Genomic DNA, 132539 nt, shown 5'->3' on the forward strand with positions numbered 1-132539 from the left:
ATAAAAAACTAAAAGTAGGTGAAGTAGCAGGTATGGAAAATAGCGGAGGGAGAACTTTTCTAAATTGGAGGGATAAACGTAATGTGTTGATGCTGTCTACTTGCCATTCGATTGAAACTGAAAATGTACAAAGAAAACAAGGAACTTCTGTAGTAAAACCAAAAATGGTTTTAGCTTACAATACAGGCAAAGCTGGAGGATGGTATGACAGGATATTCCAGTCCACTACGTAAAACTGTTAAGTGGTACAGAAAACTAGCAATAGAGCTATTACTAAATACTTCAGTAGTGAATGCATACATTTTGTTTGCATACAAGTTTCTCTGTTATAGCAGTTTAACAAATCCCATCACTATGGTCACTCCGAAAAGAAAATGAAACGAGTTAAGTGAGGTCCAGGGACATAAGCATAAAATAGGAAGATACTGCAAATCATGTTACGAAGAATCATGTTAAAGAGTTTGAAGGAACACCATTCTTGTGTTTACAATGTTTTAATAACTTACATACTGTTACACAGGTACATAACATATAAAATGTAATGTTTTTGTAAACATATTTCAAAATAAAAATAACTTTTAGGCTTCATTTTTATATCATTTTTATTTAAAAAAAATGTTGACCACTAAAAATATCCCGTGCAGAATGTTTGCACAGGCTGTGCTAGGCCATTACATTCGTTTTGTACACAGTTAGTTATGCCGGCAACCTAATAAGCTGCATTAAAAATAGGATTGTAGTGCCGGTCCTATCGGACCGACGTGGCGTGACGAAACATTGTGGTGACAGTCCCACGGGCCCTGTGCACGGCAGTTAACTTGTTAATAACCTTCTTTTGCGGCTTAATATGGCAACATCATCAGCATACGCACATGCACACGACTAAAGACAAAACTAATAAGAAAAAAATACCTAAGGAACAACATCACATAAAAATGTTTTGGTAGTCGTATTCAATATCCATATATCCCGGAGAATAAACTTTATTCTGATCCGTCTATAAAGGGCATAGCCGGATAAAAATGTCAAAATTGTTCCAGGGAAACTTGACTTCAAATTCTGAAGTATTTTTCGGCATCAAAAAAAAATGAAGATTGGCCAAATTTTAGCACAAAATATTTAATCATAAACTCAAAATTCTATTAAACTTTAAAAATAGTTTTTTTGGCAATAACTGGCAAATTAAAGGTTTTTTTGTGCTCTGCTATAAAAATATTTAAAATAAAAATGAGAGTTGGCAGTATATTCGAATTGATTAGAGCGTTTAAAATTTTAAACGCCTATAAAAAAAATAAATGATATGGATAGTTCAAAAAATATATACGATGTATAATCACCAAAACTATGTTCCTGAATTTTTTTTTGAATGTTTAAATTGATACAAAGCAGTTAAAAATTTAAAAAAAAAATGGTCTTTGCCGTTTTTTCGCTGTTTATTAAGTTACATTTTTAATTAATGATGTGCTACTCTATTTAAAGTTATTTCAGTAAATAGTTAACATCAATACCTTTACTTTAGACCCTTAATGAACCACTTTAAACTCTTAGGACCAGAGTTATGATGATTATTTAAAAGACAAAAATCTGATTAGAACCGTCGCTCGCGTTAATTTTCCGGCGTTTTCACCGTTTTTTCGCCGTTTTTGAGTTATACCTTGAGTTAGAGAGACGCTACTCGTTTAAAAATTATTTGAGCCGTCAGTTGATATCAATACATTTAATTTTGACCCAGTAAATGAACCCGAGTAAACCATTTTGGACTCTTATAACAGGAGTTATGATGTGTTTCTTGTGGCATTTTAAAGTAATTACTATTTAAATGGGAATAAGCCACAATTAAAGGTTAAAGTACGTTTATTGACGTTTCAATTTCCACTTCCGAAATCGTTCTCAAAATACAAACCAATAATTTAAATTTTTAGAGATTAATAACTTAGTAAATTTGAAATAATTTAATCTATAAATAAATTTGAAATAATAGTAATGAAATTAATATAGAAGCAATAAAACTAGTAGACGAGGAGAATATCGAAATCTTGGTAAAGCTGTTCAATAGAATTTATGATACTGGTTACATTCCGCGAGAATGGCTTCAGTCATCCTTTGTGATGATCCCAAAAACAGCTAATGCCACAAAATGCAATGAACACCGCTTAATCAGTTTAATGTGTCACTTGCTGAAACTCTTCCTTAGGATATTACACTCAAGAATGTACAAGATACTAGAAGAACTTAGCGGGTCAACACAATTCGGTTTTAAGGGAGGACTAGGAACAAGAGAGGCAATTTTATATTTGAACACCTTAATACAAAACTGTTTAGATCAACGAAAAGACGTCTACCTCACCTTTATCGACTACGAGAAGGCATTTGACAATGTTAAACATGATATCATGATGAAACTACTACATAGGGCCAACATTGACCAGAAGGAGATCAGAATTATTCAGAATCTATACTGGAACCAAATGGCAAAGGTGAGGATTGATCAAGACCAATATACGGATGAATTTGAAATCCGAAAAGGTGTCCGCCAAGGCTGCATACTCTCTCCGATGCTTTTTAATTTATATGTTGAAAATATATTTGCGGAAGCATTAGAAGACACGGAATTAGGCATTAAGGTAAACGGCATACCAATTAGCAACCTACGCTATGCGGACGACACAGTGATTGTAATTGATAATTTGGAAGATCAGCAGTTAGGGTGAATAGCATAGGTAAAAAATATGGCCTCAAAATCAACATTTTGAAAACGAAATATATGGTCATTAGCAGAAACCCTCCAGAAAACCCGATAATATGCATAGATGACGATCGCATAAAACGCGTGAAAACTTTTAAATACCTTGGCACCACAATCAATGACCAATCGGATCCACAACAAGAAATAAAAACCCGAATACAAATGGCAAGACAAGCTTTTGTGAAATTCACACCGCTCCTATGTAATCAAAACCTAAATTTCGAAATACGCTACAGAATGGTCAAGTGCTACATATGGTCATCTTGCTTTATGGCATGGAAACGTAGACTTTGAAAAAAACATCTATCAATAAACTTGAAGCATTTGAAATGTGGTCATTGAGAAGAATGATGCGCATACCTTGGGTGGATAGAGTTCGAAACGATGACGTCCTTAAGAGAGCCGGCGTGGAAAGAGAACTCTTTGAATTAATTAGAAACCGCAAGATTGGTTACCTTGGGAACGTATTGAGAATAGCAAAATATGAAATACCACAGTTAATCCTACAAGGGAAGATCGAAGGTAGGAGAGGAGCCGGCCGCAAACAATTATCCTGGTTAAGGAATATTAAAGAATGGACAGGAATACACAATACAGGCGAGCTGTGTCACGCCGCCAAGAACAGAATTCTAGTAATGAGATAGTCACCTACGCACTTTGGTGTATGGCATGTTAAGAAGAAAGAAGTAATTTGCCCAGATATTTAAATCTAGTGAATCAATAGAATGAACTTACGAAATGCTTCTTTTTATTATTTTTTTTCATTTTTTTTATTAAAACTGTTTATTATATTTTTAAAAGGTTTATTTTATTTTTTTAATGCTAATTTTAGATCTCCGGTGCATTTGATATGCAAACACGTTTCATTGCAGACTCAGAATGTCTTCTGGTAGTGCTGCTAAAAGTGTGAAAGTTGCGGGATTTTTTCCAATAAAGTGGAATTCGAAGCTAAAAAATTATCTGATTTTTTTATGTCGCGTGTACTTTAGGCAGCTATTTATACAGAAAATGCTAGACGAGGTATTCATTTGATTCAAAGTAGACTTCAGAGGTGAAATGTAAAAGTTAAGAGGTAAAAAGTAGCAGTTTTAATATAGAGTATTTTTCATATAAAAATACGTGCACGTCATTCAAAATTTACGACATCAGAACCGGCAACAAAGCTGATGTCGTAACTGAAAAGCGGCAACACTTTAAACAATTTTGTCACCCGCTGAACTGTCAAAAAATTTGAAGTATTCCCGTATTAGTTGCGTACAATTGTCTAATATAATTAATTAAAATTATTATTTTGTGGAATATTAGACTTAAAAAGTTATTTCATAAAATTTATATTATTAATAATAACAAATGTTTTAAGATATTTAATCAATATAATTCTAAAATTTCCAATATAATGATGGTTACATTTTTCTGATTATTATACCATGTTGACGCCTATGGAAGATCGAGCAGTTCCGTATGGATTTCGTATTATTCCCTGTGTTAGGAAAATTTGAACTCTAAGGTTGACGTTCTGGAAATTTTAAATATAAGTGACGTCACTTTATATAATTTGTGACGTGCACGCATTTTTATATGAAAAATACTATATGTAAAAATATGTAACAATATTTAAATTGTCGTCTTTAAATGAAATTCAAAAAGCAGCTTGTAATGATTAAATGAGTATGAAAAAAGAAACGGCAGTGCCAGTATAGAATGGTTTAAAATTTTGGTTAGAAACTATTCTGTTTTAACGCAAAAGTATGAAAGTATTAAAACACCGAATACTGCGATACAAACATGACTGCCTTATTCACCATGAGGTGCAATACGAAAAAAACGAAGTAAAAAGGGGATTAAGAACTACTTTCAAACAAGCAGCTAATTCTAGAGATTCGAATCATTAAAAGAAACGACTTAATCCATATCTAGTTGAGAATGTATGAGCAACGCCTAAATTAGCACTAAATTAGAACTACTTATGTAAATGTTGCGACGATGCGAGACGCAACATGTTTATGTCGAGTTGCCAGCAACTTGCGAACAGATTTCTTTGTGTAACAGAATAAAGGGGACTGGTGTTAACTACTAAAACGGTTTTACGATTACAATGGAGTGGATGCCATGTAATAAAATATCAAGACAGGAAACCTTCTCGTTGTATTAGTGAGAACTTATTTTCTGTCATACAAAAATGATCTTTTTATTCTTCTTCATTCCATGAGTTAGGCGTTTGTTTGTTTTATTTTTACACGGGGAATCAGACTCTTATTTTCCCTTTCAGTTTATAATTTAGTATTTATATATTTTAGAGTTACCCGTTAAGAGTTTAAAGTTATCTCTTTGTATTATCACCAAGCTTTAACAATGACATCAAAAGAAAATGTAAAGTACAGGATATAAACGAACATTTTTTGTGCAGAGTGGGCAAAATAGCAAGAGATAAATCAAAATTCTGTTATTTTCTAATATTTTATCTTCTAGTTTTTTTATGAATAAACCTATTAGTTCGATATTTTTTAAAAAAGTGCAACAACCTATCTGCCTTTTTGTCTCCCTATAAAAATAAAACGCTTCGGCACATTCTATCGGGTGTACTGATGAAAAGCGGAGCCATACTGCCCACATAATTCACCCTAATCAGACTACAAAAGAAACATGTTCGAGAATACAAAGTCGAGTATTAGCAATGAGGCGGAGAGGCAGCCAACGCAACGGAGGAAAAATAGCGATGTAAATGAAGTAAAAACAAGACCATAACTAGTTTCCAGTTTTTCACTTAAGAATGCCTCTCGCGTATACTGTTAAGACTTTTCTCCAATCTAAGGAGAATATATACATGCATTTCAGTGGCGGCCTGCTATTAAAATAAATGAATGGGAAATGACAGGATTAATATGGTAATTGAGTAATTAGAAATACGATGTACAATAAAAAGCATTTAGAAAAAAAAAACTAGGAAAAATTTTAAATAGAAAGTTTTGCTGAAGCAATTACTGTTGGTCTAAATCCAAGCACATTTTTTTTTAATTTACAGGATTCTTCTTTAATTTCTCTACGATTTCTTATTATATGAATAGCGTTTTGGTGATCAAATTTGGCATGTTAAATAATAATAATACATTAGAATTTCGAGATAAGCAGGCTCATGGCTTGGTTTACAATCTTTCTCCGTTATTGTTTGTTCTTAGCTTTTTTTCCTTACATGGAGATACCTCAGTTCGTCATTAACCTTATGACCACTTATTGTAGCGCTTAACAATAATTTTGACATTCTAGCTTAGGTTATTCTTGGGACATGTCCTAACCATCTAAGTCTTTGTGCTCTTATTACAACAATTATATTTGGCTCTTTCCTTTACAGCTCCATTATATCCTTCGAAGTATTTTTCTTTCTCATACTTATAAGATTGGGGAAAATAATACAACAAGATGGCATCTGAAAAGGATGATCGCGACAGAGAGTGCCAAAAAACCAGGTTTACTTGTTGCAGAAATAATAAAATAAACACCGTAATATGTGTAAAGCGTGAAAAAACTTCAAATTTTAGATCAAACGCGTGATATTTGTTGTGATTCTAAGATAACCTTAAATAGTAAGAATGGCATGGGAAATACGATTCATCTGCTAAATAAACTAGTTTGTGAGTTGCGAAGCAAAAATCAAATCCTAAAGGAAAATAATAAACTGCTATGGGAAAAAATAGAAAGCATAGAGAAAAAGTTACCAGAAAATTCCATAGAAGTTCCAGAGAAAAAGTTACCAATATTTTGGAATATTGCCAAATGTATTTGGAATATTTTGTGTCATAGATATTATTGAAGATTTTGATACCAATTTGTAAAAACATTCATTTATTCCATATTGCTGTACGGAGTGGAAACAGTGACTCTCGGAATCGCAAGTATGAGACGTGTAATAGTCTTTTAGATGTGGGTTTTTCAAAGGATGCTGAAGATCTCTTGGACAGAGCACGTGACCAACAAGAAGGTGCTGAGAAAAATGGAGACTGAGAGAGAACTCCTAAATATTGTAAAAATCAGAAAGACGAGTTATCTAGGACATATTTACAGAGGAGAAAAATACAACTTCCTACGACTGATAATGGAAGGGAAAGTGGAAGGAAAAAGAGGTCCAGAAGAAGAAAATGCTCCTGGCTGAAAAATTTTAGAGACTGGACAGGCATGGACACACATTCAATCTAGATCAGCTCAAAATATAGAGCATTTTGCTGTAGTTATAGCCAATCTTCAGTAATGAAGAGGGCACCTTAAGAAGAAGATTCTTAAAGATTCATCATCAAGAAGTTTAAGAAAGACTGTACTTTGTCTGGTCTTGGAGCTCTCCCTTCTTCTAGTGATATTATGGCTGCTTTTATTTCTGCCGCTAGTATAGGCGGTCCTGTTTCCGTAGATATTGGGTACTGGTTTTCCCTCTTATCAAAAAATTAAATTCGTGTGTAATTTTTTCAGGTATTTTAATACTCTCTTTGTCCACGATTACCTCTTCGTTGTCATTAACAAGTTATATAAATATACATATTTCTTGATATTTTTTCTTCAGTTTTTTCTGTTTGGCTTCCCTGATCTTTCTCTGTATATCTCGTTGTAACGTTTTATACATAGAGTTATTGTTCTTTTTTTCCTTGTTTCTTTCATCAGAATCTGTGTCGACATTTATGTTTTATTCTTACCTTCTTCGTTCTTAATAAAATTGTCTTTAATGTCGTCCATCGTTTTATTAATATAAAATAAAAACGTTTATTGCCTTAAAAAAATATATTTACATGTCAAACTTAAAAAATTTCAGCCTTCTTTCTTCGGCGTACCGCTTTTGCACCGCCAGCGTTTGTTGTTTCTTCCTCTCGGCTCCTGAATTTTCCTTGGTGGTATCCTCGTCTGCTTCTGTAGGTACTTGTATCGGCAAACGTACCTACTTCCCTGCATGCCTGGTTTTCTAGACCCTGATCAGGTGGTCGATCAGTCTATGGGTGAATCTATATATCCTCTGGATCCTGTTCTTCTCGAGGATATCCCTGGTCTTACGAAGTCTTCGTGTGGCCTGGTTGAAGAACCACCTGGTTCTGTTCTCAGCCACTTCCCTTAGTGGCGTGTATCCTAATCTGTTCCTAATTGTCGCGTTGGTAGCTCTATCCTCCCATGATGCTCCGTCGATGATTCGGTAGCATGATGTTTCAGTTGCTTCTAACTTTTTCCAGTGTGATTCCGCAATGGAGCTCCACACTGGTACTGCATACAGAATCACCGACCTAACATATGCTTGGTAGAGCTGAATTTTCTTCGCCTTCGAAAGTGGACTGGACCTAAAAATGAAAAGAAGTATTAGTTTTTTAGCTGCATTAGCTTTTACCTTTGTTTTTTGTGTATGCACCCGGAAGTTGAGTCTTCTGTCTAGGTGGACTCCTAAGTATTTGACCGTCTCTGATTCCTGAATTCTGTTGCCTCCTACTGTGATCTCGTTCCGTGTTGGTTGTTTGGCCTGGGAGAATATGATGAACTGCGTCTTTTCTGCGTTGATTTTGATTTTCCATTTTCCCGTGTAGTCCATGATTTTTTCCAGGTGGTTCTCCATGTCATCTATGATTCTTCTTTCGTCTTTTCCGGATGCATACACTGCTGTGTCATCTGCATACAGGCCTGTAGAAGTCCTTAGATCTGTTGGAAGGTCTGAAACAAAAATGTTATATAATATAGGTGATAAAATGCTGCCCTGAGGCATTCCTTCCTGGATTTCTTGGATCGTCGACATCTTTTGGTCCGCTGAAACTTGGAATGTTCTATTGGATAGATACATGTCGCAGATGTTGATGAGGTAGTGTGGAAGTCTAGCCTTGTCCATCTTGAAGATTAGTGCCTTCTTCCAAACCGTGTCGTATGCTTTTTCTATGTCCAGTATGGCTAATCCTGTCTTCTGTTCCTGTTGAATTTTATCTTCGTGTCGCTGATAATCCTTGCTAGTTGAAGTTCGCAGTTTCTTCCTTTTCTGAATCCGAACTGGTCTTCTTGGATAATTCTTCTTCTTTCTGTGTGCTTCACCGTTTTATTAAGGGATTATATCTTCTCTTTTATGCTTTCTGTTGCATTATCGATTTCTTTGAATTTTCTATTTATTGTTTTGCTGACTATTTCTTTTTCTATCTACATTTCAGTTTTCTCATGTCATGTTTTTTATAGTTTTTCCGCGTGTTTTCTTTAACTTGGTACTATACACGCCCACTAAAGGATTGTGGTCAGATTGAATATCAGGGCCTGGATAGGTTTTAACACTGTTGAAACTATTTCGATATCTTTTGTTACCAAGTATATAGTCTATTTAGTTTCTTATAATAACGTCTTCTCCGTTTTCTCTAGGTGATTTCCACGTATTCGTCTAGATCTAGGTGGTAGTTTGTAAAATGTGTTTAGCACGATTAGATCATGATAAGCTGCAAAGATACTCATTGTGTCTCCTCGTTGATTTCTCTCTTCTAATCCATAAGTACCAATATGTTGCCGTTTATGATTTTAAGTAAAATTTGAGTAAGAGGCATATGATAATATTTTTTAGCATCGCACAATAACTACTTGTATTGATCCAATTAACACACAATCATGTAATACGAATTGATATTTTGATTGTGTAGAATATATTTATTATAGAAGTTTTAAAAACAATGTTTTCAGTGATTTATTCTTCTCGTAGCACTAGAACCCGGCGTGGGTTTTGACTGACTGCATAACTTGCTTCTGTCTTGAACGGTCGTCCATAATAGTTGGGTCAGTAGGTAGCCCCATTGTTCTTAGATCTGACCATAGATTGTCTCTCCATCGCATTCGTGGACGTCCTAAGGGCCTTCTTCCTGTGGGGGCTTCCTCCCATATTAACTTGAAAGGTTGTGATTTAATCTCTTGGACTATATCGCTCGCTCTATTAATCTGCTTGACCTCAGCATTTGTTTTCATTCGGTATTGGTTGTTATTAATGTCGTGACAAGGCCCGAAGATTCTTCTGAGGATTTTCCTTTCAAAACATCTAAGTTTTCTTTCAGTTTCTTTGGTGAGGGTCCACGTCTCACACCCTTACATGAGCACCGGTCTAATCACCGTTTTATATATTCTTTGATGTTCGTCTTAGGCTTTTAGATTTAATAGTGTTTTATTGTTATATAGAATATATTTATTAGATATTATACCAGTATCATTTTCCAATAGTTTATAAAGCATATCCTCAACAAAAAATTAAACGACCGACGCCGACGGTAGGAAATGACAAAACTACCCTTTTAAAGAAAATTAAGGTTCAAAGAAACACGATCTCCTTTTAAATTATATTTACAGCCATCTTCAAACTTATGAAATATCTCAAAAAGTTGACTTACCTATTAATAATTTTAAACATCTACGTATAAAACTTTTCAATCATTTGCAATTCGCTTTTCTATGTTTATTCTGAAGTTTCTAAAGATAAACTCAAAAGACAAATATTAAAAACTAACTTCGTCTTAAATTTAATTCTCGTTCTCATAAATGCATATCAGAAAATGATCTTACGGCTCTGAACGAGATTGAATTATATCTGTTTACTTTGATAATACTTGAGGTAAATGTCTGTTTGATTAATTATTATTGATTACAATGGGTTTTTAAAATATTTTGCAATTAGGGCTAGACAGACTAAATTAAGGTTGATATTTGATATTTACGAAGAGAAATCACATTATAAATGCCATACGTGAAAAATGTCCCTACTAATTATTAGGCAGGCGACAAAATAAAGAGTAATTATAGTATAATCCAGTGTAATAAGCTTTTATAACTTTTTCCCTTCTTTTTTTGGTTTTACTTAAGTATATTGCCTGTTTTGCTTCAAACAAGAGTCAATCCCTTATACTGTTGTAATATTATTATTTCATTTTTGTTGAAGTCCAGTTGTACTTCTTCTTTCGTTTGTGATTTCTCTAAGATTAATCTGCTTTTTGCCATTTTATTAATGTGTCTTTTCCATTCTTACTTTATTTTTTTAATAGTTATCCTCAAATTAGGAGGCAAACTACATAAACTCAATATTATCTAAGTTTACTCTCCAACAACAACTTCTCCAAACCACACGAAAATTGAAGAATTCTATGAAATATTACAGGTAATTATCAAGAACATCCCAAATCAAGAACTAACGTAAATATACGCCGAGTTGACCGCAAAATTCGGCAACAAAAAGATATCCTAAATACACATAAAATATACTTCAAAAATTCGGTGTAGGTAAAAGAAACCAGAGAAACAGCCAGATAATATCAGATATCCGATATTTATATGTGTTATTGATAATACAATGACCTTCAATAATGAAGTTGGATAGTTGGATGGGACAAACTATGGAACATTTTGACGACAATTATCGTCATCATCATCATCCAGTTTTCATTTATCACGTCCACTGCTGGACATAGGTCTCCCTTAAACTTCTCCATTCCTTGCGATTTTGTTCTCTTTGTTGCCAATTTTTGGTTATACGCCTAATTTCGTCAGCCCAACATGTAGGTGGTCTTTCTCTACTACGTTTGTCTGCTCTTATCCTCCAATTTGTAATTTTACTTGTCCCTCGTGAGTCGTGCATTCTCGCTACATGGCCTGCCCAGTTCCATTTCAGTTCCGCTATACGTTCCAACATAACATAGCAGTACTCGTGAATTAATGCATGACTCACTATCGACGAGCAAAATTACACATTGGAGGCCAAGAGCGGACAAACGTAGTAGAGAAAGGCCACCTACACGTTGGGTTGACGACATCAGGCGTATCACTAAAAATCGGCAACAAAGAGCACAAAATCGCAAAGAATGGAGGAGTTTAAGGGAGGCCTATGTCCAGAAGTGGATGTGATAAATAAAGGCTGGATGATGATGATGATGATAATTGTTGCATTCTTCTTCTTAAAGTGCCCTCTCCTCAATGGAGGTTGGCTGCTACAATTTTAAACTCTTCTCTATCTTCAGCTGTTCTTATTAGCTGTTCAAAATTTAGCCCTGTCCATTGTTGGATGTTTCTAAGCCACGATAGTCTTTTCCTTCCTAGGCCTCTCTTTCCCTCGATTTTTCCTTTCACTATAAGTTGGGCATATTGGTACTTATTATTTCTCAGTATGTGGCCTAGGTATGATGTTTTTCTAACTTTTACTGTGTTAAAAAGTTCTCTTTCCTTGCCTATTTTATGCAGCACTTCTTCGTTTGAGGTATGCGATGTCCATGAAATTTTGAGTATTCTCCGGTAGATCCACATCTCAAAGGCCTCCAATCTGTTTACGGTTGATGTTTTAAGGGTCCACCTTTCAACTGCATATAGAAGAGTCGACCAGACGTAGCATTTTGATAAACGTAGTCGAATTTCGAGTTTTATTCGAGAATCACAAAGCAGTTTTTTTATTTTTTCGAAAGATTTTCTGGCCTGTTCTATTTTCGATCTTATTTCTAGATCAGGATTTAGGCTGCTATCGATCCAGCATCCCAGGTACTTAAATCTATTGACCTGTTCTAAAATGTGCCCATTTATTGTGCAAGGTTGAGGTACGTTTTGGTTTTTTCGGATTGACATCACTTTGGTTTTTTTAATGTTTATTTTCATACCAAATTTATCACAGGTCGAGTTGGTCTTGTCGAAGAGTCGTTGTAGACCTAAGTCGGAATCCGCAATTAACACTGTATCATCGGCGTATCTGATACTGTTGATAATTACGCCATTCACATTGACTCCATCATTGGAATCCTTCAATGCTTCTTTAAATAGAAACTCGGAGTAAAGATTAAACAGCAGGGGCGACAGAACACATCCCTGTCTAACTCCCCTCCTAATTTCTACTTCTGCGGATGTGGAACCTTCGATCCTAACTCTGGCGTTTTGGTTCCAGTACAAGTTTTTTAAGAATTTGATGTCTTTTCCATCTAAACCGACTTCTTGCAAACGTTCTAATAGTAGGTCGTGTCTTACTCTATCAAATGCTTTTTCGAAGTCTATAAAGCATTTGATAGAGTAAGACACGACCAACTATTAGAACGTTTGCAAGAAGTCGGTTTAGATGCAAAAGACATCAAATTCTTAAAAAACTTGTACTTAAAAAAATTGTTGCATTATTGTTTATATAATAGTTAGTTATATCCATCCTAGTACACATTGAATAATGATGTCTCCATTAATAACAAATTTAGTCACATAAAATTGTAACCTATAAACAACAAATGCTTACCCGTTAACTCCACATATCCAACTTATTGATCTTTCATACAGGGTGTTATAAACTAAACTTATTTTTAAAAGCCAACATACATAATTAAAATCATCTATACTATGCTTACTTTAAATAGCACACTAGTGCTATTAGAAAAAGCTAGTTTAGGAGACCTCAACAAAGAAATAAAACGAAGAAGCAAGGCTGATAAACAAAATACAAATCAACAATACTATCACAAAATAGGCTAAGAAATTGAGAGCCTCGATCAAAACAATCAGCCAAGAGATCTATTTAGGAAAATACGCCACATAACAAGAGACTTTAAAGTCCCAGGCGGCAGGTTTAAAGCACCAGGTTCAGATATGATAACAGCAGAAATACTTTAAGCTACAGAATAAACCGGAATAAAATTGCTTCACTTGCTCTCTGTAACAAAATGTGGCATTCCAAGCAATGGTCTGATGACTGGACAAAATCTACAATAACGAAAATTCATAGAAAAAGGCAGATTCTATAAATACGACAACTATAGAACCACCATATACGAAACTGGAAGACTGCCACGAACATGGTTGGAGTCTACATTTATCCCACTTCCAAAAAAACCTAATACATCATCATGTAAAAACTTTAGACTAATTAGTCTCATGAGTCACTCTCTCAAGCTATTTCTTAGGATAATTCTTAATAGAATCAAGCAGAAATGTGAAGACATAATGGGAAATAAACAATTCGGTTTAATTCGGTTTCAGAGAAGGATTGGAAACAAGGGAAGCTTTGTTCTCAATGCTAACACTACTTCAACGATCATTGGAAGTAAAGAAACCAATTTACGTCTGTTTTATAGATTTTGAGAAGGCGTTTGATAGGGTTCAACATAGTAGGCTGTTCGAATATCTAGAAATGATTGGAATAGATGATAAAGATCTGAGACTTTTACAACATCTATATTGGAATCAAGAAGCTTCTATTCTGGTAGACGGCAAAGAAACAGACAAAATTTGTATTCAAAGAGGTGTTAGACAGGGTTGTGTGTTGTCCCCAACTTTGCTTAACGTTCACTCAGAAATAATTTTTAACGAAGCCCTGGAAGGGCAATGTGGAGTTCGAATCGGGGGAGAAACTATTAACAACATCAGATATGCAGATGACACCGCAATCATGGCTGAAAGTATCGAAGATCTTCAATCCCTTATAGATCGAGTCACTAGAGTCACTAATAACAGACTAAGCATAAATACAACAAAGATAAAGTTACTTGTGGTTAGTAAACAAGACCTAGGCGCTATACAACTAATTGTTAATAATGAACCGATAACAAAAGTTAACCATTTTAAATACCTAGGATGTTGGATAAACGAGACACTAAATCCGGATGAAGAAATTAGAATTCGTATAGAAATTGCAAGAGGAGCATTTATGAAACTTAGATCTATTCTGAGCAATTCTCAGCTGAACTTACAGCTGAGAATTTAGTTCCTAAAATGTTATGTGTATCCTGTATTACTGTATGGATGTGAAACCTGGATTATGAAGGGTTACATGATGAACAAATTAGAAGCCTTCGAGATGTGGTTATATCATAGAATGCTCAGAATATCATGGGTTCAACACATTTCAAATAGAGAAGTCTTGAACAGAGTAGGTCTAGGTGAAGGCGACTTAATAAAGATGATAAAAAAGAGAAAACTCGAATATCTGGGGCATATAATGAGAGGAAGCAGATACAGGATAATGCAGTTGTTACTCAACGGAAAGATCGACGGAAAAAGAGGAATTGGTAGGAAGAAATACTCATGGCTTCGAAACTTTTCAATGGACTGGCTTATCAGCAGATAAATTATTACATGTGGCGCAAGATCGAGAACGATATCGGCAAATCGTCATCAAAGCTACCCTCGCCTAAAATTTGGGCAAGGTACTCAAAGAAGAAGATAGAACCACCTCCCTTATGTCACATGCCAGCATATTAATGCTACAGATAATCAATAAGAGACTAAAAACTTTCCAACAAAGAGAAATACCCCAAGAGCAAACCGGATTTACCAAAGATAGAGGTATTTGAGAATACCTTCTAAACATAAGACAAATAATAGAAAAATCTAGGGAATTCAATTTACCGAATTTTTTTTGAAGTTATATATTACGACTATTTTGTTTTTATAGAAGTAGTCTTGACGCAGATATTTGGTCACCCAAAAATACAGAAATTTTGTAAATATTTCCGATATATTAAGTCGGACATATATATATAATTTAGCTCTCCAGGACTAGAAGGCCCATGGCTTGGGTTACTATTCTTTTCCATTCTTTTCTGTTTGTTGCTTTATTTTTCCAGTTTGGTATTTTAAGTTTTTCTATGTCTTTTTCAACATCCTTCTTCCACCTGGTTTTCGGTCTGCCTTTCTTCCTTTTCCCTCCTATTCCTCCCATTAGCATTCTTTTTGGCAGTCTCGTGTTTTCCATCCTTTGGATGTGTCCCAACCATCTCAGTCTTTGTGACTTTATGATCCCTACGATATTCGATTCTCCATACATCTCCTCTAATTCCATATTTGGTCTTTTTATCCATATACCATGCCATAATTTACCTCCAAATATTTTCCTGAGGACTTTTCTTTCCCAGACTTGCAGCAAGACTTGCTCGGATTTGTTCATTGTCCATGTTTCACTGGCATATAATACAATAGGTCTTATTACTGTCTTATATATTCTTATCTTAGCCCTTCTAGATATGTTTTTGCTTCTTAATAAATTGTTTAGTGCAAAAATACAACGGTTACCGGCCATAATTCTCGCTTGGATTTCTTCCTTCATATTTGGTCTTCTCGTGAATGTCGCTCCTAAATACTGGAATATTTCTATTTCTTCGAATTTATATGTTTTTTCATCTGTTATTACTGTCAGATATTGTTCTTGTAGGTAATCTCTTTCCGTCCATTCCATATATTTGGTCTTTTCTTCATTTATGTACATCCCTTTCTTTCTCGCTTTCATTTCTAATCTTTTTATTATTTCTTTTAATTCTTGCTTACTTCTGGCTATCAGTACAATATCGTCAGAGAATGCTAAGCATTGGTGCTTTCTTTGATATATAAGTCCTGACCTGTTGATTCCAGCTTCTCTGATGGTAACTTCGAGGACGATACTGAACAACAGCGATGACAGTGGGTCTCCTTGTCGCACCCCCTCACTGACCTCAAACTTATCTGTTTCTTCGCCATTTATTTTAACCCCATTCTCTGTTTTTCGGAGTGTCACTTTTACCATTCTTATCAGTTTTTCACTAATTCGCATTTTACGTAGTGCTTTGTATATTTCTTTGCGTTTTATCTTATCGAACGCTTGTTTAAAGTCGATGAATAGGGCCATTGTAGGTTTCCCATATTCGTACCTTTCTGCTTGTATTTCGCGCAGTAGGAAAATTTGATCCACTGTGCTGCGCCCTCTTCTGAATCCACATTGATATTCCCCTATGTCATTATCTATGTTTTGAGATAGCTTATCTTTTATATATACTGCAAGTATTTTATATGCAACATTTAGTAGGGCTATTCCCCTGTAATTGTGGCATAAACTTTTGTCGCCTTTTTTGTGAAAAGGGCACAGTGTCGCTTCGGTCCATTCCTTCGGTAATTTTTCTTGTTCCCATATGTCTTTTAGCAACTTTTCCAAATGCTTAATTAGTACTGGTCCTCCATATTTAAACATTTCAGCTGTTACTTCATCTCTTCCTGGGCTCTTATTATTCTTTAGTTTCTCTATTATTTCTTTTATTTCTTTTTCGTTAGGCGGTCTTTCCTCTATTCGTTCTTGATCAACATTTTCCTTCACTTCTTCTTCCTCTTCATATTCTGTTGTGGGAATTTCATTTAAAAATTCTTCAAAGTATTACTATATATTCTCGGACATATTATACTACATGGAATTTAAAAAGGCCGTAAATAATTTCAGAACTAATCTGAACAATTATACGTCTGGTAATTTTATTTATTTTGCTAAAGTTTTAATATTGAATTAACATGTGCAAATAATTAGTTAAATAATAATAACAAAGCATTAAAACCTCTGCACAAAACTCTATTGAATAAGCTAGGCTTAAATAACGGTTTTGTTGATATCAACGCCGGAGGAAAAAAAGTAATGACCAATCCCACTCCACTGGCTAACATCGCATCCAGTCGACATAAACATAATTAGTGTTTGTATTCAGCATTTCCATAAATCGGATCTGCAACTCCTATTTTGCAAATAAATAACATACTCCATTCCCCTTTTCTTTCGGCATTGTTTCAGCTTTACCATTAGACTGTACATCAAGAAGCTAAATCTAGAGCGGGGTTAAGGCATGAACGGCCTTGTGAAATATTAAATGTTTTTCTGAAACTCTCTACATGCGACATTTAAGTTTTCTTGAATATGTCGTCAAAAAGCCAAACGCTAATAGTTGCGAATAATTCCGACTGATCAGCTTATTGAGCCAGGTCCTAAAACTCTTCTTAAAGATAATTCACACAAGAATATACAACAGATGTGAAAGAGACATTAGCCCCACACAGTTCGATTTCAGACAAGGATTTGGCACAAAAGAAGCACTTTATAGCTTAACTGTCCTACTTCAGAAATGCAGAGATCAGCAAAAAGATGTCTTCCTATGCTTTATGGATTACCAGAAAGCGTTCGATTGTGTTATTCATTCAGAATTAGTAAGATTGCTCCAGGAACGTTCGATATATGAGAATGACCTTAAAATCATCATCATCATCAGTGGCGTTACAGCTCTTTATGAGCCAAAGCCTTCTTCAGAACAATCCAATCTCCATTCGCCCCTGTCTCTGGCAACTCTTCTCCATGCTCTAATTCCGATAGACTTCAAATCATTTTCTAGGTTGTCTTGGTACCTAAGTCTCGGTCTTCTTCTTCTTCGTTGTCCGATCGGCCCTCTTCGGTCAAAAACTTTTCTGACTATGGCATCTTCCTCTCGTCTGATTACATGACCTATCCATCTGAGGCGTGCTACCTTAATGAATTTTACAACGTCAGGTTCTCCAAATCTTCTATACAACTCCCTTAAAATCATAAAGAACCTTAATATGAATCAAGTGAAATCTATGAGAGTACGACTAGAATCTACATCATATTTCTCAATCGAAAACGGTGTACGACAGGGTTGTGTCCTGTCACCCCTCCTTTTTAATCTTTACTTTAAAAGGATTTTCGATAGAGCTTTAAGTGACACTGCAGATATAATCAAAATCAACGGACAGACTATTAGTAATCTTCACTATGCTGATGATACAGTCATAATAGCTGATAGCCAAGAAGCGCTACAACGACTAATAAATAGAATAAACACTGAAGGAGAAAGACTGGGCTTGAAGATTAATATAGACAAGACGAAGGTAATGATGGTTAACAGAACACGAAATATGCAATTAAATATAAGAGTAAACTCCATTTAAAAAGAAAAGCTTTTAACCAGTGCATTCTACCAGTCCTCACATATGGAGCAGAAACCTTAACTCTCACAAAAACATCAGCCGAAAAATTGAGAAGGACACAACGAAAGATGGAGAGATCAATGCTTGGAATAAGCTTAAGAAATAGAATAAGAAACGAGGAAGTTCGTAGACGAACCGGAGTGGAAGACATTATCGAACATATTACAAGGCAAAAATGGAGATGGGCAGGACATGTTGCAAGAATGAAGGACGACAGTTGGACAAAAAAATTGCTTGAGTGGAGACCACGGGCTGACAAGCGAAGCCGAGGAAGACCCCCAACTCGATGGACCGACGACCTCAAAAGAATCGTGACCAATTGGTTAGCAGAGGCGCAGAACAGAAGCAGATGGAAAAGTCTAGAGGAGGCCTATGTTCAACAATGGACAACTCAGGGCTGATTGATGATGATGATGACAAGAGTAAACACTTAGAACATCCGAAAGGTCCCCAAGTTCAGATATCTCGGCAGTTGGATAACTAAAGGTCTAGATCCAGACACAGAGATACGTAGCAGGATTGAGCAAGCCAGAACAGCATTTACTAATATGAGAACCTTGCTAACCAACAGCAGCCTTAACTTAACGCTTCGATATCGCTTTGTAAAATGTTACATTTACTCCATACTATGGATATCATGGATATCATGGACAGACAAGATAACCAACGAGACCGTATTACGAAGAGTGGGCAAAGAAAGAGAGATGATGTATACCATTAAAAGGAGAAAGTTGGAATATCTCTGGACATATAATGAGAAACAGCACTAAATACAGATTACTGAAGGTAATCCTACAGGGTAAAGTATTCGGAAAGCGAGGAATTGGGAGAAGGAGAATATCATGGTTGAAGAACCTGAGGAAATGGTTCTCCACAACAACAACGAATCTATTTAAAGCATCAGTCAATAAAATAATTATAGCCAGAATGATTGCCAATATTCGGAACGAATAGGCACTGAAAGAAGAAGACTCCATACTGCTGTATGGTGTAGAAACCTGGACTATAAAGACCAATGTGATGAACCGATTGGAGGCCTTTGAAATGTGGGTATTTAGAAAACTACTTAAAATTCTCTGGACAGATCACACAACAAATGTCGAAGTATTAAATCGAATGGACAGAGAACGAGAATTGCTGCCAATAATAAAAAGAATAAAAACTGCTTATCTGGGTCATATAAAGCTTATTATGAAAGGGAAGATAGAAGGAAAAAAACAGAAAGAAATACTCATGGCTTAAAAACATAGGGGATTGGACAAATCTCGATGCTCATGCACTCTTTAGAGCCACACAAGACCGAGTTGTCGCCATTCGTATGGTCGTATGTCGTATCGCGAACATCCATTAATTGAATAGGGCAGCATAAGAAAAAGAATATGTCGTTTTCAAAAATCCATAATCAATAATTTCAGTTGTCATTTCTTAGCAATTAAGTCATCATCAAGGTCTTTCATTTCTGATGGAATTTTTGCCGGTTTTACTTAGAGCTCTCTGATTCGCTTATTGCGGTGAATAACTGTACATTGTCAAAGTTTGTTGTATGACTTGGCTTTCGTTACAATTTTCTTTCACCCATTTTGATCTGTGCAATATTTTTTTTCTTCTTCTTTTTTATGTAGACAAGACTCTGTCTGTTTTTATGTTGTTGTTTTATCGTTTTCGTGGTCTTCCTACTGATCGTCTTCCTATTGGGGAACCGTCTCTTGCCTTCATTACTACTCTATTTGTTATCATTCGGCTTATATGATCGTTTCATTCTACTCTTCTATTTCTTACGCATTTCTTGATGTTCTCCACCTTGCACTACGTCGTATATCTGTACATATAGCTCTGTCCCATAGTGTCTTACCATCAATTATTCTGTTTTCATCTCTGCTGTTTCTAACATTATTTAGAACTCATCATTAGTTCATTTCGCAGTCTGCTCAATCACAACGGGTCCACATTTCGCACATGATGCCCTGCACTAATAGTTCACCTTTTGTATCCTCGAAAAATTTTCCTTTGCAGAAAATACAAATTGCATTATCTTTTAAATTGGGTACTCTCCCAAAACAATTATCTGGACCACTAAATGAGCTAGAAACAACGCTGTTATGCCCTTCTTCAGATGATTCTGATTTTTCTTTTGCTTTTGATCTTCTCTTTTTTGTCCGCTTTTCTCAGGAGATGTTTTCGCTAATCCAGCTTGCAAAATAGAAGTGCTAGATGTAGGAATCTGCTCTTGGTCAAGACGGTAATTTAATTGTGTATGTGTTCTTATTTCACTTCACTTTCACTTGTGTCACTTAAATAATTAATCTCACCTTTAATTAAAACCGTTCGTTTCTTTTTATAAAATGTAAATCGTTTCGCGTTGCTAAATTTGAAATGCCAGGCTCCAGGCAGTTTTACGAATTTGTTTGCTTCACTTTTCCAGTCTTGTATGGTCCAGCCAACACCTATCTTTCTAACTGTAGCATGTTTATTTATGATAGCATCCTAATGATTCGTTTTTACGATAACGGGTATTTTTTTTACTTTTTTGTTAATGTATAGCACGTGTAAAGTGCTTATTGTTTAACGGCAAACAAGCAGTTTTGCAAATAAACTGTACAAATAAAGAGTTATGCAAGTAACCAGTAATTGTGTACCTGCTTTTATATGGTAAAACGGCAGTTGTGAAAGATTTTAACGATAGTAATACGTTCTTTATTGAAAACTTGTTAACTTAGTAACTTAGTGAAAAAAGTGAATTTTAATTTTTTTGTCGATTATAGACTTTTGCAAATAACGGCCAAAAGATGTCTATGTAAAAATCCAGAAATATAATTGTATTAATATTTTAGTAGTGTTATTTATTAATATTATGAAGAACGTGTTGTATAACGTCATAAAGATCGTTTCAGTGCTGTAGTTTATTTTTTCGACACGACCATACTCATTAACAAGAGAGTATATTATATATAAAATTGATCTAACGCTTTAATTTAAACTGAGCTGCAGCAATAGCATTCTAATCATCATCAATTTTATATAGATTGGTGTCGTAACACCGCATAGTGGCGTTCACCCGGTGTGATAAACCTTGTTTCTAGATAGACTCATTATGGCCGCTGACAAAACCCCGCTCGAATTATTTATGATTTAGTGAAAGTGGAAGAATCAACAAAAGGGGTGATTTTGCTTGAAAAGTAATGATTCCTTTACTGCAATAGAACTTTGTTCGAGTATTTAATAACTCAAAGTCAATACGACGATGGAGAATAAGGAACCAACTTTTCAAAGAAGTTGTTTTGTATTCGGTGCAACTAATATTCGGAAAATATGGAGATTATCACAAAAACAACGATTTTATATATATATATATATATATATATATATATATATATATATATATATATATATATATATATATATATATATATATATATATATATACAGTGTACTTCCTTTATAACGAACACGGTTATTACGAGGTTTCGCTTATAACGAGGTACATTAGATGTCCCGTGAAATTTCTATTAAACTATAACCCTCTATAGCGAGGCAAATTTGGTTATAACGAAAGAAAATAAGATGATTGGAGAAGCCTGTTGAAGGAGGCCAAGGCCGATTTGGGCTGTAGCGCCATTGGATGGATGGAGAGAAAATAAGATCGAAAAACTTGTTTTTTACGTTTTGGGCCCGGCCGTGGCTATAAATAAATACCGTTTTTAAGTGCCCCGCAATAAACTTAACTGCCGTCCGCAATAAACTTCTTTACAATAAATACAACTGTTTTACATCTTTAGAAAATATGATAGATAGAATGATACTGGTCAATTTAAAGGAGTCAGAAATGATAGACTTCGTCTAATTGCAGAAGCAATAGTTTATGTTATCCTTGAAAATATGCTTTATACAATATGTAGTTGAAAAAAAATCGTACATCGTTGAAAGTACAGATCTTTTGTTTTAACGTATATCATTGACAATAAAAGTAAACAACTCTTTTTTATTTTAATGTATTTTATTGACAATAAAAGTAAACAACTTTTTTTTAAAACGCCATTCAAATATTTATTAGCATCTTATATTGTGAATGGCTTCAATATAGGAAGTTAATGTTTTAGAAAACTACATATTCATATGTACGCACAGTATTATTGTTGTCTGATATAACGAGATCGGCTTATAACGAAGTAATTAGTCTGCCATGTCAGTTCTAATTATATATATATATATATATATATATATATATATATATATATATATATGTTTTGGATGGGTTGGAGTCAATAAAAAGGGCTATTGGTTAACTATTTATTATCTCGAGCTTTCAATTGTGTTTACAATTATTATCAAGAGCTACTAAAAAAGAGAAAATATCTTACAAAGTTGAACTAGAAAGAAAAAAATTTTTTGTTAACTCACCAAATAAAATTAGTTTGGTTAATAAAAATGCTGCTAATACACTACGAATTAATACAAAAATGTCCTTAACTAATAAATGTTGCTCTGATATTTTAATATAATTTTGAAAACATTTTCTTAACACAAAAACAATTGAATTTATAAATAAGTTAAAATAGCGACCAATTACAAATAAGCCTCAATGTCATAAATGCCAACTTAAAATTTTTATTTTTGACAATTATATTGCCAAAAATAAAATTTTGTTTAAAAATTCTTTTTTGTTTAGTAACAAAAAAGAAGAAGATTTATTCACCATTGATAGATGTCTGAAAAAATGTAATAGATATATGGAAAATTAAATCAAAATGTGATATTTTACAAGTTTCATATATAAATTATAAAAAAATAATATAATTATAAATTTTGCTTAGATTTTGAATTTCTGATCTTTTGTTTAAATTATTATAACTTTTCCTAATATAAACCATTTCCAAAAAAGTCCTTTTGAATTTATTACTTTCACTACATAAAATTTTAATGTTATCAGAATCCATAATATGGTCTTTATCGATTACATGCTCTGCCAAAGCACAAGATGGTTTTTTTAATTCTGCAATCACTTTTATGAGAAATAATGCGATTTGAAAGATTTCTTCCGGTCTCACCAACATACTCAGCTTCACACTGAGTACAACTAATGCTGTATATTACATTTGTTTTTTCAAATTTGTCTATAACATATTTAGTTTTGGAATATAAAGATGAAATATAATAAAGATGGAATATAAATATAAAAATAAACTATTTCATCTACGTAATAAACTGCAGAAGTTATAGAGACGCAAACATGGACCCAGATCAATTCCTAGTGATCTCAACATTGAGGGCTATAATTTTAAACATCAGCGTAGAAAATTAAATCATATAATGATCATATAAGCCGAATGACAACAAATAGAGTAGTAAAGATGGCAAGAGACGGTTCCCCAATAGGAAGACGATCAGTAGGAAGACCACCAAAACGATGGAACGACAACTTACTAGAGGCGCATTGAAAAACAGAGTCATGTCTATATAAAAAGAAGAAGAAGAAGAAGAAGCAGTATTTTTGCTTTGTCTTGTTATTCCACCATTTATAAATGGTTTTTGTAATCCCCAAATATCTAATTATTTAAACTGTATTTATCATATATTTATATTTATCATTAAGTAATTTTAGTGAGAAACCGTTTCTATGCTTTCAAATGTAATTAAATTTTTTATTTTTAACCAGCATGTAGAAGCACTAATCAACTGCGTTCTAGGAAGTGTAAAATACAGTTAATATTAACGCTTTTTTACAGTGGCTTCTCTGTATAAAATTATATTTATACTGTTCATTAACTACTTTCTAAAAATTTAGCACCATTGGGCGAACTTACCTGTGATCTTCTTTCCCGGATATTAAAATTTGAATATGGAAGAGAACTATTAGATATGTACTATAATAATTTGTTATATTTTTGTAGTAATTTTTTACTTTTTCATATATATAATTATATAAATCAATTTTAAACCGATTATCACCTGCCTTCTTTGATATTTTTTATCGCCTTTCTAACGATCCGCTTCATTTCCTTTAAGAGATCTTATCGGAAAAATGCTATAAAGCTTGACTCGACCTTTTATGACTGATTCAAACTACTCCATTGTCTAATGACTATACATCCTTCCGACTAATTGGTCATAAAGACGGGCCTTTTCCCAAAAGAGGCATAAATACCACTTTATCATTCAATTAAAGGAAAATTTTAATCTCCTTTAGTGGTCTGGAAACACTTTTTAATTGCCAATAAGCAGGGGCGTATTGGGAAATTAATTTCGATCGATGCGGAGGATAAAAGGTAAGATGGTTAAAAAAAATCATAGCATATCCAGGTTATATACTTTTGTATATTGAATATTTCTGCTATCATGGTATAGTTGCGCAAACATACAATAAAAAGCTCAGATTTGTAGGTTTGATAGTTCTGCATCAAAATATAGTGCGAAATATTCTTCTTCTTCATCTTTATAATCAATTCTGCTTGTTCATTGGCGCATTAATACCTCTATGAACGGTTGTCGCTTATATGCTGTCATATGTATATTCTCCTTGTATTTGGAGCACCGCTGATTGATTCCAATACAGGTTAGATATTATTTTTAGGTATCTTTCGTCAATCCCTGCCTCTTCAGCACTTCCATCATTTGTTTATGCCTGACTCTATCGAAAGCCTTCTTGTAGTCAATCAGGCATGCAAAATCATCACAGCTGATATCTCTACATTTCTGAAACAATACGTGTACGCAAAATAAATCTTCTCTTGTACCAACGGCGTTCACAAATCCAAACTAATTGGGCGCAATTTGTTGCTTCAGCAGATGTCTAATTAGGGTTATGGTCCTATAGTCTTCACAAACTTTTGCTCCTGGTTTTTTTGGGCAATGGTACAAACTCGGATTTGAGCCACTCTACTGATATTTTTTCTGCCTTATATATTTGTTTAAATATTTCAGTTATTATTTTCATTTGTTCTGCGTCTAATTCCGTTCTGCAGGAATTTTATACGAAATAATTATGGGTACAGAAGACAAACTAGAGAGATGGAAAGAATACATACAAACTCTTTTTGACGACGATAGACCTTGTTCTCCACCATCCACAGATAATCGAATAAATGAAAAAGGCCCAGAAATAACCAAAGAAGAAGTGATTCATGCAGTAAAATCTCAGAAAGATGGAAAAGCCACCGGTCCAGACAATATCAATGTCGAAATGCTTAAACTAATTGCAGATAACGAAAGTAAAAGCCTAGATTTAACAACAGCACTATTCAATAAGATATATGACACAGGTAAAATACCAACAGACTGGCTAAAATCAACATTCGTAGCATTACCAAAAAAATCGAATTCCTCACAATGCGCTGATTATCGAATATTAAGCTTGATGTCTCATGTCCTTAAAACTTTTCTCAGAATTATCCATACACGAATTTACAAGAAGTGCGAGTTCCAGATGAGTGACACTCAATTCGGATTTCGAAACGGATTGGGAACACGAGAGGCTCTTTTTACTTTAAATCTGTTAACGCAACGATGCAGAGACATGAATGTAGATGTATATGCATGTTTTATTGACTATCGAAAAGCATTTGACTGCGTTAACCATCAAAAGATGATCGAAATTCTGAGAACAACTGGAGTTGACGAACAAGACTTCCGAATTATCTCAGAACTATACTGGCACTAAACGGCAACAATTGAAATAGAGCACACAACATCCGAAGACATACAAATCCGACGAGGAGTGAGACAGGGTTGCGTCTTATCACCGCTACTCTTTAATTTGTATTCGGAGTCTATATTCAGAGAAGCATTAGACGAGGTCCAAGGCGGAATTAAGATTAACGGAATCAGCATAGACAACATCAGATATGCTGATGATACCATGTTAATAGCAAGCAACGCACAAGAACTACAAAATATAATAAATGCGGTAGTTCACCACAGCGAAATGTTCGGTTTACATCTAAACGTTTCCAAAACTAAAACTTTAGTATTTTCAAAGACACCAATAAACGTACAGGTGTATACCAAGGGTCAAATAATAGAACAGGTAAATTCCATAAAATATTTGGGAACAAATATCAATAGTCAGTGTAATCCAAAAAAAGAAATCCTATCAAGAATCGAACAAGCAAGGAAAACATTCATGAGCATTAAAACATTTTTTACAAGATCAGACCTTACTCTACAGCTTAGAATCTGAATGATCAGATGTTACGTTTTTTCTGTCTTACTGTATGGCTGTGAAAGTTGGACAATGGACTCTGAAATAGAAAAAAGAATAGATGCCTTTGAGATGTATATATACAGACGAATGTTGAGGATTCCATGGGTACAAAGAGTTACTAATGTTGAGGTACTTCGTCGCATGTGTAAACAAAAAGAATTACTAAGAATAATCAACGAGAGGAAAATGCAATACTTGGGTCATGTGCTGAGAGGCGAAAGATATGAATTACTTCAAGTTATACTGGAAGGAAAAGTACAGGGCAAAAGATCAGTAGGAAGACGCCAGAACTCGTGGCTGAAAGACCTGAGGAGATGGTTCGACCGCTCATCCGCAGAGATCTTTCGCGCAGCAGTTTCCAAAACTACAATTGCCATTTGGATCGCCAACCTTCGAAAGGAGACGGCGCAATGAGAAGAAGGAATTTTATCGGTCAAGGCAAGTCCCGGTGCCTTGCCATCCTTTATCTGTCTGACAGCTGCCGTTATTTCTTCTGGTAAGATTTCGGGACCTGAAGTTTCTTCAATGGTGGGTTCTTGTATTGTTCTAAGGTCGGGGAAAAGTTTCTCCAAGCATTCTTTTTTCTTTACTTCTCCAAGTATTCTATAGTTTCTTTTTATCTTTTTTGGTTATGGCAAGATTGCCTTCATCATCTGTTATTTTTATCCTAACCTGAAATTATTGAAATAAAAATATAATGTAATGTGTGTGATTTCCCTCGAAGACAGCCCTGGATTCGAAATTAGAGATCGTTGATCGCTATCATTTTCTCGAGGGTTGGTATGCAAAGTCGTTTCAATTTGAACTTGGAATAAAAGACATATGGCGCTAAAGAAATTATTTCTACTAATATTTCCGCAGATAAATGATTACTATAACATTATATTTAAGGCGATTGTGCAATATGATATTATTTAAATAATAAAAAAAACAAAAAAACGGTCAATATCATACATGTAGGAAAAGATTATTAAAGAATTTACTTCCAAAATATGTTCGTATTCTAGAGGAAACAATTATTCGAGGAAGCACTTAGGACTTCATATAAAATAAAAACAATAACTCTGAATATTAGCTAAATTACAGACTAATAATCCGGCTGATTATTAGTGTGATTATAGTGATTATTGTGATGAACTCATTCTTCGGAAAGAAACGCCAACGTAAGTGGACATGGAAGAGTCCGAACCAAAGAACAAAAAATGAGATTGATTTCATAATATCAAATCGGAAAGATATTGTTTATGATATAACAGTATTGAATAAATTTTCAACAGGGAGCGACCATAGAGTAATTAAAGCAAAAACCACTTTTAACACTGAAGTTGAAAGAACCAAAATGATCCTCAAAAAGAAAAGTGGAAAGTGGCTCTTTCCAGAAGATTGGGGATATACAGTCAGCACTCACCCACCTTGCCCGCATAAGGGTTAAAGGACAGCAATAAATGACGCAAAACTGCGCATACGTATAACTATGTCAAAATAATGTTGCTTCTATTACATGACAACATAAAACCATAGACATGATAAGAATAGACTAGCCATCCTGAGCAAAATAGTGCAATAAGGAACATTGAATTGGTGGTCTATCTATCTCTCTTTAGTACCTAGCATAATACATACACCTCCCACCTTCAGCGGTTTGTTAAGGCCAGTTTTCACACTACGTCTTATTGTACGTTTTGTGGGTCACATAAAACGTACGACAAAATGTACGTTTTGTCCAGTGTATACACACTACGTTTTTCCTTCCGTTTTCTACCTCATTTTTAATTCAGAGTCTTAAGTTGTGTGAAGTTTGTTTAGTAATTTTTTTTATTATGGATAAAACACGGCTGCTTTCTTTTATTTTTTCAACCATAACGATATTATGACTGAGGAAAAATGGGATGAGGAGGGAAAAGACAAGATGGTCAGGAGAGTGTGCTTCTAAACAGAAGCCAGTATTCCCACGTCTCGTTACTAAAAGAACTGAGAGGCGAACCAGATGACTTGTGCAATTATTTGCGAATGGACACATCAGCCTATTGTCAATTGCTAGAGTTGGTAACACCATACATATTGAAATAAGACACCTTATGAGAAAAGCCATTACACCCCATGAAAGACTCACCGCAACTCTCAGATATCTTACAACAGGACGCAGCGTCAAGGACTTGGAGTTCACAATCATAATATCCAAACCAGCGTTAAGCCAAATAATTCCTGAAACCTGTAATGCAATCTACTTGGTTTTAAAACATAACTACTTAAAAACTTTTTCCGTCGACCGTCCATTTATGATTAATTTTAACACCCTCAAAATCATTGATTAATGACCCCTATTAATGAATGATTTTCTATTAATGAACGATTTCATTATAGGCAACACAACATACATTGCTTGTATAAATTAATTTAACCACATTTAACGCTCTGTGATTGGCAGTGACCTGTGGTGTAGGCAACCAAACATATACCTATTAAAATATAAGGTTGAATGCTCCGATAAATGAACTTTGATCAAATAAAAGGCATATATCGAGCACAGTTTAATTTAATCTTGCTTTTTGCGCAAGATTAAATTAAACTGTGCTCGATATATGCCTTTTATTTGATCAATATACCTATTTATATTCCCACTAAAAAATTATTTAAAATGAAGTAGCCGCTGTAAATACTCTCTGTCATTGTATGTCATTATTGATCGTTAAGTAAATAAAAATTTAAACTAAGATATTTTGTTTCTAAAAAGTACGGTCGACGGAAGATTTTTGTAACGAACTTGTGAATTAAAATGGCGATTAACAATCTCGAACATTAACGCGCTTGCTTCGCTCACGCGTTAATACATCTCAATTGTTAATCGCCCTTATTAATACACTTGTTGGTTAAATAACTATTATACAATTCAATAAATTCCCCGAGAAAATCGTGGGTGCATTGCCTCAAATCTGACATTATTAGGCTTTTTTTGGGAAAAATGAAACGAACTGCAGTGAAACTAGTCGTCAAATAAGTCAAAATCGGACGAGTTGTCTGATCATGTATGTTCACGTAAAGTTTTATCCTATCAGTACTCGCAAAACTATGCTTCTCCCATCATTTCTACGATCTGACCTTGGATTTCATTTCGATTCGACAAGACGTACGTTTTGCTGTTTACATGCCACGTTTTATTGTATAGGATTTGTCCTATCCAACAAAACGTATAATAAGACGTAGCGTGAAAACCAGCCTTTACACCTATATATGTATATATATATATATATATTATTAGATTGGTAAATTACGCAAATATGACATACAAAGATAGCTAGACCACTCAAAGTGAATATTGTGGTTTCAGCTCTATTCACAGAGCGGCCCATACTTTATTCAGTCTATTCTTAATATGTCTATCCATAAAACACCTCTTCAGTAACTCTCTATTGGTACGTTTTTTGTATTATATACTAACTAAATAATACAAAGGTTAATATTCTAAGCTGTAGGTTTAGACAAATGGCCACTTCTTGCTTTTTAACCAACGCTGTTAGTATCTCTAAATAATTTTACACAATTTGTCAAAATATGTAAAAAGTATTGTAGCTGTAGGGTAATTCGGGATATTCCTAACGAAATCAACCATGTATTCACAAACGAATACTGTCACTGGCAATTCACTTTTACGGCTGTACGGAATATTGAATATTTTGTTTTTTGCTCTATATCATGTAACTCTTGTTTAAATAAATAATCTCAAGAACATTAACTTTATAACAAAAAAAGAGGTTTAAAAATATAGGATTACAAATAAATTGTATTAGCAATGTCAATCCATGTCACGTAATTCCGAGAGATAATTAAAATACCAACAAGCCGTATAAATAGGTGATTCCATGGTCTATCTCAGTAAAGTTTTTTTGGATAGCCCTATATATATTTTTTTTTGTTCTCAATCTTTTTTTTTTTATTTTATTCAAAAGAAATCTACCCACATGAACTCATTAAAAATGAACAACAAATCGGTTCCACAAGCGTGTAAGCCATTTTTTATTTAGAAACTTATTCAGTAACCGTTCATCTTGTAAAACGAATTTTCGGCAAAGTTTTGACTTATACGATGTAGAAGTTTTGCCGAAAATCAAATACCTATGTCAAAAGTTGGAACTCACATAACAATGAGAGGGTTATATTAAAACAGACTCCAATATAATAAAATACAGATGATGTCCTCAAACTTTCAGATTATATATGAAGAACTTTGATTTTCATATTTTTCCTTTGATCTATAAATATTAGAATAATCTACAGGGTTAACATTTTAATTCATGTTAAATTCGTACTAAATGTTTTTTTTGGTGCATCTATCTCTAGGGGTTTATTATAAGATTTATTAACACCTTGACTGCGTCCCGTCTCCTCAGGGGCATGTGCATAATTTTTCAACTGTGCTGTAGTATAATTGGTCAAACCGTCGCATCTTGCTGTAGCGATAAAAATGGTATTTATACGTCATTTTAAGTATAACAAATAGCTATCGATAGCAAATTTTTAATTCTCGCTACTGATGTCGGTAATATGAGACATGTCCCCGAAGACACGTGCATCACATAAACAAAAATTTATTGTTACTATGCGTCACAGATCCCGGGCGGCATGTATCATTGTCATTCGTTTCACTTGTTGGTGCTTATCGCTGTATATAATCAGTTTCAGTTTATTGTAGTTCCTTGAAGTGTGAGCAGTACTTGTTAAAATGTCGAAAAGGGCAAGATATATGGTTGATATAGTGAAACAAAAGGTGATGAAAGTTGCAAATAAGCAAACAATCAGTGATCATAAAAACTTTGGAGCGAGTTCTGAAACAAATACTATTTTAAATGAATTACATGATAATACAGGGTTGGTTGAAAGTCGTGGAAATTTTAATAATTAACACGAAAAACAGTTTATACGAACACAATAGAACACGAAATGGATAACGAACAGGCTGATGAACTCGATATGGAGAATAAGCAGACAGCAACTCAATCTTCATCTGGTGCTGGCAGTATCGAAGATCCCTTTGACAGTGACGATTCATTGCTAGATAAAAGTTATTTTCCTAAATCTTCCTCATTCTACGATTTTAATTCTTCTATTGATAGTGATGACGAAATTATTACTACACCATATGAGCAAGTTCCATCAGATAATAATGAACAGGGTGCTGAGAATAGTGATTATGATGAATGGTGTGATTTAGAAGAAGACGTAGATGGTGACGATTTTGTAGTAAGAAAGAATACATTAGTTGCTATTGAACCACATGCAGTACAGAATCCAATAGACGTTTTTGGTCATTTCGTAACTGATGAAATATGGATATTATTGTTAATGAAACCAACATTTATGCTGTTCAACAATTAAGTATGCAACACTCAAGAAAATCCAAGTTAAATTTATGGACAGCCACAAACAAAACTGAAATGAGAGCCTTCATAGGGGTAATAATCGCAATGGGTGTGGGATGGGTACCACATTTAAATTTATATTGGTCTAAAGATGATATATTTTAACTTGTTAAACTGTTTGTTCGGGCTGTTAGGCCGTTGTCTTCTGAGATTAGTTCTCGAAGTTTCGCCAACACTAGGGGTTGGCATCTTCTGGAGATGTTACTGCTTCGCTTGTAAGCTGAAACTGACGCCGCGTTGTACTGCGGAGGCCATATTTATATTTTATACTCCTGATTTAGCGTGTACGTGTGTCTCTACTCCTGACCATATATTATGAATGTATTCTATTTTTTGCTTCGTCATTTCAGTTAAAATTTGCATTGTCTTATGAGTCCAAGTACCAATTTTCAAAGTTCTTTTCTTCGCCAGGTGTCGTCGTCGTAAGTTTCTATCCATATTCCGAGGCTCGGCATCAGAATTTTTAGTCAAAAGAGTTTTTTCCAGATGACGAGGGACTGGCCCATCGCTCCAAACCCCAAGCTTAAAGAACCAGGATTTTCTGTTGGTGTTTCTTCCCTTAGTCGACATGTTCCAGTTTTAGGGTGCCAGAAACTCGCCTTTTACCCTCTCTTGGCTGCTATATAACGCACATCCGTTGTACGCCATATACCCGGTGGTTACTCGACATATATGTCTTCGAGGACGTGAGAATAGGATTTACTGGCAGAGCCGAGTTCTGTTTCTAGAACCCAAAGCCCTTTCGTTGTGAAACGGGTGGACATTTCTCAGAGTTTTATTGCAATATGAGTCGACATCTCATATTACCTCCGAGGTCCTTAACCAGCCTTTAACCACCCTGTTACAAAAGTTCTTTTTCGCGCGACTAGGATTACTCCTGTTTGTCTGCCTTTTATTCTGTTTCAGTCGTTTTTGACTGTACATTATCTTTACACCTTTTTGGCGGCCTTCTAACGGATCTTCTGCTATATGGCTTGTTGTTTTCCAGTTTTTTTTCTTGTTTTTATTCACCTGTTAATATTTTGAATTTTGCATTGTTCGCGTATACTTATTTTGGTTTGTCTGTCTCTTAATGATATGCCAGCTATTGATCTTAATACTTTCATTTCAATATTGTTGATTTGTTGTTTCGTCTTTCTCGTATCGGTCCTTGTCTCCGCTGCATATGTTAGGATTGGTCTTACTGTTGTCTTGTATACTTTCATTTTGCTTTCCGTGGTCAGATGTTTGTTTCTCCATATGGTATCTCGGAGGCAACCACTTACTGTTGCCGCTTTTGATGCTTGCCTTGTGGTATTTGTTCTTATATCCCTGTCACTAGTGATCTCTACTCCTAGGTAATTGAATTTCATTACTTGTTCTACAATTTTGCCGTCTATTTCTAGTTTGCATCTACGCGGCTCTTTACTGATCACTATACATTTCTACTGATATTCTCATATTAAGTTTGTTTGCTATGATATTAAAGGTATTAAAGGTATAAGTACTAATTACTGATAACGAAGATGACCTACAAAGCTGCCTTTGTAGGTCATCTTTGTTATCAGCAATTAGTACTGTATCATCGGTATAGCCTAGTATCGTGATTTTATGCGCTCTTATGTGGTATCCGTATCGTTTTCTTACTTCGTGAATTATTTAATTCACCACCATATTGAATAACAATGGGTTGAGCGAGTCTCCTTGGCGGATTCCTCCTTTTAGTTCTATGCATTCTGTTTCTCCTGTTGGCATTATAACTCCGGTCTTGTTGTTCTTGTTAATTTCATTAATTGTCCTTATTATCTGATGGTCTATTTGTTCAGCTTGTAATAAATTTAAGATGTCATTTCGCTTCACCCTGTCAAAAGCACTTTTTAAATCTACAAAGCACATGTATGCTGGTTTTCCATATTCAATAGACGTCTCTATTATTTGTCTGATAATAAAAATTGCGTCTATTGTGCTGCGGTTCTTCCGGAAGCCTTGTTGTTCTTCTGCCATGTCCGCTTTTTCCTCGATTTTATCTTTTATGACTGCCGTTAACAATTTTAATGTACTATTCATTAGACTAATGCCTCTATAATTTTCAGGATTTCACGAGTCTCCCTTTTTAAGTATCGGTAGCAGGAGACTTTCCTTAAATTCCGCTGATACTACTCCGGTATTTATTATATCGACGAATAATTTTAGGAGCCATTTGCGTAGTGTTGTTCCTCCATAAACTGCGTTTAGCAATTCATTGTTTATCTTATCAGGACCAGGTGCTTTTCTGTTTTTTAATTTTTTTATTCGTTCTTGTAGCTCTTCTTCTGATATTGTATTTTATCGTGAGTTTCATTAATGATTACTAGTAACGATAGAGTATACTATCGTTACAAAAGTTAACTATTTTAAATACTTAGGATGCTGGATAATCTACACACTAAATTCTGATAAAGAAATTAAAACTTATTTACAAATAGCAAGAGGAGCATTTATTAAAGTTAGACTTATATTCCGCAATTCTCAGCTGAACCTGCAACTAAGAAATTAAGTTCCCAACATATTATGTGTACCCTGTATTACTATAGTGATATGAAACCAGAATTATGCAAGTTGATGAACATTTGTACATACCACAAGGAAACTAAATTCCTGTAGCTAGCTGTATACCATGTATCACAAAAATTTATTAAAATCTTTATAAAAGGTATATAATTAAAATATATACCTCTTATAAAGGATTTTAATAAATTTTTACATACGTTTGTTTTTTAAATATAATTTAGCATAAAAAATATCAGAAAATAAATATATTGGTGGAAAAATTCTGAAGAAACGACAATTTAACACTGTGTTTAACATAGTGTTAAGCCTGAACTTACATTTTATTAAACTTCTTGTGCATTTCCTAATTCTGCAGTTAAAATGTAGAAAAGTTATAACCCTTTTATCCTTTTGGCAATGCCTGTTCGTCGCACATCGTCCTTATTCAGCACATACACATTTCAGAGTAAATGTAGCCTAAGAAATCGGTGAGGAACGACCTTTCTTCATAGATCACCACCCATTGTTCGTTTGTGCCCCTCTGCAGATTAGCGATTAATGTTTTGAGGCTGTGACTGCATTGTCACGTCATTGAAACGGCCTCCTTTCCTTTTATTAAATATGGAGAAAACGAAGGAAAAGTGGGAAAATCAGTGGAAAAGCTGGGAAATCCGGCGCACGGTGGTGGCATCTTGATAAACGCTCTGTGCATACGCCGTCGCCGCCGTTTTATTCTTATACTTTATTTTGCGCCCGATTTTCGGGAATTTCTGTATTTTATTACTTGCGTAGGTAGGAAGACAGTCACTGGGGCTGATAGAAAATGAATTGTGCCTACTTATTTCATTTAGACAAATTAATTTCACTTTAGAAGAATGTTTTTTCTTTAATAACTCCTCATTATTTCTATTTTATTAAATTTTTTAAGAATTATTTATAATAATTATGTCAAGTTTAAAATGGAAGTACCTATATATAATCAAAAACCTTTAATCCCATATGAAGCCCTTGGATTTTTTTCAAAATTTAATAATCAGGCATATTGGCCTCAATTTCGGTCCGAGAGTCAAATTGTTGTACTTTTCTTACATAAAATTGGCCACTCGTTCTTCTCGTATGCTCAGAATGTTTCTACATATAACGGTTCGTGGAAAAAGATTCCAGTTGGAGGTCTACATAACCCGAAAATTTCGTAAAAATAAAAGTTGATATTTCGTTCCAAATTTAATTCAGTTCGATTAAGCCTGATATACTGATTCAAAAAGTATATATATGCCTTATTAGAAAATGCACCGTTTGGCCGGAAAATGGAAAAAACTATTATAATGTTTTGTATTATTTGATCATCATTTAAAAATCAGTTAATCGGATATATTGGCGTCAATTTAGGTCGTCGAGTCAAACCGGTGCACTTTCCTTACATACAATTTAATTTTGCCCATTTGTTCTTCTCATATGCTCAGAATTTTCCTACATCTAACGGTTCGTGAAAAAAATTTCCAGTTGGAGGAAAATACTTGTAGTTTACAAAATTCGAAATATTGTATTCGTACAAATCAGCTCATCTACTTCATCTCTCGTTACAATCATAGTTAAGTACAAAAAATAATGTCTACTTTGAAGTTACCAATGCAAAACATCTATTGTACTATATTCCTATTTATATTTATAAACGTGCTATAAATAATTCAAGGATTTCTTGTTTTTCCGTTCAGAGCAAAAAGTCGTCAAGATAGCATTTCCAGTCCGGTTTTTTCTTGGTATCAATCAAAAGTGACAGTCTAAATTCACAGAGAATATCAAACTTTCAGAGTTAACTGAATTAACTCACAACACTATATCGTAATAAATGAGTAATGGAGCCTCATAGTGGAAGCCATGAAAACAATGTATAATGGCTCCCTCATTGCAATAACAACGGCGGATCGGTCGTCTAGCAGCTTTTTCATTTTATCTCGGCGATCGAAAGTTGATTATGTCAGAAAGGACATTTATTATTGTTCGGGACAATGAAGTTACCAAGTGAGTGGTTTTTAGTCATATCCGTGTTTAGTACAGGCACTATGAAGAATTCACTTAATAGTACGAGTTAAACGTGAAGAAAAATAGCTGCAGAGCTGGCGATCGAGTTTTGAAAATATTTATTTTGTTAAACGATTCTTTGTTAGTGTTAGATTTTTGTTATTATTTTTATCTTCTTTTCTTCTTCTTCTTGTAGTTCCTTCTCCTATCGGAGGTTGGCTATCATCACAGCTATCCGTACCTTATTGGTGGCTGTCGTATTTTCTGTTATACCCTTCTATTTCTATGCATTGATCTGTTAACCACTTTTCGTTGGCCTTTTTTATCTCTTCTACTTTGTAGTTCTTGATATTTTGGATTATTTAAGCCTTTGGCTTTTCTCCTCTCTTCCATTAATGCTAGAATTTCTAAAGTCATCCACTTCTATTTTTATTTGTCTTTTCAGGCTTTAAATTTTCTTCTGCAGCCTTTAGTAATGCCTTCTGAATATTGCTCCACTTTTCATTGACATCTTCTGATGTTAAGATATCTTCTCCTACTTCTGTTTGATTTGAGTTGACTTATTGGATCACTTTTTGATGTATTTCTCTTTTTCTTAATTTTGTATAATCAAACGTTGGTTTATTTTTAGGTATTACAATCTTTTTGAGTTTCACGTGCATTCTAGCTATCAGCGGGTTATGGTCAGAGTTGACATCTGCTCCGTGGTATGCTTTTACTGCTTGAATTGAGTTTTTGTATCTATTTTTGCATAATATATAGTCTATTTGATTTCTGATAGTCTTTGTTGTCTGCAGGAGATCTCCCAGTGTATAATTTTTGTCTGGTTGTTGGAACATTGTGTTCATTATTGCAAAATGTTCATTTTGACAAAAATCCACAAGTCTATCCCCTCTTTCATTTATGTCACCTAGTCCAAATTTCTAAACATAGTCGTCAACCTTTTCTCTCCCGACTTTAGTTTTGAAGTTTCTCATTACTATTGTAATGTCTTGTTTTTTAATAGATCTTAAAATTGTGTCTAAGTCCATGTAAAAATGTTCTATCTTTTCTTCATCCTTATCCGCTGTTGGTGCGTATACTTGAATTAAGTTAACTTGTTGTATGTTTGTCTTCAGCTGAACCATTATCGCTCTCTCTGAGTAAGGAGTGAAGATTACAACTGATTTATAACTTTCTGTGTCTAACAAGATTGCGACTCCATAGCGATGAGCCGGATCGTTGTTTCCAGCATAATACATTATGCCGTTTGTCGGTGTCTGGCCACTGTATGTCCATTGTTATTTCCATTCTGGTCATTGTATTAAATGGCTTGTATTAAATTTTTTAATTTTCCTGGCTGGTACAAGCTTCTTATATTCCATTTTGTGGGTCTTATTGGTCTATTCTTAGACGTAGAATTTTATTATCTAAACGAGAATTTTGCTTGCTATCGACCTGGAAAGCCTCGTCTTTTACATGATTATTTTCTTCCCTGTCAGATCTTGGTTTCCGGATTCCATGATCAGTAACGTTTTGACTTTTTTGCGTATTTGCCTACATGAATGACTAGGAATTTTCTGTTGAACCTTTAATGTAATGGTCTCCTCTTGCCTTCTACATTCTTCTGCCGTTGACCAATTTATTGGTTCGAATTCGAGTCGATTTCTCAGCTCCAGGACAAAATATTGTCCTACTACCTACTGACTCATCCGGCCGAAGTCGTTAATCGGTAAGCAGGGGATTGCTTATACCGGCAATCACTCGGTTGCTATCTGCGTTAGCCATCAACATTGATGTTGCCCACCTTCTACCACATGGAGGTGCAGATTCGGATTTTTGTGGTTTATTGTGAAAATATATGCCCGCTTTACTTAGTTATTAGCCTTCTTCTATGGTATGCGATTTTTTCTCTATCTATTACCTGTTTTCGAATGTTTTCTGTTATAGTTGAAATTGCATTTTCGTTTCTCTAATTTGAATGCATATTATTAGCGGCCAATATGGAAAATATCACTTAGGTTTTATATCTTCTTTAGAACTTATGAAAAATGGATTGATGATTGACAGAAGAATAATTTATGAAATTAATTCTCTTCGTTTTTACCTATGTTTATGGCTAGCTTCCCGAATAATACTTCTTTATAAGTTTCTAGCTTAAATTATACTATAGTCCATCTAGAAAGTATCCGGAACAAAGAAAGCAGAATTATAGTTTTACGGTATTTATTTCTATCACTTGAAATATAAAATTTCAACCAATAATTCATCTTAGATACTTATACAACCTCCATTTAAATCTAAACACGTAACTAAACGTCCAAGTATACCCGAAACTAGGTTAAGACCATAATTTTCGGTAATAGTATTCCATGCCTGTAAAACTGACCGAATCAAACCTTCTTTATCTCGTGGCAGTTTTCAATGGAGCTACGATCTGGAGATTCTGCTGGCCACGGAATTGTTGCCAATTGGTGTTCTTGCATCCAAGCTTGAGTATAAGCACTAGTATGGCATCTTGCATTATCTTGCTGAAAACGCCACCCCTCTGGATATAAAACATGAGCTGTTTTAAGAAGAAAACCATTTAGGATGTCACAATATTTTGCACTATCAACAGTACCATTAACTATACAGAGAGGTGTAGCACCACGCTGAGATATTGCTCCCCAAACCATTATTTTAGTGGGAAATTTGGAAATTTCAACGGTAACATTTTCTTTATAGGATAGGACTTTTAGATGATTTGCACTAAGCTGGAAACAACTGTCATCAGATATAAAGACATTATTAAAATTATCTTCTCGAAAACGTTGACAAAAATCTAATCTTCGTTGCCTTTGCAGTTGCTTTGTGTCATTGTAGGGATTTTTTTTGGATTCCCTGATATGTAACCTTGCCTTTTCAGTGACATGCAGACAGTTTCTGGGCACACAAATCTGTTTATTAATTTTCGAAACCTTAGGCGCGGATTTTGTCGTCCTAAAGCCACTAAAGCATTTAAGGTTGATCTGCACCCCCCAAAAGACAAACTACAAATTCAAAAAATTTGAAAAAAATTGAGAAGGTATATGTGACAACTAGAAGTATTTTGACAAATTTTGAGCAAACTTCATGTTTTCGTTTTCGAAAAAACTCTAAAAAACTACTTTTTTCCATGTATAAAGCGGGAAAACCAGACATACAATTTTGTTAGTTTTCTTACAATATAAAGATATAACCCTAAGAAATACTTATGAATTTTTTGAAAGTTTTTAAATTTACAGTTTTGTCACAATGGGAAAAAATAATATGTTCCGGCTTACAATAAAGCCACCGGTAAGAAACCGGAAAAATTTTTAATAACAACATATATAAAACTGTAAAAGTGGAAAATATTTGCAATAAAACGTTAAATATTTTTCCTAAACATATGAAAAATCTTGTTAAACAAGAATTATACCTTGAACTGCCGCCATCAAATCTTATACTAGAGAGATGGCTCCATCTCAAACGTTGGTAGTATTTATCATCGATAGATTGCATTACTTTCGGCGTCGAAACGCTTCAAGCGAATCGTCATACTAACAGGGTTACCATATCAATTATTTTGTACAACACTTTGGCAGATTACAATAAGAATGTTATCGGTTGGAATGAATTTTATCTGGCATGATGAAACTTACAGAATAATAGATACTGTATTATTCCATCTACAAGTAATATATCTATAAAAAACGTATTTAGTTTTTAAAAACCTATTTAGGAGTTTTTAGTTAATTATTTTAGTATTTATAAACAATAGTGTTGCTTGCATAACGTATTAGTGGTAATTTTTATATTAGTATAAGCATTAGTTTTTCTTAAGAAATTCACATTTGTCAACTTGTATTTTAAATCTTGTTTCCCTTAATTTCTCAAAAATCTTCTTAAGATTTACCATATGTTCCTAAAGAGAGGTTGAAAATGTCCATGTAGACTAGATATATTTCGCCTGTAAGTCTTTTTAGTACGTTCTCTATTACACTCTGGAATGTTGAGGGTGCATTTTTGAGTCCGAATGGCATTCTCAGGTATTCATAGTGGCCATTTTCAACGTTAAATGCAGTCTTCTAAATATCTTGTATTGTTTCCGCGAATCTTACGCGGTCTACTCTAAACTGGTCTATGTCTCATATCTATGCCATTTTTTATCCTCTTTATTGCCTCATACACTGCACTGTTTCCGAGTTCAGTCAATTGCACTAATCTTTTAACGTTTCGTACACCCTTTCTATACAAATATTCCACCACTTTTATTTTTTCTACTTGCGACATTATTTCACAAATCTTAAGTCTGTTTACAAAAAACAATATTTGACAGATGATATTGTCATGCGATTTTGTCCATAACCTACTATCGGCACAACCTACTTGATGCATTACTTTTGTCTTAAAATGTTACAAAAATAAAATCTATTAAAATTAGGAAAAATGTAAAATTTCGGATACTTTCTAGACCGCCTAAGCGCTTCCAATGGTAACTTGCAACTCGGCAATTCATCGTGTTGAATGGTAATTATTCGACAATAAACATGTCTGAGTCATTATAATCTATGCTCTCTCATTTTGGCAACAATTGTTGTTCTTTTTATTTTTCACTGCCCAACATTCAGTTCCGTACATCATAGACGGTCTTATGATATTTTTTTATGTCATGTTATGTTTTTTAGTCGCATGCTCATTATCACTAATGCTCATTATATCTAGCCTGATTATTTTTGGTTTTAAATTATCAATTGTGCCTGCTAAGTATCTAATACTTGAGAAAAAATGCATTTACGTCGAGAGTTACATTAGTTTCTATAAATATAATAACTAACCATATGATCAAAAGAAGAATAAAAAGAAAAATACGTTTAATATCATTCTTATACAGTTCGAACTCTACTAACAAACATTTTACAATTAACAAGAACTGACTAAAGATTGTCGAATTAGTTTGTCCACCAAAAAACTACTAACCAACATAGAGGTAAAAAATATAAGTTTTTCTTCTTATCGTAGAGTGTCTCTTAACCCTCCCTGTATATATAATCACAGAAGTCACTAATATTATTTAAGAAGTATATTGGCGACATTAGCTGTTGACTTCCGCTGGTTTGGTTTCTGTTTGTTCCGTCTTCTTCGATCGTGTCCTCCTGATGAATATTTCTATGGACCAGGATACGATTACGATAAGTGATATAACATTAAGAGTGTGAATACAAATAGCGTAACTCCAGAGGTCTTTTAATAATCCTGAAACAAAAAAGATGCAATAAGGATATTTATTGTAATAGTGCTGAAATTTTTAAAACTCCACACCGAAGATAATTATATTATTATTGGCACAAATGACAAATAAAGATAAATGCTATAAATGTCAAACTTTATATAAACATGAAAATAATGGAAATATTTTTAAAATGTATTTTTTAAATATTGGCTTGCAGTATTCTTTATATGGCATCTAGTAGCTCCTTACTAAAGTCTCTAGACACGATTCAAAATACATCCCTACAACTATGTCTTGGTGCTTTCAAATTAAGCCCCGCTGAAAGTGTCTGTGTTGAAACTTCATCTAAGAAGGCAGCAACTTTCACTTTCAGACTTTGTAAGAATATCAGAAAACCCAAGTAACCCGGTAATAAATCTAATCAACTCCTGATAGAACCTCCCCCAGCAAACGCATCCAACAACTTACTCACATTGCCACAAATATTATCTCCTTTATTATATCCCATTAACCTTTCCAATACTACTTTTATTTATACCCCCAAGACAGCTACATAAATGCACAATCTCCCAATATTCAGTACTGAATGATGCAGATTCGATAAAACAGAATCCACAAACTCAATCATCAGAAAATCCTTCTAAAACATCCTTAACTTAACACAATTTGATGGAATTTTGTACACCGATGCGTCCAAGAATTAAGACTATTGTGGCTGCGCTGTGTCCACAATGACGATGACAATAAGCTCTGTACAACTATATCTAGAAGTTGTAGTAAAGACTTTAATTCATCCTACTTCAAATGAAAGCAAAACAATTGAAATTTGTACTGATTCTCTGTCCTCGATTCATTTCATAAGATGCATCCTCTCCAAAAATTCACTAGTCCAGGAAAAACACCATCTGCTAACTATATTCTGCTAATAAAACAGTCATAATGATCTGGACTCCATCTCATGTATCCAGTATTTCGATTTAGCACCAGATTAGTCATTATTTGCGTCTTGTTCATATTAATCTTTAGACCGACCTCCAATGAAGCGTATATAATTTTTCAAACATTATTATTGCATCATCTATACGATCGGCTATAAGGACGATATCATCTGCAAATCTCAAACGACTGAGCTTCTTCCCATTCATGTTGATACCATCTTCTTCTTATGGTGCCATATCCAATTAGTGGATGTTGGCGACAATTCTGGCATACTCCTCTCGGTCTTGTTTGGCTATAAAGAGTGCATGGGCATCTAGTTTTGTCCAATCCCTTATGTTTTTAAGCCATAATTATTTCTTTGTTCCGATGCCCCGTTTTCCTTCTATCTTCCCTTCCACAATAAGCTTTAAGAAATGGTACTTGAAATTTTGAAATATATGACCCAGATAAGCAGTTTTTCTTCTTTTTATTATTGGTAGCAATTCTCGTTCTCTGCCCATTCGATTTAATACTTCGACATTTGTTGTGATCTGTCCAGGGAATTTTAAGTAGTCTTCTAAATACCCGCATTCAAAGGCCTCCAATCGGTTCATCACATTGGCCTTTATGGTCCAGGTTTCTACACCATATAGCAGTATGGAGTAAATGTGACATTTTACAAGGCGATATCGAAGCGTTAAGTTAAGGCTGCTGTTGCTTAGCAAGGTTCTCATATTAGTAAATGCTGTTTTGGCTTGCTCAATCCTGCTACGTATCTCTATGTCTGAATCTAGTTCTTCAGTTATCCAACTACCGAGATATCTGAACTTGGGGACCTTTTGGATGTTCTTATTGTTTACTCTTATATTTAATTGCATATTTCGTGTTCTGCTAACCACCATTACCTTTGTCTTGTCTATATTAATCTTTTAATTAAGCCCAGTCGTTCTCCTTCAGTGTTTATTCTATCTATTAGTCATTGTAGCGCTTCTTGGCTATCAGCTATTATGACTGTATCATCAGCATAGCGAAGATTACTAATAGTCTGTCCGTTGATTTTGATTCCATCTTCAGTGTCACTTAAGGCTCTATCGAAAATCGTTTCAGAATAAAGATTAAAAAGGAGGAGTGACAGAACACAACCCTGCCGTACACCTTTTTCGATTGAGAAATATGATGTAGATTTAAGTTCTACTCTCATAGATTCCACTTGAATCATATAATCTTACGGTACATGGTAAATTTACTAATTTACCATGTACCCTAAGACCTGAAGATGCATAGCAAATTGTAGTATGCGAAACTGGTCGTTGGTGTTAGAATTAAATAGATTGTGAGTAAGTATTTTTCTTATTTCTTTTACCTATTTGAAATGGACTTACACAGGCAACACATTTAAGATATTTTCTGTTTCTTATGATATAATCTATTTCATTTTTGGCACTACTGAGCTGATCCATGTCCACTTACGCCGAGGGTTTTTATCGAAAAAAGAGTTCATCATGAATAAATTTTCCTGGTGTAAGAATTTCAGTAATCCTTGCCCCCATACATTTCTTTCGCCATAGCCATACTTACCCATTGCTACTTCTGCATAATCTCGTTTAAACCCCATTTGCACATTAAAGTCGACCATTACTATTGTATAATATGCTGGTGTGACATGTAAAGGCGCGTACACATATGCGAGCAGAACTGTTCGCGAACCGTTTGTGAACGCTATATTCGTCTATTTGTACGACGGGACGAACCGCTTGCGAGCTGTTCGTTCGTTGCTCGTCAGGAACCACGGCCTGTCGGTTTTTGGGACGAACACAAAGAATGTTCGCACTTAAATTTCTAGGGTGTTCGAGACTATAAATTGTTTCTGCAAAGTGTGCGATGAGATCATTCGGTTAAACAAAATTGCTGAACGAGCGCGGCTTATTCAAAAGTAACGAGAGAAATTAATAATAATACAGATAATGTAAACAAAATACCGGAATATTTAGAATAACGATGTAAATTAATTCTCGGTTTGTTATTAGATACTTAGGGTATTGGATAGTCGAACATAAACATATTTTCAACGAACTCTTCGGGAACAGCTCACGAGCAGTTCGCGAACAGTTCGGCTCGCATATGTGTACCCACCTTAAGGCTGTTTCTAGTTCCTCATAAAATTTTTCAATTTCTAATTTTAATTATTGTAATGCGGGCTAAACAACGTGTGTTATTTTACATACCTAATCCTTGTCCAACTGTGAATGACAGCAAAGCTTTCGTCACCATATTAAGTCCCACAGCAGAAGGTAACTTTTCCTTGGGAATATATTCGGAAATTACCAAATTTTGGTTTATCACAGCAATCGCTCGGAAATATCCTACGATGAAGGCCACTATTGCCAAAGAAAGGTAACTGGGCATCAAAACTTCAACTAAAATAAGACAGAAAACGTTTAATTATACAAATTTGTAAAATATCTTATAATATCATCTCCAATAATTCTGATCTTGATTTTTTTTAATAGACTATAAATAGATTTATTATAAAAACGCGATTTATTATTATTTATTATGTCATTCTTTATTTTGTTTTTTAGGAAAAATACGAAAATCGTTCAGATTAATTCCAAAGCTTAAATTCAGGGCAAAAAATCTTAATTGTGATTTAAAATTGAGGTTGTACCAGAATTTTTGTTCATTACTTTTTGTTGTTTTTCGTTTTTCCATTCAGTGTCTCTCTTCATAAAAACAAACATTATTCAAGTATACGCTCCTACAGCGGACGCCCCAGAAGAAATCATAGAAGAATTTTACAATGACCTTACTAATATTATCAAAAGGATTCGGAAAAACGAAATAATACTAATAATGGGAGACTTTAATGCCAAAGTTGGCAAAGGACAAAGTGGAAATTTAGTGGGATCCTTTGGTCTAGGGGAACGTAATGAACGCGGAGACCGTTTGATTGAATTTGCAACTGAAGAACAGCTCGTAGTGACAAACACCTTTTATGATCTTCCTCCAAGACGACTATATACGTGGAAATCTCCCCAGGATACTCCAGATCACACAGTACGAAATCAAATAGACTATATTCTTATTAACAAACGATTTAGAAACTCTATAACATCTGTTAAAGCGTACCCGGGATCCGACATAAATTCGGACCACAATCCACTTATCGCCAAAATGAAACTTAGTTTAAAGAAAGTTCAAAGACCAAAAATTATGAAGTACGATATTAACCAACTGAAAAATAAAACAATAAAGGAAAAGGTACAAAAACGCCTAAAAGAAAAAACGTGGGCTCGTACAGAAAAACCATGGGCCCGTACAGAAACAGATAACACAGATGTAGAACTAGAAAATTTGCACAAAGTAAGTCGAGAAATAACAGAGAAATACTTAAAACCTGAAAGAACAAATAAAAAGGAATGGATGACGGAGGAGATTCTATGTATGATGGAAGACAGAAGAAACGCTAAAGATAATAAGAATTACTACAACAACATAAATAACGAAATAAAAAGGGCTATTAAAATAGCAAAAGAAAATTGGTTTAGCTCGAAGTGTACAGAGATAGAGTCATTACAACAAAAACATGATTCATTTAACCTCCATAAAAAGATTAAAGAAGCGGCAGGCTTATATAAACACAAGAACACTGGATTCCTGACAGATAATCAGGGAAACATAGTACTGGAAATAGAGCATAAAAGAGATATTTGGATTAAATACGTGGAAAAAACTTTTGAAGATATACGAAGTAACACTGGTATTACAACAAACACCAATTGCGAATCTGGACCACCATTTACAGTCGAAGAAGTAAAATATGCCATCAAAAGCACCAAAGATGGTAAAGCAGTAGGCCCTGATAATTTTCACTCAGAATTCTTAAAACTTATGTACTATGATGGCATAAAATGGTTGACAAATATATTTAACAGTATATATGATACGGGCGTGGTTCCCCAAGAGTGGTTAGTGTCAACTTTTATAAATCTTCCAAAAAAACCTAATGCGAGAAAGTGCGAAGACTATAGAATTATAAGCCTTATGAGCCATTTACTTAAAACATTTCTAAAGGTCATCCACAAAAGAATATATACAAAATGTGAGGAACAACTAACAAGAACACAATTCGGATTTCGTGATGCTCTGGGAACGCGGGAGGCCCTTTTTGCTGTACAGGTGCTATTTCAGAGATGCAGGGATGTGAATTGTGACATATACGTATGCTTTATAGATTACCAGAAGGCATTTGACAGAGTAAAACATGACAAATTAATGACTCTAATGCAAGAAATTGGAATTGACAACAAAGATCTTAGAATTATCAGAAACATTTACTACAAGCAAACGGCCAAAATCAAAATAGAAGACCAGTTAACTGATAAAATTGCAATAGAACGTGGAGTACGACAGGGCTGTATTTTGTCTCCATTGTTGTTCAATGTTTATTCTGAATGGGTATTTAAGGAAGCTTTAGACGGTTGTGCGAAAGGAATACTAATAAACGGTGAATGGTTGAATAACATTAGATATGCAGATGACACTATAGTTTTTGCCGATAATCTGAATGACTTACAGATATTAACAAATCGCATAACAGATGTCAGCAACAGATACGGACTAGCTCTTAACATAAAGAAAACCAAATTTATGACAATTAGTAAAAAACCAATATTAAACGCTCAACTTACAATCAACCAACAGAATATCGAAAGAGTCGAGCAATATACATATCTAGGCACCAATTTAAATAGCCAATGGGACCACTCAACAGAAATTAAACAGCGAATAATAAAAGCAAAAGCAGCATTCGTTAGAATGAGAACTATTTTCAACAGTCGAGACATATCATTAAAAACAAAATGCCGTCTATTGAACTGCTACATATTCACAGTTCTGCTCTACGGAATGGAAGCATGGACACTGACTGTTGCATCTACGAATCGGCTCGAAGCTTTCGAAATGTGGTGTTATAGGCGCATCTTACGTATATCCTGGGTTGACAGAGTTACTAATGTGGAGGTCCTGCGTAGAATGGGGAAAGAATGTGAAATTCTCATGACCGTCAAAACTAAAAAGTTGGAATATCTAGGACATGTAATGAGAAATCAAGAACGTTACGGCCTTCTCCAGCTGATTCTCCAAGCTAAAGTAAATGGTAAGAGAGGACCGGGAAGAAGACGCATTTCCTGGCTTCAAAATTTACGAAAGTGGTATAACACGACTACCACTGAACTGTTCCGCGCTGCAATAAACAAAGTAAAGATAGCCGTGATGATCGCCAACATCCGGAACGGATAGGCACTTTAAGAAGACGAAGTCTCTCTTCATCACTCTCTTTTTCATTTATCTCTATGCAGGATCGGTTTCCCTAATAATATTATGGCATTCAACGTGTTAATATGGCTTAAAATTATTTTCAGACATTTAATGTCTAAATGTCTTTTCTATCAGCATTATGTCCAGTACAATTTGCCAATACTCGTATACTGCCAATGCAACCAAAGTGCAGAATTACCCTACGCCCTTTAAATTTTTCTATATTCTGTATATAAGCGACTGTCTTCCAGCCAATTATTATCGATTATTGTGATAATTATTGTCGTATACCACCACTACGACGCATTTACTTTTTATGAGACCTTATTACACGATTAAATAATAGACTTTATATTTAACATACTGGCAGTCTCGGCATATATAATGTTCCGGCCTTGAGAATAAATGGTAGAATAAATGAAAATTAAAATGGAAAGGTCCATTTCGCTGTGTCAAGACGAATGGAACGAAATTGAAGATGTGGCACAGTGGACGAAGTCAGTGATTCTAAATCTAAAAAACATGAATTAACATCTATAATCTAATAAACATCATCATCATCATTGGCACCAAAACCCATGGTGGGTCTTGGCCTGCTCAAGGATAAGTCTCCATTCTCTCCTATTCTTCGCATTGGCTTTCCAGGTTCGTACTCCCAACATTTTTAAGTCTTCTTCCAACTGATCCTTAAATCGTGCTCTGGGTCTGTTTCTCCTTCTTACTCCATCTATTCTTTGGTTATAAATATGTTTTGGCGGCTCCATCTCATTCATTCTCTCTATGTGACCTAACTACCGCAGCCAGTTCCATCATCTGTTCTGGTTAATCCTCTTGTAGAACTTTCGCGTTTCTGCTTGTACCTTATAGTTCTCTAGTTCTTTTAGTTGGCTCTCTATATGCTCTTTCTTCTTTTTTTTAAGTATTCGTTTTTCTTCTCGTCTCAGCTGCCTATACTATTCCTCTGTTTGTCTCGTTCTTCGCCCTTGGAGTCTTCTATATGCCAGATTTTTTCTTTGCGTTGCTTGTGCGCATTCCTCATCGTACCAGTCTGACCTTAATTTTTTACGTTTTTGCTTTCCGATAACTTTAGTTGCCACTTCTTCCAATATGGCTCTACACTGCCTTCAATAGTTGTTAATCTAATAAACATATCTATATAACCTACAATCTAATAAGATGGCCACTGCTTCATAAGGGCAGTCAATAAGAATTGTTTGTACTGTGGACTAGACTGTGAATAGATGGATGGTCGAAATAAACGTGATTAAAAGGGAGTTAGACGAAAGATGTCGATGACGCATAGACAAACAATGGTAAATCAGCGTAGCGGTCAAATACAGAACCTTTTTCTGTGGTAAGCACACTTTAGCCAAATTTACTGTCACTTACCTACCCCTTTGAATGTTTGGAGAACATCTAAAGAATACTGTTGTAGTAAAATTGGAGAACAAAGATGAAACTTGTAATGACCCTCTTAAACAGTAATATAGTAGTTACTTGTATTACAATCAAGTCTTTTAAAAAATACTATATAACTTCTTTAATAAGCGAGTTTAAATATTTACCTGATCTCATTATAGCTAAAAGCGCAGCACCAAACATGAAAGTTTTCCTATTACTCATCTTCAGTCTTCTACAAATCTCTGAGGCTGTCACTCGTCCCAGGACGTCAGCGGAAGACAACGCGGTCATAGTTGTTGTTGTCTGTAACATGTTCAAATTGGCCTCATCCTGGAGGAATATGGGAAAGAAGGCACCGAAGGATACTGTTGATACATAGACTAAACCTAAACCTACTACTATATGAACGTATATTGGATCTTTAAGAAGCTCGAAGCCTAATGCTTTGGATACTTTGCGAAGCCAATGATGTTTTTCCTCATCTTTATTTACTTGGAACTGACCTGAAAATAAGAAAAATATTTTATATATTTTTGGTATACAAGATATTTAATTTCTAAATGGACAGTAATGATGCGATGCAAAAAAATACTTACTGCTCGCCATTTCAATAGCTGACTCTTTATAAGTGACCTCTACGTGGTCCTTAATCATAGCTTGACTGTAAGACTTTATCATTCCTCTAGTTCCTCCTTCACTTTTTGAGAGTTTTCGTTCGGCGTTGTTTTTCCACTCTCCACTGGATATTTTCCTTTCGGGATTTCCATTTCGTTCTTCAATCGAAACTTTACGCTCACCATTTGGCACTTTAAGTAATTTTTCTTCTTCGGGCTTAGGAATAGTACTAACTGAGTTGATTTTCTCCTTTTCCGGTCCCTTCTCTATTGCAGCAACTTGTTCAGCAGGTCCCCACTTTTTGCAGCATAAAATAGGCTAAAACAAACATTTTTATTACCTTTTAAGAAATCTGTAAAGCAACTCATTAGAAAATATTATTTTTTGTAATTAATAAGTAATATTATATATACTTATATAATAGGAATTATGTAATACGAATAATTCTTAGATAATACGAATTTTGAAAACAGTTTACGATCAACAGATCCAAACTAAATAGAGTTAAACTAGTGTTTAATTTGTCAATTGTGGGTAATTCCCATTGCATATTAATTACAAAAGAAGAAATATATAGCAAAATAGATTTAGAATAATAATAATAAAATATTATTTTAAAATGAATTGGCATAACTTAATGTTAGGCAACACATCAAACAATGACAAAGTTGACTTTAAACATTAATTTTAATCCTTGGTTAAAATATGTACTTACCTTAAAAAATAAAGCGCCGATAGCACCAGAATAACTTATAAATCCTAAAATAAATGTTGTACCACTGTATTCATACTTTTTTAACAGCATTCCTATAAATAAGGGCATAGTCATTTGACCAATAGCTGTACCCGCCATCGAGATTCCTACAGCCGTACTCTTTTTTGTGGTGAAATAATCATTGATTATTAAAAATGTCCCCGAAGCTAATAAGCCCAATCCAAAACCTGTAAATAAATAAAAGAAATTAACGATATTTTATTATAACGATAACGGGTGGATGTTTATAAAATATGTGCAGACCGTTTTAATAAAAATGACATAGTAACTGTTTTTCTAAAGATGTAGAGGCCATATTGAGATTAGATTTTAAATTGTTTATCATAATAACCGTATTCTTTTTAAATTTTTTTAACTAATAATAATAAATAAAAACAAAACAAATAAAGTATGGAATGTGAGGTATGTATAACATGTTAAATTTTTGTAACTTTATAAAATTCTTATAATTTTAGGGAGTTGTTACAAAAGTGGATCCGTATTATGGATATTTGGAACTGGATAAAAAATATAAAATACATCTTAGTATACTCAAAATATACGACATTAAAATTAAATTACCTCGTTTACATTCAAAAATAATCGCTACAAATTTACATATATCGTCATTAACTTGTGTAGCCTGCGAAAATTCGAAAATTAAAGGAGATTTAACTGTGGATTTCAAAGCCAATTCATTCACTCATTTAATAAAAAAATATAGCCTAGGTGTAGCTGATTTACTTATGATTGATCGTACATTAGAAATGTTGAAGAAATCGTTTATTTTTAAAAGTGATCAAGAACAAATTGAAATTTTGTTAGTATTACTAGAAACTGTGATAAAACCTGAATATAATGATAATGAATTGAACAGTCATATTTGTTTAAACAACTGGATATCGGACATTGACATAATTCCGATAAACAGATGTAAATATGTAGAAATAATTTCTGATAAGTATCATGATTTCCCTGTTTGGTCATTTGGAGTACATTATGGACTTAAAAAAAATAGTTTACTATTTGGCTTCTTATACGTAGATCCTCAATATGGGTTTTTAATGATGAAAGACAACTTGCACAAAATGGTATGCATTATAACAAACCAATCTGGAAGTACTGATAAGTTTGCAGATAGTTTTGTAATTTTAACAAAATATAAAGTAGTAACTGAAATATTTAAAGATTCTAGGGTGCCAAATTTGGAATATTTAATAGTTGATTTTAAAGACATTAATATTTTAAGTACTGAAAGCAAATCTAAGAAATTATATGGACAGATAGAGCCCAGCAGCGATGGTTTTAAAAATGCATGGGAGTTTGGCATATTGAGAAAAAGCACAGTAAGTTTTTTAAACATCTTTATTAATTTAGTTGTCTGTATCTTATTTCTTCTTTGTTTCAATAGGCCTTCCTAGTAAATCTCTTTTAACTTTGGGTAATCTTTTAATATCTGAATTGGAGCTATGTTCACTATTTGACGAAGATGAACTTTCATAATATCCGATGCCAGGTAAAATGGCTATACATTGTAAATTTGTCTGTGGGATTGTTTCTGTATTTGGAATTGTTGGTGTTTCATTTGATTGGTCACCTTGTCCACCTACTGTGGTTTGCCCTTGTTTTTTCTTGGCTTTTCTCTTTCTCTTAGTCATTTTGTATTGAAATAGAATATTATGAAACAAAATATGACACACTGTCAAAATTTTTATTAAAAAAAAGGAATAGGTGGCAAATGAAACAAAATTTGTTGTAGTATTTTTAGACAATGTTTCCAAATGTTCACAGTAGCAGACTTTATATTAAATACCATCTTAAACAAAGCTGTAGCTGCTTGTAGTTGAATTTTTTTTTTTTTTTTTAGTGGGGAGCGGATATAACAGAGTTTTTATAGTTTTTTGAGTTTTGAACCCTTAATTGCCTTTTTTTATTTTGAATCTTCTTTTCTATTTTTCCTTATATATTCTTTCATCATATCACACTATTTTTACCACCTTCAGAGAACTACATATCATATTTTTCTGCTACTTGATAGTAAACTAAACAAAAAAAATCTCAGTCTAGCTCTCTTTTTAAAATAGATCATGTGGCTATTTTAACAAAATACAAATTTGGATTGAGAGATATAATTCGAAGATTTTTAAATTCTATTTTTGGATAGAACATAGCTTTTTATAAGAGTAAAAAAACTTCTCTACCTTGCTTTTTCTTTGTTGAACAAACTGTAGACAATAAGTATTTTCTCTGTGGCCTTCACAGCTTTTTTAATGTATACACATTCTAATAGCAATTAAATATCCAGATGGGCTTGTTTGATCATCACATATTTTTATTCTTTCCAATAACAAAAAAATTTTGGTTCTTACCATTCATTTTACAGTAAAAAAGGAATGTGCTGTGTTGTGATTTTTTCTTAGCAAATATGATTTGTGGGACATCTTTTTAAATTATTTCAATATTAACGAGTTCTTCATTAAATAAGTTAATGAGGATGACAACTGTGAAATGAGGAGCCTTACTATACAAAAACTGTTTGATTTGCTTCCAATATACTTAAAAGAAACTGGATGAATTTATTTCAGGTATGTATAGGACAAAACAAAAATCCTGAAGCTTACTTACAAATTTCAGTGAGCAAGGAAAATGACAACAACATAAATGAAGTATTTTATCTAACACTACCTAGTGCATACATAAATATATTATTGTTTTTAAAAGAAGGTTTCAGGTACAGATTACACCACAACATTTCTATGTAAGTAGAATTATATATTAATATATATATATATATATATATATATATATATATATATATATATTTATATATATGTATGTGTGTGTGTGTGCGTGTGGCGTGTGTGAGAAAGTGAGTGTGTGTTATATAGAGGGTATTTTATTCACATAGACCGCACATTAGACATCTGTTAAAATAATCAGATCTCAAACGTATCGTACAGTTCCACCTAACCATTGCCTGTTTACATATCTATTGACAGCTCCAATCCTGCTTAGCTTTGTTTTGTTAAGATTGATCCAGTGTTATTTACATTATTTTGGTTTTTTAAAGAATGTATTTAAGCAAACAATGTTTTAGTTGTTTAATTAATTATAGCATTATAAATAGTGAACTATAAATTTTATAGATAATTAAATCATATACAGGTATGCTGGAATGCAAAATTTCAGATCATTATCAGAGAGTAGTCTAATATGCGGTTCATGTGACACATATTTCTATAAATGTATGTTAAATGACTTTTTAAGGAAAGAAATATATAACAGTGAACTCATGGTAGCAGGTACATATAAGAATTTTCTAATTGTTGAAAATAGTGCCTATTTCCAAGAACTAGGACCAACTGAAGTTGATTCGAAAAACCAAATATTAGAAGTACAAGATTGTAAGAAGTATATGTCAAAAACTTCAAATATGGTTTTATCATTTGAAGGTGTTGTACGAAATAGAGGTTTTGTTCAAAATTTCTCACAAACTAATAAAAGAACGTCACTGTATGGATTTTCAACACCAGGTAAGCAGTCTCTAAATTTGCGATTTAGTGTTTGTATTTAGCATTTTGTTCTTTATTTTCTTACTGATCAAGTAGCTATTCAGTTCTATCTTACAAGTGACACTTTACAGTCAGTCTCGTTATTTAATAGTAACACATCTTAGTTTTTCTGACAGTGAAATTAGTATTGATCTACATTAATAGTACCGCACCATTTTTTTATATTGCTCCCGGTTATAATATGGTGTTTCTATATACAAATACTTAATTGTTCTTTTTGTGTAGATTCTAACCTTTATTTTTTAGGTTCAGAAACTCATACCTTAATATTTGGATACCTAGAAAACCAAACCCAATCGAGTTTGGTAGTATATTTGAGTAACTGGATAAACCAGCTCATGCCTCTTGGTTTGATACCAGAAATGAGAGTCAGAGTAAACAACGTCAAACCTATGGCAACATATATGAAAAGCACTATATTTACTACAATAGAAATTTTGTCATACATGCCCCGTACTGAGTTTCATGCAGTAAACCTGTAAGTATAACATTGGAGTAGAATAGAGTAAATTTTTATTTGCATAAATTGTTTAACATAATTGAGCAAATAACGTCTACAGATTAAAATATATTAACATTACAAATTAAATATGCTGATCAGGGAAAATTTCGTTTAAAAGAAAAGTGTGTTTCTTGTTGAATGTCAGATGTTTCCTTTTGAATTTCAGATGGTAAACTATTGTAAAATTTAACAAACACATACAAAGGACTTCTCTCTGTTAGAGACAATCCGTGAAGTGGGAAATTCAAATTAAGGCTTCTTGTATTATATTCATGATTGGGAAGCAGGTGATAAAACAAAGTAAATTTTTTAAAAAGGAACATAATGCATTCAATTATATAGATGGCTTCTTCTTTAAGTGCCGTCTCTCGATCGGAGGTTGGATATCATCATGACCATCTTTACTCTATCTACTGCTGCTCTGAAGAGATCTATAGAACTGCATTTACACCAGTCTCTTAAATTCTTCAACCATGACACTCTCCTTATTCCTATACTCCTTCCTCCTCTTATCTTTCCCTGTATTATCAGCCTTAGCAGTTCATATCGCTGTCCCCTCATTACGTGTCCCAGATATTGTAACTTTTTATTTTTATTGTGTTTATTATTTCGCATTCTTTGCTAATATCTCTCAATACTTCCTTGTTAGTTTTCTTCTGTGTCCATTCTATTCTAAGCATCCTCCTGTAACACCACATTTCAAAGGACTGTAACTTATTTATGTGTTCTTGCTTTAATGTCCAGCTTTCAAGTCCATATTGCAGTATCGAAAACATGTAGCATCTCAATACTCTTACTCTCAGTTCTAATCTAAGGTCTTTGTTGCAGAGAATTGTTTTCATTTTTACAAAAGCCTTTCTTGCTATTTCTATCCTGGCTCTTATTTCGATTGTTTGATCATTATTGTCTGAAATCCAGGTTCCTAGGTATATCAACCTTTTCTATCGGTACATTTCCCAAATGTATATTTGTTGGTATTTGTTTTCTTTGTTATCATGTATTTGGTCTTTTTTATATTCATTTTTAGTCCATATTTTTCACAGAAACTGTTTTGTTTAGCAGTAATTGGAGTTGTTCAGCAGAGCTTGCCATAATCACGGTGTCATCTGCATATCTTATGTTGTTAATATAGATCTTCCGTTAATTATTATTCCTTAACTTTGAGATAGTAATGCTTCTTCAAAAATGGTTCCACTATATACATTAAATAGTAATGGGGACATAATACATCCCTGCCTAACTCCTCTCCTGATTTCAATTTCTGGACTGGGTTCGTTATCTATTACGATTTGTGCTCTTTGATTTCAGTAGAGGTTTGTTATTATTCGTAAGTCCTTATGGTCTATGTTTTTTGTCTTTACAATTTGGACTAATTTTTCATGTCTTACTTTGTCAAATGCTTTTTCAAAATCAATGTGACAAACATGCACATCAACATTCATATCATTACATCTTTGAGCTTACACATTAAAAGCAAATAACGCTTCTCTGGTTCCTAGTCCGTTTCTGAACCCAAACTGGCTATCATCTATTCCTTCTATATTCTTCCAGTTTTTTACTTATACGACCATGTATTATTTTCAGGAATAATTTGAGAATGTGACTTATTAGTAATATTGTTCTGTATTCACTGCAATATTTAGCGTTTGTATTTTTAGGGATAGCACAAAAGGTGGAGAGTAACCATTGTTTCGGTATGTGTCCTGTTTTGTATACTGAGTTAAATAAGTCTACTAAATGTCTAATGTATAAGGTTTCATCATTTATGCATTTTAAAGTTTTTATAGAGATTTGGTCTGGACCTACTGTTTTACCATTATTGCTGTTTTTAATGCCATTTTAATTTCCTCTTTTAATATCATTAAAACCATATCCTCTTCTACTTCTATCTCCATATGTTCTGTTCTATTGTCTTTGAACAGTTCATTGATGTATTCTGTCCATCTCTTTATGGACATTCCCGGTTTTCTTGTTCTATTGTTGTGAGTTAATTCTTTAATTTTTTATGTGTGTTAAAACTATCATGTCTTTTCTGCTATTCTTCTATTTCTGCGCATTGTTCTTTTAACCATTGTTCTTTCTGTTTCTTAATTCTTTTTAGATGGTTAAGAAAGTGAATTTATTGAGTGATTTGAATCGACCTCTTCAGGATTGTCTCGCCTTTAGTCCTAAGATCACCCGGAGTGCAAAAAGTGCGGAAGAAATAATTGCATCATTATATTATTTGTAGATATGGATTATTTGAAGGCGATTGGGGTTCACCGTATTTCCTTAGTAAAGGCAACAGCGTACCTCATGGAGTAATTGTATGGTCGAAAGTTTTTAATGTACACATTCTTCAAGTAGACATGACTAACAGTTGCAACGGTTGTAACCGTCTTATAGAAATTTCCGGAGCTTGTGCTTATTGCAAAAGTGAATTGAGAAGCTTCAAATTTAATCTTATGTAAGTACGAAATATTTTTGCCTGTGATACTAATACTGTAGTGATGTATTTTTGATAAATATTCAAGAGCTACAGTTCGAATTTCTAAAATAATAATAGTCTAGGTAGCATCTGAACTTAGCTATCTACTATATTTATTTATTTATTTATTTATTTATTTATTTATTAACGGATATACCATTTACATTGGAACAAAATATAATATATAAAATTTTTCAAAGTAAGCATAACATTGGAAAATAATTAGTAAAGTTTAACAAAAACTAATAATTAACTTGAATACAAACTAAAAATAATAGAGAAGAGACTGAGACAAGAAGTAGAAATGGTATTGGGAGAAGAACAAATGGCATTTAGACCGGGAAGACAGACAAATGACAACATATATATCATTAGAAACCTAATAGAAAGAAGCATAGATACGGGGAAAAAACTAGTATTAAGCATTCATAGACCTAAGAGCAGCATTTGACACGATAGAAAGACATATTATAGGGAAATGCTTGAGGAAAATAAACGTACCTAATGCATTGATAAAAATTATAGAAAGTACTTACAAAGAGGTAAAAGAAGGGTACAAATAACAGGGGAAAGATCGGAAGCATTTAATTGGAAGAGAGGTATTAAACAAGGAGATAGTCTCAGCCCTTTGCTATTCATAATAGTAATGAACGAATTGATAAGAAACACTAGAGTCAGAACTAATCAACTAAAGACAATAATAGGTTACCGTAGATTACAACCGGTAACAATAGAGTCCTTAATGTATGCAGACGACATAGTACTAATAGCAGATTCCGAGAATAAAATGCAGAAAATAATGGATATATGGGTAGAACAAATAGAAGAACTTAAAATGGAGATAAACAAACAGCAAAGGAGATAAGGAAGATAATCATATAAAGATAAAATGTAAAAACTCAGAATTGGAAATAGTAACAACTTACGAATACCTGGGAAGTATAATAACTAATGATGGAAAAATAGACTGGGAAATAACAAATAGAGCAAAGAAATCAAACAAGTTATATTATGCGTTAGCCCCAATAATGGGAAAAAGAGAACTTGCACGAGAAACAAGAATAAAAATATATAACACAATAGTGATACCGACTGTGCTCTATGCAAGTGAAAACTGGACAATTCTGGAAAAACATAAGAGCAGGATAAACGCAATGGAGATGAGACATCTAAGAAGGATAGTTGGAAAGACAAAATGGGATAGATTAAGCAACGAGACTATTAGGAGAATGGCCAACCAGGAACCGATAATGAACAAAATAGCAAAGAGACAAATGAACTGGTATGGACATCTGATGAGGATGCAATCCAATAGAATAACAAGAAAAATTTATGAAGCAAAAAACATCGGAAAACGAAAAAGAGGCAGACCAAGAAAAAAATGGATACAGCAAGTAGTAGAGGCGGGAAAACTTAAACAAAAATCACTCGAGGAATTGAAAATAATGGCAGGAAACAGAAAAGAATGGAAGAGGTGGGTAAATGTAAATTAAAATAGCTAGCCCAAATCCGACACCCTATTAGGCTAAAAGGAAGGGGAGAAAGAAAGACAGAAAGAATACAAGCTAATATCACACAAATAGCAGTCTCTTTATCAGATTTTTAAATTGTTCTAAGGACTGGAAAAATAAGTCCAGAACACTTTGGCACCTATTATATAGTCTCACCATATGATTAAGATGCTTGAAGTATTCATAATTAAATTAATGAAATGGTAGATGAAAGAACGAAGTATGCCTAGTTACATGAAGAGTGTTAAGACCTAATCGATTTAAAAGTTCAAGACAATTTATCAAATTATTAGCAATTTTGTAAAGGAATATTAGGCAACAATAATCTTTTCGCCGATTCATAGAAACCATTTTCAAGTGATCAGCTATCATACTATAACTGTATGGGACAGAGAGGTCATGAAAAGCACTACAGTAATGATGGTGTTTAACAAATTTATGCTTGTCTATAGATGTTAATATAATATCTATCAATACAACTATTGCGTATTCTAGTCTGGAGCGAATGAGACTATTAAAAAGAATTGGTAAAAAAACATGAAAATTGAGAAGTGTTTCTAGTTATAAACCCTAATTGTTTAAATGCACTGTTTACTGTGACCTCTAGATGCTTACGAAATGTTAATTTACAATCAAAATAAACACCTAAATCCTTAACGGAGTCCTGCCTAGACAGCTGAGTGTTACCAATGCTATAATCGTAATTTAAAATTGTTTGCTTCCTGTGAAAAGTAATAACACAACACTTATCAATGTTCAATTTTAATTCATTTAGTTTGCACCAATCGCTAAATCTGCTGAGATCCTATTGTAGCTGAATTTGATCATACTGACAAGTAATGACTTTATAAATTTTTTTATCGTCAGCAAAGTTGAGAAATTTTGAATACTTAATGACTTTCTCAACATCGTTAACAAAGAGGACAAAAAGTAGAGGACCACAATGTGACTCCTGTGGTACTCCAGAGAGGACGTCAACAGGACTCTGGGTGTTACCCACAAGAAAACTATCATACCAATCAAGCCATTTGCCAGCTATACCAATGGCTCCTAATTTACTGATAAAATAACGATGATTTACTTTATCGAATGTCTTTGAGAAGTCAGTATAGATGCTGTTGGGGTATTATATTATTTGTTAGTTTTGATAAGTGAGAAGTCACTAGCTTGTCGAGAAGTTTTGGGATTGCTGACTGTATACAAATTCCTCGGTATTTTTCAATATCTTCCCTTTTACCTGACTTAAAAATGGGTACAATATAACTGTTCTTCCAGAAAGAAGGGAACTCACTAGTCATAAGAGATAAATTATAAATTATAACCACGTTGTTTTAATCTAAACATTTGACCATAAAAACTAATGTATTAAAAACCCGCACGTTTTAGCAATAATTCAATGTTTTTCATGGTATTTTTTTGATTAATTTTTTTTACTGTATAAAATACAATAGGTATATTAGTTTTTAAAAGCTTGCATTGTATTTTCAATCTAATTTGCAAAAAACCATCTAATTACTATTATTTATGTCAACAAATTATTTTAAAACACTAACGAATTTTTTTAATAGAATAATTAGCTAACCATATGAGGAGTCAGGTGGGAAAACAATAGCAGTCTGCTAAAACAGTTTTCAATGGAAATCGAAATTTAATGTTTCAAATTAAAAGAAATTGTTTTAACTCAACCGTAGGAATCGGTTAATTTTTTTTTTGTGGTACGTTGACGTGTTTACAGAGGAAAAATCAAAAGAAGACAAAAAATATTTTATTTGCGAAATACAAAAAATTGAGTGTGCCGGCATGGACCATGAACGTTCTTCCCCGATACCTTCAAGCTTCTGCCTCACAAAATGTTTCTTCCTCCGAACTTCCCTCCTGTTCAGTACCTTGTAAATCATTGTAGAACTTCCTAGTGTTTACATTTTCCAAATATTTGGTCAAGTGGGGTAGATCTTGTAACTTAGCAGCTTGACCGGAAGTGTACCGTTGTAAAAAGATTCGGGATGATTGTGGCTAGTAACTTCCGGAGTTGTGATATTATGAGCTTTCCTTAAATTTCTTTAACTTTGCATTCAAACAGCGATCCTGCAAATAACCTAGAATAGGTATGAATTGAGAGTTAATTTTCCTGATTTCCAACACTCGAATAGGTCTCCTAGGCATTGAGTATTTCTTGGGATACTTGTTGGAGAAATGCTTAGTCAAATTCAGAAATTTGATATCTTTCCCACAGTCCACCACTTGGAACGGTTTGAGTTTTACTCTGCTGTTGCGGAGGACTTCTCTAAAATCATCCGGAGTTTCCGTATAAGCTTTATCATTAATTAAAGGTCGCACTCTAGATAGTAATGTCCTCTGATGGGAAAATTTGTAATAAAAGGACTGTAAATGTTTTCCCTTTTACTCCGTACCATCCGAAAGTAATATGTATTCATTACTAGAAAACTCAATTTCGACCAAAAGAGGACTACGATTGTTTTCCCTCTTACTGCCATATATGATCAACTCGTACTTTTATTTTTACACTTCTTCAAAGTAGTCTGTCACTTGTTTCTGCTTATTTGAGTGGAAAAGTGTTTCCTTATTCTACATTCCACTTTACGCAGCATTAGTTTTTCAGCGAGTAGCGCGTCGTCCTGGTCCTCTAGGTATTCTAGAAGTTCATTCACGTGACGAAAAGGCCGCTTCGTGAGTCACTAATCCACTAGGTACAAGCTCCTCTTCTTCATCACTTTCCTCGTTTTCTCCTCGACATTTTCTTAGAGTGTCTTCATCATTAAATGCTCAAATTCCTAGTCGGTAGCGTCATAGTCTAACCACTCTTTCAGGTTTGCTGCGTCCACATTCTCTCCCCCCAGGAACTGAGTTCATTAAACTTGTAAGGACAGGCAGTTCATTTGCATCTTCTTCAACTGCTAGTTTCGATATTTGGTAACAGTTTTCTCCATGACTTCACAATTGTTGAAGACTTTACAGACTTCTACGCTGATGCAATTTCGAGAGTCGAGAATAGTGAATGACTTTCAAACCTTTTTAAAGTCATCATCATCATCATCATCATTCAATCTTCGATTATCCACTGCTGGACATAGATCTCCCTCATAATTTTCCATCTATTTCGATCTTGTGCCTCTTGCATCCAATTCCTATGACAACGTTTTAGATCGTCAGTCCAACGTGTTGGTGGACGACCTCTACTTCGGTAGGCATCATCTCTTGGTCTCCATTCCAGTATCCGCTTGGTCCATCTATTGTCTGTCATTCGAGCCACGTGACCTGCCCAGTTCCAATTTAGTGTTGCTACTCTCTCTACTGCATCAGCCACTCCTGTTCTTTGTCGTAGCTGGCGATTTGGGATCTTGTCTCGTAGTGAAACGCCCAACATAGCACGCTCCATCGCCCTTTAAAGTCATATCTTTCTTCAATTTTTGAACGAAGTAACTTTGTTCTGTGGTTTCTCTTCTTAGACGCAATGACGCTTTGGTCCATAGGTTGAACTAACGCAGTCGTGTTTGGGGGCAAAAATTTAGTTAGCAGACTTAAGCATATGCGTTTTAGGATGTGAGGGGGCGTTGTCAATCAACAACACGGCTTTTTGTGTCAAATTGTTTGCTTTTAAATGTTTTTTGACTTCTGGTACAAATTTATCTTCAAACCATTCTTGAAATGTTTTTTATCGATCCCCCCTTTCCTTTGGTTGAAGCAATCAACAGGTAGTTTTTCTGCTCTAGTACCCTTAAAAGATCTAGGTTTTTTTGCCTTGTTAATCACCGTCAACTTCAGTTTGTGATTCTTGTAGCGTTGCTGTAAGACATAATCGTGTCGTGGATTTGTGACCTTCTGTTTTACCTTCACTGGCAAAAGCTAGCATCCAGTTGAAAAAACTGAAGAAATTGTTTATACTTAGTATTAATTTTTTTAGCATGCATGTGACTGATTTATACGGTTTGAGCAAGATAATAGTAAAAGATCCACAGTTCCTGAGAATTATACTGGATTTATCGAAACCGCAGTTTGTTCACTGGTTCGAGGCGTTCCAAAACGTCGGTCAATTCTCATTTAATATCCACAATAAAGAAAACCAGTTCGATAAGGTAAGTTTCAATATTTAAGACATTTATAAACATATACATTTGTATCTTTAGCAGGATATGTTGCATAATATCATTATCAAATTATTTTATTACATACGTAGTTTCCTTTTTGTTGATGTTAACTTCCTTATAGAATGCTCTGAATTCTTTATATAGTCGTCTTCATCGAACGCAAATGTTCAATTTAATCTATTACTGGGTCAGTGTCTTGGATGTATTGTTTTGTTGAGGTTTGATTGACCAACAGCATCAACGTCATTGGTGCTACAGCCCTATAAAAGAGCCTCGACCTTCCCAAGTCTATTACGCCAGTCAGTTCTATCCATTGCCAACTGTTGCCAGTTTGCTGCGCCTATTTGTCTACAATCCTCATCTACACCATCCCTCCATCTGAGTTTTGGCCTACCCCTACTTCTACTTCTCACAGGTTGCGACATAAGGATTCTTCTAGGAGGGTTGTTCTGCTGTTATCTTGCCAGATGTCCTGCCCATCTTAGTCTTCCTATTTTTATAAAGGATACTACGTCTTTACCACCAAATATATGTTTATACCAGGTTATTGGTACCCAACCAGAACATCAGTATTGGTGGAAAAGAAATAGAACTCGTAGATAGATATAAATACCTGGGACATGAAATTATGATTGGCAGGGATAACCAGATTCATGAACTGAAGAGAAGAATCGGCCTTGGGTGGGCAGCATTTGGAAAACTGAGAGAAACTTTTAAAAGTGAGCTGCCCACATGCCTAAAGAGAAAGGTATTTGATCAGTGCGTCCTCCCAGTCTTGACGTACGGAGCAGAAACACTTACCTTAACAAAAGCAGCAGCTACCAAACTGAGAGTCACGCAGAGAAGAATGTAGCGGTCCATGTTAGGAATAACTCTGCGAGACAGAATAACCAACGAAGACATCAGGAGAAGAACCGGAGTTACTGACATCATCGAGAAGATAGCCAGACTAAAATGGAGATGGGCAGGACACATAGCCAGAATGACAGATGGGCGATGGACAAAGAGGTTATTGGAATGGAGGCCAAGGGAAGACAAGAGAAGCGTCGGTCGACCACCTACAAGATGGACTGACGATTTAAGAAGACTCGATAAAAACTGGATGAGAGCGGCGCAAGATAGACGGGGTTGGAAACATGAGGAAGAGGCCTATGTTCAGCAGTGGACTCTTGAGGCTGGATGATGATGATATGTTTATATCTGTGATATATCTCGTAGTTGTACCTCCTTCTCCAAACACCATTTTCACAGATGCCACCGAATATTCTTCCCAGGATTATTCGTTCAAATATAAGCAGGAGATTTTCATCTGCCTTGGAAATGGTCCATGTCTCCGACCCATATGTCAACACTGGTTGCATAAGGGTTTGATTGACCAACAACAACAACAAAATTATGTAAGATTCTTTGTTCCCTCTAAGGGAGAGGTTCGTGCATACTTACACAATTATACACTCTCTAGTTAAAATATTTTAGGAAATTATACTTTCTACAACATATTTAATGCGTAATTTTCACGATATTCATATTTTTGTAGATGTTTGATACTAATAATTTCAAGAATATGCTCACTGGGTTTTTCATTACGTTTAACAAATCTCTGTTTGATGGACTGGAATTAAAATGCAGAAAGATGTTCCAAAATGTTACCAAAAATGCTAAAGGGTTCGTAAGTAATCCGTTATGGTTCTACCTAGACGGAAGAAAGAGTTGAATAATTTTATATCTTACCTTTTTATTTATACTTTTATATGGTTATTTATTGATTATTAATAAATTGTTAAAATGTTCAAATTGATTTTATTTTTCCGACAACTTTTGCTACAAGTCAGCAACCAATTTTAATTTCAAAATTCCAGACCTATCGCTACCATCCGTTTCTATAAAACAAGGATTATCCGCAAAGCCATTGAGATCAAAAAACGCCCTTATTGTCTCGATGACATATCGGAGAAGTACTCGCACCACCTTCCACCTTCCACCTAAGCAGCAGTCCATTATCGACGATATAAAAGTACAGTATCATAATTGAAGTGGCCGAAATAGAATGAATAGTGAAGTATGTACTCTACTAATAAAGTGGGGCTCTCAGACCCCGGAAGTCTAGACGCAGACTCCAGAGAAGGAGTCAAAAGCTGAATTTAGCAAAATTAGATGCTTGGAGAGAAAGAACATATAACAAATAAACAGCACTATTATAAAATAAATGAAGCAACAAAAAGAATAATTGAAAAAAAAATTAATTATACAGAAAATGGCTGACTACAAACAATGATGAAGTTTATAAAGAATATAGAGAAAAAGATAGAGAAGTCAAAAAATAAATAACACAACAAAAGAATGAAGAATGGGAAAGAACCTGCTTAAATATTAAAACATACATATATATATATATATATATATATATATATATATATATATATATATATATATATATATATATATATATATATATAACTACAAAGAGGTACAACTACGAGATATATCACATACAAGAACTTCGGAGTGATAGAAAGTACTGAGAGGATTGAAACAAAACTCAAAAGAAAAAATTAAATTGGGAAATATACAGGATAAAGAATGGATGGACTATTACAAAGAAATGTTAACAGAACAAAGACCACAATCCACTGGAAAATAAAACAGGCGAAGACTAAACAGATCTCCACAACAAGAAATAGAAATAACAGATAGGGAAATAAAAACGGCCATAAAAGCAATCAAAAATAAGAAAGCACCTGGATCTGGAGGCATCTCACCTGAGCTTATAAAGTACGGCTCAAAAAAATTATACCGGATGCCAGAAAGCCATAAATGGAGAACAGCTCTCAAAGAAATTGACGGAGGCATATATGACATCTTTATTTAAGAAAGGAGATTAAAAACGATGCGAAAACTACAGAGGAATAAGCGTAATATCATCAAGAGGAAGATACTGTGAGAAAAGATAGAGCAAGCAATAAAAGGCAAAATCGAAGAGGATCAGGCAGGAAGATCATGCATAGACCACATATACACACTGGAACAACTGTTGGAAAAGAAAAAAGCAAAAATGGAGATATTCATTTGACATTTGTGGACCTGAGAAGGCGTGTGACTCTGTACCAAGGTCAGAACTATGGGAGGCAATGTACAAATTAGAAATACAGACGGAATTCATAGAAACTATAAAAGCTCTGTATAAAGAAAATAAAGTGTCCATTAAAATGGGAACAAGAATCATAGGAGGCTTCACCACAACAAAAGGGCTCCTGCAGGGTTGTTCTACATCTCCAACCCTATTCAAAATATACTTAGAGAAAGCCTTGACTACATGGAAAAGAAAATGCAAATGCATTTTACGGTACGAAAGGAATACCTATATACGTTAAGCTTTGCAGACGATCAAGTAGTGATTGCACAAGACCAAGAAGACCTAAGTTATATGATGAAGAAATTACAAGAAGAATATACTAAGGGTGGCCTAGATATTAACCTCGCGAAAACAGAGTACCTATCTACAAGTGAAGAAGAAGAACAGAGAAAGAAATTGAGCAAATATTAGGACAAACAAGAACAGCAATCCGACAACTTAACTCAGTATGGTGGGATAGATACCTAAATATGAAGACAAAAACACAGATTCATAAACCATTAGTGCGAAGTATTATGACATATGGGGCTGAAAATTGGATTATAAACAAGAAAAATAGCAGTAAGATAGTAGCAACAGAGATGGAATACCTGTAAAGATGCTGCGGAGTAACAAAAATGGATAGGAGAAGTAATGACAAAATAAAGCAAAGAACATCAATAGAAACAGATATACTAACATATATAGAACAAAAAAGACTAAAGTGGTATGGACATGTAAGAAGAACTAGCGCCAGCAGATGGATAAAGAGAATAACCGAATGGAGCCCCATAGGAAGGAGGAAAAGAGGACGACCCCGAAGATCCTCGAGGAACTATGAAGTAGACGACGCCATGAGTAAGACAGGCCTAAACGATGTAGAATGGGACAACAGAGAGATGGAAATACCGACTGCTAGAACGTAAGATTGAGGACCAGAGAGGCTATGGACGCAGACGTATATCCTGGCTGGCTAATTTTAGGAAATGGACTGGTATAACGTTAACTGATCTATTTCGAGCTGCTGTGAATAGAATTAGATGGGTCAACCTTTAGAAGAAGAAATATTACAATAGCGGCTTCCAGACAAGATTGTCGGATAAATAACTTCTAATTTCTGCGTGAATCGAATGTGGAGGAATGAACTACTTTTGGATTTTTAGATTGCTTATCTCACCTGAATAGCTAGAGAAAGGATAATATAAAACGAAAGAAATGTATAAAAAGATCGGCGATATCCGAAAAAGGTTCTTGAAAGGCTTATGAGAAACTGGAAGAAGTAAACTCCTAATTCTATATTATATTCGATCATTTTTAATACGAACACAACCTACATGTGGAAAAGCATGTCGCAAATCACCCATCATTGGCAAACACCTTGTTAATGAATAAATTCAAAGTTCGAACAGAAATAGATTTGATCTACATGTTGTTGGCATTTAGTCAGCTGATGTACAACCATAAATATTTTATATTAATTTGAATTTCAATGAGGTTCATTGAGCTAAAAAAAGCTTGCGATATGTTTCGTTATAATTGCTACAAGGGTTATATTATTTATAGGTATAGAAGAAAATATAATAGTATGGTTACGTCATTTTATTATTAGATTAGATGTTAACAAGTTTTTTCTTCCCAAAAAAAGCAGTTTGCGCTTGAAATATTTTAAACTCATGTCATATATGGAATTAATGGTCCTCTTTTTAATATGTATGTTACAATTTGAATAATAAATGAAGTATCTATTGATGTGTTGGTTTTAACTATACTTTGGTTCCATATTATGTATTCTCCATTGAAATTGATACATCCAGAAATGGTACTGAATTTTTTCCATGGTCGAATTTGATGCTTGAGATCATCAAGGATTTGTCTGATACTAGAATCATCATTGGAACAAAAAACCAATAGGATACAAGAAAACAATTAAAAAAACATCGAAGCGAAAATTGGGACAACTATATATCCAGCAACTAAACCCAAATAAATCTGCGTTCTAGAAACTATTTTAAATACTAAGAAAAGATAAAAAAACAATTCCACCAATTCTCGCGAATATGTTGATACGGCGATTTCCTGTCACCTCAGCCAGTTGGTCTGTGCCATTTTAACTGACAAGAACCACGTGTTCAAGTCGAGCAAAGAAACATGCTGCTCTTTAAGTATTAAATTTTTATCTAATGTCATCGACCTAGAGTCACATTAGAATTTAAATTTGGAACAATGTAAAACCATATATTGATGTCACAGCTACAATTTTAGTGTTAACTTCAATTACAAAAGAAGGCACTGAGGATGATCTGATCTAGATCAAAAACGTCACGTTATTCTACTGTATAAATTTTGACGACACTTTTTAAAAGAAAAGAGCTCTATGAGAGAGGAGGCCCAAACCTTACTGTGGCCGAGAGAAGATAGGAAAGGGAAAGGTCAATTAAAAGATGGCAAGAAAAATGGAACAACACGGAGGATGTGGCACAGTGGACGAAAATGCTGATCCCGAATATAAGAGATTGGGTGGACTGTGGCCACAGGCAACTGGATTATTTCCTGACGCAGGTGCTTACAGGACACGGATGTTTTAGGGCCTACCTCTCTAGGTTCAGAAAGGCTGATACAGATGAATGCCTATACTGTGGATACTCGGATACTGTGACACATACGATGTTAGATTGCAGCAGATGGATAGTGGAAAGGAACTGAATGGAGAGAGACAATTGTGAATTTTGTTACAGTGAGAGAAATGATCGAGAGAATGATTGAACATAAATCAGGTTAGACTAACATACACAGCTATATCCGTGCAGTGATCAAGAAAAAGGAAGAGGAAGAAACACAGCTGGAGCAACGGCAAGGGTAAGAGTGAAAGATGCTGAAAGTTGAAGCTAGAGAAGTGGGTCACACTGTATGAGTTAGAAAGGCGTGAGTCAGACTGTTAGGAAGGAGGAAATGCCCGTCTGGGAATGATGCCGTACTAGGAGCGATAAGGGTCTTCTACGCGCTACGTGTTCTAAACCTAGTTATAATGCTATGATATTTTCTAGATGGTATGAAAGTATCCTGGTTTTGTTTACATTTTCCAGAATGGTTTTTATCCATTCTTATATCAAAAAAAATACTTAAGTTTATAGATCTATAGAATCTAATCAAATTAAACCTTATTCTTACCCGTCATTACACTGTATCCAATGACAATATGCCACGTAGCAGTGCCGAAACTCGAAATGATCATACCGGTGCCTACACAACCGATACCAATTAAAGTAAAAGTCCTAATTTCCAATATTTTTAATAAAGGTCCCACTATTAATCCCGCAAAGTTCGTCACTACTACACTTAAAGCTAAAACTAGGGTTATGCCGGTGGCATGGCCACCACCGATTTCTTTTAAGTACTCTCCGAATATCAAACCGAAGTTGGCAAACATGGCTTGGTTCACCATCTGAAACAAAAGAAAATAATCGATTAGTGTATATTTAATAACGTATACAACTTTAAGATGACTAATGAGTTCAAAAGACCATATCATCGGCTGTATGCGATAGTGGCTTAACTCAAAAATTGACAAAATTGAGTTTGAGTTTGACGTCACTAGAAGGCTTGAAAAAGCCTTATTTATGACCTGCAAAACTGGCACAATAATAATAGCAAAAATGTCCGCTAGACGTCACTAGTGTCGCTATGACATGACGGTTGAGATAAATTGTTTCTTGCAGTACTGGCCCTTTTTAGTTGTGCAGTAGAAGTGGAACCCTGTCGATATCAAGTTTATATGCAATACCGACACTTTTAAGTTGTGCCACTATAGCAGACAATTTTAGATATTTTCAACCTGTATCAGTGAGAATTTTGGAGTTGTGTCATCATGTGAATACATCATGAACAGACTAGATACTATTAGTCGTGAATATGGGCTTAAAATTAATGTACAGCAGACCAAGGTAATGATAATCGATCGAATTAGAAATAACCAGCCGGAAATACGAAACGTAGCGGGGTTTGAAGTGGTAAGCCGTTTCAATTACTTAGGTTCTGTTATCACAAACAATGGTGGATGCGAAGAAGAGATACGTCGACGCCTTACACTGGCCAGATCAGCAACGGCCAAACTTACTAAAATCTGGAACGATACGGACATAACCAGGAACACGAAACTGCGCCTAGTACGGACGCTTATCTTTTCTATCGCTACCTATGCGTCAGAAACTTGGACCATTAAAAAGTCCGCCTCACGATGTATAATGGCCTTTGAAATGTGGGTATATCGTAGAATGATGCGCATACCCTGGACAGCACATCGCACAAATGTCTCAATATTAACAGAACTCGACATCAATACTAGGCTTACCACAATCGTCAACCAAAATATATTGAGGTACTTTGGACACATTACCAGACGAATGGAAGGCACGGAGAGAGGTTGGTGGTTGAAGGCAAGGTAGATGGTAAAAGAACCGAGGAAGATCGCCACTCCGATGGTCTGACCAAATAAAGTGCGCTACCGGTTACTCTCTGTCTGAGGCAGCCACCGCGTCCAGAAGAGTCCATAACGTCACCACATCCTTACGAAGGATACAGGATAGAGGAGGAGGAATGTAGTATGTCAATGTCTAAGTAGTATGTATTGATATTGAGTGTAAAATAAAGCCAAGGAACAAAGAGTTTGAGAGTTTTAATCTACAATCTGACAGATAATGACAAAAAAGTTCATATCATCATTACAATCTCAGAAATTTGGAGATTTGAGCTTGATACTGATAAAAAAGTTCATATCATCATTACAATTACAAAAAATTTTAAGATTTGAGCTTGATAATGCCAAAAAAATCATATCGTCATTATAATCTCAGAAATTTTAAGATTTGAGCTTGATAATGACAAAAAAGTTCATATCATCATTACAATCTCAGAAATGTGAAGATTTGAGCTTGATACTGATAGAAAAGTTCATATCATCATTACAATTACAAAAAATTTTAAGATTTGAGCTTGATAATGACAAAAAAGTTCATATCATTATAACAATAACAATAATCACGGCTAAAGATGATTTTTAGAAAATTTTGCATCCGCTTTTGATAAATTATGTAATACATTTGAAAACTTGATCTTGAGGGGGACAAAAAACTTGAAATGAGTACAAACAATTATTATTCCAGCTGATAACATTTTGCTGCATATATTAGGAGAGTAGGCAATGAATTACAGTGGTTGCTGATAATTAAAAAATACGCTGATGATAAAAAAATTCGTATTATCGTTACAATCTAATTTCATACATAAAGATAAAAAAAACAGAATTGAAGTCAACAAATATTTTATCTATGGATATTGTCAAATATCATATTCTTCTTTTTATATAAAAAGACAATTTTAATTGTGAGTTTATGTTTGTTAGCGCCATAGACTTATAATATAAATCACCATGAGAAGGTCACGAGGTCGATAAATCTGACGCATGTGACAGCCATATGGAATAAAAATCAACGGGGTACTTCTTAATATAATTAGATACGCGGATAATACAGTAATTCTGTCAGAAAATCATCATCGGCAAATATTCAACCATAAGTCAACAATAATTGTCAACCTGTTTTAACTACCGAAAAACAAAGTTCCAAAATTGTAATTATTTCCGATGTAAAACTTACTCCGGAACAAATTCGTCCATACCCAAAGGGGTGAGAATAAGTTGAACACAATTTCATTCATTCTGACCGCAACACCAGAAAAAACTAAATTATAAAATGAAATAAGAGAAAATGAGGAAAAAGAGAAACGGGCTCAGGAAAAAAAGGTAAGCAATATAGAAAAGAAAAAATCCAAATTCCATATTCGCAAAGTTTTTAATGAAGAGACATTAAAAAGCGAAATTGAGAATTATTGCGAAGAATCAGATGATAGTCTTATGGAAGTTGAGACTGTAGATGGTAAAGATTTTGGATTGGATCTTACAAATATCCAGAAATGGGATTTTGTTCTTATTAAATTTGCTACAAAAAAAAAACACTTAAATTCTTTGTTGATCAGATCGAAAAGGAACTAGAGGGTCAGAATTGTTAGTAAATTTTTTAAAAATAACGCTGCAAATTATATTATGAGAAAATTGCCAGCTCCTGAAAAGAAAATTGGAACAGCAAGATTCAGCTCCTTTTTTAGGTTTTCATGGTTATAATATATGGGATAATTTAATTTATTATGTTAAATAAATATTAAAAATTGCACTTAAAAAAATGTTATTATTTTATTTCCATCAAAACCTGTGTCCATATGTGCCCCGTAGAAAATATTGTCTTGTCCACATATGCTTCTCTTAAGGACACATGTGGACTTAATTACATCTACTTGGAATTTAATGCACGTGTCCTAAATAATTTAATTACTGACAAATTTAAGTGTGCACCAAGACTCAAAAATATGTGAATCTTACATTGAAGAAGCCGATATTTTTCAATGAATCTCATTTTGCGGTATAATTTTTTTTTGAAAATAAATATTTTTATTCCTTTGGAATAAATTTCTAAATCTTTTTTAATAACTTGATTTTATGAATAATGAATCATTTATACGCATTAATAATAACAGCTAAGCATGAAAAGCATTAGAAACTTTTTCTACATACAAACTGTACTAACTAGAAACATCAAGGAAGTAAACATGTTAAAAATATTAGATAAAAATATCTGAAGGTCAGTGTTTGCGTAAATATACACACAAATTGAAAATTAGGAAAGTTGATAAAGATCTTAATGTAATTCGATATCAGCTGAAATCTACATTTTCTGTAGACACGTTGTGGGTTGTTTGTCATTACCAAGGTCAACTCTTCAAATTTATTATATAACTGATAAACTAAACTGAGTTTTTACGATGGCTCGAACCTATTGGGCATTAACTCGACTTAGCATCTGCACTGTTCAGGGATAAATTGGTTCTAAAACTACTTTATTTTTGCTTTAACTCGTGTAATGTCCGTTGTGGGTTATTAATTAGTGTCTGTTTAATTTTGACACACCGTTTAAATGTCATTTATGTGAGGACTGTTAGAAGGCATGTCACAAACATTGAACAATGTTGGGGTCAAAATTCAGCCTTATATTGTCGTTGTATGGGGATTTGGTTGATGTAGTTATCACCAATGTAGAGTTATTAACAACAGTATTCGAGAAAGTAGACTGTGAAATCAGCTAGAATCAAGTAGTGTTTAGAAGAGGAATAGCCACCGGAGAGGCGTTGTTTGAAATTAATTTATTGGCCCAAAGGTGTTTGAGTGTGAATCAGGTAGAGATATGTATGCTACATAGACTTCGAAAAAGCATTCAACACTACAAACTTATAGAGATACTTATATATAAAAACATTGACAGCCGGGATATAACAATCGGCGATTTTTTATTAGAAGCAGACAGTAAAAGTTAAAGTAGATAAAGAAGTAGAAATTTTGCTTGGTGTCAAGTAGAGCTGTATTCATTTTCCTCTTCTATTTGATTTATGTATAGAGTGAATATATTTTCCGCGAATCGTTGAACAATTGTAGTGAAGGTTTAACTATTTAACAAAAAAAGAAATCAAACGATTTCTACCTGGCGAAACCGAATTCAAATTTTTACCACTGCGCTTCCCAAAACTTGCGAAGCAAACAGCTTGATGAATTACTCGGCAAGGGAATCTAAAATGGCATTCCACATGCCGTTCATCATGGTCAAAATTCGTAGTGAATTCAGTTTCTGGTACTCCAACCGAAGTAAAGTAATAAAACATAATGACGGTATTAGATTTTTGTTTTGATACAGGGCAGCGAAAGCCGCTTATACGTATTTCGACCTCTTTAGGTCTCCTCAGAGCGGTATAGCCACTACTCTTTGATTTCTCTTTTTGTTTTTAGATGGCGTAGTAACGTCCGTTATTTTTATTAAGTTATTTTGATAGCTATTGTCTAGGACGGGAAAGATTTTTGTTTTGGTTCAGAGTAGTGGCTGTACCGCTCTGAGGAGACCTAAAGAGGTCGAAATACGTATAAGCGGCTGTCGCTGCCCTGTATCAAAACAAAAATCTAATACCGTCATTATGTTTTATTACTTTACTTCGGTTGGAGTACCAGAAACTGAATTCACTACGAATTTTGACCATGATGAACGGCATGTGGAATGCAATTTTAGATTCCCTTGCCGAGTAATTCATCAAGCTGTTTGGTTCGCAAGTTTTAGGAAGCGCAGTGGTAAAAATTTGAATTTGGTTTCGCCAGGTAGAAATCGTTTGATTTCTCTTTTGTTTTTAGATGGCGTAGTAACGTCCGTATATAGTTATTTTAATAAATATTGTCTAGGACGGGAAAGATTTTTGTTTTGGTTCAGAGTAGTGGCTATACCGCTCTGAGGAGACCTAAAGAGGTCGAAATACGTATAAGCGGCTGTCGCTGCCCTGTATCAAAACAAAAATCTAATACCGTTATTATGTTTAACTATTAATGTAGAGGTTTTAACAATATGTGATATACGGAGGACACAGTAGTTGTTATAAGATAACCTAAGCTAACCTAACCTGGAAGATTTAAAAACACTTGTAGAGAAATGAAACGATTTATGTAAAACCTATGGATTGAAAATGAATTTTACAAAGACAAAATTTGTGGTCATTTCAAATAAAAAATTGCTTTGTGGGTATACTTCTTGTATATTATGTAATAAGCTAATAAGCAATGAATAGATAAAGAGAGTGAAAAGGTATAAATATCTTGGGAGCTGGTTAGATCATATAAGGAATAATAAAAGTCCGAATACAAATGGCAAGATCAGCATTTATAAAGATCAAACAATTTCTTTTTTTATAACAGCCTCAACCTAAGGCTCCGAATGAAAATGTCTGTCCAATCCTTGTCTACAACATTTTCAGAGAAGCAAAGACACTTTAAGCTAAGAAGAGACTGAGCTATGCAGGTTAGTAGCTCCTTCTACTAATAAGAAATTGAACAACAAAGTTTCACTGGCTCTGTCATTATTGTCGCAACAATTTGTGGGTTACGATATTTGTAGATACTGTTAAGAAAGATTATTCCTTCTACTTGTGTTTGTTTATTTTCACTACTTATATGTCTTTTACTCCATATTCCTTTGTACAAAATATATTATAAATAAATAAATGTTAGTCATAATTAAATCATTTATATTTATTTACCAGCAGATTAAAACATTTTTTTTTGTTTAATCCTGTATAAAAACAAAAGATTTGCGTTATTTATTGTAGAGTAAAAATAACGTTGTGAATACAGATAACCGCAACAAATAAAAGCGTAGGATTTGGCCGTTCTTATCGCTCGAGTAATTGTCAATGTTTGGTTTTTAATATTTTATCGCAAATTTGTGGTACACCTAAAATGCGACTAATATTATATAACATTTAAACTAGATTATGGTAAAAAATATTGTTACATATTTTGACAATCTCAAAAAAGTCGACATAAAAAAAACAATAAGATAAAAATCGAAAACACATTATCTCTATACGAACAAAAGGCAAACATTACACTAGAAGAATTACGAACAACTTTGTCCTTTTCCTTGATTTCCTTGTTCTTGTTTTTGAATCTTTTTTGAGACTAGAGATAGTCCTCTATCTTCTTTTTCTGAACCTACTTCACTGGCCACCCTTCATTCACCACCGTACACCAACGCATACCTTACCACACTCTTGTATATCTTTCCTTTCAGCAATTCCCCGATTTTTCGATCCCAGAGTAACCCGCTCGTTGGCTTCCACTTAAAATAACCAGCGTGTATCCATGCATTTTTCGTTATCTAGCAGCCAACGTTTTTAAATTCTCCTACTCGTCTTCAACCATTGCTGTTTCTCCCATCGACATATTCTCTGTTTTCGACCTTCTCACCTTAAGTACTCCCTTAGCAATAGTTCTTCACCAACCCTTCAACGTCTCCTCCTACTTTTTTGTTCTTCTCTACTAACACGATATCATCAGCAAAGAGCATTGACCAAGAATCCCCTCACTTACCTTCTCTGTAAGTGAAGGAAATAAGTACCTAAGGACTTAGTGAAGAGTCTTGATGCAAACCAACCGTCACTGGACAACTTCCTTAAGGCCGTATGACACTATGCATTTTCTTGTATCATTTCTTATATCGTTTCTGATATAACAAAAAAATTGATAGTGTCATACAAGCGTATAGTTCTTATATCAGAAACGATACAAGAATTTGTGTCCGCTGCAGTTTCTTGTACAAGAAATGCTCCAATTTGTGCGCAAAAACGTAAAACTTCTGTCATAATGGCGGCTGGAGGAGAACTTTGATATACAATTAGACCAAGCAGACATCAGAGAAAAGTGCCCACCAACAATAACCAAGATTAGAACAGCAGTAGCCAAATTGAAAAAAAATAAATCACAGGGATTGGATCAAATAGCATCGGAACTACTGAAAGTAGGAGAAGATGTATTACTAGAAACAATACATAACCGCTTTAAAAATTCGTGATGAGTTTAAAGATTATTTTATATCTCCAAATAAGAGAGTAGAATTTCAAGAGCATGCCATTCAAACTCATAATTTGTAAAAAAAAACAAATTAATTATTACAACCAAATTATTTATTATTTGTGTCTTCCATTACAGCTTGTTGAATATCTTCAAAAATTGTGGTTTCCAATTTAGTTTTAATATTGGGACATTTTATTTCTTTCATTTTTGAACCACAGTATTGCAGTATTGCTCAGGTACTGCAGTTCTATTTTTATATGTGTCAAAATTTCGACCAATCATTTGCCGAATCACATACAATTTTCGGTAAAAGAACGATACAAGACAACATAAATAACTTTCTATATCAGAAACGATATAAGAAATGATACAAGAAAATGCATAGTGTCATACGGCCTTTAGTTTGGTGTACGCTTCCTCGTACATATTATCCTTCACGAGTCTTACGTGCTTCTCAGGAACCAGTTTCTCCCCATTTCTTACTTTCAAAAATGTCTCTTAGTAAATAAGGCGTAAGTTTATTCTACTGACAACATTCCGTACACATACATTTTATTAAGTTTTATTAAGAACCTTGGAATTATATTGATTTTATTCATTACGATTTATTAATAGTAAGTACATAATCAATAATAAAAAAGCCAAAAAATGTTTAACACATAAATGTCAACCCAATTGCACGCCAGTAGGTAGTGATCTTTTTTTTTATACGTTATGTAAGGTAATGTAAGGTCAGAAAATGTTAAATATGCAGAGTTATATTCTAAATGCATAATCACCTGTTGCAAAAATATTTTACCCATTAAGCAGTTAAAATAAATTGTGCTTACATTTAAAAACAAACGTTTCTATATACCGTAGCCAATGTTTTTCGGTATTTGTTGATAACAAAATAAATAATTTAAAATTCAATCAAAGTCTATTAACGGATAAGCTTTTGACGTGACAACGTCTTAAATTAGGTTGTGGCTCGGAGTCATTCATGAAAAAGTGTAACGCCCGCTCACGTCTGTTACAGTGAGTCACCGAACGAGAGAGAGGCCCGCCGGACCGGCGAATGCCTTGCGTCTCTCTCCCACTCAAACATGATCGGTCCGCTGCGCGCGCAGCACTAGAGAATTAGGCGCGTTGAATCGGTGCGTGCTTCCGTGCTTGTGTCTCTGTCAGTGTTGTTCCGTCTACCGATTTTTCGGTAGATCTACCGAATTTGATTCCTATCTACCGATCTACCGAACTGCCCCTTGAATCTACCTAATTTTAAAACAAATATCACAATGACTTAAAAATAAATTCGGATAATATAATTTATCTTTTTATTTCTGTTACTATCAAAAAACTTTTCAGTGTAACCTAATACTTGGTATTTTTAATACGTTTGTATTAAAATTCATTTGATACTTCCCTATAGTGTTTAAAAATATATTTGCAAAGATGCAAAGAAAGCGAAATACCCCGAGATTCAAGTTCGTAATTTTATACCTAATAATAACATATTGTATAAACATCATTCCGTAATCATAATCATTCACACACGTCTCTTCAATTCTCAAAGAATCTCAAGTATCAAGTGATAAATTATTAGCTAAATGACGGTGTGTGTGCTGTCGGTTTTCTTTGACTGCCGACTTAATCCATTAGCAGATAATGGTTGTTACATCTATTTGAACCAGAACGTTTTAACTTTCTGTAAATATTATGACCTGTAACTATTTCTCAAAATATTATTAAACCTTATTTGTATCATAATAGCTGAAGTGAGCATTTGGTCCCAATAATTTGATTCTTTATTTATTAAACAAAATTCAATGAATTATGGTTATTTCTAATAATTAGTTCAGCATAATTATTTAAGGTCTTTAACTTTTAAACCATTAAGTCGCCACCATAATGGGAAACTTTTCTATTTTTAGTTTTATGGAAAAAAGTTAATCTTTCTAAAAAGTTCTGAATGATCTAAAACTTAGAATACAATCATCAGATATTAAATTTTTTTAGTAATATAGGCAGTTTATCAAAAAATATGAATTTTATGTTCATATTTTTTGACAAACCTCGTGTATATGGCTCAAAAAATTTAATTGATGATTGATTTTAGGTTTTAGGTCATAAAACTAAAAAAAAATTCCATTATGGTGTTCACTTAATTGGACGCACTGTATTATAATATATATATATATATATATATATATATATATATATATATATATATATATATATATATATATATATCTATATATATATATATATATATATATATATATATATATAAATAATTTACGTCATTGCATATGATCTACCGAAATCTACCGAATTTTGCCGAAGGCATCTCCCGATATTGGATAAGCTCCACGGAACATCACTGGTCTCTGTCTTTCTCGAGCGTTCTTGGCGTTCAAGACACATTACAGCAGAAACACTTCCTTTCATTTCATATTTTTCCTATCATCGTCCTATCCTCAACAAAATCACTCAAATAGAAATTAGTTAAGTTTAAGTTTACATGTACAATGTTTTAGTAAACAAAATATATTTCTATAGTTAAAATTTGTGCAATTCTTATTTTCATTCAATTCCTTGTTCCTATTGTGCAATTTAATAATATTCATATCAATAAATATTCTACCGAGAAAAAGACGTTGTCACGTAAAATCTTCGCCCGTAAAACCGACTTTACAGGCAACCGATTTTTTTTCGTAATAACACTCTTCGTTATCCTTATTCTCTTTGTTATTCTTATCTCTACCTATTATTATTATCTTCTTCTACGGCACTACAGTCCAAATTAAGCGCCTTGCTTGTCTGTGGCTGATCTTCTCCATACACGGACTCCTAAAAGGGCTTATGCGTCGCTGTTTACTGTGTCTTCCCAGCGCTTTCTTTGCTTTGCAACCGGTCTCTTTCCTTGCATTCTAGCATTCAGTGACCTTTTTGGTAGCCTATCCTCTCCCATTCTTATCGCATGTCCGGCTCATTGCAGTCTTTATATTCTAATGAAGTCTGACAGTGGTGCTTCCTTCATCATCATCATTTAACCCGGATCTATCCACTGCTGGATATAGGTCTCCCTCAGTCTTTTCCATGTATTTCTGTTTTGTGCTGTTGGCATCCAATTTTTGTCGATCCGTGTTATGTCATCAGACCATCTTGTTGGTAGACGACCTCTACTTCGATGTGCTTCTTGTCTCGGTCTCCACTGTATTATTCGCTGTGTCCATCTGTTATCCGACATTCTAGCTATGTGCCCCGCCCAGTTCCACTTAAGGGTCATAATTCTTTCTATGGCATCTGTCACTCCTGTTCTCCGTCTTATTTCCTTGTTCGTGATCCGATCCCTACGAGAAATGCCTAACATCGATCGTTCCATGGCTCTTTGGGTAACACAAATTTTATTTCTTACTTTCTTGGTTAGTGATAATGTCTCTGCACCATATGTAAGTACTGGCAACACGCACTGATTAAAGACTTATAAGGTGCTTCCTTATAAAGTTAATAAAGCTCGTTGTTGTATCGACTTCTGAAGATTCCGTAAGTCCTAGTATTCTCCTCAGTACTTTAATTTCAAATGTGTCGAGTTTGCTTATGGAAGTTTCTTTTAGGACCCATGCTTCACTGCCGTAGCATGCTATTGGTCGAATTAAGGTTTTATAAATTCTCATCTTTGTATTTCGGTGGAAATTTTTAGACCGACATTATGGGAGAGGGCAAAATAAGCTATGTTTGCCTGCGTTATTCTCTTCCGTATTTCTCCATCTTCTGATCCGACGGCATATATTTCTACTGCCAAGTATGTACTCTTTCCAACAGTTTTAATGTCGTCTTCATGTATAATGTTTTGTGGGACTTGTGAGACTAATATCATCGGCATAAGCGGCCAGTTGAACCCTTCGATTGGTCAGTAGGTTTCCTCGTCCAGTTTGCATTTGTCTAACCGCATACTACAGTGCCAGGTTAAACAAAGTTGGAGCCATCTCTTTGTATTTGAACACATGCCTGAGTTTTATCCATTGTGGCTTTAGTGAGTCTAATTCTAATTCTAATAAAATAAGCTTGTGTGGTATTGCCAATTCAGCCAATATATTGTAAAGTTTGTTTCTTTTGACTGAGTGTTTGAAGTCTACAAACAAGTTTTGAACATTAATGCCATGTTCCCATGATTTACTTAAGATCTGTTTGACTGTAAATATTTGATCCAGTGTCAATCTTCCCCGTCGGAAGCCCATCTGATACTCTCCAATAATATTTTCTGCTAGTGGTTGGAGCCACTGGTTTATAATATACGTGAGGACTTTCTATGCTGTACATAGTAGAGAAATTCCACGGTAGTTTTTGCACTGGATTTTGTCTCCTTTTTTATAGATCGGGCATACTATACTTTTCTTCCAGTCGTCGTGTATTTTCTCTTTTTGCCATATATCTTTGATGAGCGCGTGGATGTGACTTGCTAGGTTGTCGCCACCTACCTTATACAATTCTGCTGGTATTTCGTCAACTCCCGGGGCTTTATTGTTTTTCTGGACCTTAATAGCTTCGAGAACTTCCTGTATGGTTGGAGCTTTTACCCCATTCTCTACTTCGTAGTTCGTACCCATTTCATCTTCCATGTCTACTTGTGTACCAAATAGGGTCTGAAAATAATGCTTTCAAGTCTTTGTATATGTTCTCCTACAGTTATCCACCCCACAATATATCTTTAGCGTCACTTCGTCTATCCACCTCTTTCTTGGTCTTTCTACTGGCCGGCGTCCCATCATAGTTCCACTAAGCGTTCAACTAGGTCTTTTGTTATTATCCATTCTTATAAGATGACCTTTCCAGCGCAATATTTGTATTTTTACATAATTTGCTATAGAGGGTTCTTTGTAATATTGTTTTGTATATGTCTTAGACATAGCAATCTTTCTACGCTTCTATATTTATTTTTGAGGCTCTCCATGTCACTACATGAATTAATATTACATATGACTAATATATTAGATTGAGCCCTAATTTGTTTATCCTAATTGTAATATTAAACACAACCTAAAAAATGTTTTTACATACACATGTCTTATTTATTACATTAAAAATATGGTTAAATTTTTAAAATGAATTTTCTATACTGGCGTTTTATTCCTTTTTTCTCTGCAGTAAAATGCTGAGGCGAGCGTCACGGAACAAGCGCCACAAGATGGCGTCGTTACGGATAGCGGCTCTTCACATCGATTCATTACTCTTGATCAATTCGTTTTTAGTCATCATATATTTAGTCCAATCAGGTAAATTAAAAGCGGCATGAAAAATTACTAACAAATTATAGACATTAAATGAGAAGTAAAAAATTAAAAAGAATATCCGTCACTAAAAGATTCGATTCGTAACGATTGCCAAAATTTAATAAAAGTCATAAATGTCATCCAATTAACTACAACATTGAATTATATGTTTAAATTTTTATAATAATTCTCGTTTTAAAATAATTTAATATAAATACAATTATTATTTTTTACGTACCTATTATTTAGTTAATATAACAATTAAATTTACTATCAAATGATATTTATTTATATTTTATTATTAATGTTTGCTCTGAATTTGACAGGTTTTTCATTAGTAAACAACGTGTGCTTTATTAATGCGTTAACATGTGGCGTTAGGAGCAAATATAATAATTTATTGAATTTGTTTAAAATATAAAAAATAAATAAATAATAAAATTACTTTATTTAATTTTAATTATATTATTTCTGTATTAAAAATACAGAAAATAGAGTATGAAGCTCCGCGCAAGTCTACAGTACCGCCTACTGTTCCACTTTTTTTGACAAACATTTGTGACTGAAGAGCCTCTTAAATATTGTAGCAGTTTGCAACTTACAGATTATGATTGCCAGCTTCAAGACCTACAATAGTAACTGAAATAGTCTTGTTTTCAAGAAAATTTAATTTGAAACTTCAAATCAGCGGAGCTCAGAAAAATTTGTAATATCTTAGTGAAAAATGAACCGATTTCGATATTTTTTTGTCTGCCTTCCTTACCTTCTAATTTTTCCATAAATTTTCGTGATCATTTTCCTTTCCCAAACCATTATTTCTTCTTTAGGTTCATTTTTAAAAGTTCACCGCCAAAGAAAATATGGCGGTTAGTCCTGTTATCTTTGTCTTTAGCGTTTAGTAAGTGTGTAAGAGCCCTAATAGATTTTATTCATTTTGTTATTTTTACTAAAATATCTTTACCTTCCATGTTACTGTGTGTTATTGTTTTCCCATGTTATTGAACTTTTCTACTCCTTGAAAGTTCATTATTAGTAGTAAAACACCTTCATTATTAGACTTGATAATCACTAATGAGCAGGAAATAACAAGTGATAGTCGGTAACTTCCATCAATTGGTATATCGCACCATGTGGTTCTTGAGACGCAAATTAAATTGAATATCGCTGTTGCTATCAATGAAAAATAATCAGAATAGGTTACAAAATAAATTATATTATCAAACCAATATTTTATTGAATGGATAAGTGGATATAAGTGGATTCTTGGAATAAATATGAAGAAATTATAAATATTTTGAATAATTTTGAAGATTTTCTTCTTAGAGTCCTTAGAAACGAAACAAAACGTTTTATGGAGACCAGTGAAGAAGAATATGTTCGAGGAAAACATATTCGTTTTTAGTTAATTGTTGAATATTCCCTGACAGAAATCGTTCTGTCAGATTTTCTGTTATTGTGGAGGTTCACTGCATTATTCCACGTGTAGTAGCCAGTAGTGCCGTAAGCTTTGCTTTGGCTTACTGTTAAGATGTAATTGATCAACTGATAATCAAAAACATTGCATGAAACTTTTTATGACTAACTGCAGGCAATTGTTAATAACTTTTCTTCAGACTGTGATATTATTCCTAATATTTTAAAATTCATAAATAATGTTAGTCATATTTTACATTAGGTACATTATTGTAACATAAATTGTTTTTAATCAAGAATCGGGGATGATCGCAGTAGGTCAAGTTTATAGAATACACATAACTATAACAAATACCTTAGTTTGCCTAATTGCAAACAATCTCAGCGTAGCCTTGCTTACACATGCAAAACAAAGTTGACCGATCACGTCATAAGGTAAGCACGTTTATAAAAACGGTAAATAATGAATTTAGCACAGTTGCAGTTATAAGTTAAGTTTAGAGTTGAGTAGAGTCGATAACGTATATATGTCGAGATGTAGACCTCCTTACAACGTCAACTAAGTACTACTTACATTATTAAAGATTAGTGTAATAAGTGTTAACCATTTGTGTTCCAAAATAAAGATGGAAGTACCGATTAGAGTAATATTTGTTATATATTTTATGGATATTATATATTATAAGACTATAATTCTCCAAAAAAAGGTTTAATATTTTGTTAAACCTATGTTCATTAAATACTCTAAGAATTAAGAATACATTATTCAACCATTAGTTCGAATGCAAATACGCATTTACAAATAGTAGAGGGCAAAAATAAACAATATAACAACATTGTCATCATCATCGTCGTCATCCAGCATTCTGTGGACAAAGTTAAACACAAGCCTCCCCTAATGTCTACCAGTTCTGTCTGTCTTGAGCTTCCTGCAGCCAATTCCCAACGACTCTTTTGACGTCGTCTCTCCATCGTGTAGATCAGAATGAAGACAACAAAAAAGAAACAGAACAGCCACACAGAGGAAACATATAAAATATAGAATATGTCGACAAAATCCCTGAACAAGAAAATGTTGTAAGAAGGAATAAGAAAATAGTCTTAACAACATTAAATATGGACTGTAGATGAATAGTAAGACGTATGAATATTGCAGCTAAGGAAGCACTAGGAAGATGACCAGTAAAAAAACAGAACACACCTAATAAAAATTCATGGTTCAGATATGAAGTGATTTTTTTTTATTTCGAATTAACGTGTCCCGACATCTTTGATCATTGACACGGGAGCAAAGGTTTACAATATTACCTACAGAGTTATGATACAGGGTTTACAATAGTAAATAATAACAATATTACGTAAATTATATTTTGTTAAATAACTGTGTTTTATTTAAGATGACACAAACCTCAAACTTATATAAAAAAATGAAAGAACTTACAGGCAACACGAGACAAAGAAGAACACTCATAACAAAAGATCATAATGGAGCAATATTACTGAAGAGAGCGAAATAAAGGAAGTATGAGAACAATATATAATCCATCTGTTCAATGATGAGAGGGAAAATGAAAGATATAGGTGAAGAAGAACAATACCTACAAATTTTACCCTCAGAAGTAAAGAATGCCCTACAGAATGCAAAACAAGGAAAAGCACCAGGTCCTGATCAAATTCCAGTTGAACTGTTAAAAGCCTTAGATGAAGCTATTATAAAGGGACTCGCCCGAATTCTCAACCACATATATGTAGAGGGCAACATCCCGGAGGAATGGCTTAAATCGATATTTTTACCTCTACTAAAAAACAACAATTCCAAATCATGTAATGACTATAGATTGATAAGCCTAATGCGCCACCCTTTAAAGATCCAAAGAACAATTGAAAATTGTTCAAAACCGAATTTATAAGAAATGTGAGGAGCAGATAGATCCAACGCAGTTTGGCTCAGAGGAGGCATGGGTACAAGAGAGGCATTATTTGCGTTGACGGTACTCTTGCAGAAATGTCGGGAATATAACAAGAGTGCATATGTATGCTTCATAGACTTTAGGAAGGCCTTTGACCGAGTGCAGCATATGAAGTTAATAGATGAATTAAAAAACATCAATTTAGACAAAAAAGACATTGAGTTTATTAAGGCTATATACAGAAAGCAGTAGTAAAGGTGAATGATATAGAAACAAATAATATACCGATTGCGAGAGGGGTCAGGCAAGGATGCGTCTTGTCTCCGATGCTTTTCAACGTGTACTCGCAGGTCATATTCAGAAAAGCCTTATGGGAAAGAAAAGAGGGAATAAGAGTTGGTGGAGAAATAGTAAACACCATGAGATTTGAGGATGACACGGTAATTATGGCTGAGAGTATAGAAGAACTACAAACTTTACTAGATGCAATAAATAGTGAATGCATTGAAATGGGACTTGACATCAACACAGATAAGACTAAATTTATGACAGTATCAAGGAGTCCAATAAATAATGAACAACTAACTCTTGGTGGACAGCAAATAGAGAGAGTGACAAAATATAAATATCTTGGAGCTTACATCAACACAGAATTAGATTCAGACCAAGAGATCAGGGTACGAATAGAAATGGCAAGGGCAGGGTTCTTAAAATTCAAGCAATTGTTCTGTGACAAAAATCTGAATACTGAGAAGCTTGATGCCTTTGAACTTTGGATATACCAGACAATGTTGAGAATTCCATGGATTGCCAGGGTCACCAATGAGGAAATGCTGAGAAGGATGGGTCGAGACAAAAAATTGTTGAGAACAATAAAAGTACGCAAAACTGCAAACCTTGGACACATACTGAGGAATGATAAATATAGTCTTCTGCAGGTCATCATGCAGGGTAGAGTCGATGGCAAAAAGGGAATAGCTAGAAAGAGGAAGTCATGGCTGGGAAATATTCGAGACTGGACAAACATGACTGTAGACGAATTATTCCACATTGCAAAAGGCAGAGAAACTTTTAGAAATGTGGTCGCCAACCTTTGTTAATGGGGACGGCATAGGAAGAAGAAGAAGTCTTTAAGAAGTATATTAGGCTCTTGAGTCGGCTTGAACAGTTTAGAAGTTATTTTAAACTGTGGAATATATTGTTAGCAATGAGAGTGGCCTGTAAAGTTGACATTCTGTGAGGATGTTGACGCTAATAGGAATATCGTTATAGTGAGAGCATAACTGTTGGTCTGTAGAGGACATAAGATGACCGTATGTCAAACTTGTGTGTCGTATTCTCAATTTTCGTATTACTATTTTCTATTTTCGGTTTAGAGATGCTAGGGATAGATAGCTGTTAACATTAGGTTGTATTTCTCTGACATTTGTGTCTTTGGTGATCCAAAGTTCCTGCCACTTGCCTTGGATATTCCTTTTGAATTTTGATTTTATATCTTTTGTTGGTTGGTTATAGATGCTTCTTTTGCAGTGCTGTCAGCCATCTCATTTCCTTGGATGCCGATATGAGAACGCATTCATATTATTGTTATCTAAGTCCCTTGGGAAGTTTGGACATGGATCGATTCTAGTATTTTTTGCACTAGGTGATGTTGATTGAAAATATTTTCTACCGAATAAATTGCGGATAAGGAATCATTGCACAGAGCTACCACTTTATTGATTGTCAAAAGGAAACTCGAGAGCTTCATCTGCGTTTCGGGATGCATCGGTATAAAGCACCTTATCATAGTGGGATGTATTCACAATATCCTTGAAAGCTTGTCGAAAAATGATATGATTTTTTTGTGTTTTGGCACAAGGGTTGTAGGATTTGTGGGATTGAAAGTATACATCTAGGCGAGTTTACGAGTCCAGGGCTTGACGAAGTCAGAAGATTAAGTACAGAGTTAGTCGGATTTGATGAAATTAAGATCTGCTATTAAGATAGAAGTAGTTTGCTGCCTCCGAAGGTAAAGGGGAGTTCATGAGATTCACAATAGAGACTTTTAGTAAGACTTCATCGAAATGCTTCTAAGCATATTGAGCAAAATTGAACAAGCACTGTGCCTATCAAGCAAAATAGGAGAATAAAAAGTATCTACTAATTGATTCTTTCATTTTTTACTGTTATTCTAGTAGTATCGTCAATTTTTAAAAATCAATTTGACTAGAAATTGTTTTTAAACATATTTGAACCAATTTAAAAAACATGTGACACATTTATCTAAATTTCGGCATTTTAATGGACGCCAACAACATGAAACAATATTGTAATACTTAATAAGGTTAACTGTTTGTTTTTTCTGCATTAATTATAATGTCTGTCACGCGGCTGGTTCATGAAACACTAAAATTACAAAAAACGACATAAAATACATGCATACGTTTATTTCATAGCGTATTTATTTATAGATTGCCATAAATAAAAGTCACTGTCGTCGTTATCAACATAAAGGATTTCCAAAGTTGCGGGTTCTGAAAAAATTGTTTCCCGGATTTTTCGGTTTAATCGCGACAAATGCTGCGCTGATTTAAAATATTGAGGTATAATATGTTTAATAAATTTACTTCAAATAGATTATTTGTACAACAATCTTATCAAAAAGTGTGTATTCATTAGAAATGGTAATTTTTCGTTTTTTCACATTTTTTCGAAGGTTCGCTAAGTGAATATAATTCATTTCTATATTTTCATCTACATGTAGAAATTACCAGTTGTTATAATTTTTGGTTACTCTTCTTTTTCTCTAAGTCTAGAATAGAGTAGAAATATGCTTTACTGTCACTGAAAATTGTACAATTTTATCTGCAAAGCTTACAAAAGGTCAAAAAAATAACAATAACAATTAAAATTTACTAAAATTACATAAATTGTCAATATCACAAAATAAAAGTTAATAAAATATACAAATCATTGCAAAATTTAACTAAATTGCAAATTGCATAATAAAATCTTACGAACAAATTTAAGTTGCTGCATGTGATACCCAAATATACTTAATAATAAAAATACTTTAGTTGCTTGTACCTAAACGTACTGTAATTTCTTAGCTATCTTCCACTGAATAATATGGTCTTTCAGATAGATAGGCTTTTGTCAATTTACGGAACTTAAGGAAAGAAGTTGTAGATTTAAGTTGCAAAGGGAGATGGTTGTATAATTTTTTGGCGAATATAAAAAAGGTTGAATTTCTGGTGTAGTACTCACGATTAGGTCTTGCTGGAAAAACATGTAGGTGTTTACGAATTAAGCAAACAGTTTCTAGAATATATAGGGAAGAGTTAAAATCCCGTCTATAAAAATACCAAGAAATTTTACAGAATCAAAGATACTGACTGATCTGGCTATTATTAAGAAGCAAGGGTTGAAGAGCTCCTTTATAGGATAATGCTACTGTCTTATCCACGTTAAAAGAGAGTAAATTAGAGTCGGACTATCTTTTTATTTTAAGTAGATTAGCAGTTGTATTTGCAATATTAGAGTTTCTCCAGGTAATGCTGGTATCATCAGCAAAAATAAAAATTGTTTCATCGATTTTAAAGTTAGTGATCTCATTTATAAAGATAAGGAAAAGTAGATGATCTAATACTGAACCTTGTGGTACTCTACATATAATGCTTTTGTGACTAGAGTCAGTATCATTGCCTCTAACTAGTTTCCTATTCCTCAAGTAAGATTGGAACCAATTCAAAGAAATACCTTAAATTCCGTAGAAATTCCTCATGTAGTAAAGACAACATAGCATCACTGGTACATTTATTAGATAAAAAGCCGAACTGACTTTGTGATAAAATGCTGTTTTTAACGAAAAAGGACTTAAGTCGAGCTTTTATAAGTCTCTCAATAATTTTGGATAGGGCCGGTAGTAAGGTAATAGGTTTATAGTTGCAGACATTCGATTTTTCACCACCCTTATGAAGGGGAATAATAATGGCTGTCTTTAGGCACTCTGGAAATATATTTTTTTCAAAGAAATCGTTTGAAGAATCGAGTAGTTTGAATCAGTTCAGATTTATCAATTGGTCTTATAAACAATGAAATCGAGATATTTTTTGAATTGGGGAGATACGAGATAGGATCTTGTTGTGGCAAAATAGTTGATGTTAAATTTTGTTAGATTTTGTCTTTGTCTAAATTTTCCTACCTTTGTGGATCCTCACAATTTTTGCACTTCGAAAATTGAAACTTCATAATAAAGGTATATTCAATTAAAATTATGGATATTTTCAATTTAAAATGGTAGAAAACAGCTGGATTATTTTTGATAGATAATTATTTGACATATAGTAAAACCTCCCTTAACTGAAACCTTTTTAACCGAAACGGCTGACAGTTTCAATAATTTCGTCAATAAAAAGTAAATGTTTGTCGCAAAACGTAAACAATTCCGTTAATTTCACTCACCAATTGATGTCTTTGTGTGTTGGGAAATCACAAAAACCAAGAGCTCTAAAAGATATTTCCGAAAAGGCATTTTAAGGTATAGAAGCCAAAAAAGTTCATGGATGTCGACCACTTTATTTTTAGAATGTTTTGAAAATGAATTCGTCTCAAGTGTAAAATCCTTTTTAAAATCGAAAAACCTTCCCATCAAAGCATTGTTGCTTGTTGACAGTGCGCCCTCACCCTCAAAATCTACAAAATGGTGACAATTGTCAGATTTTTGCCACCGAATGTCACAAGCTTAATCCAGCCGTTAGACCAGGGAGTCATACAGACATTCAAGAGACATTATAGAGAAGCAATCTTAAGACATATGTTATTACAGGGGACGAATTAATCCAAAAGTGTTCCCGAAATTCTCAAATCATTAACAATAAAACATTTTTATTGGTGAGCTGAGTCGTGGGCCAAGATCAAATCTTCAACTTTGGAAAAATGCTGGAACAAACTTTTTGATAAGATTTTGATTGACGATCCTGAAGAAGAAAATGGTAAGAAAACGACAGAAGAAATTAAACCTTTCATTAAAAATTTGCCGGGACATGACGAAATTAACTAAGAAGAGATACGTGACTGGTTAGCAGCTGATGGCTCAGAACGTGAATTCATCGACCAGGACATCATTGATATGGTTCTTTATCAAGACAACCTGAGCATATCAGATGACAAAGATGACGACCCAAGAGGCAACAGGCAGCACAAGACCGTCGACGAGATTTTCAATGCTTTAGAGGAAAGAATTTTATACTGTAGGCCTAATTAGTTAGGGACACGACTAGATTCTTAATTTTTGTTGTTATTACATAAAGTTTTGTCCTTTTCAGATTGCTTTACGTTTCGTCGAACAATCGAATGAGGCAAACTCATGAGGTTCTACAAATTAACGATGGAGGGAGAGAAAAACATCGTTGTTAAACGAAAACGCAAAAAAATAGCAGATTTCTTTAAAAAAGCATGTTAAACTTGTTCATTTTCCTTAATTTTATTACTTTATTTTGGATTTACTTATTAGAAAACATTACGAAATCAACTCATAGTATTTTTTAATACCAATACTTTGATCAAGACTATTATAAAAAACAATGTTATTTTTAACCGAAATTCTTGTTATCCGAAACGGCCTCCCCCCCAATTATTTCGGTTAACGGAGGTTTTACTGTATCTAATATGTGTATATTTTACAAGATTGAACAGATTAGGTAAGAATACGTTAAGTGAGGTTACGTTTAATAAACAACAACATCCACTTTATTCAAAAAGTTCAATTAATTTTATCTACCAATGACGCACAATCCATAAGTTATTTTTCTAAAATTAATATCTGTATACCAGATAATAAAGTCGTTTATAGATATAGACCAAAAAATTAAAATATTTTTAACATTTCTAGATAAAAATCCCATAACAATATTCAGTAATATAAAATGTCTCGCTAATTAAGATAAAGCCTGATTAATAATTAAAAAAAGACACTCTAGATTTAATTTATAATTAGCATTAACTTTAGATGGCGTAACATAAGGTAATGTACGTTTTTTTAAGTGATTAACTGGCTTGGCTATTTAAGATTCACATCATCACATCCAAGAAAATGAAAAGCGATGAACTCATGTTAACGACATTCGTTTTAACGCACGTGACGATCACGTACTTGTACCTGACCGCATGCTCGTATTGTAACACTTGTATATAACAGGTACAACACTGTGGCGGAGTCTAAAGGATTGCTGAAGGATAGGTTACGTCTTGGTCATCAAACTGTCGATCTCGAAATTCTGTTAGTTTAAAACATATTTTAATACACTTCTCCAAGAAATTAACGCACCACTTCAATAAATCAATTTTATTTGTAAACAGGCAAAGCATAAAAAATAAAACTTCACCAGATTAACTCTACATTTTATTAGTAATTGTAACAAATTGTCTAATCATCAGAACATGTTGAAGTACAGGAGAAAAAAAAATAAAAAGGAAAATTCTAAAAAAATAATGATAATAAAAGTAAACTAAAATATAAAAAAAGTCTTAATAACCAGTGTTTTCACCTCTAATACGTATAACAGCTTCACGTCCTTGGCCCATACTTAAAATTAATTGCCGTATTTCATTTTGGTCTAGTTCTCTCCAAATCTGGATCAGCCCCTCTCCCACTTCCTATAAGTTGTTTGGTTGGATCGGTGTCGCTCTTAATCGCCTACCAAGGATATCCCAGAGATTTTCAATCGGATTTAAATCCGGAGTATGTGCTGGCCATTCCATAGTGTTAATTTCTACGTCTTCTAGATAATTTCTGACGATCTGTGCAGCGTGAGGTCTGGCATTATCTTGCATTAGTAAGAAATTTTCACCGATATAAGGAGCGAATGGTACTACATGTTGTTCCAGGATCTCCAATATGTACCTTTCAGCTGTAACAGTTCCGTTTTGTATGACCACTAGGTCCGTACGTGCAGTCAAAGAAATACCACCCCACGCCATAACGGATCCTCCACCAAAAAATGTGGTGTGTGAGAAGTTACACTGAGCATCTCGTTCGTTGGGTCGTCGCAACACACGAATAAGTCTGTCATTATTGTACAAACAAAATCGGGATTCATCAGTAAACAGCACTCGTTCCCAGTCAGCCTCTAACCAATTAACGTGTTTTCTGGCAAAATGTAGTCTCCCTCTTCGATGCTCTGCAGTTAATAGAGGACCTCGGACGGCAATCCTAGGTGTTAAGTTGTATTCCCTAAGTCGCTGGCGAGCAGTTTCAGTACTAATTTGTATAGCACGCACGTCCCGAAGCTGAATTTGTAGACTTCGATGCGTTACAAAACGTTGTCGAAGAGCAGAAATTCTTAAAAATTGATCTTGAATAGGGGTAGTTACCCGGTTTCGTCCTTGCACTGGTCTGCGTGTATGATCCCCTGTTTCGAGGAATCTTTCTAACACCCGTGAGACGGATGTGTGGGACAGATTAAACCGACAACCAATTCTTCGGTAACTCCAACCTTCTTCCGACAGTATCACTGCTTGGGAACATTCATCTCGAGTTAAATTACGTGATTGACGCTCCATAATAAAGACAATTAACAATAATCAACAATTAAACAGTAGCCAAATAAAATTCGTGAACACTTGGAAATTAGTATATTTATAGAATAAGTACATTTTTGGTTATTTTTGTTTTGTTGCAAAAAAAACTATAGCGATGAAACACAGTTAATTAATATAGAGTGTACGAATAGCATATACAAAGGGCTTGCAAAATATAACATTACAATGGAAATTTTTATTAACGCTAATAAAATATTTCAATATTTCAAAGTGGTGCGTTAATTTCTTGTAGAAGTGTAATAGAGAGGTGTAAAAATCATAGAAGTAGCTAAGGTAAAAATAGCGAAAACTGATCAACAGACTCTTCATCATACAGAGTCTATTGTTAAACATAGACGTCTCGTAAATATAGCCATTTTTTTCTATTCTGAACTGCTGGGATTCAGTTGCTTTTATTCTTTTCAGATCATCAGTCCAGCCTGCATTTATATTAAGACAAAACGACAGAAGATATCCTATTTATTAGGAAGTTATTAAAAGGATAATTTGGGTAAAGCATTGGATTCAATTATGCAAAACTCCATTTGTATTTTTTGTCATGAATAGGCCAACACTTTTCTCTAGCTAAAGCGAGTAGTTGCTAAGACCTAGCAAAGAAAAAACACAAATGTCTCTTAGAACTAGTCTTATAATGCGATTATTAGAAAGCAGAAGAATCGGTTGTCATCTAGGAGAAGGTACAAGCAAAAACCCTAAACCTAACGTACGAGGAGATTTGTTTCTGGAAAAATGTATCAGGATTCACCGGTATAAGTAAGAAATACAGGTATTGAGTAAATACTTCTAACATACACCAAACAACTTAGAGCATGATGATACTCGCCAAAAAATCTCGACATTAGACAGAGTTCGGACTTTCACAGTAACATAATGTATTGTAATAATGTATGTATATATGCATATATGTATAATGTATATATATATATATATGTATATATACATACATAATAATGTATGTATGTATAATGTATACAAACTTAAATGTAGCGACTACCCAAAAACTTACATCGGGCAAACTGGAAGAACTTTTAACAAACGTTTTTCTGGTCTTCTTCAGGTCTCCGGAAAGTTAAAGTAAAATGCTGAAACAGTTACTTATAGCAACCAAAAGAGTTTTATCAACTTTGTTGCAAAAAGTGCAAATTTTACATTATTTATGGTTTAAAGAAGCATATAAACCGTACCTCTTACAAGCCGGTGCAAGGATTGTTGTTAAAAAGGAGTGTACAGAACCCTCAAAGTTGTTCAAAACTAATTTCCATTAAAAATTTAAAAGCATACATAAATAAAAAGATGAATATAAGTAAATTAGCTCTGGAATCTCATAAAGCAAGTTCTAAAAAAAGGATATAAAGGAAGAGGTACTCAATTAACATTATTACGAAAATAGCTTTAAATCAAATGATTAACATTATAAAAGAATTAATTCAAAAATAAATAGTTGAGGCAATAAAACAGATCATCTATTATGCAGTACAAATGGATTCATCAACAGACATTTCAGGTTTTAATCAATGTAGAATAACAAGATATGTAAATAAAACAGAAGAATGGTTCCTTTAGTGGAGCTGCAAATATGTATGTCTGGAGTACAACGGGTTGCATCGAAATTTAAGTATTTGCAACCTAATAGCATTGATATGTGGTGCATGCATTAAATTAACACCAAAATTAATAACAATGCATTAATAACAACCCAACAAAAATAGTTAATTATTTTGTGGATTTCAATGAAAATTAAACTTACAAAATTTACAAATATTGATATACTTTACATGGATTAGGGTTTTAAAAATTTTAATGTAAAAACTTAGGAGAGGGGGTCTGTTGTTTAGAGTTTAGGTTTGCGCCTTTTTTAGAATTTAGGTCGGTGTCTTTTTTTTGTGAGCCAGTCCTGCCGGAGGAAAGGCTAATGTGGATAGCTAGTTCTTGATTCTTAAGTCCAATGTCTAACTATATGACGAGTTCATGAATGTTTTAATAATGTTCTATCGTCCATAGTTCAAGTTTTTAACCTGTAGAAATAATTGAAGACACGTGGGTAAATTTTTTGTTTCGTCATGTATGGAAAAAAAGCATCGCAACATTAAAACCGTTTAGTTAACAGTTTATAGTACTATACAGGGTGTTTCAAAAAGGTATTTAAAAAAATAAATCATGCATTCCGAGGACAAAAATAAATTGATTGAATCCAACTTAACTTAGTACAAAAGTGTACACAAAAAAGTTACAGCCCTTTGAAGTTACAAAATAAAAATTGTTTTTTTGCATTATCTCCTAAACTACTTGACATTTTGTAATAAAAATGAACACGTTACTTTCTTGTTCTGAAAGCATTTTTCATAAAAAAGAAACAACAAAATCAGCGCACAGAAAAATTTTAAGGGGGATGTGCAGCCCTAAATTCCCCCAAACTTTTGGGTACGCTTGAATTAAATGAATTTTGTGGCATCATTAGTTTAACACATTATTTTTAAAACTTTTTTGCCTCTTATCACTTTTTCGAAAAACTAGTTTTTTCCTAGTTGGCCATAAAATTACAATTAGTTTCTACGGATACAATAATTACAAACAGTTCCATCAATAATAGTCAATAATTTGAAGCTTTCATTTATTGTGTGAATAAGATTAATATTAAAAATTTTGATATTACAATGGCCTACACATTTCAGGAAATGGCAGATATGCATTTAACTTTGGGTAAGTTGGATCAGATTAAATTATGATTTCAAAAAACTATCAGGAATATCGTGGTAGGTGAATGTCAAGGATATAGTGCAGCAGTTGCAAGGTGTTATGGAGTAAAATACACCAATCGAAATACACCAGATAGACGATTATTTCTGACCATTGATCGTCGTTTACGGGAAACGGGTACATTCCAACCGCAAGTTGGTCGTCCATTAGTGGTCGTCCAATAATAGATGCAACTGATGAAGACATTTCAGAAATCATTGAAAAAGTCCCTGGATCAAGTACAAGGATAAGAGCTGCTCAACTAAATGTTCCTCACGTAAGAGTTTGGAGGCATTTGAAGGATCAGCTGCTTAAATCCTATCACTTAACAACGGTTCAAGAGTTATTGGTTGAAGATTATCCTAATTGATTGGATTTTGCGATTGGTTGTTAATGGAAAACACTCGAAATGTTAATTTTATTAGAAATATTTTATTTATCGACGAAGCTACCTTCAGTAGAAATGGAAAAACAAACCATTATAATGAGCACATTTGGCCGACGAAAATCCTCACGCCAAAAAAAACGACTCATCACCAAAGAGCTTTCAAAGTTAATGTTTGGCAGGAATTGTGGATAACAATCTAAAAGGCCCAGTATTTCTTCCCAACAATTTCTTCTTCTTCTTCTGGTTCCTATTCGTTTCGGATGTTGGAAATCATATTGGCAATCATGACCTTGCTCGCTGTGGCTCGGAACAGCAACAATTTAAATGGTGATAATTATTTGCAGTTCTTGGCAAACGATTTACAAGAGTATTTGGAAGAAGTGAATATTGCAATAAGGAAAAATATGTGGTTTCTACAAGATGTCGCTCCACCGCATTACAGTAATGAAGTCCGAGAATACCTTTGCAGGCAGTATCCTGGTCGGTGGATTGGAAGGGGTCGTGACGCACCTATTTCTTGGCCACCTAGAAGTCCAGGTCTTAACCCCATGGACTTTTGCTTTTGGGAGATTATGAGAGAGAAAGTGTATTCTGTAACAATAGAGGACGAACAACAATTGAGGGTTAGAAAAATATGATTTTTCAGCGCCTTCGGTTTTCCTTATTAAAACGATACCGAATGTGTATTGAAGAAAATGGGGCTCCATATATTCTGTATTACTTCATAAATCTGTCTGTAGAGTGCCTCCCCACCGTATTTTGTAAGTTCTGCACATATTCCGCCTTCCCGTTGTTTTCTTGTTTTTAAATTTGCTTTTTCTTTTTCACTTGTGTTTAGTTCAATTCTTTTTCTTCTTTATCTTGTTCTGTGTTCGTTATTGTTTCTCTTTTTTCTTCCCTGTCCGTTTCTTGATATATTTCTTCGAAATACTTCTGCCATTTTTCAGCTTCTATAGCAATATTAGCTGCCCGTTTTCGGTTACCTAGTTTTAAGTATTGGTACAATGGTTTTGAGTTCAGTCTTTTATTTTTTGTTTCTATCTCGTGCATAATTTCTTTTACTTATTGATTTTTTTTTTTCGATTTTAATAATTTCTTTGATATTTGTATTTTTCTCGTTCCTCTTCTTTGCTTGTACCTAAACATTTTAATCTTGTTTTATTCTTTTCTTCCACTGCTATGTGTATTTTATATAAGACCAATATTTACTTCTAAGTTGTATTTCTTTTAAAGTAAAAGCGTTGTTTATTTCAGCCTATTTATGTGAATCGTCTTTCTCGAATATGAAGTTGCCACTTTCAAAACTGCTTAGATTGGTTAAATTTATAATCCATTATCTAATACTGACTTCTTTACCAAACCATTAGTTTCCATTTACACTTTCAAAAAATAAAGACCTCTTGGTCTTTTTATACTATATGGCGTTTGTTCTATTTTCCATCTTCATGTCTTTTCTGGAATAAAAACTAAAAAAAAATAGATTCAATGCCATTTTCCTTGAAGTAAATATTAAGCTATCGACGTACGCCACTGTTTTCACACTTACCTAGCCTAACCTACTGAGGTTAAATTGTGAAATTCTATGTAAGATGTACAGTCTTAGTTTCGTTTTTTAAATATTTTATCTAATAGTAGTGTACAAAGTAATAAAATTACAATTTATATTAAAATAAGGGGTTTGATTGTACTTTCTAATCTTATCTGAATTGTATATTAAAGCATTTATTTTTTTAAGAGACCCGCAGATTATCATGCTAATTGATAATTGCAATTATCATTGAGGTCATTGATTGGACTCACCAATAAATCTAGACCCACCTAGAAGACAATTGACGCAATTGTGATTTAATAACTAATTTTGATTTGAATGTATTGATAAGAGCTATTGATGGTAGATAGGTACCTACTGATAGTGAAACTGGTAAATTGAAAAATTATATTCACCAAATAGACTAGCCATTATCTAGTAAGAAGTTATCTATCATAAACGTAAAAGAAATTGAGTTGTAAATTCAAAGTTAATGATCAAAAATAAATTGTTTTTTGTATTTATAGAACATTTGGTGCAAATTTGAATGTTTTTAGGTTTGAATGTATTTTATACATGATTTTTCCAAAAAAGTTTAATATACTTAATCATATAGGGACCAGCTAAGGGCCATTGTGGCCTTTTCTTTTTTTATATATATATGTATATATTTTTGGTTGCTGATTACGAATTTCGACGGTGGATGTCGATCCGAGTGGTCAAAAAATTGTTATAAACAATTTAATCGCTTATAAGGCTCTAGCTCGTAAATTTAAAAAGTTAAAAAAAATTTTACAGTGGTATTGCGAAAGAAACCAGAGCTAAAGAACGAGTCGTCCTGTTACTGTTAGTACACAGAAAATCTTTACACCAAGTACAAGAATGTAAATATACCTCTGAGAGAATAATAAGTGTAAACATTAAACTGAATGTCAAACCCCTGAATATGAGAAACAACAGAAAATAACAGAGATACCACCACAAGGTGTTATGAAACTATGAAACTTCTACTTCAGACTGTATTAACAAGACCCCAATTAATGAATATATAATCATTATGGGTGATTTTAACGCCCGTGTTGGCAATAGGATAGTTCCAGGAATAAAACAGCGATATAATGAAAATATCACAAATGAAAACGGAGACCTTCTGACGGACCTCTGCATTTTTCCCTCACAAAGAACATTACAAATACAAAGAACAATACACTTTTGGAAACAGTAGAGAAGAAAGATCTATGATAGACTATATTCTGTCGAATAGGGAGTTACACCCCTCTCAAATCTTCGATGTAAAGGCACTAACATCAGCAGAAATAGGAAGCTTATAGGATGACTCTACGAGATACCTATTCCAAAAAAGAATAACCAAAAAAGTAGAAACACATATATCACAGAAAGTAACGGAATCGAAGAAAGCTGGGCAAAAATTAAGTCTAATATCTTAGCTTCGCAAAGGAAATTCTTGGTGAAAGAAATATGAATAAAAATAAATCGTTTCCAAGGCAAAGAACTCCATGGTTTTGTACAGAAGTGAAGAAACAATGTAAAGAAAAGAAAAAAGCTTACCTGAAATACATGTCAACCAAAACGCAAGAGGCATACCATAATTTGACAGAGTAAGGCTTAAAGATGTAATCCATCTTCTGTATAATAGATAAGTTCCAGTTACAGAATCGAGAGAAATATGCAGCAGAATAAGACATTGAGCCCCATGCTCTACAATTAAATCATGGATGAAATCATCAAAAGTGCTAATAAAGGAAGAGGATACAGAATGGGAAACAAAGAAATAATAATACTCTATTAGGCAGACGATGCAATATTGATAGCCCAAGATGAAGAGAGTCTGTAAAGACTGGGAATTTAATATGACAATCTCATTTCAGAAAACTAAAACAATAGAAGTCAGCAAAGAACCAACCAGATATAAAATAGAAATTGATGGCACTAGTACTGAACAAGTAATGGAAAAAAATACCTGGGAATTGCACTGTCCAGCTATGGAGACTGGACAAAGAAGTGAGAGATCAAGTACAAAAAGCAAATAGACTGGCAGGATGCCTTAATAACACTATATGGTGAAACAGACACATTAACACTGAGATGAAGTCAAGAATTTACAAAGCCCGTATAAGAGCGATAATGACATATGTCTCAGAAAAAAGACCCGACACAGCCACGACGCAAATTCTACTGGAAACGGCAGAGATGATTATAGTTACTTGAGAATAATTATTAAAATAAAAGTTTAAAATAAACTCCACCTTGCATAGATACAACGAATTCAATTGTTAGTAATGCCATAGTTAACTAAATTATGTCGGATAGTTTCTGCAACATCAAAAATTCGTTCCCGTAGTTCAGCTTCTGTTTCGATTTCATCTCGGTTATCATAAACTAACGATTTCAGATGTCCCCAAAAATAAAAAATCCAGTACATTGCATTCGATATTTCGTGGTGGCCACAGAATGGGTCCATTCCTACCAATCCAACGACGAGGATAAGTGGTATCAAGAAGATTTTTAACAGCTCAGGTAAAATGTGCTAGGGAACCGTCGTAAAGAAACCACATTGTGTGTGTAGATAGTGGATGGCATTAGAACATGTCTATTTGTCACAAAATAATTGTATTTTTATTTTTGTTATTATTATTATTAAGGATAGGATAAGGATAAAAAACATGGCCACTCGTTTCTTGTCTAGGGACCCATCAAGACATTTTTATTAAGACAAACTAGACTTGGTCACGGGCAGGAGGTATTAACAAATGGGATAAAACAGAGGTTTGGATTCTAATTACATAATGTTTGTAAATACATATATATTTAACCATATATGAGCTAAATATCTATTTTTGCTTCTAAAACAAACTTGATTAATATGTTGTATATTTCTTTCTCTTGTTGTGCTAATAAATTAGGGATGTTAGTTGGTAGACTTACAAACTTTTTCAGTTCTTGGTACAGCATATCTGTATGTGCAGTATATTTTTGATACTTTAAGAAAATGTGATTGATATCGGCTACAGGTTTTTCTGGGCAATGAGGACAACACGGAGAATCTAAGATACCAATCCTAAACAAATGTGCTGGAAAACGACCATGATTAAGTTTTAAACGTGATATAATTGATGACTTATATCTATTATAATCTCACGAATTGTTGTGAGGAATGTTCGTCGGTAAAACCGGTTAAAGTTTAAAATAGAGGTTCTCTATTGTAGTTGAAAATTTACTGTACCGAGCTTCCCATCTAACCCTAACATCAGCCTTATATAAATTAATAAGATCTGATTAGTTGCATATGTTTACTCTCAATTCTGAGTCAGTTATCCTTGAATGACCTCTAACCCAGACTAATATAACTCGTACACCATACTCCTGCAGAGTATATATACTACTTTTTATAGATAGAAGAATATTGTTGTTATAATGCTTAAAAGGAGGGCTTTTAATGGCGTACAAAACTGAGAGAGAGTCTATTACAATTACCACAGATAAACAGATAAAGGTAAATTCATCTCACACCAATCTAAAGCTTTCCTAATAGCTATAGCTTCTACACTAAAAATCGATAAATAATGTGGGACTAAAGATACCACATTTCACGGCGTGTTTGCAAAGACACGTCTTTAAAAAGTATCGGCAAACATTTTGTAAGAAATTATAGTAGGCTTCTCCATTTAGTGTTCTGGGTAATTCATATGATCCTATAAAACGATTGTTAATTATTCCAGCTCTTAAATTTATGCTAAATTTTCGTTGAAAATTTGTCCAACGTATTAAATATTGGTGCTCGTCACCCCATGTGTGGCAATTATGAAAATTATATACACCGTTTCTCGTGAAACATGCTTCATCCGCACATAACATTTTAGATGAATTCAGGTTCTCTGACAAATGTTAATTTTAGACGAAGATTATCTTGTTCTAATTGTTCTAACTCTTGTACTCTTTGATAGTGGTATGGATGTAGAAGTTGTTCCCTAAATGTTCTATGAACAACGTTTTTTGGTATTCCAATATACATAAATTCCAGACATAAATTTGTATTTTTACAGCTAAATTACTCTTACAGTGCACTTCTCCATAAATAATCAACATATCATGGTACTCACAAATCGAAAATATTTTTGCGGTTACACTAGACACGATTGTTCCAAAATATCTGTTTACTTAAGTTGTGACTGTCTACGTTTAGATTTTCGTACTGCACGTAGGTGACAGATTTCTTTTTGCACGCCAAAATGTATTTTCGTTTGGTCAAACGGTTGAATTTAGAAACAAATGTTTTAAATAAACTTTTGCTCTAAATGGTGCCTTCTACTTATACCTTTAAGGAACGTGTTATTTTCGGGGCACCCTGTATATTACCAGAGAACTCAATTTGTTTAAGAAGAAAAAAATGAACACAGTATATAGTTAGCAGTCTATCCACGTCGCAGCAACGACTGTTCATGTACCTTCTGCGCAACAAAGACTTAAGTAGCGATGCTATGAAACCATCCAAGCTAGAGGATAATCCACAAGGAATCTACGTTCCTGTATTTGGCTGTATACCATATATTAAAAAATTAATTAAAACCCTTTGTAAAAGGTATATATTTAAAAACCCAAACGGGCTGTGTTAGACAAAACTTTAACATCCTAATAATTTATAAGATATAATGTCAAACAAATGTAACTAATTATTTGTTAACGGGTTTTTACCCATATATTTAGTGGCTACATTCATGTACTCCTAGACACCGATGATGGAATAATGGATTCCGAAAACGTTTTGTCTAACACAGCCCGTTTGGGTTTTTAAATATATACCTTTTACAAAGGATTTTAATTAATTTTTCTAGAGGATAAAGTTATTAAAGATTTGTTGTACTTTAAAAATCTGAGAGAAAATTTTCAGACAAGAAGTACGGTAGACAACATGTTTGTTTCAATTTTAAAAAGAGTCAATGATGATTTGCTAACATCTTATAACTAGAGACCGGACATATTTGCACTCAGATTTTCCAAAATATGGGAGTGCACACATTTTTGCAAATATATGCAAAACTTTTATTTAGATCTGCAAAATTTTTTAACACATTAATTATATAAATGACAAACAAACCAAAAATTGATGACAGTCAGTAGTTGGATTAAAAATAGTATATTACTTTATGAGGCGGAGAAGCATGACTTTTCTTGACGCGCCCGATATTACCTCACTTCGTTCGGCGCGTAATAGAGGGCAAGTCAAGAAAAGTCGCTTCTTTGCCGAATAAAGTATACTATTTTTTCTTCAAACGTAGCAATTTTTAACCATAAATAGTACAATTCATACGCTATTTTTACTCGAAATTAACTGTGAGAACTATCAAAGTCGTCTAGATGTTAGAAATTAAAATAATTAAGTCGTCGGTGGGATTTGCGTCTCTCTGGTTACAGTTGTTTGCAATTATTAAAGACAGCTTATTGATGTTCGCAAGCCGCCAACATCGGGAATGATTGCTGAAAGTTGTTCTCGACCATCAGTATCATCAACAATTACCAATGCGTATCAAGAGTCGTGAACATTTTTGCACGGTTTCAATTTTGAAAATGCCTCATTAACTAATTGTACTTTTAATATTACTATAAATAAAAATGATGTTTAATGGTTGTTAATGACATTTGTATTGTTGCTTTGTGACATGTTTCATATTGTTGCCATGACAACATTTTTCCCTCCGCCGTAAAGAAATGGGAAAAAACTGCTGCCGGCAGAGACATCAAACTTTGACAGGATCAAGTTAGATAAGTAATGTCATCATTATTTGACGTTTGAAGAAAAACACTTTTAAATAACATGATATTACGTCAATTCTATTTACATAAACATTTTGTACATACTCGTAAAATTAATGACAGGAACATGCATAACAGTTATTTACGAATTAAGACTACTGTTGTAGCTTACAATAAGATGTTTTTTCAGATTGTCTACCAAAAACATATGTTTTCTATAAGTATTGGTAAGTCAGTAACATATAGAGAATACATCATTTATATTTTTTAAATAACAAACATATAAAATCGGAATTTGGTATTTATTGAAGGTAAACTAAATGCAAGATCAAATACTTACCATGTCGGGATAGTATTATGAGGTTTTTTTTCCTGGTTTTTCCCTCATAATTTACTATGGAATCACTAACAGGAGAATTTTACTGTCATCATGGCATGTATTTGTCTTTTTAAAGACGAATTACATGTTATGATCTTTTCTGACGGATATTCTCAAGTTAAAGTTGATTTCATGTAATCGAATGAACTATCTTATAAGTAAAGTCGTCCCAGGAACGCAACTCAACAATATTGGCAATATCATTTTAAAGTCGTCTACTTTAAAATGTATAATGTATGTCTGAATTGTCAATATAGATGAGTCAGATAAAATTAAATTATTAGAAGAATTTTTCACTAAGTAACAAAAACAAAATTTGTTTAATTTACTAATGTTTGTATTTTGAGAACGATTTCCGAAGTGGAAATTGAAACGTCAATAAACGTATTTTAACCTTTAATTGTGGCTTATTCCCAGTTAAATAGTAATTAAATAAAAACGAACAAACAGTTTCAGCAACTTTTTATATTTTTTTTTGTGTTATTCATGAATTGGAACTGTGACAAATGACAAGTAATCAGCTTATCATTTAAAAGAAGCACCAATAAAATAATATTTATTGATTATGTTCTACGCCGCTGTTCCAATATTCCTGTTACTTGGTCCAAAGTCCGTACTTCTCGGAGTCTCCGGTAAAAAAAGTAGCTTGACTAATTATTTAGCAACCAAATTAACATGATAAGCAGTTTTACCGGTACGGGTTTTTTCCGTCCGTACAAATATGTCAGCAATTGATAAAAATCCATTCACATTGTAATTATAATACATTTGCAATTCCAAACTACTAAAGTCGAAGAAAATATTGTCAATTTAGGTATTTTAAACACGAAAAAAGTTGTTTTAATAATAGGTGTTAGTTTATGTTGGAAATAAACGTTTTTTTTCTTCAGAGGAAAATTCCAACATATTTTTTAGAGGAAAAAGTCACGTTGTAACACCTCAGGTGCGGGTGGTCATTATTTAAAATTATGTTTGAAGCCTTATTAGTTTATTACATATCTATAATTATTTAGATATAAGAAAGGATTTTCCGATCGATTAAAAAATTCCAGAAAATCTTTATATTTACTGTAACGAGAAAATCTATAAAACTTAATGCATCAATATTATTTTTAAGTGTTGAGGTTTTTGTCTAATGCTTAATATTTACGGCAAGCAAGCAATTTAATTTGACCCAGCCTGTGAGACTTGTACACCCCTTAAGAATGACACTCGGGTGTTACAATTCAATTGAGCGAGGAGGATTAACTCTTGTACTCAGGGGTCACTCTACCGTGTCCCAATGCTCCAGACCATCCCTTTCCCCCTATAGCACTCTGATGCGCGATAGGGGCACTAACTATCAGCAAAGTGTTTGTGTGGAAGTCCTGTGTACAAGAACTCCGACACGATATTTGCCCGGAACTCCGCTCCGGGCTACGCTCATTTCGGCGACTTGGCGCTCGAGGATGTGGGCCTCTCGTGCCCGGGTTTGGGGTTTTTTTTTTAATTTTTTTGATGGCTTTTACCTTTTTGTTAGTAGTTTTGTAATTTTTTTGGTGGCCGAAGCCGTTTGTTTTTTAGGTTTTTGTAATTTTTTTGAGTGATGTCTGAAAAGTAATATCATTAGTCATGATAAAAATTGCCAGTGCTATGTGCTGCTTGTATCCTCTTTTTGTTTGATTTACTTATGTGTCCCCATACGAGAGATGCATATGTTATTATTAAAAGTATGATGCTGTTATTATGTGTCTTATTTTCGTTTTTAGTCTTAATTTGCTTTTTCTATCTATGAGAGGGTAGGAGAGGTCTCGGACGTAAAAAAAATGTCATGGCTGCGCAATATTCGACAATGGACAGGAATCCACAGCTATGAAATGCTTCGCAATGCTGCTAAAAACAGAATTATTTAATCCAGAATATTTAACATCTCACCTGACAAGACGATGTACGGTGGACGCCTAAGCAGAAATGCATGGCACCTTAAGAAGAATCTATGAGTTATTGTTGCTCTGTCTGTGGTTGTTTTTTGGATGGTTTGGTCCATATGTTGCGTGAAGGTTAGTCCTTGATCCATTGTGACTCCTAGGTATTTTGTTTCTCTTTTGCATTCGACGGGATTGTTTTGTACTCTTCTCTTTTTAAACATGACTGCTTGAGTTTTTTCTGAGTTGATGGCTCTTTTCCATTGTATACCCCATTCTTCTATGTTATCCAATGCTGTCTGTAAGTTGTTTACAGCTTCATCAATGTTTCTGTGTTTAGCCGCAATTGCTGTGTCATCTGAATAAAGATTGAGAAGTGTTCCTGGTGTTCTTGGAACATTGGCGGTATATATTGTATACAGTAGAGGTGACAGGACCGCTCCCTGTGGCACTCCTGCTTCTGGAGCTCCGTGCTCCGACAGGACCGCCCAAGTATGATGAGATTAGTCCTGTCATGGCTCCGCTGTATCCATAGCTTCTTATTTTGTATGTCAGTCCTTCATGCCAGACTCTGTCGAAGGCTTTGCTTACGTCCAGGAAGGCTGCTCCTATATACTGGTTGTCGTTGAATCCAGCTGTTATGTATTCTGTTTATCTGAGTACTTGTAGTTCGCTAGAGTGTTCTGCTCGGAATCCAAACTGAGCTTCTGGGACTATTCCTAACCTGTCTGTTTCTGATTGGAGTCTGCTTTTGCTGGCAGATATTTAAGAACTCTGTTTGAATTAGACTAGGTGCTTTTTTCGGTGAACTATTTATTATTAATTCATTTATTTCTTGTGGAGATGTGGGTGTGATTATCTCGTCTGCTTCTTCGGGCATTTCTGGGTATTCTTCGACTTCTTCAATAAAGTCTACGTCTTTGTCTTGATGATAATTTAGTATACACTCTCTTGAGAGTCCTCCTCATCACCTCTGCTTTTTCTTCAAGGTCAATGGTGTAGACGATGCCATTTTCTCCATGTAATGGGGGTATGGGTTTTCTGTCGTTCCTTAATGTTCTTTGAAGTTTCCAAATATTTTGCAGTAAAGGTGAACGATATAGAAACAAATAATATACCGATTGAGAGAGGGGTTAGGCAAGGATGCGTCTTGTCTCCGACGCTTTTCAACGTGTACTCACAGGTCATATTCAGAAAAGCCTTATGGGAAAGAAAAGAGGGAATAAGAATTGGTGGAGAAATCATAAACACCATGAGATTTGCAGATGACATGGTAATTATGGCTGAGAGTTTAGAAGAACTACAAACTTTACTAGATGCAATAAATAGTGAATGCATTCAAATGGGACTTGACATCAACACAGATAAGACCAAATTTATGATAGTATCAAGGAGTCCAATAAATAATGAACAACTAACTCTTGGTGGACAGCAAATAGAGAGAGTGACAAAATATAAATATCTGGGAGCTTACATCAACACAGAATTAGATCCAGACCAAGAGATCCGGGTACGAATAGAAATGGCAAGGGCAGCGTTCTTAAAATTCAAACAATTGTTCTGTGACAAAAATCTGAATATTGCGCTGAGACTTAGGTTTGTTGAATGTTACGTCTGGTCGCAACTATTGTACGGGGTAGAAACATGGACACTAAAAGCGCAAATAGTTAAAAAGATTGAAGCCTTTGAACTTTGGATATACCGGAGAATGTTGAGAATCCCATGGACTGCCAGGGTCACCAATGAGGAAGTGCTGAGAAGGATGGGTCGAGACAAAAAATTGTTGAGAATGATAAAAGTACGCAAGACTGCATACCTTGGACACATACTAAGAAATAATAAATATAGTCTTCTGCAGGTCATCATGCAGGGTAGAGTCGATGGCAAAAAGGGAATAGGTAGAAAGAGGAAGTCATGGCTGCGAAATATTCGAGACTGGACAAACATGACTGTAGACGAATTATTCCACGTTGCAAAAGACAGAGAAGCTTTTAAAAATGTGGTCGCCAACCTCCGTTAATGGGGACGGCATAGGAAGAAGAAGAAATATTTTGCATATTTGTACCCTATTCATCCATTTCTTGTACGTAGTTGTCCCACCTTCGGCTTGTGTGTTCTGCCAATGCCGTTTTTACTTATCTGTTTAGACGGTTTGCTCTGTTTTTGTCTTCCTTGCTTCTTGCTCTTTTGGCTCGGTTTTTTTCATGATGTAGTCTTGGTATTGATATCTCTATGTATTTATAGTTCCAAGAAAAAACAACGTAAGGAAAGAACAAAGAGATGTTCAGAAACTACTATTAAATTACTCATTATGCAATATGTTTCCTAAAAAGATAATTAAGAAATAAAATGCGGTAAATAAACTGCTTTCCAACAATATGCCTTTATGTAAAATAGTGAAAACATTTAACATGATTTATTCGAAAACCACAACCACAAACTTATTGTGTATGTTATCAAATCAACAAAATGCGTAATATAATCCCACTGTAAAATATGTTAATTATTTTTAAGCCTGGTTGATATAAATAAATTCAAGATTGTGTTATTTAACAAAGGCTTTTGTTAAATGCTAGATTAATATTTATACTGTGTTTACTATATTTAAGAAATTTAACTCTTTAATGCATGCTTTTTTAAAAACCAATAAAAAATAGAAAAGGGGGAAATATTTATTGGAGCGAACATCATTTATGAATCGGAAAGCTGAATCGGAATATTAATATTTCGATATCTCGATTTTCCTATTAATATTGGATTATTCCAATAATATTCAAACTACATTTGGGGTACTCTTCTTCCAGTTTTCTAAGCATACAGTCTATATCACTCTTATCTTCAGTTAGAATAGCTTGGTCGTCAGTGAAGTGTATCATGTACAATATCTCGTCTTTAATTACAATGCCCATATTGCAGCACTTTTTTCTTCATCCGCTCTCTCTCTTCTATGGCGCTACAACCCAAGTCATGCCTGACCTCCCTGAGCATTCGCATTAAAGCATTACTTTCCTTGGCGCCTCTCCTCCAGTTATCTACGTTTAATATCGCTTCCTTGGTCTTTCTAGATCCCACCTTAGTTCCACTAAGCGTTCTATTAGGTGTTCTGTTATTATCTATTCTTACTAGGTGACCTGGCCAGCGCAATCTTTGTAATTTTGCATAATTTGCAATAGACGGTTCTTTAAAAAATTGGTATATCTCGTGATTGAACCTTATTCTCTACATACCATTCTCGCAAATGGGTCCTAATATCCTTCTTAATATCTTTCTTTCAAAAGTAATAATAAGGTTTATTGTCTTTTCTGTAATGATCCTCTTTACGCCATATATTGTTATTTTTCGTATGGTGGTTTTATATATTTTGACGTTTACTTCCCTATGGATGTCCTTGGATCCAAACACCTGCGACAGGGAGCAGTATGCTTGATAGGAAGCATTATTCTTTTTCGTATTTCTTCCTTCTCGCTGCTGTCCCCATTTATTTGTACGACCAGGTATGTGAGCTGTTTTACTACTTCAGTATTTGCGTCTATTGCCAAATTTTGCAAGTTTCGGTGTTTTCTTGCTTGTGTTAGGGCTTTAGTTTTATCTACATTGACAGCTAGCCCTATTGCTTTAGCATTTTCTGCAAGTTCCACAAAAGTTCCACATAGTTCTGTGAGTCTCTTGAGGTTCGTCTCAAGTTTATGTCCTCAAAGTACATCACAATCTGCTTAGACTTATTAAACAATACATTTTTTGGGTTTACATTTTGCTTATAACATATTCCATACATATTTTAAACAGAGTCGGACACGCTCTCAACTAGAACAGGAGTACACCAAATGGGGTCTTGCAATTAATACACAAAAAACCGTGTACTTACTTGCAGGAAATCTACAATTTGAAAAGGGAACTATAAAATCAAATGAAACCTTTAAATATTTCATCATCATCATATTTGGCTTGAAATTCATCTGTGGATCCTGACCTGCTCTAAGATTTGTCGCCATTCTGGCATTTTATCGGTTTCTGGCGACATTTTGATATCTTTTGATCTCTAGTATTCATAAGTCGGTCTCAACTCCATCTAACCAACTTCTTCTTTTTATAGCTACTCCTGTCGCTAGCTTTTTAGCAATCATATTGTCGGGCATTCGTATTATGTGCCCAGCCCATCTAAGTCGCTGTGGTTTAATGAACGTTACGTAAATCAAATAAAACCTTTAAATACTTGGGAGTCCAAATAACATCAACAGCTGGAAGTAACGAAAAAATACATATATAGACTCTAAACATATTTTTCGAGAACCATTGGAAAATAAGTCAGCTGGAATAGCGACAGAGTTTTTTGTTCAACAACGTTAGATATGCTGACAATACATCTCTAACCACAAACAATTTGGAAGATCTCCAGAGACTCTTTAATAAAATATCTTAGCCTTTACTATTTTTATTGGGAATAAGCTACTATTTTGTAATATAAATTTTATAATAAGCTTAAGAACAATATAAAGTATCTATGGTTAGTATAACCATACAAATATCAGTAAAACCATAATAATGGTCGATTTAAAAAAGTTTTAACAATTGTAGACAATAATTAGGTTTTAATGGACAGATCATTGAGCAGGTGTCTCAATACAAATATCTTGGAACTATTGTCAACGAGGCTAACCAACATTCAGAAGAAATTCGTTCACGCACTGAACATGCATGATCTGCTTTCGTGAAAATAAAAAAAAAACCTTTGACAGCACCGCATCTTTCTATGATTCTAAGAATTAGAATGGTTAGGTATTATGTGTTTTCCATACTCCTATACGGTGTTGACAACTAGAAATTAAACAAGGAACTCCTTAAAAATATAAAGGCCTTTAAAATGTAAATCTACAGATGCGTTCTCAGAGTCTCCTGGACGGATAGGGTCACAAATCAGCCAGTGCTAGAAAATATTAAACCTACCTGCATGATCATAAACATGGTCAGCAACCTAAACAGGAGACGCTGAATGCAAGAAGAAAAATGACTCCATGTTCAGAAAAACTGTAAATATATCCAAATATGAAAAGTTAAGAAAACTTTTAAAGCGATAACACAGCCGAACAGTCATTTTGGTGCCGGAGAACTAAGAGCTAAACCGTATTCACTTTACAAATTCCCAATCGTCAATAGAACCACGTGTAAGCCAAACAGGGTCGTACTAATGTACGACCTATGTATCATATGATTTTTAAAAATATTTATTTTTGAAATTATAGTGTAAGAATTTCTTAAAATTTAATCATTATATGACAATTAAACTCTAAAAAATACCACGACCAGTAAATAACTTAACAATAACTATAACATAAATATAACACAATATATTAACTTAAAAATCAACACGATACAATTTGAATTTAAAATGCTGGCAAGTTGGGATCTGTACTATGAGAATCTGTCTCGCTTAAGGTAATAAATTATATTTAATAGCCTCTTGACGAATGAGACGGCGAATATCAACACGTGCTCATGTTTACTGATGGGAATTTGGTAAACGAATTCAATTATTTTTGATGCTGTAATTACAAAAACGTCTTTGAAGTAAAGTCAAAAATAGTTTTCAAGATAGCTCTCGAGAGAAGGTCATCTTGGTCTTTTATAGAATAAAAAAAGTATTGTTTTAACTTATGTAGATTTCATAAAAATAAAAAAAGGCAAAAAGGAAGGGGGAAGGAAGAAGGAAGAGAGAGGAGGACAGTTAAAACGACATGAGAATGTAAATCCACATCTATAGTTGAAGAATATATCAACGACTTATTGATAAATAAAAACCTTTTTTTAAATAAAATCACAATTTTTACATTAAGGTATTGTTTGTGCATACTATCAGAAATTTGATTTATGTAACGATAAAATCCTCTCAAGTGTCCGGAAATCGATAAAATAAAATAAGATGTACTTGCAAACCCGTCTGGCAATGAATAAATTACTTCAACCAAATTATGTAACACCAATCGACGTCTGCGTGTTTTATTTCACTACCTTGAATTAACTTTCACGCATTTGAATATCAAGCGATGACATTAGGATGTTCCGGTTGTATTTTTTGACAAATTATATTGTTAAACGTGTGTTACATGCCGAAGATCTTATTATATGCGAAAAAATTTCCATTATCCTTAAAATTTATTTATCAACCTTAGTTGGTATTGTTGACAAGGATTTTTGTGCAAACAAACTTAAAATTTAACTATTTGTATAAAAGCGACAATTATTGTCGCTAATAATATAATATTAATGTCGACATTAATATTATAGTCTGATCAGAAAGATATTTGGCCTGGCCAGAGGTACAGCTGAGGCAAGAAATAGCAGTGAGATTTGTAACGAAAAAAGAATACAAGCGACTAGAATATGCAGAAGAAAGAAAAGAGAGGCTATGAAAAAACAAGTACAAGAAATCGTAAAGCATAACAACAGACGCGAAAGCAGAAAATTCTATAAATGCATAAAAGAAAGCACACAGTCATTTAGACCAAAACTAACGATATGCAAAGACAAGGACGGAGAACTACTAACAGAGAAGCAAAAAATTATAATGAGATGGAAACAATATTTCGAAGAAAATCTAAATGCAGACAACGAAAATGATCAGAACGAGACAATATATTATACGGCGGAGCTGCACATCGAAAATCCAAGTTATGAAGAAGTAGTTCAGATAATAAATAAACTAAAAAATAATAAAGCACCAGGAACGGACGGAATTTCGGCAGAATTATTAAAGAATGGAGGATCCGAACTCTGGGAAAGAATCCATTACCTAATAACATTAATATGGACGAAGGAGCAAATGCCAGAGGAATGGACAGTTGGCCTCATACAGCCAATATATAAAAAAGGAGATAAGAGGGAATGCCAGAATTATAGGCCAATTACATTGCTAAATGTAATATACAAAATTCTTTCTGGTATAATCTACAATAGATTATTAGAATACTCCGGTACTAAATATAATTGGTGATTATCAAAATGGATTCAGACCAAATAGAGCCACTACAGATAACATATTCATACTAAGAACGATACAAGAAAAAGCTTATGAATACGACATAGACCTATATAATATGTATATAGACTTTAAACAAGCTTTTGATAGTGTGAAAAGAGACAAAGACTAGGTATACCTAAGAAATACATCAGCCTCATAAAAATGACATTGCAGGGTTCAAAAGCCGCAGTCAGAGTAGATGGAGAACTGACTCCCTTGTTTAACATCAACATGGGAGTAAGACAGGGAGATGCCCTATCAACCATGCTATTCAACCTAGTTCTTGAGGCAGTCATCAGAAAAACCAATATAACCGGCCATATAAACACCAAATCAGTACAAATTACTGCATATGCAGACGATGTAGCCATCATTAGTAGAAATAAGCCACGACTAATGGAAGTGTTCAAACAAATTGATCCTGAAGCAAGAAAAAGAGGTCTCAAAATAAACGAAGCAAAAACGAAGTATATGACAGTCAAAAGAATAACTGACAATGAAAATAATATCACAATAGACAACTATACTATCGAACGAGTGGATGCCTTTACATATCTCGGCACAGAAATCAATCAGAATAACTCCGTAAGTAGCGAAATTAGTGCACGTATTTCCAGCGGGAATCGTACATACTATGCTAATAAAAGATTGATGACATCGAAATTATTAGACAAAAGAAGCAAAATGACTATCTACAGAACACTGATTAGACCCGTAGTAACCTATGGATGTGAAACTTGGGTAATGACGAAAAAAGATGAAGCCCAACTCAGGACATTCGAGAGAAAAATACTGAGGAAAGTATATGGACCGGTACAAGAGGAAGATGGCACATGGAGAATCAGGAGAAACGACGAGGTTAATGAGTTAAATGAAGGTTATGACATTGTAAGATTTGTGAAAAGTCAAAGACTGTCATGGCTGGGACATGTGCAGAGACAAAACGATGCAAAAACAACAAAGAAAATGTTACAATGGAAGCCCATAGGAAGGCGAAAAAAAGGAAGGCCCAGAACGAGATGGTTGGATGACGTGGAAGACGACCTGAACACAATGAACATAAGACAATGGAGAAGAAGGGCACAAGAGAGATCTGAATGGAAGGACATAGCCAGACAGGCAAAGACCCATCCAGGGTTATGATGCCAAAAGAAGAAGAAGAAGAGGTACAGCTGGCAATGGCCAAAGGTACAACAAGACAAAACATTTTACTTTGTCTAATTTATCTGTAATTTCACTGGAAGTAGACACTAAAGTAAGGCGAAATCGGCACTGACGTGTTTTTAATGCATAGGCAATACATAATTTTGAAATCAGAGAAAGCTCAATGGTCTCTTTGCTTTAATATGCACCGCGGCATTAAGGCAATTTTTATCGCACATCTCATGTGATTTATTAACCTCACTGCACTCGGCTAATAAACTCTACAAAATTGAACTTTAATGATTTTTTACTTAAATAACAAGTAAACTGACACCAAACTTCTTTACAGAAAAAATGCCACAAAGCAAAAGTGGAATAAAAAGAGACAAAGTGAATGTAGGTGCTTTGCAGAAAGCTGTCGAAGACGTCCTCGAAAATAAGATTCTGGTTCGACAAGCTGCCAAAAAATATGATATTTGTCGATTAACCTTATCTAATCATATTCGAATTCATGTAAACTCCGAACGTCCTACATTCGAATACAACGCGAACAACGATGTTAAAAAAGTGTTTTCACTTGAACAAGAGTCACCGTTGAAGCAGTACTTGACACAGGTAGCGTCGCTTCATTATGGACTCACAAAAAATGATGCAAAAGAATCTTAGCATTTCAATGCGCACGTGAAAACAAGATAAAAATACCAGACAATTATACTTCAAATGCAACTGCAGGCAAAGAATGGCAAAGACACTTCATGAATCGGCATCCATCATTGTCGTTAAGGAAACCCGAGGCTACAAGCCTGGCAAGGTCAACCAGTTTTAACAAAGAAAATATCCAAGCTTTTTTTTACAATCTTAAGACAGTAATGTCATGCTATAAGTTTTCCGCTGCTAATATCTATAATTTAGATGAAACCGGGAATTCTTCAGTCCATGCCCCACCAAGATAATAGCCTTAAAAGGTGTAAAGCAACTGGGTAGTATGACATCCGGAGAAAGATAGATCAATGTAACTTTGATTGCTGCGGTTAATGCCATCGGTAACCATGTGCCACCCATGTTGATATTCCCTCGCGTGTTTTAAAGCAGCACATGTTACATGGTGCACCAACGGGTTCAATTGGAGGCGCAAATCCATCAGGATGGTCAAACGAGAAGCTTTTTCACACTACTTACAGCATTTTATAGCCCACGTTAAGCCGAGAGAGCAAGAAAAAGTGCTACTAACACTCGATCATCACGAGTCCCATATTGCAGTTTCCGTGATTGATTTAGCGAAGGAAAATAATATTGTGCTATTAACGTTGCCGCCACATACCTCGCACAGAACTTAACCTGTTGACAGGACTGTTTTTGGACCATACAAAACCTACTACAACACCATAGCTAATGACTGAATGATGACCCATGCTGGACGTCCTATAAGCTTGTATGGCGTAGCTGAACTCGTAGGCAAGGCATTTGCAAAAGCATTTACCTCTGCAAATGTTGTCAAAAGATTTGAAAAAACAGGGATATGGCCTGTTAATGAAAATATATTTGACGACCACGAATATCTGTCGTCCTATGTGACAGATTGCCCAAATCCAGAATCAGAAGAGAATCCTAATACGGCATCTTGCTCATCAAGCCTTCAACTATCCGCAAATCCATCAACATCAAACTTGACACCGGCACTTCCACTGCAGTCTAATGACAAGACAAATAACGCTGACTTCAAAAGCCCGTTTGTAGTGCGCCCATTCCCCAAAGGCGTAGCTCGAAAGACTTCTCAAAAGGGACGAAAGCGTGGTAAAACAAGAATTTTGACAGACGGGAGGGAAAGAGGAAGTATTGCAAAGTAAGGTGAAAAACCAAAGTCAGTCAAAAGGAAGGTTCTCTGCGACAGTTCGATACGGAATTACCTAACGTTGTTTGTAAAAGAGTACAATTCTTGAGAACTTATAAAGAAGCGAAGGATGAAGGTATATAATAATTCGTGTTTCTCGATGAAACTTGGATAGGTCAAAATGGGATCATTGGTCATTCTTGGCAAAATCAAAATATAAAGGGTGTTAAAACCACTAAAACTATGGCAAAAGGTTTGTTGTATTAACATAAGTTGTTATATATGAACATTTAAATAATATCATTGCAGATATATTATACTCCATGCTTTAAATGAAACCGAATTTATAGAGGGTGCTGAAGCAATATTTTGTTCAAAAACTCAACTTAGTGATTATCATGGGGAAATGAACCAGGCAAACATCGTTGATGTTGTTTTTTTTTAATGTCATATTTTGTCTTTGAAAATACGTTCATTATTAAAAAATATTTTATTTTATTGCTTGTGGTTTTATTTTGATGATATTTATTGTTTGGTAACTCAGTAATAACCTTACCACTTTTATTGTGGAATTCCTTACTTTGTGAAATCTATTCATGAATGTAATTAACAAAAAACAAATGAAAAAAAAAACACTCATTTTTAAATTTCATTTAACATAGTGTGAAATTTGCTACCTTCACCGTTTTTGTTTACTTCATTTCTTTTCTGTTAATTTTCATACTTCATGAACCATCTGACAACGCTGCAAATGTTCACAATGATGACGTGAACGCAACTTTATTTGGCTTTCATTGTACTACGTTTATATTTATTTTCATCGGATAGAGGAGCTTAAGAAGAGAAAGCGAAAATTAAGTAGCATTAAGGAAACTTGTAAGTGTTTGGAACCATCAGGAACTCAGAAAAGAGATTTAAAAGAAAAAGTTTGAAGACTGGGAAAGTGTTAGTTCCAGGTAAAGGCGCTTGTATTGGCGGTCTACGCTCCAAAGGTGTTAAAGGAACTAAATTAACTAAATAACTCTGTTTCCCTTGTGAAGACCATCTTGAATAATCCATCCAATAGAAGGGATCAAGTAATAATTAACCGACTAAGAATTGGACACACTGCACTGACCCATAGATTCTTAATCAACAAAGAACCTTCTCCAACCTGCAGAAACTGTTCTCTCCCATTGACGGTGAAGCATATTCTGATTGACTGCCAGTACCACGAAGAAACAAGAAGAAAATATGGAATCTCAGATGACATCAAAACCACTTTAACCATAAACACTGACCATGTAATAAATTATTTAAAAGATTTACGTTTATATACATATATTTAATGTAAATAAAATGAACTTTTGTGTACGTTACTCCACTAATAACCCTTCGTGGTTGATATGGATTATATGTTTTTTCTAAATAAAAAAAAACTCTGTTTCATTGTAATTATTTTTTTTTCAGGTGTGTTAATGCATAAAATTATACCCACACTCGAAGTGATAAAAAGTGTGCTGATATAAGATAGCAAAAGATTACAAATTCATATTTTATAATATATTAAAATATAATGAAGGGATTAAAATCATGTTAGTAAACCATTACAACAGAAAACAATAGTATTAGATATGTATCTCTACCATTTATTGTGAATTAGGTAAACAATGATTAGAAAAAAATGTCTTAGTTAAATCTAGATTATCTACAATTACTATGTTATCTTGATGCCGATATAAAAATTGTAAAAATGTTTAAGAGAAAAAATTAATGAATATGTTCTTAAAAAGATTTACATTTATATAGAAGAATTCAAAAAGCATAGACATTTGGACTTGTTATGAAATTGTGGACAGAGAAAAACAAAAAAATAGTATATTTAGTAGACTTAGTTCTTGTGGATGGAAGTTCTATTACAGGAGCAAAGTATATAACAACCACTTTAGATAAGCATGTGATACCTTTTACGCCATTTATAGTTCCTCATTTTATTTTTATGGTCGATAACGCGCGTCCTCACCGTGCTAGAATCGTCAATGAATACTTACAAGACGTCGGGATTTTCTGTATAAATTGGCCAGCTTCCAGCCCCGACCTCACTTCAATCGAGCATCTATGGAACGTACTGGGTAGACGAATTCAAGTTCGGCTACCCTGCCCAAACAACTTGCCTGAGCTTAGTGCGGCTCTTCAGACAAAATGGAATGACTTGGATCAACTCCATGTTCAAAATTTAATTATCACAATGCGAAGACGTATGCAGGCTGTTATAAGGACCCAAGGAGGAAATACTGGGAATTAATAACAAATGACAAACATTATTTTAATAAAGCTTCTTTTAATTTTCGAATAATGCCATATATTTATCTTCTTCTTCTTCTTCAGGTGCCATCTCCGCTACGGAGGTTGGCAATCATCATGGCTATTTTAATTTTTGAGGCAGTAGCTCTAAATAGTTGTTTTGAGCTGCATCCAAACCATTCTCTCAGGTTCTTAAGCCATGAAATTCGCCTTCTTCCGATGCTTCTTCTGCCATCTATCTTTCCTTGCATTATGAGTCGCAGGATGCCATAGTTCTCGCCCCGCATCACATGTCTGAGTTACTGTAGCTTTCTTTCTTTAATTGTAAGTTCAACTTCCTTCTTTTTACCTATTCTTCTCAGTACTTCATTGTTCGTAACTCTATCTACCCAGGAAACCCTCAAAATTCTTCTATAGGTCCACATTTCAAAGGCGTTAAGTCGTCTCATTGTATCTAGATTTAACGTCCATGATTCCACTCCATAGTATAGTACACTATACATTTAATGTTCCTCCTTAAATCTCTGGATTGTTTTACTTCTTCTTTTTCAGTACCCTGTCTGACTATTGAACGTTGGTGATCATATTGGCAATAATAACTTTGTTTACGGCGGCTCTAAATAAATTAGCGGTGGTCTCTTGATATCATTCTTGGAGATTTCGGAGCCAGGATGTTCTTCTTCGGCCTGGGCCTCTCCTTCCGGCGATCTTACCCTGTATTATGAGGTGTAGAAAGTTATACTTCTCTGGTTGTCTCATTACATGACAGAAATATTGTAACATTCGAATTTTTGTCGTTTTTGTGCTCTTTTTCATTCGATGTAAAACTATTTCATTTCTTATTCGATCAATCCAACGTATCCGCAATACTCGTCGATAAATCCACATCTCAAAGGCCTCCAATTTTTTCATTAATATCTCTGTAATGGTTCAGCTCTTCATACCAAAATTAACTGTCAAAATTTAATTCGCGAAAATTGTCAGGCAACAAATTTCATACCAGTCCAAAATATTGCCGGCAAAATTTTCTCTCTTGTGATATTATATACGAGAATGCAGCTATGCAAATAAACGTACGAGAAGGTCTAACAACAGTCAAAATAAGAACTGAAGGCGGAGTTCGACAGGGAGACACGTACTGTCCAAAATTATTCACTCTTGAAATAAAAGATGGGTTCAATCGTTAATTTGGGAACGACAGACAAAAATTATTAAATGGAGACAAATTTTGAAGGGCAAATAAGCTACATTACTTTTCAATATAACCAGAGACCTTATATTATTAAAAAAAATAGCTAGTTTAATTTATTGACGATTTATTACCAATCACCAATTCACCTACGTGAATGGAACCCCTAGTGTCAGCTAGATAGGTTGTCGGTGTCACTTTGTTGGCCAGTTCGTAGTCTATATTTGAACACAATGAAGTATTCAAGGTCTCACAAAATTCATTGTTTACTATTGTAACAGAGGACTACAAAGTGGTATCTATGATTATATTTTAAGCTAAGACGACAGTTTTACATAAAGTGAAAAAAATGCCAATCAGATAAAATTGGTGGCTTAATGTTCACGTTGCAAATCTGCCTAATGCAAATTGTTTGTTTCTTATATAAGATTCGTCGTTTATCTTAATATTTGGGTTTGAAGTTTCACATTATAAAAATTGACACATTCATAATGTATTTCATAAATGCAGATATTTTATCTTTCTTGGTAGATATGGTTTTGGAAAAAATAGATCTCAATGTGTTGGTTGTTTTAAATTTTATTGTAATATTCTATTTATTTTAAAATTTTTTGATAAGCCTTTTGTATATGATATTGTTTTTGTCTTCGATTCTCTGATTGTCAGTGTTTCAGTATCTTTTCTAAGGTTGTGTTGTTTCTTCTAACGTCTACAATTTCCAAGTAACAAAGTTTTATCTTCCAAAAAAGCGTTTGCACTGGAGCAGGTATTTTAGGGTCTATCATATACTGATTCTGTTGGTGTGTGTTGGTTTTATGTTTTAGTTACATATCGTGTATTCTTTTTTATTATAAACACTTTCATAAATGGTAGTAAGGTATTGTTTTTCGTTTTCATAATGAATTTGATCAATTCCTCTTTACAGTTAATATACACCAAGAATTTGTTTAATGACTCACGTTCATGTGGCAACGATTTCTAGATTGAAAAAGATATCAAGGGATCGTCCACTCCCCCTTTGTAACTTTAAAGAGTCATTGATTGATTCAAAAAGGTTGCCTGTACTCCTGTACTCAAAAAAATGTGCTAATACGAATCAAAAACCTCCTGTAAACGACGAAAAGAAGAAAACAGCAAGTAAAACTCCAGTTAAAAACAAAAAAGCTAAGTCTAGGTCAAAGGATTTCTCTGATGAGGATGAAAGTCGTAAGGAATATGTTACAAAATTAATAACAACGAAAGCTATACCTCCAAAACAATACAAATACAAGGAAGGGGCAGTGAGGATAGTTCATCAGAAACGGAAGTTCCTAATAAACCCCACACCTGTCACCCAATATAAAAGTAGAAAGTAATGGCTTTGCAATTTGCTTGAAAGCTGGTGTTTTTTCTTTAGTGAAAAGGCATAAATGTTAGTCAAGCCAGCAATAAATATAGATAATTTTAAAGATTCTATAAAGGAAAGGGAAAATTAGATGATAAACCATAAAATGCTCCAGTTAAACAAATTTAAAGTTGCAAAACTTAAGAAGATTAACGAGAGGAAGAAGTTATTGTTGAAACTTTGCCAAAATATAATAATAGTACTAGATAAAAATTAAAAATAGTACTCATTCCTTCTTTTACCTATAATCCCGTTAGGCAGACTAAATTATTTATATTATATACAGTATAATGCAAGAAAGACAAAAGACAAGGACAAAGAAGATAGATTTTAAAATGTAGTTATACTTCCACATTGGTGAAGTTATTTAGAACAGTGTGGCTACTGTTTATCAGTAGATAGTGGTAAAAAACAATATACATTAATTTATTTCAGGCACAATAAATTGTTCATAATTTACTCGTATTTTTTTTTAAAAGTGCCTAGTCAATTCAGAATGATTGAATGAACATGGAAATAAAATATATCACTTACGTTAATAAGAGCGGCGCCGAACACCACCATCCAACCCCAACCCCCGTCTGGAGGCACTTGCGAATTTTGTCTCTCCATTTTTTGAGCACTATAAAACAAAAAATAATAGTCGCGTAAAGCTACACTACCCGATTGACACTGATCCTATTGCTTATACTGAAAAGTATATGGACGTATACAGATGGCATCTCTTATCACTCGAAATTCTCGGATAAGCTCACTATCAGCTGATGATCTTACTGTCATAGCAACGTTTTTGTGATATTCGAAAAAATATATAAAATCGCGCTGTCGCGAGTTGGGCGATTCACAGCGAGATTTTCCTTGAGAAACTTTATAAATACTAACATACACTGTTTATAACGTGGGCACACGTATCGCTTGTGCGCCTCAGTGGCGGTACTCCGGCTATTATTAAGCTGGAATGGAAAATACGGGTATGCGACAGGTAAAGTATCGGAATTCGATTGCCAATAAGTTGGACGGCCGAGACCGACTCATTTACATAACGTACTTCTTTTTTGAATATTAATTGTTTAGCACTTGCTGATTAGACCGTATTAAGGTTAGATACACTACAGTTATTAATCATAGAGAAAAGACGACAAATGATACTGTAAAACAAGAAGTATCCGACGTACTAGAAGCAAAAATATAATTGACCTCAAGCAAAGATGAATGTATTGAGAAAAACTGAAAAAAAAATGAAATATAGATAAAAGAAGGATGGATGATAAAGGATATACTGTAGCTCATGGACGAAAAAGGAAAGGAAAGGAAAAAGGAGAATATTTTACCTGCTGTCTGCATCGCTGAAAGAAAAAACAGAAACAACTGTCCCAAAGTCTAGAAAATAAAGAGAAATACGAAGATAAGTTGAATATGAAGGAAAAGAAGTTTTGAATATAGCATCTAGGCAACACAAATGATAAAAAAAAGTTTTTGCTCCAAAGAGGTGAGCGTAGAAATACTCGTACTTCAGTTACTGGCAAAAATGGAATTAAAGTGCTGTAGAATCTCTTTTAATAGATATAATTTAAGATAGGGTCCTGACAGAACGAGAAAATCACGGCTTAAAAACTTAGGAAATGGTAAGAAAAATCTACTATTTAGAGCTACTACTAATAAAGCCATGATAGCGGATATGGTAGCCACCAAAATTTTAAAATATCAATAATGGTCAGAGAATTAGAATAAAAAGAAAACTTAATACAAGGGAAGTATTGTTCAGTAGTTCAAAGTTATATTTGTAAATGACTGGGTATAAAACGCGAACCAATCACAGCATGTGCCGTTTATTCTGTAAATTGAATGAAGTCTCGAATCTGTACTACTTTACAAATGGCAAAATAAGAAATTTCGAAATGAAAAAGCTACCAAACTATAAGTTCATCTTAGTAAAAACTTTGAAGAATTATAACAGAAAACTAAAGAAGCTACAGAAGGTATAATCGTCAAAAAAACGGAAATTACTAAAAAACAAACAAAATGTCTCATCATTCTGCCTTTACAACCCTGCGTGGGTCCTGGCCTCCTCAAGAATTTATCTCCAGTCGTCCCTATCCATCGCCTTTCTCCGCCAAGCACGTATTCCCATATCTTTCATGTCTTCATCGATGTTATTTAGGAACCTTGTTCTGGGTCTTCCTTTTCTTCTCTGACCAATGGATATATCTGGGTCATTTTGTTCCATCCGCATTACATGTCCTATCCACCTCAGACGTCCTATCTTAATATGTTTTACGATATCAGGTTCCTGGTATATTCTATAAAGTTCGAAGTTGTATCGTCTTCTCCACACTCCATTGTTATTCACTGCTCCATAGGTTCGCCTTTGTACTTTTCCTTCGAAGCATCTTATCATGTTTTCATTTTTTTTTTTTGGTAGAGTCCAGGTCTCTAGTCTTCAGTCTGTTGGCCGTGCAGATTCTGCGGTTTATCTCTGCGGTAGTATTATTTTCAGTGTTAAGGAGCGCTCCCAAGTATACAATTTGTTTTGTTCAACCGTTTTGTTGGTGTTTATTATTAAACCCATTTTTGTAGCTGATTCTTTAATGCTACATACGCCTCTCGTACAGCGTTTTCCGTTCTCCCAACAATATTGATTTCATCAGCATAGGCCAGAATTTGCACTGATTTATTATATATTGAATCAGTGGTTGTAATTTGTGATACACGTATTAGTTTTTCCAGAGCCAGATTGAACAGTATACAGGAGAGAGTGTCTCCCTGGCGCAGCCCGTTATTTGTTTTAATAGGTTCAGACAGTTCCCCCAGAATTCGTACTCTACATTCAACTTTTTCAAGAGTTGGATTAGTTAAATTTATTAACTGATTTGGTATTCCTAGCTCTTTCATTGCTTTGAACATTTCTCTTCTACTCACAGAGTCGTAGGCTGCTTTGGAGTCTATAAATATGTGATGAGTATCAATGGCATATTCCAATGTTTTTTCCAAAATTTGTTTCAGGGTTGAAATCTGAAGAATTGTCGATTTACCACCTTTGAAACCAGCCTGGTATTTTCCTACTATCCCTTCTGCATATGGTGCCATACGGTGACATAGTACCGTGGAAAATGTTTGCTTCTCTTGTCCAGAAAAAGGAAGCGGAAAATCGTGTAAGAAAAAGTTTTCATCCATGACGTCTAAAGAGTTTCTTAACTGTGGAAAAAAGTATCGTGAACCTCAGTCCGTTACGAAGTATTGTTGAGGCAGCCTCCGTCATCTGCGATAGATACAGGACACGTCCTCTTTTTGCACCGCAAATGTAAGATTTGTCTAGTTATTCGGTTTCTCACTTTGCTTAATGAGTGTAACGGAATTGTCTAATCAATAGAATGAAGAAGAGAAAGAAGAATATGTGTGGAATAACTACAGCTCTGAGAAGTAATATACAGCCAGAATGTTAGAAAAAGGCTTTTTTATTTAAGAAAAGCTAAATCTACTTGTACTCCTTGTCACGACAAAGATGAAGAAATGGATGGGATACGCTGGGCAAAATTTCGTTGCTATTTTCACAGTAGCTGTCATTGCTGATTAAATCACCTAGTTAAATCAATATGTGACTGTAAACTGTGATTGTTAAATTAAATATGTTTGGTTTAGTACTTCTATCCTATGTGTTGTACTATTCATCCTATTCATACTAATTCTATATGTGAATCGCTTATTTATGAAAGGTCTCTTGTCACAAAATGTAAATTATGGGAAACAACAAAAAACTGTTTAGTTTTATGAAAAACCATTTTATACTTTTCTGATTTTTCGAAACATATTAAGGACCTTAAAACTGAAAATAAATCATGTTAGTTACACCTTATAATATTATTAAATTTTTAATAAAATCCTTTATAAAAAGGTATATAAAAACCCAGTCGGGCTATGTTAAATAGACAAAACGTTTTCGGAATAAATATTCCATCATCAGTGTCAGGTTAATACATGAATGTAGCCACTAAATGTGGGGGTAAAAACCCTTTAAAAATTACTAATTGAAATTTAGTTTACATTATTTCTTGTATAAAATTAAGATGGTAAAGTTACCGTTGGATTGGTAGCATGGCGACATATGACTCTACATTAAGTTGCAAGTCCTGAGACGCTGATTATTGTATTTTTTTTAATGTTGAAAATAGTTGACAAAAGGCCTTTCCTCAACAAGTCTTGTTTTACGGGTAAAGTTTTGATTGATGGATGAATTTACACCGTGTTTATTTATAATTAATATTGCTTTATTAAAACGGTTCTAAGACAATACAATTAGCTAAAATTAATTGCTATTTTGTACATTTTTGCTCATTTTTTGCTTGCAGCCATAAGCCATTGGACAAGCTCATTGTAAAACTACTCGATTCTTGAGGGACGTACTGCATAAGTTTCTTCAGGTCATTAATTTTCTCTTGATGAATTGGTACCTTTGCTTCATGAGCTTTTCTTGCTAATAAGGAGGAGATGGCTCAGCAATACACAGTGCTTGTGGTTAGATAATAATTTGAAGGTTTTCGTAAGAAATCCACCTATAAAATCAGATACAACAACCACTCCTTTTTTAAAATCTTTCGCAAGTAAATTCGTGGTAGGAAGAAATAGTAAACATTTCCTTTTTTTTGTTTTTCTCAATTTTACTTTCTTCTGAATCAGTATTTTTCTTGTAAAATTTGGGTCACTAACTTTTAAAGTTTAAAACATCTGCCTTTTCCAATAAATCCACAGTAAACTTCGCCTGTTTTGTAGATGAAAGTATTATTTCTGATATATCTTTCATAGTGTAGAATCTATCATGTTTCCTTAGGTTTCATTTTACAAGTCCGAAGACCCTGTCACATAGCAAATAGGAGTGACCCCTTATTGGAACTCTTTTGAATCTTCCATTATCTAAGTTGAACTAGAAACCTAATCATCGTGTGATTTTTATTTTGTCCTGTACAGTTATCACAGTATAAGTACAACTCATCTATATTAGCTGGAACATTCTCGTCAATATACTTTTTTAAGAAAGAGCAAACTTCATTATTTCCCTTTCCAGCAATTCCTTGGTGGTATAAATAAAATGTTGCAGTGTCATTGTGGATGCCAGAAGGATAGACGGACAGTTGTCTAAGGTAATAATTTTCTGTACTGGAATCGTAGGAAGCGATAAGTTTGCCATATAATCAAAACATAAAAAAGCATCGCATTTTCATGTTCGGCACAGTATTCTTTCGTCTGTCGAAGGGATGAATAAAACTTTTTGCTACGCCTCTTATGCACAAGTAGCTGCGCAACTGCAACTCGTTTGGCTGTTTCATTCAAATGAGGATTTTTTATTCTAGTATCGAGCAGTTCTCATTCACAACGAGTGTCAATTTGGGGCCTTTCAAATCTGTAATTGAAATGTTCTTTGAAAAGTTTATAGTAAAAACTATACTTCACGTTTAACTCGTTATATTCCTATTGAAACAAATTGAACATTTTTTTATGTCCAGTTTAGCATCTAAGTATTTTATATCCTTAGACGAATAGTGAGTTGCTTTCAGTGGGAATGACTGAATGTGTTCTGTTAAAAGATTCGTATAATCTTGTAAAAGGGTCTTCCTATTCATCTGTTGGCCTATTAAATCTCTAAGACAATCAACTTTCACAAGAAGGTCTTACAGTCTTCTTACTCTTTTTTCACCAATTTAAAAGAACTTTTATGCCCAACAGAATGTTTGGGCTTAAAACAAACATCTCCATCTTCATCTTCGGAAGTCTTTTGTTTTAATCTTGACCTCTTCTGCTGTATGGGATCTGCTTCTATTAAGGACTGGTAAATATATTAAAATTTAAATTAAAATTAAAAAATCATAACCTCACTATTATGACACGACAAAGGCTGTTACAATTTTAACATATTGTGTGTGTGTGTGTGTTAATGTTTGTGCCGTCCAAAGAAAGTTTTATTTAATTAAATTAATTTATACATCTTGACACAACAGCTGAAGACAAAATATACAGTACAAATAAAAAATAATAATAATATCTTGATATTCAGTTTGATTTGAAGATAATCTTGAAATTCAGAAGTACGAGTGAATGTATTCCTTAAGGGGGAAGGTGATTCTCAGAAGTACCGTAGTTTATATAGCTTTCCTGTATCTGACATCTTTTAGTTTTTAATACATATTAAAATAACGTAGGTACTGGGTCCTGATGATGGCAAATCTTTTTGGGGCTTTTTCATCATTTTATTGACATATTCATTTTTTTTATTGTGTCATACATGTATTTTAATTACCCAAAGACATAAAAGTATAAACGGATTTACGGCATGTAACTCAATAAAAAATCATATTGTATAATATGTATCAAACAAAATGGTAGTCTCCTTTACTCCAAATCAAGTCCCCGCCACTGTTGCATTATTTATTTGTGTTGTTTATGTTTATAATCAGATACGTACGCGAATTGCTGAAACACATGAGCCGGCCGTTGTCCTTTGTTACGCATGTTCATATTTTCAGTTGGAAAAGTGGGTTGAGAGGTTCTGATAAAAAGAGACGTGTGTCTTCGATAAAATTGCTATTATTTACACAGTCGGGCTGGCAATAGGGCCGTTATACACCGTCGGACTCGAATTAGTAACAGTTGGAAAAGTACCGAAGCGTCCAAGTGGAATAGAGAAAATATTCTTCATTAGAAATAAATTGAAAGTGAAGATTCAAGGAGATAAATATAGAATTAATTAAAAATGGCATTGTTTAAAAAATAGTTGGTTAGACGGTAAGCTAACAGGAGAAACAAATGTGCTTGCAAGGCAAAAATATAAAAAAAAACATAGGTTAGATAACGAAAAGTAATCCTGATATAGATTGAAAAAAAAATATCAATTAATGATATTAATTGAAAAAATATAGCTCATTATCTTAAAGATACTTAACTGACGATAAGCAGGAAATTGTAATATTCGAAACCTGCTGTCCAAGGTACAACTTTGAGTGTTTTCATTTCCTTCTTACCTACGAGTATTAAAAATGGACTTATATGTGAAAATATTTCATCTTTTTAAATATGGATCTATTTCTCGAGCATGAATAACTAGGTTTTAGACATAAGGTCGCATATCTGTTGAGAAAATGCAGAAAATAACACAATTAATAAACTCGTCAGTAGAATAAAAAGAATACTGTAGTTTGGGGCTAAATTGATAATTTTATTTTTGGTTTCGGACGAAAAATTTTTAATGTTACATAGTTTTTTATATAAAAATGATTATAAGTATTCCCTGCATCTCTCCCACACATTCTTATTAGCAGAATATTAAAAAAATGAGCAGTAATGGAAAAAAAATAAAACAGGGCTGATTAATTTCACACTCTGTTTGGGGCGACTTTGATCACATCCTTCTTATTGAATATAGACACCATACACATTGATCGGCTTGACCCAGAACTGAATATTCTCATTAGTTCAAAGGTTATTCAACTGACTATTTTTAACTGATAAAACGTCATAGCAACGCCACGTTTCGTACTGACTATTATTAAGGTACATGAATGCTATTATTAAGGTTTCTGCATTACCTGGAGCAGACATACGATCCGACCACAATCCCTTAGCTCCATATATTAACCTGAGGCTCGCTACAGCTAAAAGAAAGAACCAGGAGGTATGTTTCTGACTGCAGAAGGCTATGGAATGGATGCATGGATGTTAAAGGCCAGATTCATTAACAACATTGAAATTTTTTAAATGTGGTCGGCGAATGCTTAGAATATCATGGAATTGAGAGTATCAGAAATGGGGAAGAACTAAGCAGAGCAGGCCTCAAGGAAAGAGAACTTTTTGATTAAGTAAAAAGTAAGAAGACTGCATCGTTAGGGCACATATTACGAGGAGAACGATATACTTTTCAGCAAGTAGTACCAGAAGGAGGTAATAGAGGTCTAGGGCGTAAAAAGATGTCATGGCTGCGTAGTCCAATGGACAGGAATTCACAATGCTGTTAAAAATAGAATAGTTTAATTCTGGCTATCTAACATTTCACCTGACAAGATAATGTACAGTGGACATCTACGCAGAAATGAAAAACCTCAGGAAGAAGAAGAATGAAGTTGCCTTTATCTTTTTCGAAAGTATCGCTTCATATCCTCTTTTATATTGACCTAAAATGTGAATTAAAATTACCTAGACAGGTATACACAATACACATGGAAAAAATATCAAATTATCTACTTTTAAATATATTTAAAAATCTTTTTTATAACTTTTACAATTTCTTTAATTAAATTTTAGTTGGTTACTTACAGTCAAACTATGGCACTGATATTTAGACATATTTAATTGCAAATTACAAGTGAGTAAATTACATCGATATATCGTGAAACACGTGAAAACATCTAATTATTACTTTTAACTAATTAGGTACTCTAATAGTATTCGCCTAATTGAAATACGGGGTTTCGACTATATTAATTTCGATATCGAATTAGTTTGTATAAATATAGTTTTTTAAATTATAAACATTTAACCAAAAATTATTTTTCTAAACACTCCGTTTGACGAAGGTGGTCTGTCAGGCCAATTCTACAACGTAAAAGGTTATTTTCTCAAAAATAAATAATCTACATTGTCGGGATTCCCAGTACCTTTAATAAAAATGAATACCTACATTTTACATTATATTTTACAAAAAAAAAATCGTTTTATTGTTTCCAAAAAAAAATTACTTTGTCCTGATAGACCACCGTCGCGTCGTACGTTTATGTAAGGTTTTTTTATATAGAGAAACTTTATTTATTTTATTTCCCCTCTAGTTTCGGGTATCTAAATTGATGAATAAATCATAGAAAATTATGTAAATATTACATAGATGGTATTCACAAGGCTGGGTTTCCCCGATAAAGAATATGCAGCGTAATTTTTTGATATGCCTTAATTGTTATTTTGATTTCGTGTGAAATAGGTCTGATAATAAAGTGATTTCGCAAGAACTATACGTAGCAGTTAATTGTTTTATTCATCAACTTGCGTATCCTGTTTTTAAGGTTAGTAGGTCTTTTATTAATTTTTGACATTGAAACTTAGGACAATTATTTCAGTGATGGAACCTTATGAAAGAGAAATTCAACGTCCAACTACTCTATATAAAAAATTTACTTCGGATGTAGAAAATGATTCTGATTGTTCTATTGCCGACGATGATAGAGAAGAGTTTAGCTATCATAACACGGAATCTGAGCAAAAGGATATCCCGGACGCGACACCAACGATTGAAGAACAAACAATTAATGAAGAACAATTTGACAGGAGATTATATTACATATTATAAGAAACACAATGAAACACAACATCAATGAAAAAACTGGATTCATTCGAGCTGTGGGTGTACAGAAGAATTCTGAAAATATTATGGACAGAACACGTCACAAACAAAGAGGTTCTGGGAAGGATGAACAAAGAAATGGAAATTTTAAATACAATAAAAACAAGAAAAGAATATCTCGGACATATTACACGTGGAGAGAAATACACCTTGCTCCAACTGTTTATGCAGGGAAAGATCCAAAGAAAGAGAAGCATAGGGAGGCGTAGAATGTCATGGCTGCGCAACCTGAGAGAGGGGTATGGATTATGGATGTACATCAAATGAACATTTTAGAGCAGCCGTCTCAAAAGTCTGAATAGCTATGATGATTGCCGACCTCCGCCGCAGAGATGGCACTTAAAAAGAAGAAGAAGATGGCATGGGATCAGAAATGTTTGTAGCGACCATGACACAAAGACGATTTAGATTTTTGTTATAAGTGATACGTTTTAATAATAAACAAACCACAGATGAAAGACAAAATCGATGAACAAGCTCCGATAAGAGAGATTTTTTAAACATTTCTTAAACCTAGTAAAAAGTTTTTTTGAATCAAGAGCTACAACGACAGGATTACATTCTAACATTCCATAAACTGTTAGGAAATACTTTGGAATGCCGACACAAAACCGACCTAATCCACCACCAGGTAAAAGAGGGCCTTGCAAATACTGCAAGAAAAAGAAAACCCGATATTTTTGCACATTTTGCAAATGTTGGTCATGCATGGATCATATCGTAGTCTGCTGTGAGGAGTGTATTCAGCAAAAAAAATCTAAGAAACTGTCCGCGTGATAAATTTTTCTGTATTTTCTGTGTCATAGAATTTTTATGAACTCTTTGTTTTTTAACCTAGTTTTATTATTGTTTTGATCAATTTTTGTAAAATAGAAGAACAATTTGACTTTTTGTAAATGTGGTAAGCTGTCAAAATTATTATATCAAATATATCACGTATGTTTGATCTACTTTAATTTAATACAAGGCAGGCATAAACAAACAAAATATTTCCATCAAATCGAAGAAAAGTACAAATAAAAATATTAATAAAAAATCGGTTGCCTGTAAAGTCGGTTCTACGGGCGAAGATTTTACGAGACAACGTCTTTTTCTCGGTAGAATATTTATTGATATGAATATTATTAAATTGCACAATAGGAACAAGGAATTGAATGAAAATAATAATTGCACAAATTTTAACTATAGAAATATATTTTGTTTACGCCAAGAACGCTCGAGAAAGACAGAGACACAAGCACGCACCGATTCAACGGGCCTAATTTTCTAGTGCTGCGCGCGCAGCGGACCGATCATGTTTGAGTGGGAGAGAGACGCAAGGCATTCGCCGGTCCGGCGGGCCTCTCTCTCGTTCGGTGACTCATCGTAACAGACGTGAGCGGGCGTTACACTTTTTCATGAGTGACTCCGAGCCACAACCTAATTTAAGACGTTGTCACGTCAAAATAAAAATATAGCCTTATTTGTCTGCCTGCTTTGCCTTGCAATTTTTAGAAGGCTCAGATTAAGACAGAAATCTGAATTGTGTTTCGAAACTATTTTACGGATTTATTATTAGATGTCGCTATTGCGTCCGTTTCGAAGCCATTTTAGTGTTGCTTCTTAAAGACAGGAAAGATTTATTTTTCACGTTGAGAACGCCTATGAATAGCTGTTCTGATAAGCCTTATTAAGGCGAAATACGTATAAACAGATACATAGACGCTTTGTACGTGAAATCAAATCTTGACTGTCTTTTTCATTTCATGGTATAATATAACTTCAGTCTATAATAATTTTCCAGGCTAAAGGAGGTGATTGACGTACAAGTCTATGCCGCGGTTGTGTAAAACGTCTGTTAGCGGCTCGGTGGTGCTGATAGGCTAGCGAGCAAAACGGTGTTTCGTGTTTGACTGAGAATAAAAGGAACATCTCTTGCTCAGAGTCTGAAGTTTTGTGTTATATCGCTATAGCATATTGCGAAATAATGAAACAGAAGCGAAAACGCCCTAGAGTATGGTTTAAAAATTTGATAGAAGAAAATCAAGAATTGTCGCACGTCGAGTAATTGTTATACTAAAATTCACATTCAGATGGCAGCGTTCCAGAGATAGGCCTGTACTTTCTATATGCCAGAAATAACTACATTGTTGTCAGTTTTTAATCGTACCTACAATCGTACGTTATGGGCCGTCTCCTATAAAAGAATTATAATTTCGAAAATATTTATGAATGTGAAACGGAAAAATACTACATTTTTTTAATTATATAATTTTTCTGTTGGTATTTTAAAAATAGAAAGTTATATTTCGGAAATCTGGTCTTTTCGGAATTATATCTTCTGTTCAAAATTGTTTACAATTCGTGGAAATGAAATAATTATTTGTATAATCCGTTTTTGATCTTAATGTCCTTTTAATGACACACTTTCTCTACCTGCATTTACAGTTACAGACATGAAAAAATAATTTAGAATTAAAAAAATATACCTATTTATAAATTCAAAATTATTGTCTAATGCCAGCAATTATAAATTCAGGTAAATACTTGAGAGTCATTAAAAGAATTTTCAGTTGATATCAGACGTTTGTGTCGTGTCAGTGTCAAAATGGCCGCGAGTGTAATAAAATTCAAAAACGGTAATTTGTTAAATAGTGAATCCAAAAAAATAGTGTTAAATGTTTTTAACTATTTATCAAACAGTAATAATGATAAAAGTGTATCAACAATAGTGCGGGAAGTTTCTGCTATGACTGGAGTCTCTGAGCGAACGATATTCCGATATAGAAGTGAAAGTAAAAATGGTCCACTCGTAACTCCTATAAGAAAAAAAAGAACCGGTTATTTGAATAGTCGTGAGAATAGATATGATGAAGCAACTCGGTCTAGAA

At 34.0% G+C, this 132539-nt stretch overlaps 2 protein-coding genes across 3 annotated transcripts; one reads left to right on the forward strand and one right to left on the reverse strand.

The window, feature by feature from the left end:
* Nucleotides 1-41440: 41440 nt before the first annotated feature.
* LOC140435270 (uncharacterized) lies at nucleotides 41441-121173 on the reverse strand. The gene is made up of 7 exons (XM_072524089.1): nucleotides 120828-121173; nucleotides 69262-69535; nucleotides 50785-51011; nucleotides 50051-50387; nucleotides 49619-49957; nucleotides 44960-45151; nucleotides 41441-41839 (listed from the first exon to the last, which is right to left on the reverse strand). The coding sequence occupies exons 1-7, from the start codon at nucleotides 120903-120905 to the stop codon at nucleotides 41679-41681; spliced, it is 1608 nt and encodes a 535-aa protein (XP_072380190.1). The 5' UTR covers nucleotides 120906-121173; the 3' UTR covers nucleotides 41441-41678.
* Nucleotides 51117-64769, forward strand: LOC140435269 (uncharacterized). 2 transcript variants are annotated; one of them, XM_072524087.1, is made up of 8 exons: nucleotides 51117-51246; nucleotides 51300-52169; nucleotides 53409-53581; nucleotides 54091-54356; nucleotides 54642-54873; nucleotides 57128-57343; nucleotides 62798-62969; nucleotides 64519-64769. In XM_072524087.1, exons 1-8 carry the CDS (start codon nucleotides 51235-51237, stop codon nucleotides 64693-64695), a joined length of 2118 nt encoding a protein of 705 aa, XP_072380188.1. In that variant the 5' UTR covers nucleotides 51117-51234; the 3' UTR covers nucleotides 64696-64769. The 2 variants fall into 2 exon arrangements, with proteins under 2 accessions (XP_072380188.1, XP_072380189.1); XM_072524088.1 differs by lacking the exon at nucleotides 57128-57343.
* Nucleotides 121174-132539: the final 11366 nt, after the last annotated feature.

The sequence above is a fragment of the Diabrotica undecimpunctata genome, chromosome 2, assembly GCF_040954645.1.
Source record: "Diabrotica undecimpunctata isolate CICGRU chromosome 2, icDiaUnde3, whole genome shotgun sequence".
NCBI lineage: Eukaryota > Metazoa > Arthropoda > Insecta > Coleoptera > Chrysomelidae > Diabrotica > Diabrotica undecimpunctata.

What these genes read in the sequence shown, in the direction of transcription:
- LOC140435269 (XM_072524087.1), top strand. An exon ending in GTATGGATTTTCAACACCAG is followed by an intron (nt 54,357 to 54,641) that starts GTAAGCAGTCTC and finishes TTTATTTTTTAG; the next exon opens with GTTCAGAAACTCATACCTTA. An exon ending in GAGTTTCATGCAGTAAACCT is followed by an intron (nt 54,874 to 57,127) that starts GTAAGTATAACA and finishes TATTATTTGTAG; the next exon opens with ATATGGATTATTTGAAGGCG.
- LOC140435270 (XM_072524089.1), bottom strand. Translation starts at nt 120,905, where the DNA reads ATGGAGAGACAAAATTCGCAAGTGCCTCCAGACGGGGGTTGGGGTTGG. An exon ending in TCGGCGCCGCTCTTATTAAC is followed by an intron (nt 69,536 to 120,827) that starts GTAAGTGATATA and finishes CTTTTGTTTCAG; the next exon opens with ATGGTGAACCAAGCCATGTT. An exon ending in CACAGTTGGACAAGGATTAG is followed by an intron (nt 41,840 to 44,959) that starts GTATGTAAAATA and finishes TTTTTGTTTCAG; the next exon opens with GATTATTAAAAGACCTCTGG.